This window comes from Magnolia sinica, chromosome 6 (genome assembly GCF_029962835.1).
Source record: "Magnolia sinica isolate HGM2019 chromosome 6, MsV1, whole genome shotgun sequence".
In the NCBI taxonomy this organism is placed as follows: Eukaryota; Viridiplantae; Streptophyta; class Magnoliopsida; order Magnoliales; family Magnoliaceae; genus Magnolia; species Magnolia sinica.
The window spans coordinates 15,655,400-15,799,578 of record NC_080578.1 but is presented as its reverse complement, the minus strand read 5'-3'; the positions used below and the strand labels follow the sequence as shown (position 1 = coordinate 15,799,578).

At 39.6% G+C, this 144,179-nt stretch overlaps 7 protein-coding genes across 9 annotated transcripts; 6 read left to right on the top strand and 1 right to left on the bottom strand.

Moving 5' to 3' along the window:
- Positions 1 to 26,978: 26,978 nt before the first annotated feature.
- Positions 26,979 to 27,721, top strand: LOC131248379 (probable calcium-binding protein CML13). The gene has a single exon (XM_058248648.1). The coding sequence runs from the start codon at positions 27,015 to 27,017 to the stop codon at positions 27,456 to 27,458; it is 444 nt and encodes a 147-aa protein (XP_058104631.1). The 5' UTR covers positions 26,979 to 27,014; the 3' UTR covers positions 27,459 to 27,721.
- Positions 27,722 to 39,101: 11,380 nt separating this feature from the next.
- LOC131248378 (uncharacterized) lies at positions 39,102 to 61,104 on the top strand. 2 transcript variants are annotated; one of them, XM_058248646.1, is made up of 8 exons: positions 39,102 to 39,272; positions 41,044 to 41,169; positions 50,084 to 50,182; positions 54,383 to 54,525; positions 58,568 to 58,676; positions 58,857 to 58,964; positions 59,678 to 59,818; positions 60,543 to 61,104. In XM_058248646.1, the coding sequence occupies exons 1-8, from the start codon at positions 39,201 to 39,203 to the stop codon at positions 60,963 to 60,965; spliced, it is 1,221 nt and encodes a 406-aa protein (XP_058104629.1). In that variant the 5' UTR covers positions 39,102 to 39,200; the 3' UTR covers positions 60,966 to 61,104. The 2 variants fall into 2 exon arrangements, with proteins under 2 accessions (XP_058104629.1, XP_058104630.1); XM_058248647.1 differs by lacking the exon at positions 41,044 to 41,169.
- Positions 61,105 to 63,080: 1,976 nt separating this feature from the next.
- LOC131248377 (small ribosomal subunit protein uS15-like) lies at positions 63,081 to 70,451 on the top strand. Its single transcript, XM_058248645.1, has 5 exons — positions 63,081 to 63,234; positions 63,362 to 63,434; positions 63,553 to 63,691; positions 63,850 to 64,036; positions 70,104 to 70,451. The coding sequence occupies exons 1-5, from the start codon at positions 63,212 to 63,214 to the stop codon at positions 70,135 to 70,137; spliced, it is 456 nt and encodes a 151-aa protein (XP_058104628.1). The 5' UTR covers positions 63,081 to 63,211; the 3' UTR covers positions 70,138 to 70,451.
- Positions 70,452 to 73,723: 3,272 nt separating this feature from the next.
- On the top strand, positions 73,724 to 94,851 carry LOC131248376 (chloride conductance regulatory protein ICln). Its single transcript, XM_058248644.1, has 7 exons — positions 73,724 to 73,936; positions 74,007 to 74,130; positions 82,202 to 82,319; positions 83,462 to 83,521; positions 83,633 to 83,686; positions 83,798 to 83,889; positions 94,562 to 94,851. The coding sequence occupies exons 1-7, from the start codon at positions 73,767 to 73,769 to the stop codon at positions 94,631 to 94,633; spliced, it is 690 nt and encodes a 229-aa protein (XP_058104627.1). The 5' UTR covers positions 73,724 to 73,766; the 3' UTR covers positions 94,634 to 94,851.
- A 6,093-nt stretch (positions 94,852 to 100,944) lies between these two features.
- LOC131248375 (uncharacterized) lies at positions 100,945 to 111,922 on the top strand. The gene is made up of 9 exons (XM_058248642.1): positions 100,945 to 101,215; positions 101,338 to 101,445; positions 101,537 to 101,688; positions 103,722 to 103,807; positions 109,892 to 109,946; positions 110,310 to 110,432; positions 111,327 to 111,383; positions 111,511 to 111,694; positions 111,741 to 111,922. Exons 1-8 carry the CDS (start codon positions 101,052 to 101,054, stop codon positions 111,633 to 111,635), a joined length of 870 nt encoding a protein of 289 aa, XP_058104625.1. The 5' UTR covers positions 100,945 to 101,051; the 3' UTR covers positions 111,636 to 111,694; positions 111,741 to 111,922.
- A 3,698-nt stretch (positions 111,923 to 115,620) lies between these two features.
- Positions 115,621 to 120,747, top strand: LOC131248374 (small ribosomal subunit protein uS10y-like). 2 transcript variants are annotated; one of them, XM_058248640.1, is made up of 4 exons: positions 115,621 to 115,780; positions 115,882 to 116,006; positions 116,108 to 116,221; positions 120,422 to 120,747. In XM_058248640.1, the coding sequence occupies exons 2-4, from the start codon at positions 115,895 to 115,897 to the stop codon at positions 120,562 to 120,564; spliced, it is 369 nt and encodes a 122-aa protein (XP_058104623.1). In that variant the 5' UTR covers positions 115,621 to 115,780; positions 115,882 to 115,894; the 3' UTR covers positions 120,565 to 120,747. The 2 variants fall into 2 exon arrangements, with proteins under 2 accessions (XP_058104623.1, XP_058104624.1); XM_058248641.1 differs by having other exon boundaries at positions 115,710 to 115,731.
- Positions 120,748 to 130,692: 9,945 nt separating this feature from the next.
- On the bottom strand, positions 130,693 to 132,711 carry LOC131248372 (UDP-glucuronate 4-epimerase 3-like). The gene has a single exon (XM_058248639.1). It carries the CDS (start codon positions 132,400 to 132,402, stop codon positions 131,083 to 131,085), a length of 1,320 nt encoding a protein of 439 aa, XP_058104622.1. The 5' UTR covers positions 132,403 to 132,711; the 3' UTR covers positions 130,693 to 131,082.
- Between the last annotated feature and the right edge of the window lie 11,468 nt (positions 132,712 to 144,179).

Below are 144,179 nucleotides of genomic sequence, written 5' to 3'. Positions count from 1 at the left end.
ACCACGTCGCTGGAAACAGTGGGGTTTGATCGCTTACCGTTGAAAACGTTTTGGGGGTCTACTGCAATGTTTATTTGCCATCCAACCTGTTCATAAAGTCACGTAACTTAGGATGAAGGGAAACACACAAATATCAGCTTGATCCAAAACTTCTGTAGTCCCTACTGAGTTTTCAAAGGTATGTATTTAATCCCCACTGTTTCCTGTGGCGTGGTTCACTTGAGTTTTGGTTCTGCCTCATTTTTGGGTTTTTGATATAAAATGAGCTGGAAAAATGGATGGACGGAGTGGATAAAACAGATACATCATGGTAGGGCCCACAGAGCTTTGACACCAGGAGGATGGCTCAGATCATCCGAACATGAAGGCACGTGGGCCCCATCTATCTCCGTTATAGATGTATAGGTTAAACTAGAATTATATATGAAGGTTTTCTTTGTAAAATGTCTTTGGTTGATCACAGATATAAGAGGACACGAAAGTCGTCTTCGATGGGCCCACGTGGCTGCATGGACACCCCAGACTATCATCTGGTGGGTGTTGTTCTAGATGGGCACCTGTACTAATATTCACCTCTTAGATCAGGAAATACAATCTCTCAGGCAAAATATAAACCGTCCAATCGATGAGCGACCTTTGTAATCTCTGGGCTGTTCCAGCCCTGGTCCTACAGTCCGGACCCAACTACGTTCACGACGGTTTGTTTGAAACTCATGGGTCGGCTCACACCCTAGCAATGCCAGATCGAGTGTAGCCATGATTAGTGATTGGGCCATAGGCTCAGATCAAGCTCATTGGTCCGTCTGGTTGGATGGAAGTGGTCCAGGTCCAAGTATACTAGTCTCGAATATGTGGACAACATGTGATTAAAGGTAAGGTCCAGTTCGGTTGGGTCTGTTAACCCAATGCCTCAACCCAAGCCCAACCCAGCTTGGGCTCAGCTTGAGACTTGATCTAAACCCAACCCAAAATTTGGGTTGTGCCAGTCGTGACTGTTCAGGCCCTGGGCAATTAGCTTTTCAGGGCTTGGGTTGGGCATCAGGTTGAATCTTGTTGAGTTGGGGTTGGGTTGACCTGATAACCAACCCAACCCACTCGAGTTATTCCAATCCGACTGACCCAACCCCAATTTGAGTTGGGCTTGAGTTGGGTCAGGTTGTTAGGGTCTTTGGATTGGGTTAGAGCTGGAAATCTCTAACCTGGTTTTAAATCAAGTTGGGTTGGGAATAATCACATGTATTTGGGTCAGGTTGGGACGAGTTGGGTCAGTTTATGACTGTGTATGGAGAAATTTGAGTTGGGTTCAAGCTAGGCATATTAGTTTGGAATTCGGGGTGGAGTGGGTGCACCGGAGGTCAGGTCGGGCTTGAATTGACCTCAACCCAACCCAACCGGGTTGCACCCTTAAACACTAAGGTCCAGATTTTGTAGGGCTCGGGCTCAGGTACTTTATTTTGTCTATCTTGCGTTGATTCTGACCCAGCGCAGGCCCTGTCCATTGACATCCTTGGGGTGAACATCTTTAGCCAATCCCCATTAGCTCCGTACACTATAACTTTTAACGGTGTAGATTTGAAGGCCCCACAAATGTTGGGTGGACCCTGGTCTGAAAGTCACGACTGCCAAATTGCCGTTACTACGAAGATAAATGATGGAGTGTCATCTATTAAGAAAAGGCAGTGGGCAGGATTACCCATCAGGTGCGGGAGGGTCCCACATTGCTGGAAATGATGGGAACCGATGGTCCATTGCACGAGTCCGTCTGAGGATGATGAAGTGTACGCGAGTGACATGGAAGGAAGGGCTTCGTGTCACACGTGCCAGCAAAGCACGTGTGGGAAGATCCAGGCAGCTCATCCATTATGGTGTATTGTGAGTCTATCGTGGCCATAAAATCAGAATGGCCCACTCATCAGGTGGCCATACCTATATACTAAAAGTGCAAGGTGAGAAAAATATGGTCATCGTTCATACTCAATGTACGTATCTGGCCCCACCTGATGAATGCGTCAGCCTCGCTATTCGATTACACGGGAGGCCACACCAGGCTAGGCATGCTGGTGTCATATTCGACACAAGTTAGATTGAACACGGTGACCTCGAATTAGCTGTAGAATTAAGCTTACAAAGGTTAATTTGACTATTCAGCCACCAATGTTATACAATTGGAAAGGAAATGATTAGTCATTTACTGTGATCTTTTTCCTTGAGACTTTTATACCAACAATGATCACGGTTCTTAGGTATTTCAATAATACAATAATGTACGAATAAAATTAAAAAGAAAGACTAGATCATTGATCTTATTAATTTGCAAATAAGATCAACACAATTAACGAGATGAAAGTAAAATAAGCAATGAAAATAAAGAAATTTACTTATGATTGTCTTTGTGGATAGGACAATCATGGTATATAGTTTGTAGGGCGTGACTGATGTGATCTTCCAAGTATGAACTCGGACTCGGTTAATCAAAGATCTAACAATGGAGGTCATGGATATTTAATCCACTCCTAAGGTGTACTAGAGTAATGGCATTGAACAATAGCAAACTGAGTTGTGCTAAACTCTGGACTTCCTATAGCAAGGTTAGACATAAGTGGAGAAACTAAGACTAAAATTAAGATAGATAGTGTTGCACTTTGTAGTGAGATTGTTTGTACACGTAATCTTCTCCTAAGGCATATTACATGCGATGACACTGGATGATAGCAGACTAAGCTATACTAAACTCTGAGCTTACTGCAACAAGGCTGGACAGAAGTGAAGGAACAAAGACTAAAAGTAAGATAGACAACATTGTGCTATGTAGATAAATTATGTTTGTGTTGGTGAAGGCCTAAAACTCTTTGTCAGGTGTCATTTATATAAACTTAGAGAGGCAATTGCTATGTCAAGATTTCATTATTAATCCGTGCTTTTATCTTCAAAAGTTATGAGGTCGTATCCTAACCGAACTCAAATTATTTATCGCATGTTCTGATTTCCTTCTAATTTTGGAAGAACTTGTGTCTTAACCATCCATAGTCTTTATGAAAGCATAAATCGTTTCTATAATAAAAATAAATAAATAAATAAACTTTTTGGTATGATTGTGCGAGACAGCATTGCCATGTGTATCCTGAATTATGAGAAATCTAACATCCGCAAGGCTTTATACAGCTTGATGAGTATGTTGTTTGACTACATTATCACTCATGCAATGACCACGTGTCCTTCTCGCAGTGTCTTGCATTTCTCAACCTCAAACGTATGTATGGCTTTCAGTCATTCTGATTTTGGCAGGTTACGTGTTACCGATGGAAGGGGATCAGGAGATTTTCTTGGGGCACGAGTGAAATTTTGTTTCTTATTCATACATAGTGCCGACATATGGTGGCATTTCATTGGGTCATGTGAATTGTACTAGGACATGTGCAAACACATTAGGTGCTCTAGTGGATAAATGGGCTGAATTTCGCACAAAAGTGAAAAGTTGAGATGTAGTCCATGAAGCCTTTCTTCTGTCTCACATAAGTGAGACGTGGTCTATGAATCTTTTCTTCCATCTCACATAAGTAAATATTATTTCAATTCCTCGTCTCCTCTTATAGTTTTGTTTTCATAGCATGGAGGTCTTTTATACAAAAGGGTGCAATACTAATACTTATAACTCCATCCACTTAAAACATAAATTAATAGTTTCCATGAAGCCAGGTAGTGTTGGGTACTATGGCAGAGCATTTTTCTTCCTCTTATTAATGACGGTGATTTACATAAAGAGCGCAAACTTAAAATTCTTTATTATAGAAAAGAATGAATTAAGAATCATCAAGTATCTGTAAATCTCAATACATTTATCTAATAGGAGGGAGAGAGAGAGAGAGAGAGAGAGAGAGAGAGAGAGAGAGAGAGATTGTGTGCGCGTGTGTATAAGTTGTATATGCATTCCAATGCTTTAGGTCTAATTGATGATTCTGGCATTCAGATTTATACCTCTTATTTATTACATTCATTATGCATGCAAATAAATGAACAACGCAGTTTGGGATTGATGGAATCTTGCAAATTCGGCTAGGGCAACCCGGCATAGCCCAGTTGATTGACTAAAGTAGCTCGTCCTACCACAAAATCATATATGGTACATTGAGTAACTCATTCCGGTTTGCGAGATATGCCTATTTTAAAGTTCTAGTGGTCTTGATGATTTCTGCCTCTGATCGGGCCTTCTCTGATCCATCTTAGACATGAAAGTGTCCATAACCCGCTCTACAACAGTTGCTGGTCATATACAAAGAATGTTTATGGTTTTACTCGAGTTGACAACAACGATACTAGTCATAATAAGTGGTGTCAAAGATTCATGATGGTGTGTATGATCTTAATCTTATTTGTTTCTAATTTGGAAAAGCAACGGTGAAGACGTCAATCATATTTGAGGTGTTAGAAATGTGACAAATTAAAACTTTAAAATATCGAAGATTTATGGAATTATTAGAGCTCTTGATCACTTCCAAATAAAAAATTTATCCCGACTTCTCTTGATCTTTTCTATAGATAAATATTATGTATCATTAGTTATTCGGTGTTCTGCCTATACTGGTATAATTATAAAAATATATAACTCTCTTATGAAAATTTATGAAAGGCTTGAATGATGGGCATCTAGGATCTGACAGTATCTACATGATCTCAAGGACTTTCACACAAAGTCAAATATGGATGACCCACATCTAATAGTTTGCTTAACTATTATGGAAGTGGAAAGAATTTGATCACCCGTCTAGTCTTATGGTTAGAATAATCTTTAAATACAAACAAGGTTTAGGTTGTTTAAATTGTTGTTATTGTCGCAGGCAATAACTACAACAATTGTTGTTACTGCAGCTGGTGGCCACCCGCCTTACATTTTTATTTTTCATTTATATTATATTTATCACCACAAAATTGTCATCCTCTCTCTCTCTCTCTCTCTCTCTCTCTCTCTCTCTCATGGTAGTCATAGTTATTAATTACACTCTCCATAAAAGCAATTGTGGATTGTGGTTATCAGCCTTTAGCTCATTCTCTTATTCTCAATTTTGTTGTATTATGCCTTTTTATGTTAAATTTTCAGCCATCGTGTATTTGCTTCCATCGATGCATAGGCTAAGAAAAAAGTTGGTTGGGTTTTACGCATAAAACAATTAAATAATTATTGATCAATATAAAAAATGAAAATTTAACGTTAATAAAATTTAAGATATTCATTTTTTATCAACACAAATCGAACATCCACCGTAATCACTTTGATATCAACTTAAAAGATATGGATGGATGGGTTCACTAGATCTAGTAATATCTATACATTTTTAGAAACTTCTGCACAAAGTCAAATATGAGGGCCCACATTTAATAGTCTATATAACTACTATGCTAGTAAAAAAGATTTAGTTACATCTTTGATCATATGGTTAGAGCAGCCCTTAGACATGGACAATTGTTTAAATTGTCAAAGGGAAGCCTAATGAATAATAGATTTTTTTATTGGTATTCCTCCCCTGATCATATCTTTAGAAAGTTTCTCGGATGGAATGCGTTTATTGAGGGAATACCTCGAATCAAGAGGATTGATGAGAATTCGAATGTGAAATTACTTATCCCTATAATATTTGATCCCTATTCTTTATTGTAACACCCCGTATACTTTTCAATACTCGGGTGTTACCATTTAAATCAAACCTAACATGAATGCATGATAAAACGCACGTAACTTATAACTTAAACCACGCTTGATTTCTTATGATCCACCCTTGGAAGACCCCTCACGTCTCAATATAGGATTACATCGACACTAACCAGTCAACCCACGATCCAAATCCAGCCATCGAGGCATGTAATATCGCATCTAAACACCTCGATATCAGCTATAAACTCAATTGTGCATTAATCTAACCATCAAGAACAGTTTTTAACCATCGATTAGACCATTCATCCGTTACGTTTTAAGATGAACCATCACATCATCACAAAACTCACATTTCTAAAGTCATGATCACAATGAGACATAGACAATGCTTAACTATGCCAATGAAACCATACATTACCAATTATGAAATCTAACTCATTAGATCTACCGTTCATCATGCCCACCACATCTGATGGAATGATCCACCTTGAATGCACTGAGATAAGTATTAAATTAAGCTCTAAAGTCCACTTAAATGGCTCCTAGGACGATTCAAACTGCCAACAAATGATTAGGAAATAATCTGACCATCAGATTGATGATACTTGACAAAAGAAGTCAAATTTCACTGAACACGGCCTACTTAAGGCTTGGATCGGCGTCATATTTGGTCAGAATCCCTGGAGGGAACATCTAAATCAAATGGAACAAGTAGATTTCACTAAGTACCACAATGGACCCCACTTTTCACCATGAGTGTGCACCAGGGCGCGTGTACCCATGACACACCGAACTGGTCAACAGCGCAGACAGGGCGCTGACCCGATAAAAAGGAAGAATTTCTCTCCTTTTTCCTTCATTTTCTTCTGCCTGCTCGCGTTTTAAACTAAGACCGTCTGTTTGTCTAGATCGTGGCCCACCATCAGAGACCGAAGGAGTAATCCAAGCCGTCCAACTTGTAGGAGGGCCAAAGACAATCAAACCTTGAAAATTGTATGCATATCCATACACGAGTGTGCGCACAAAGACTAGCACAAGTAAACTTACGCGTACAACATTTTGGCAAAAATTGAAAATCTCATTTTTAGATGCCAGCCTGGCAATCCATATATGGAAAATTCTCCCATCCTAACCGCACGTCAGGAGAATCCCAACCCTGTTAAATGTCATCACCACCTCTCTTGAATATTCCGGAGTCTTCGGAAAACTTCCAGACATTTCTGAAAAATTCTAGAATTTTGTAGAATCTTCCAGAAACTTCTAGAGTTTGATAGAGTTTTCTTGACTCTTCCGGAATGTTCCGGACAATGCTAGAACCTTCCGGATTCTCTTAGAATGTTCCGGAATATAATAGAACCTCATAGGATATTTGGAAGCTTCTAGAACTCTTTAGAGTTGTATTGATTCTAGAATCTTCCATAGCCCTTTATAAATATGGGAAGAGTCTCATTATGTAAATACATAAACAAAAAGAGTGAGTTCAAGAGTGAAAGAAAGGTGTCCAAGTATTAAGAGTTCAGAAGAGGTTTTCCTTGTGTGTGAGAGCTGTCATTCAAGAGTGATAGTTTGTGAGTGTTGTAAAGCATACCATTGTTGTTTATAAGTATTTGTAATAAATATAATTACATTTACTTGTCGTGTTCAACTCTTCAATCATTTTAGGGCGTTCATCTCTTTCTTTTTTTGCAAGAGACTTTACCCGCCGCTGCTGTTGGAATCAAACCATTAAGAAATGTTAATAGCCACTCATTTAATGGGTCCCACAATGTTATAAGGTCGCATCCACACCATCCAGGTGCAGTAGATCGTAAGATCAACCATAAACTAATGATCCGTCATTAACGGCGTGATCATCTTCCTCGTTAAACTGGGAATACCCATCACCTTTGAATTGGCCCCATTCGCCGATCCGAGTCGTCTAATAGATGGTCCACCCCATCAAAAATACATCCTAGTGTTTTGATCTTGGTCATACAATTAAGTGTAATTAAGAACAGAAGTTTCTTCTGGATATATTTGAGTTATTATTCACGCCCATAACTAATCCAGCGATTAGTTACGGCTGAACTTTCGAGAATGGGATTAGGGAGACCTGTATAAGGCTGCCGTTTAGGGCAACCCATTCCTAAAAAGGAAACCGAAAAGAGGGGAGTGTAGTTGCCATTCTCTATCTTGTCGCATTGGGCGACTCGGTCTGAATCGGGACTAAGTCCAACCCCTATCTGGTCATAAAATGGAATTCAGAGAATAGAGAGGGAGAAGAAGAAGATGGAGTGAAAGAAGAGAGAATGGAAGAGGAGATCGGAGGGCTGCTACTCGCTACTGCATTTGTGCCCAAGTCTATCCGGGTTTCGGGCCGAGTCAAGCTGGTCTGACGTCCATTGCTCAAACGCTAAAGAAAAGAGAAGAGAGAAAAGGGAGCTGAGAAGAAGAAAGAAGAAAACAAGGAAGAAAAAAAAGGAGAAGCAAAAAGAGAAGATCAGTGAGAGGAGAGAGACGATGTTGTTGCTCTGTCTCGACTCAAACCTAGTTCACAAACTCGCTGTTGAGTCATTGTCCCAACTGGGTCGACTCAATGCGTCTCTGGCACTGCCCAGAGTCGTCGGACTAAGTAGAGAAGAGAGAGAAAAAAAAAAGAGAGAGATGAGAGGCTGAAAGAAGAAGATCAGAGAGAGAGAGGGCACGCTGGTGTCGCACTGAGTCAGGACAACTCAGTCCGAGTCTGGGCCGATTCCAGACTTGTTCAGGTTGAGAAAAGGGAGAGAAGAGAAGTAGAGAGGAAGGGGGAAGAAGAAGAAAGATAAGAAGAAAAGAGGTGGTGGCTATTTCAATTCCACCAAGTCGACTCGGTTGAGTCCGTCAGGTTCAACTTGAATCCGAGTCATTGTGGAACATTAGTTGTTTAATGAGTCGAGTGGTGACTGGGATGGCCGAATTGCTGTTGCTTCTTGATCAACTTGGAAGATGAAGGAAGAAGTGTAGGAAGGAAGAGAAAGGGAAAAGAAAGAAAAGATAGGGAGATCAAGGAGCTAAGTTAGTGACTCTCCTGCAATTCGGCTAAGTCATAGTCTGTGCTAACCTTGCTAATTATGGTTAGAAGAAAGGAAAGAAATGAGGTAGAGGAGATGGAGCATGAGAAGAGGAGTGGCCATGTAGGGCTATTAGAAACAAATCAGGTTTGGAAGCCCAACTCGCTATCGAGTCAACTAATGTGAGTCAACTTGGCTTCTCCAAATTGAATTTTTGATTTACCATTAATTTTCATTGCATGATTACTATGCTTATTAAACAATTAGCCATTAGTAGACTATTTAGGATAACATTAGTTATTATGAATAAAAGTTTAATTACTAAGTACTAGTATTTCATTCATCATTCTAAAACATTACCATTACCATCACAATGATTATTATTACCATGTAATTAATATTAATTGTGTTGTCATGATAATAATTATTTTGTAGTTACCTACATTATTAACATTTTACTTAATTATACATCAATTATAGTGAAAATCCTAAAATCTAGGCCTAGACCAAAACTCTAGAACAAAACCCTAAACTTAGGTTATGATCTTAACCATAGGTAGAGTGTAAACTTAGATCTAACTATACCATCTTACATTTCACGATAGGATCCAATCTTAAACTTGCGCATGAATTCCAACAAGCGTTGAAAAGTGGACCTGACTTAAAAAGTGAGGATTACCTTCAAGCTTCTCTACATCATTATATTTCATCAATTGCTTAATTTAATCTTCAGTCAAAATGATAATGAATGCTAGTTTGTACTTATGTGAATTCTCCATACATGATTGGTCGTTGTATTTATATTCAAGCATCTGAACATGCTATGAATCGCAAATGTCTCTATCCTAGTTTAAATGAAACATCTTATGTGAATAAGTGTCATTGACATTGTACGTGACTTGTTTTACCATTTGCGATTACTTTATGGCATATTTAGAGGTCCTCGATTTAGTGGCCATTTGTGAGATTATGGTGGACTTACTATCTTATGGACCATTTATTATCTAAATGGCTTTTGAGATAATCTTCTTTTATTACATCCCTAAGATGGATTATTTGCCCTTTTGCGGCTTGTATTTGCCCTTTGAGGCTTTGATTGGTTATTTGCCCTTGCAGCTTTGATTAGCTATTTGCTTTTGCGCCTTTAATGAATTATTATTAAATAACCCTTTGATGGTAAGTTCCACTCGTCGAACTATGATTGGCCACTAGTTGAAGAGGTTGCCCTTAAAACATCATAATTGCTAGACTCATGAGCCAGAGATGGTGGAATGAGACACTATACCTGAGTTGTCGCCTTATGCTGGGTGACAAACCCCCCATGGTGACTTTTGAGCTTTCTTAAAATGATTGTTTGAAATTGAAATAATAATGGTTGGGCTAATCATGCATTTTCATGTCATGCGGATTTTACCTGACGGTCGATGTAAGACACAGGGGTTTTCTTAGATTATTATGGGCTGTACCATAGAGTATTTTACCGAGTGATCCTAAATCATTACTTCGTGCATTCGTATCCCTATGGGCCTCCTTGTTACATGGTCTTTTCCGGGTAGCTAATTCTATTGGGTGTACCTTTGAGTACTTTTTGGGGTGGCTAGTTCTCCTTGGGCAATCTCATTGCATGATATTTTTCGAGTGGCTAGTTCTCCTTGGGCGTACCTTTGAGTACTTTTCCAGGTGGTTAGTTCTCCTTGGGTGACCTCATTACATAGTTTTTTCCAGGTGACTAGTTCTCCTTGGGCGACTTTTTACCAGTTGGATGTGCATCCCCAGGTCTGTGAGCATGTGCATACATTCATACATTTAAATAAGATTATCTTTGTGGAATTTATCTGATGAATGCGTATCTGATGAACCTTGTCTGAATTCTATGATAATCATAGTGAAATAATTGTTATACACTGTTCTTGATAACTATGCTTAATTATCTTGATGATACAATAAATCTTGGGGGTTATCCTCACTAGATAGCCATTGACGCTATCAAACCGTATTCGGTATGCAGGATACATGGATGACGTATGAGTTGACTCTGGTGCGTCGCATGGAAAGATCGATGGATATGCGGCTCTAATTTCTGAACTACTTTTACTATTTAGTTGTTAAATCCTTACTTATGAGACATTGGTTTGTATAAGTTTTTGGGTAACCACTTGCAATCTTGGTTATATATATTTGAACTCCCTCTTATACTTGATTTGCTCTTATTCCGCTAAAATTGTTGACTCTAGAAAGACAACTGTACGTGAAATTTAAATATCTTTAAAGGTTAACACTCGGATTTTTGGAAAACGAGTAGTGTACTCGGGTTTTGGGAACCGAGGTGTTACATTTATCCCAATCACCTCCCTCATTTGAATTTAAATTTAAACTCAAGCTTCAAGAGAAAATAAAAAGATGGAAATACACCCGGAGATATTCCAAGGAAAAAACTATGTGAAACCCACCCATTATCAGTTTGTCGAAAAGTGACGCTCATAGGCTCATATTGTGACACCTTGGTTTTTTCAATTTGCTGGTAGCACGTTGGTACACCTGTCTCGGATACCCACTCACAGGCAACCTTAGCGCCCATTGTAGTACCCTGGTACCCTTTCGTACACGAGTGCGCATCATCCGGAGCCCTGGATCAAGACTCAGGCAGTCTATGCGTAGCATACACCTGAGTGACCCGAGACCTCGAAACCTATAACGCTCCGAATTTTATTGGTCAAGTGCACACTCGGTCTCCGATATTACAGGCGCCACTTGTGGAAGTGTGGTCTTATGTTACAATCAAAATGGCATCAAATTAGTTCAATCACACAAATATACATATAGTCAATCCAACAACAGAGTCCATTCAGCTTCGAGCTGAACTGGATATACATCTTTAAAAAGTACAAAAAATCTAATATCCATGTGAAAATCCTCCAATGATAATATTGTAGTAGGAGCATGTCAGCCTACACCTGCCCGTCAGAGATCTAGATATATGGCACATCTTCCACGAGATCCAAATAAGCTAAGGGTGGGCTTCTCTCTTTCAACTCATTTTCTTTGGTATGACCCACCTGAGTCACATGTAAGCCTGCCTTTTTCGTCATGGCCTAACCGAGGATTAGGTATAAAGTGTATCTCACATACACATCATTGTTGGACCGTCAAAAAATAGGATAAGCCTAGCATGAAACTTTTTTGTGTTTTTCAAACAATTGGGATGGGATGTGCTCGTTAACCCACCATGACGTGTGTGAAATCTACTCTGACCATTAGATATGCGATCCCATATTAACTCATAAAAAAATTTCAAATGGGCCATACCAAAAGAAACAGTTGAAAAAGAAACATTCACACTTTATTTTTATAGAGCACACCATGATGATTATAAAGAACTCCAACCATTAAATGACACATCAAAAATTAGGCCCGAAGCACAAAAACAAGGCCCATTCGTGATTCAGGTGGACCACACCAAGAGAAACAATTTGGAGGGTGAGTGGTTCCGTGCACATTGCTTCCAATCACTGATGGAGCTGAGTTTTAAGCCCTAAGCCTAACAAGGGGTGACGCACCTAGTGGTCAAGGTAGATTTCACATAAACATCAAGTTGGGGTCACTCGAGCAACCCACCACTTTCGTCGTATGCAGACCCCAACCTCCTTTAAGAAATCTAACAATAACTCCTACGAAATCTAACAATAATAGAAGGAACTCTAAGCTATTTGAAAAGGTGTTGGAATCAATTTGCTACAGGAATTGCCATGAGTGAAAGAGAGAAGGTGAGTAAAATGGAAAAGAAGAATTTGGTTGTGGATGAATATCAGAATCAAATCACAACAGCCAAGATTCTTGTTGATATGAGTAAAAAATTTTAGAGCCTGAAGAATGTCAAATTTTGAGAGAATGCATGAAAACACTCAAAGTAAGTGCATAGGCCCCTCCAACTACAACAATGCTCCTGGAAGACCAAAGTGTCAACTATCATTGTTAATACTCAAAACATCATTCCAATAATGATTTTTGCAAGAAACCAATCACATTGAAGAATGATGAGAAGAAGAAGAAGATACCATTAATGATTCAGGAGAGTTGAATGAATGGAGGAATTTTGAAGTAAAAAACACACATGATATCAATCAATGCAAGAGATTGAAGTTAAGGGGGCCAAAACATCATGCATTTGGATAATCGAGCAAATAAGTTCTTTCAAAAATAGCTGGTGTCCTTAAAAGGCTTGCTTTCATCAATTTATAAACTATGAACATAAGTAATATGATTCAAAATGTCAACTTCAAAATCCCAAAACTCTACAAAATTCCCTTGCAACAAACACTTGGAAATTTTCAATGAAAGAACTAATGATTATGTATCAAGGAAATAAATCAATGCGATATTTCTGTAATTCTATAAAAATAGAATAATATATATGTATTCAACTCTAAGGTCCAAAACAAAATAAAATTTATCTCTATTAATTCAAATCCCAACTCCAAACCAAAACTCCAAACCAAAATGGAAAAATACCAAACTCCAAACCAAAATAATCTCTTTTAATTAAACTTCAAAATTCAAAACCGCAAAACCCCAAGCTAAAATAATATCTATTGATTCAACTCTAAAATCCAAAATCTCAAATCGGTAAAACTCAAAACCAAAATAATCTCTATTGATTAATTCAACTCGAAAACCCCAAATCCCAAAATGACAAAACTCTAAAGGCAAAACACCAAACCTAGATGATCTCTAATGATTGTTTCAACTTTAAAACTCAAAATTCCAATACGGTAAAACCCCAAAACTAAATTATTTCTAATGATTGATTCAACTTTAAAACTCAAAATTCCAATACGGTAAAACCTCAAAACAAAATCAAAATTCTAAACCAAAATAGAAAATTACAAAGAATGTTAAAGAACTTACCTAAACAATGTCATCTATTGTCCTTTGTAGATTATAATAATAATTTTAAAAAAAAAAAAAATTGGAGAAGAGAAAGCGAGAGCCTGAGAGGGCTAGAAGAGACTTGTAGTTGCAGATTTTCGCCGGTTCGAGAAGATTCATGAATTTGTTTTTTGTTTTGTGGAGAGCCAAAGAGAGAGGGGGAGAAGATTCAGGGAGACTGCGAAGTGAGAACGGGGAAGTATTTGTGTAGGATTTTATGATATAAGCGTTAGGTTTTTTTTTTTTTTTTTCTTTAAAGAGTAATGATTTATAAAAAATAACTTTTTTGAAATATACGAGGCCTTACTCGACTGGAGAGGCCTTTGGCGACCACCTAAGCTGCCTAGCAGATGAGCTGAGGCTGGCACCCCGTTGAAACCTTTTTAGGACCCGCCATGATATTTACTTGACATCTAACCTGTTCATACGGACTCGTAGACTTCCACGAAGGCAAAACACAAACATCATCAACTTGATCAAAACTCTCATTAACTCCGACAATGTTTTAATGATCTGCGTTCAATCCTCGTTTGAGAGATTGCATTTGAGATGCATTGGATCCCAAGCCACAAATCAAGGTGGCTACGGATCTAGTTATTTTTGGCAATTTTAATTTCAATGCATTGGAATTAAAAAATAGCAATGCATTAAAATTTTATTGTATAGTTTTTGGAATTTGATTTCATTACTAAATATCCCTAACTAGGTACATGTGTGATATTAGTAGAATGACTCTATCATTTTGACAAAAAAGAAGAAATTTCGAGCCTCAAGCGAATTCTTAAACAGCAATCTATTAACGTTTTTAACCGACCAATTATATAACCCGTGTTTGGACCGTTTTCATAATTCTATTGGCGTAATTCAGTGATGCAGTCCACATTATGGGTATCATTAGCTGTACCATACAATCAATTAGGGACACGGGTCGTTGTCGGTAGATCCTTTAGTATGGAGCCCACCATGATCTATGTGCCTTACATCCATGCCGTCCATTTATTCTGACAGCTCATTTTAGGGCATGATCTAAAAAATGAAGTAGATCCAAAAATCAGATGGACCTTATCACAAAAAACAATAGTAATTAACCATTAAAATTTTCTTGGGAGCTACATAAGTTTTGGATGAAGCTAATTGTGTGGTCTTTCATTTAAGTGTTTCTTACCTTATCTACGGGTTGGTTGATGTCAAACAAACATTCCCGTGGCCGTTAGAGAAGTTTTTAATGATGGGTATTCAATACTATTGTTTCGTGTGGTGTGGTTTAGCTGAGGTTTGGATATTCTTCGATTTTTGAATCAAGCACTAAAATGGGTTGTCAAAATGGATGAGCGGTGTGGATGTGAGTTACAGACATTACCGTGGGTCCCACATTGCCCTTGCGTTGGGACTCGGATTCGGTTGTGACCCCTGGTCGGTGCTATGGATGCCAAGATACCGTCCATCCATTTTGCCAGCGGTACTGGAGGGAAACGGATTGGCTACTCCCCCTGACACCAGCCAGTGGCCGGTGTTCGGTGCTACGTGGGTGCCACCATGATGTATTTGTTTCATCCATGCTGTCCATCTATTTTTACAGATCATTTTACTTTATAAGACCAAAAATGAGGTATATCCCAATCTCAGGTGGAACACATTACAGGAAACAGTGTTGAATGAGCGTCCACCATTAAAAACATTTTGGGGGCCATAAAAGTTTTGGATCAAGCTAATTTTTGTTTTTTCCCTTCATCTGGGCCTGTATGACCTAATCAACAGATTGGATGTTAAATAAACAGTACATTAGGCCTCAGGAGGATTTTAATGGTGGATATCCAATCACTATTGTTTTCATGTGGTGTGGTCCACTGAGATTTATATCCTTCACATTTTTGGTACTAAGCCCTAAAATGATCTGTAAAAGTGGATGAATGGAATGGATGAAACACGTACATCATGGTGAGCCACGGGGCTGGTGTAGGGGGAGTAGCCAATCGGTTTCCGTACCGGAGGGTCACTGCGGAATTCGAATCCATGGGACGCGGATTTACTGTGAAAGACTTAGCATGAAGTTGCTGGTTGTAACCCACCGAGATGTTTGTGAGAGAAATCCACACCGTCCATCCATTTTTCTAGCTCATTTTAGGAAGTTTGGCAAAAAACCGATTTATATCCAACACTCAAGTAGTCTACACAAGAGGGAAACAGCGCGAATTCAGTTGGCACCGTTGAAGCAGTCTCATGGACATAAAAGTTTTGTATAAGGCTACATTTTCGGTGTTTTCCCTCTTGTGTGACCTGATTGAGTTTCTTATCCACTTCATTTTTCACACGTGCTAAATTGATATATCAAAACAGATAGACGGAATCGATTTCTAACGTACATTTCAGTGGCCCCCACCCAGCATCCTTGAGCAGGAGCTTCCTGCTAAAGGTTTTCTCATGAAATCCGCGTCCCAATCCATGAAACTGGCGTCCGACAAAGAAGATGGGACGTGTCCGCAGTCACTGCTCGTTAGCAGGTTGGCAGCTGTAGACGAGGGCCCACCATGTCTGCATGGTCCGAAATCGGACTGCGTACTGAGTTACTCAGTACGCGTACTGAGTAAATTAAGTCGGGCCCACCTTGAATGTCTGTGGTCTATCCACGCCGTCCATCCGTTTTTTCAAATAATGCAAGGGCGTCTTTGGCCGGTTGCATTTAGGGCGTGTTTGATTTTCCGGTGAAATGGTTAATGCAGTGTAAAAAAGTAATAATTACATCCCCTTGCGTTTACAACTTACTTGATTTTACTACTTACTTTTTGACACGAAAATCAAGAATATTATGAAATATATGTGGGTCCCACTGTGATGCATTTTGCTTATCTATACTGTTCATCCATTATTCCAGTTGAATTCATAGCATGAGTAAAAAATTAAGGCATATCCGATGCCCAATTGGATCACGTCATACAAAAAAGGAAATGGAATACTTACCGTTAAAAACTTTGTAAGGCCACTGTTTCTTTTGGCGTGGACTACTTAAGTGTTTTATCTGCTTCATTTTTTGTCTCATGCTCCGAAATATTGTAATAAAACAGACTGACGGAATGGATATATCATTCACATTACCTTATAGTTCAAAAATTAAAATTACATATTTTGAGCCAATTTCACTGGCACAAATTCGAATGATTTTTCAAACGTGGTGAAACTGTAATAATTATTATTTCCCAGGTATTTCCCAGGTATTCTCTCAAGAAACAAACAGGCTCAGGTGGGATTGGAAGGGATGGAACTAGTTTTAGGATAACGCTGATGTCGTCGGTGGATAGGTTGGTGCTCCCCGGTATCCAGTATCTTGAGACACTTTTGACGGTCTGTCTGGATAAATTGGAATATACCGGATGGCTATCGTGTTGGCTAGCAATGGTGAAAACTGACGAGCTGCGTTGAATGAGATGTAGCGGATGGTAATGAAGACGCACTGTATTTATGTTTACATCATCATATTTTGTGGGGCCCACAGTGATGTATGTACTACATCCACACCGTCTATCCATTTTACGGTATCATTTTAGGGCACGGGCTCAAAAATGAAGCATATTAGAATTTTAAGTAGACCACACTACATAAACTAAGTAAGATTTAACATCTACCATTGAAAACTTCTACCGGGCCACAAAAGTTTAGAATCAGTCTGATATTTGTTTTTTACCTTCGCCCGAGTCTGTGTGACCTTATGAACAACTTAAATGACAAATAAACATCATGATGGGCCTTAGGACGGTTTCAACGATAGGAATCAATATCCTCGCTACTTTATGTAGTGTGGTCCACTTGATCTTTATATCTATCTCATTTTTGGGTTTATGGATTAATATGATCTCTCATAGTGGATGGATGGTATGGATATAATACATATATCATAGCGTACCCCATGAAACTTAGTAGCACCCATACACCACCAGGTAACATACCAATTTTTTCTTCTCCTTGAATCGATCCCGGATTCATTCCGGTAGTTGTAAATCCAGCGGGACTACAAGAAATCAAATTTCTATCCTATTCAATTTCCAAAGCCTTGAGCCTATACCACCAAAGCTAATAGCTAACCATGCATGAAGTTTGAACCATTGATCTTTCTAATTCAATCCCACGTAATCCTTCGCCAAACAGATGCGAATTTGGACGGTGAGATTAGAAGGGATTAGGTAGGATGGGATTCAAAAAATATAATTATTCCCCATGGAAGGGATTGTCCCCTGTTCTCATGGGACAAGATTAATGCCATGCTCTGTTAGTAATACAGTGGTACATTGAATGGATATACCCACCATCATTTGAAATTACTAAGAATAACACACATGTGTTATATCTAAACCGTTCATTTGTTTTGTAACCTTATTTTATGTCATGGGCCTAAAAATGAGGTAGATCCAAAACTTATGTGGCCCCAAAGAAGTTTTCAACAATAAGTATTCAATCCCCGCTACTTTCTATGGTGGGGTCCACTTAAGCTTTAGATTTAACTGATTTTTTGGCCCGTGCTCTAAAATAATCTCGAAAAATGGGTGGATGGTGTGGATATAACCCACACATCATTGTGGGACCTACACAACTTGCTAATATTGAGTGAAATTGGCACGGGACCAAATGCAATTCCGTCTGATCTAATTTCAAGCTTTTCCATTCTTTCCAAACATGAAGTGGAATCGGCACATGGCCAAATGAATCTCATCCCACCTAATCCCTTCTAATCCCACTACCCAGACACACCCTTTGGGGCATGGTATTAGATGGATTTAGGTGGGATGGGATTGCATCTGATCCTGTGTCGATTTCACTCCATGTTTGGGAAGAATCCAAAAGTTTGGAATTAGATCGGATGGAATTGCATTAGGTTCTGTGCTAATTTCACTTAATATTAGCAAGTTGTGTAGGTCCCACCATAATGTGTGGGCTACATCCACACCGTCCACCCATTTTTTGAGATTATTTTAGAGCATGGGCTAAAAAATCAGTTAAATCTAAAGCTCAGGTGGACCCCACCAGATAAAGCAACGGGGATTGAATACTTACAGTTAAAAACTTCTTTGGGGCCACATAGGTTTTGGATCTACCTCATTTTTAAGCCCATGTTATAAAATGAGGTTACAAAACAAATGAACAGTTTAAATTTAACACATGTGTGTTATTCTCAATAGTTTTAAATGATGGTGGGTATATCCATTCAATGTACCACCGTATTACCAACAAAGCATAGAATTAAGCTTATCCCATGGCAAGAGGGGACAATCCCTGCCATGGTTAATAATTATGTTTTTTGAAGCCCATCCCAACTAATCCGATCCTTCCCAATGCCATGCCCCGAACACACGGTAAGGAGTTGAGCCCAAAATTGAAACATATCTAAAGATCAAGTGGATCATTACCACAGGAAACAACAGGAATAATGATTTCCCCCGTTGAAACCATGCTAGGCCCAACGGTGATGTTTATTTGTCATCCAACCTGTTCATAAGATCATACAAATATGGATGAATGGAAAACACAAATATAAGATTGATCCAAAACTTCTGTGGCCCAAAGAAATTTTCAATTATAGAAGTTCAATTCAATTGTTTCCTTTAGTGTGGTCCATTTGAATATTGGATATACTTTATATTTGGGCTCAATATATAAAATTATTTGATAAAATGAATGGACAGAGTAGATAAAATACATAGAACATGGTGGACCACACGGGGTTTACTCAGTACATGAAGGTCCTGTTTGGTTGGGCGGGTTGGAAGGGATTGGATGGTATTGGAAGGGATTGGAAGTTAAATCCTAGGATTGGTCGGGCGTGCCAATCAGACTGGGTGATCTGATTCCGGCATATAGCAATCCCATGGATCTTAGGGCGTGTTTGGGCGGTGGGATTAGGTGGGCATAAGTGGGAGTGGGTTTTGAAATCCAACTCTTCCAGGCACCAACTGTTTGGCGACGAGATCAAGGTGGAATTCATGGGATTTCTTGGATATCTCGCCTTCATTGAAGAGGATCGACTTTAGATGCATGGGACTGCAAAGGATCGGAGGGATGAAAGCAAATCTCACCCAATCCCGCCTCAGAAATCTTGCGCCGAACCTGCCATCTCTGTCTTGGGCTGATGGCCGACGTTATTCTTCCTTGGTAACGCTGGTAGGGGTTAACAACTATAAAAATGGAGGTGAGGAAGAGGGACTTCCAGACCATATCATCTTCTCTGTCAGGCATCTCTTTTCCTTCTTCTCTCTATTTTTATTTTCATTACTCATTTCCATCCGTTGACCCTCTTCTGCAAACTCTTCCTATTAACAGGTGGGAAGTGGACAATCGGTAAGTGGTGTGGCCAACTACCCTAACTCAATCATGGGAATCCGCAAATCTCGGTATGTTGCATGTAGATGATTTTGCATTCTGAAAATGGCTGTGAAAGAGGGGGGATATGCTGATTTGAATGGAATTTTTCATTCTGAAAATGGCTATATTTGAGGTAAATGTTGAATTGATTAAAATTTTTATATTTCTATTTAGGATATACATAAGAGCATATTTGATTAAGTGATTCTCACATCTGTGGATGGTATAAGTTACTCAGCAGGAAAAAGATGCGTGGTCTACACTACGCGATTCAATCGCCCAACGAATGTGGGCAGACTCCCTCAACAATAGTAGGAACTGATATTTTTCATGTATCTTATATGTAAAGACAATGTAATAGAAGTTTTTCAATTGTACTCTATTGAAAATGAAATCTTTAATGTTGGAATGTGAAATCTGTTTTGAGAGTATGAACGAAATGATTAAATTTCACATTTTAAAGTATTTAAGTGAGTCGTATGTCACATGTTCTTATATTTTTGGTATATTACTCATAAGCCAGATGTCCCATCCAAACATCGTATGGGATGGAAGTTAAAACGCAGCCATCTAAACCTTCCATCCAAACATCATGCGAAATAGGAGTTGTAAAAACCTTTCATTCTCATACTATCCAAATACTATGGCACGGGAGCTGATGGAATTGGAAAACCCATGGTATTAAGACAATTCTCTGATAACAACCATTATTACCTTTTTAGAACTCATCCCGCCTAATCCCTTCTAATCCCACCGTCCAAACAGGACCTTAAGACAAATCCATTGACAACACCATAATTACCTTGAAATCCATGCCATCCACCCTAATACCATTCAATCCCTTCGAATCCACCCAGCCAAACATGCTCTAAGGGCTTGTTTAGCCAGTGGTATCAAATGGGATTGCATTGCTAATTCCACTTTGAAATTGGTAATGCCATGTTTGGAAGGAGTGTGAGATGGGATTAAAATTAACTTTATAGGCTTTGGAAAATGAGCCTTGTCTTGGAAAGTGTGAGATGGGATTACAAATCCTATATATAGATAATGAATTTTTGCTTTATCCAAGTTCAATCAAAGACCTGTTTGGCCGGGCGGATTGGAAGGGATTGGATGGTATTGGAAGAGATTGGAAGTTAAATCCCGGGATTGGTTGGGCGTGCCAAACAGACTGGGTGATATGATCCCAGGATATAACAATCCCATGGATCTTAAGACAATCTGTTGACAACTCCATCATTACCTTTTACTCCCATCCAATCCACCCTAGTCCGTTCAAATTCGCCTAGGACGTGTTTGGTTCGAGGGATTGGAAAGGATGGGAAGGTTTAATCCCGGGATTGGCACCGCGTGCCAAATAAACTCTATATAGCAATCCCGGGATATAGCAATCCCATGGATCTTAAGACAATCCATTGACAACACCATCATTACTTTGAAATCCATGCCATCCACCCTAATACCATTCAATCCTTTCCAATCCACCTGGCCAAACAGCCCAAGTGTAATTTAAAAGTAAATCTGAAGATTTATTTTTTAATGCATACATTCCAAACATGGTACTAGAAAACATAGAATACACCCAATTCAGGAGCAATACCTTATGCATGCATTTATTATGACTTTTACAATTCCATCCACCTTAATCCCACCTAATGCAGTTGGTCAAACAGGCCCTAAGCGTATTCCCACCTTAATCCCACCTAATCCCACCTAAGCGTAGTGAGTTACTACACAATCCGCTTCTGCCTGGTCCCATCGTATTCCCACGCCCAGTTGTACAGCACTATTCAAGGCCGCGAGCCGCAAGCCCGAGCTGTGGGTGGATTCAGTCTTGTTGGGTCCTGACCGAGTTCCGTCAACATCGTGGGAAACGGATTGGCTACTCCCCCTTCAGCAAGCCAATTGCTGGTGGTCGGTGTTATATGGATCCCACCATGATGTATGTGTTTCATCTATTTTAATAGATCAATTTATGGTATCAGACCAAATGAGTTACATCCCAATCTCATGTGGACCACATTATAGGAAACTGTGTTGAATGAAAGTCAGACCATTTAAAACATTTTGGGGCTATAAAAGTTTTGGATCAAGCTGATCTTTGTTTTTTCCCTGCATCTTGGTCCGTATCTGTGTGAACTAATCAACAGATTGTATGTCAAACAAACAATACAATGGGCCTTAAGGAGGATTTTAATGATGGATATCCAATGGCTATTTCTTCCTTTGTTGTTCTTTACCTTAGATTTATATACCCCTCGTTTTTTTTTTAAAAAATCAAGCCCTAAAATGATCGGTAAAAATGGATGAAACACAGACATCATGGTGGGCCCACAGAGCACCAACCACCAGCCACCGGGCTGGTCCCGGGGAGTAGCCAATCGTTGTCACACTGCAGGGCCTACCTTGATGTAAGTGTTGCGTATCCACGCTGTACATCCGTTTTGCAATCTCATTTTAAGTACATGGCGTAAAACATTAAGCTGATCCAAATATCAGATGGACCACACCGCAAGAAAAAGTGATGATTGACCATTAAAAGCTTTTTGTGGCCACAAACGTTTTGATCAAGATGATGTTGGTATATTACCTTCATCAAAGTCTGCTCGGCCTTATCAACTGTCTGCTCGACATTACCATGGTTACTAGTAAGTTTTTAATGGTAACCGTTCAATCACTATTGTTTCGTGTGGTGTGGTCCAACTTTGATTTTAATCAGCTTCATTTCTGGATTCATTACTGAAACGATCTATTAGAATGGATGGACGGTGTGGATATAAGATACATATATCAAGGTGAACCCATGGTCAAGACCTGACGGAACTCGGTCAGGTCCCGAGCTGACCGAATCCGCGCCCGCGCTAGCAAGCTTCCATGTTTGCACCATCAAATCACATTACCGAGTTTCAAATTTCAAAAGAGCATTGCTATTTTCCTTAATTCCCGGGTGAGGAAACGAAACGTGCATCTCGGAGCACTTGAAACTATACACCTCGTTATCTTAGAACACAGGAGTGGACGAAATTAAGTTGCGTACTGAGTTACTCATTAGATTTTTATCATAATGTGTAAATTCTATTAAGTGTATGTGGTTTATCCATGCTGTTCATCTGTTTTTTCAGCTCATTTTAAGCATGGAGCCTAAAATCTAAGCGTGTTCAAAGTTCAAGTGAACTGCACCATAGGAAATAATTAGAATAAAGATTCCAACTGCTAAAACTTTCCTAGGGCCCCGGATAATGTTTATTTGTTTTCAAACTTATTCATAAAATCACACAAACATGAACTGAAGGAAAATATAAATAATAGTCTAATCTAAAACTTATGTAGCCCTTACAAAATTTCTTAAGTAGACATTTAATTTACACTATTTCTTATAATCTTTAGATATAATTCATTTGTACGATTTAGCCTTAAAACTATAGGGTAAAATGAATAAACATGATTGATAAAATACATAAATCATGGTGACCTTCCAGAGCAAAACGAGGCTATGAGAAGCCACCCACTGTGATATGATGCATGGGTTTTATTCATACTGTTTATCCATTTTGTTGCATCATTTTAAGGTATAAAATAAAAAACCGAAACATCTGAGAGGGCCATGTAGGCACACAACAAGAAGCAAGTGTGATAATGACACTTTATTTAAATCTTGTTAAAGCCTACTGCGACGGTTAATTTTCATGTAGCCCGTTCGTAAGGCTACATAGACATATATGAAAGGAAAACTTAAATATTCGCTTGGTCCAAAATTTCCGCCGACTCTAAAAGTTTCCAACGGTCCATTTGAGCCTTGGAACTACATATTTGATGTTGTATTTTGAATTGATACGGGAAAATGGACGGACAATGCAGATAATCCACTGTATAGACGGTTGCCCCCACTGTATGGACGCAACGCCTACAACCGCTGATCTTATTTCAAATTGTCCAGTATGGTTTTGTGGAAGTGGATGGGCTGGTGTACCCCACATCAGCTATATAGATGGTGTAGGTACGTGCCGTACGAATACGAGCGCCGACTCTCCTCGAGCTCTGAGATGTAGGAAGGGTTCAAGTTACGTGGGCCCCACAATAATGTATTTATTATATCCACACCGTTCATCCATTTTGTGAGATCATTTTAGATTACTAAACAAAAAATGAATTGTATTGAAAGATCAACTGAACCACACAACAAATAGCAGCCGAGATAATGATTTTCACCATTAAAAGTTTTTTAGGGCCCACCATAATGTTTATTTTCCATCCAATCTGTTTGTAATGTCACGAAGACATGGATGAAGAGTTTCAATGGTAGACGTTCAATCCCCCACTGCTTACTTCAGTGTGGTCCATTTGATCATTAGATCTGTTTTATGTTACGTCTCAAGCCTTCTGACAAGCTCGCAAAATGGATAGACGGTTTGGATATAACACATACATCATGATGGGACCCACAGAACTTGCTGACTTAATATATCAGCTATATGGCTGGTGTGCGGTACACCAGCCAATCCGCTTCCGGTTTTATTGGTCAGTTTCTCACGACCGCTAATTTATTTTATACCTGAGTGGCGTACCTCGTGATTACGTAATGTCAGGTTGTTTTTGAGCTCCATGTATCGGAAACGGATTGGCTACTCTCCCTGCCACCAGCCAATGGCTGGTGGTCGGTGCTCTGTGGGCCCCGCCATGATGTATGTGTTTCATCCATGCCGTCCATCTATTTTTTTAGATCATTTTATGATATGAGACCAAAAATGAGATATATATCAATCTCAAGTGGACCATATTACAGGAAATAGGGTTGAATGAACGGAGACCATTGAAAAATTTTTGTGGGCCATAAAAGTTTTGGATCAAGTTGATATTTGTTCTTTCCCTTCATCTGGGTCTTTATGACCTAATCAACGGATTGGATGTCAAATAAACAGTACAGTGGCCCTTAGAAGGATTTTAATGGTGGATATCAAATCACTATTGTTTTCCTGTGGTGTTGTCCACCTGATATTTATATCCCCCTCGTTTTTGGTATCAAGCCCTTAAAATGATCCGTAAAAATGGACGAACGTAATGGATGAAACACATACATCATGGGGGGCCCAAAGAGCACCGACCACCAGCCGCCGGGATGGTGTCAGGGGGAGTAGCCAATCCGTTTCCCCATGTATCCAGGGGTGATTGCCGGATGATCGGCTCAGATCTCACACACGCTTTCCTCTTCCCCACGTGTGAGAGAGTACATGTTCGAAATTTCTACGTTCCATTGTGGGCCCACCTGATTGATTATTATGGCCTAGCACGCGCCACAATAGGCGCAGGTCTACATTATAGGGTACTCTAGAGGTGTACCCACTTTTTCCCAGCACTTTTATTAGTAACCCTGGAACCCGGAATCCTAAATACTAATCCCCGGCGCGGATTCGGTGGATCCCCGGATCCATCTAGGTGGGTAGAATCCCTGACTGTGGGGCCCACCTTGATGTATTTTTCTTATATCCATGCCGTTAATCAGTTTTGAAAAATCATTTTAGTACACGATATAAAAAACGAAGCAGATCCAAATCTAAGGTGGAACATAATACATGAAAAAGTGGTAATAGACCATTAAAAACTTCTCGTGGGCGAAAATAGTTTTATTTCAAGCTGATTTTTTCATGGTCTCTTCATCCAGCTCATTGTGACCTTATCAACAGGTTGGATGGAAAATAAAAAGTCCACTGGCCCCCCATGGAGCTTTTAATGATGGATATTCAATCACGACTATTTTCTATGGTATGGTCCACCTAATATTTGGATCTCTTTCATTTTTGGGATAATACAATTAAAGGATCTATTAAAATGGATGGACGGTGTGGATGTAAGGAACATACATTACAGTGCGTCCCATAGTTAGCGATCCACCCTTTCCGCGCCTCTATTCCCCTTCACGTTTAATCCGTACGTCGGACGTATAATCCGAGAATATACCCATCAGCCTATTGATTTTATTTTCTAGTGCTATGAAAGCAATCCAGACCATTGAACTGATGGGACCCTCACAGATGGACCCTGTCTCCTGGAATCCTACCGCAGTTGAAAGGTCCCCTCATGCTGCTTTGCCCCTTTTCATTTGAATGCGGAATTTTTCTTTTTTCTTTCTTGGCTGTTAATTTTCAGGCCCTCAATCAATGGGTTAGGATGGCTTTGTCAAGTACTTATCTTTGTTGCGTTCCATCCAATGTGGGGCCCACCATATCAAGGGTCTGACTCACTGAACCATGTGCCTGAACTTGCATCTAAAGAAAACCCAAGGATAATATATACTTTCTAATGAAGGATGGTTTCAGACACCCATCTTCAAGTGTCAAACACAAGAGCATTACACGTGCGATCGGGTCACATGCTCAGTGCGGCTCCTCTGCCCTAGCCCATCCCATCGGGTGAGCAACACATCACGTTGAATGCAGACAACGGCTATCATTTTCCGAACGGTCGATTTCTTCACATGTGTGGTCCGATCATTGACTTCACCCCGTGTCTCGTTTCGATAACTGAATTTATACATGATTCTACCCTATGAACGTCTCAGATCCGACAAACGTGCAATAAATTCTAAGTGTATTGCGTTGACATTTGGCGCGCGTGGAATCAGTATTTCTCTCTGTCGATGCATCTGGAGTTCGTTTTGCCTCTGTCGCGACTAACATCTTACCATGTGTCACCTCCGATTGAGGCCTATATTATTTGCTAATATGATTATCCGAACCGTTAATATTATTTTAGTACCATAAAAGAGTCAATTTTCGATGCTAAGTCTAACGGTTGATTTTTATCACTGAATAAGGTCCATTCAAAATTTTCTTTCTTATTGTTCCGAAAAAAATCTATAAATCAGAGAAAATTTCTATTTTTGGCACTTATAATAAACATTTCCCAAACATGAACAGTTAAGATCATCTAACCACTCATCTTGTAGGCCCCATTGCCAGCGACACACGTGGTAAATGAAACTCGCGACAGATACAAAACGAATTCCGTCCTTACATACATTTCGCCGCAGAATCCCCCAGGCATTTCAGAGAGAGAGAGAGAGAGAGATGGGGAAAGAGCTGAGCGACGATCAGGTGGCATCGATGAAAGAGGCCTTCTCTCTGTTCGACACGGACGGTGATGGGCGCATCGCCCCATCGGAGCTAGGAATCTTGATGCGTTCGTTGGGCGGGAACCCCACCCAGGCCCAGCTGAAGGGAATCGTGGCCCAGGAAAACCTCACATCCCCCTTCGACTTCCCTCGATTCCTTGACCTCATGAAGAAGCATCTCAAACCTGAGCCGTTCGATCGCCAGCTCCGCGACGCTTTTAAGGTCCTCGACAAGGACTCCACCGGCTCCGTCTCCGTCCCCGATCTCCGCCACGTCCTCACCAGCATCGGCGAGAAGCTCGAACCCTCGGAGTTCGACGAGTGGATCCGCGAGGTTGAGGTCGGCCCTGATGGACGGATCAGATACGAGGATTTCATCGCGCGGATGGTCGCCAAGTGAGCTACCCGGTTGGATGCCCTAATCCTCCGTAGATGGTATGCTTTTTGTTGTTCTTCTTTTCTTTATTTCCTTTTTTTTTTTTGGGGTAGGGTTTGATGGATTTTTGGATCCGCTGGTTACTGTTGGATTCAATGGGGAATCGCAGTTTGTTAGGGTTTGTGTTCGTGTTTATATGTGAATGGTATTGTGTTTGGTTTGAATGGTATGCGTCTGATTATTGAGAAATTCGTGGATGCAATGAATCAAATCTTTCGCTTTCTATATGTACTTTGTAATTGTTGGTGAGTGCATCATGGGCAGGTTGTTTGATCTTGGTTGTTGTTAATGAATTCGACAGATCTGGACCTTTGATTGGATTATCGTAAAATGTGATCCCGTTTCTAAATAATTCAATAGCAGGAAATGAAAGAAGGCAAAAATGCAGGATGTTTTCTTATGTTAGGAAAGAAAATCTTGAATGGTGAAATTTGCAAGGAATTACTTTTGGCTTGTTGTAAGAAAAATTTTGGTCACATTTCATCAAACAGGTAATGTGCATGTCATTCCTTATGTGAAACAAGGAAACTGAGCCACTTTCTATGTTCGTGTTTTATCCCCATTGCATCTAAGCATGCATTCAGCTGAATTATATCATGAACTTTAGATCCTCTCATATCCTGCTAATGAATGGTGAGTTTTTGGAGATTCAAATGATGTTCCTTGAGAATGTGTTTCATCTGTTCCCTATATGTCAGATATGGTTAGGGCTGTCAATGGGTACGGGCCCTGTCAAGCACAATCAAAATGCTGAATATGCCTGGCCAGACCGGTTCAAAAACAACCCAGGATCGGTCCATTGACAACTTATCATGATTATCCCTTGAAGGGAGAAGCATGAATTCTGAAAGTGCACAAATGCCTATACACCATTGGAACCTAAGATCGTCCACCTTGTTGAGAGATGTGTCATTCACTTGGATATTTGCCTGGGATGAGATCTTGGTGCTAGATCCTCTTCTTGGCAAACGAATCTGAGGGATTGTGTGTTAATCGAATGGTAGATGAGGATGCACCAGTGCACATTTTGATCCATTGCAAATTATTTTGGTCCCACGTTTTGTATGATTTTGACTCCTCATTGACATTTCTCTAGGATGGTTTTGGAGCTGTTTGATCATCTTGCATGTTGGCTGCGTATGGACTGCGTTTGAAACATTGTTTAAGATTTTACAGTGGCAGAAGTTGTGTTTTAAGAGGGTTAGACTTCAGGTCCATCATCTTTAATTAGCTCCATTCAGATTCAATTCAACGGATTAACCCTTCATATCAAATCTAGGTGTGCTACCTAGTCCACCTTCAACAGGCGGTAATTTGCAGAAATGCTTGGGTTCTCCCAGTCATGGTTGCTGCAAGCTGAACTTTAGTTAAGTAGGAAGTGTAATTTGTAATATGCTAGATTTGTCCATTCTCTCAAATTTAGAGGAACATTATTACTTTATTATTATTTTTTTAATCTTAAAGAACAACATTATTACTTTTTTCCTGCTAGGCTTTATGAGGAATGGGGTAGCGATGTAGGGTGGCTGAGAAAAGAAAAGAATAGGGGAAAAACAGATTTTTGCTCACACCATGCTATTCAAAGGGTTATGGTTTTCCTTCCGCAAGAGAATGCATTCTCCCTAAACTCAATGTTTTTTTTAAATTTTATTTATAATTCAAATCTTATTGCCATATGGCATCTACAACGATGTATGTACAAGTACTCATGTATTCTAAATTTATAAAAGAATCCCAAAATACCACATGTATATTGACCAGAGTTTCTCTCTTATACCTTTCTCCTTTTGTTCTCTCTTATACTTTTTTCTTTTATATCCTAATAAGACCTCCCAAGCTATTAATATATCTTATTAAAGCTCCCCTAACATATTAATATATCCTATTAAAGTTATGAATCTCCCAAATATCAAAGTACTAATGATTTCATGACACCTTTTTTTTTTTTATAAAGGATATGACTTGACACATAAGACTCCTAACTTGAAAAGTATTACCAAAGGCAATAAAGAAGATCTCCTAATTTTGGACTCTTAACAGAATCCCTTTGAATCTTTACTAAATAAATATATCAAAGAATCAAGCTAGAACCACAAAGGATCCCCATCTCTTACCATCCTAAGCACAATGCAACATGTGGTGACCATTGAGCAGGCTGTAGGACCTGCAAATTAGGCTTTTGGGGAACGTCTTCATTGCATGCTTCTTGCAGTTCCTGCTTGCATTAAGTAGTAGGTGCTACTGAACATGAGATGGAGACCGAGGTTCTGAGATATGGCTGATGACTCTCAATTACAGACTTAGGCATTCTTTCTTCTTTTGATAAAGTTATTGGCATCGTTTTTGGTGGAAGGAGATTCCATGTTGTTTGATGGATAAGAATGGGAGTTGATTTTGGAGTTAGTGGCCTTAGGGGCGTGATATTTCAACCAAGATCAGGCAAGTTACTTATGTTAAAAGCATGAAGCAAATAGTCTTGGCCTGTTATTTGCTCAACGGTTTGGTTGGCGACTGCCTCTCCATGACCGACAATGCTTATTCACCCTTTGGGCCATTTATGTAGTTGTTGGGTGGGGATCATTATTGATTGGGCTGTGTTGGCATATGAATGCCATCAATGCGACCCTGTTATGGTTGCAAGGTTGATGTCTATTGGGCAGCTGTTCATTAAGCATTTTCCAATGCTTAAAAAATAAAAATAAACAAATAAAGCATTCGTCAATCTACAATTTAAAAGCAAACCCCAAATGGTCTGGACATGTTCCTGTTAAATTCATATAGTGGGGTATCATTGAATTTTTGTAGGGTTAGGATTCAAATGGTCCATTAAATTGACAACTTTGGGCCATCTGTTTTTTAAACCTGCTCTGCGTTTGGATGCTTCATCCAGCAAAACATTGGCAGCACCTCAGCAGACCATTGAGCTATCTTTTGGTTGGACCCGAAGTTGGTAGGAAATGGGAGGCTTTCCATTTGATGGGAAATCAGCAGTTTGCTCACTCTAAAGAGCATCATCGAAATATTCCACACTACCTACCTCATCTGCTGCTTGGAAGGCTTCTCTGCTTTGAAGAAATTGTCCCAGACTTCCACGAGATCATGGCTGGAATCAGCCTGGAATTGACCACCAGGATCCAAGCTAAGAATTCCACCACCAGACTTGAAGAAAATTTAGCATAGATGTGCAAACCTTCTGTTCACTTGGCAGGCCCAGAAAAGGTCATGTTTTCAAGCTGTTTAGAATCAGATGGGTGTTAGAAAGATCTCTGTGGGAGCTTATTGCAGTCTGGACTTCCAGTCCCTTCTCAGATCATGGAACATGCTCACGGGATCTATCTCTCTACGCTATCATTTGGGGATGGAAGTAAAGGAACACAAGAATTTTTGAAAGCATCCCATTCTTTTGTCTCTTTGGTTCCGGGATGGTAATGCCTCTCAGAATTTTCTTGAATCTCGGCTGATGCCTTGAGAAGTAACTGGGAGTTGATTGATCTCCCCAGTGATGGGGCAGTTTTTTTTTTTTGGGTTTTGTTGATTTCTTGTTCCACTTGTTTCTGCCGTCTGTTCTTTGGTCTGGAGTGATGCCGATATCACCTTTTTCATTTGTAAATGAAATTAAGGCTATGGTTTTGTCTAAAGAGTCTAAAGAGAAGGCTTCATTTAGCCAAGTTCTGAGGGAAGACGGGGAGGGGTTCTCTGGTGCATTCTGTTGTGATCGGTGGTGGGTTTGCATTTCCTTGATGAATTGCATTTCTTTTTTCTTTTTCTTTTTTTTCTTTTCCTTTTTTAAAAAAAAAGTTTCTCAATGAAATTATTCTTTTGCTGATTAAAAGAAAAAGAAGAATAAAAAGGAAGGAAAAACCATCAAAGTTTAATATCCAGGATTTGGGAGGTGGCCTTTCCACTTTCATGCTCTTCTACGATCTTGTTTCCAATTTAATAACCATTTAGAACCCATCACCATCTGCTGCGTTGAAAATCTTTTCTTGGTATCATTGGATGATCTCATGACATGTTTGTTTTACATTAGGTAGGATGTGTCCTAAACTTTTCTGTGTCTTTTTTGTTGTTGTTTTTTTTTTTTTATTTTTTTTATTTTTTTTGCTGTTAAAATCTTGTCTGGATTTGTTCCGTACATTCCACACCGTGCTTACATCCAAGTAGTACAACTGATGTTTTGCAAGCGTCCTGGGAACATTTAGAGGGATTTGGCTTTAATGGCAATAAACCGTTGTATGGTTGCATTCTCCGGTTTCAAACTGTATGGTTTCATCAGACAGGGAAATTACCTTTTTAAAAAATGACACAGGAAAATTAACAAATTCAACTGCCTTTAGCCAAAAATGTTTCTTGTACAGCCAAGGTTTAAAGCATCACTGAAACTTATACATAGTGCTCAATTCAAATGGGCTTTGGCAACAGCTATGTAGGCCCAATACAGTCCGAAACAGGGCTATACAGGGCGACCTGGTTTCCGTGTCGAATCAGACTGTACAACCATAACTTGTTATCAATCCGCATGTCAGCAATGTCAATTTCCATTGCTGAAAATACCAAGTAATGAAGAGAATGCTACATTACAATGACCATCGCCCAGCAAGAAACACCATTGATTACAAATGATCCAAGAGCAACCATGAATGGATAATTACAGCTGTATGATTAATTGCTGGCAAGATAGACTGCAAGAGTCATCAGATGTTCTTACCATCCAATTCTCTTTTCAGGCGCTTGGTTGAATGGGTTTGATCATCATATCAAGGTGAAATTGGTGCTGTTTGCACTCCCTGGTGAACTTCCTATCCATTTTTCCTCAGGCGCCTTTGCTTCAATATGGCAGACCAAAAGAAAGAAAATAAAAGACATAAAAAGAAAGGAGAATAAGAGTTTTTGGTGATTAGTGTCCTCCTTCTGTGTATTTGTAAATAACCTCCTCCCTTTTGCAGTATTTGTAGCAACACCCTTAACTCAGCTTTTCATGGGGAATGGCCTGACGCCGTTCAGTTGCAACCGTTTACATTAGAGGAAAAAAATGGTTTTACCCTTAAATGGTTTCAGGGTGCATTTAACTTACAAAAAGACATTTTTTTGCTTTTTAAGGTTTGATAAAGACATTTTTTTTTTTTTTGCATTTTAAGGTTTGATAGAGACAGTTTTTGCCTCTTTTGAACCAACAAGATTCCAACTGCTCATTAATTAGGACCGTTAAACAATTCCAATAGGGCCATCAGATGATCGAACCGCTCACCCGTTAGGTGCTGGCCACCAATGGATTCAAACTGCTTGTCCAATAGAGGTCACTTGATGAGCTGAATGGCCCATCCAGTTGGAGTCATTGGATGATCTGAACTGCTCATACATTTGGGTCCACCAGATGATCTGAACCATTCATTCATTAAGGTTGGCCAAATGATCCAAACTAATTCATTACGGGCCACCAGATGTACATACATATCATCCATTGGTAGAGCGAACTTTCCTGTATTCTGCCACCCTGAATTTTCATGCTTTATTCAAACCATGCAATGGAATGAATGCCTTAATGCCGTTAAGAGGGCGTTTGTTTTCTTATTTACTATTGGAAATAGAAGTAAATAAATAACTATTAATTTCCGTGTGAAATACATGGCTGCCGAACCATACGAAGTGACCTTTGATTTGACTTGACACTAAATGCCAAGTTCAAAATTTTGTGGTGCACACCATGATATATGTGTATGATCTAAGCCATCCATTCATTTTAACAAGTCATTTTAGGGCATGAGTCCAAAATCGAGGCAAATCCAATGTGCAAGTGGACCACAACACAAGAAACAGGGGATTAAATACCCACCATTAAAAACTTCTTGTGGGCCATAAAAGTTTTGCATCAAGCTAATATTTGTGTTTTCCCTTCATCTGTATCTGTGTAATCATATGGTCAGGTTGGATCATAGATACACATCAGTGTGGGACCCACGAATGGCTTCACATTTCAATGATGGATGTCAATGATATGCAGTGTGGTCCACTTGAGTGTATAACTTGCCTAATTGTTTTGGCACAAACCCTAAAATGATCTGATAAAATACATAGATGGTGTGGATTGATCACATACATCATGGTAAGACCCACAAATTTCACTCCACTTTTTTCAAAAAGTAAATTCCGAAAATCGATATATAATTACCTTTTCTATTTTCCCTCTTCCAAACAAGGGAAATAGGTTATAATAACCTATTTACCACCATCTACTGTGGTGAATAGGAAAACAAATGGGCCCTAATGGAAAATGGATATTTTAGGCTGGGACTATAATGTGGTTTTGCATACTAGGTCATGGCGACTCATCTGCCATACGTGTGGCATGCTTGCAAATGCCAATTTGGATGGTTCTAATTGTAGGCTGCATCGTGGATGGAGGAAAGCGGAAATATCACTCTGCTTAAACGATCAGAACCATCCAATTGGTGGCCATTCAAAATGGGCACGAAATCCAGAGGTAAGCTTTACAAAATAGTTGGTTTTTTTTTTTTTTTTTTCAATGTGATTCGGAATTAGGAGAGATGAAGTGAAGCTTTTGAAATGGCCAATTAAACAATGGTCCAAAAACTAGGCGTGGGCAATGCATTTCTTGTGTACAATCAACTATATAAGTCTCTCTTTAACGTCCCTGAATTTTTTTAGCCTGTAAAACCCTGGATTAATCAGACTAAAAAATTAATTTTTATAATTGATAATCAAACAAATAACTTTTGTTGAATGACAACTGCACAGAAGTGATCGAAGCTGGAAACATAAGTCAGGTACTCGAGGATGATGGTAAGATGGTGGGTGATCCACAGGATGAGTGGCCTTACTTGTATGAAGATGAACTCACTGTGATAAACTGATTTGATGAATCGTTGGTATAACTTTAAGTTTAAGAAATTATTTTTCCTTATTTTAATCATCGATAGTCATGCGTTGTTATGGCTTTGATTTTGCAAAACACTATATGGTGGATGGTATTTGGTACTCATGATTAAACAATGCCTCAATCACACCCAGATCCATAACTCGGCTGGCAGACTGAGTAGTGATGCTTCGTTTCAACACTTGAGGTCTTGGTATCGATCCCTAGTGGGGATGGCCAACATGGAGTGTGTGTACCGACATGGGTGTGTACTAACAAGCTAACCCAAAAAAATAAATAAATAAATAAATAATGCCTCAAACGGGTCAACTTAGTCAAATTTCAGCTAGATGATGTGATTTGAGTATATGATAATTGTGATTAATAGAGTTGGGTGGAATTATGTGACATGTGTGGATGCATGGATGTGAAAATAGAAAGTGAAATTAGAAGACATATAAACTGTCTCCAAGCAAGTGTATCACGGTCAGTTTACATGTACGTGGTATGCGAGTCATGGACTGCAACTCGTGTCCAAGAGTACACACCAATTTTGAGGCGTGGCACTTTCCACCATGGTCCAGGCTGCCATGGACCGCTGTCGAGTTCACCTATGAGGGGCATGTGCATAATCTCACTACATAATCAGGAGAATGCTATACGTTATCCAGCAAAAAAGTGTATAGTGAGATTCATGGGGACAGCACTCATTCACTGAGTAGGCCCACCTCTATTAAGCCACGGTTGAACGTGATCAAGTCATGGTCAGGAAATGGGGGCAGAGAGATTAGATCCAAGCCATCCATGCAGGACCATGAGAAACAAACGAATTTTGACTTTAGTGGAGGTCCACAAAGTCCTATATAGGGCCCACTGCAAAATCTTTCAATCCTCTAATAAATTTCCTCTTTAAACACACTTCAATACGGGCATTGATTTGCCTGCCTGCTCTAATCCGTTCTTTTATAGTTTCTACCGTAGATTATTCTAATACGCCGGCAGGTTATGGCAATCTTACTCGTGCGCTAAGGAATTTTACAAATGGCAAATGTGTCGCTAAAATCTAACCGTCCATGTCGTGGGACCTGCTACAGATATGTTATAACATCCAAATCGGATTGAATTAATTGATAGTAATTACTGATTAGGTATATTCAATCCAATCAGCCAGTTAAAACATCCCATTGTTGTAAATTTTGGTTTTTGAATAATCTAAATTGGGGAGTGATATACTTAGAATTATATGGTGGAATGATCACATGCATTCAAACCGTAAGTTCAAGCTGTGGGGCCAACCCGTGATGTTTATTTGGAATCCAAACCGTCCACGTGGTTTGAACCCTGATAAGCACCATTTGTCTCAAGAATCATCAAGATAAAAAATTCAGGTGGGGCCCACAGTAATTTGACTTTTAGTTTGATCCTTAATCCGGGTGGGCCACACCTAATGAAGCGGTTTCCATGGTGAGCGTCCCCTCCCAAAGTCACCCACTCTTTCATTTGGTGTGGCCGACCTGAGTTATCAATCAGGCTGGATTTTTCCAGCAAGGACTAACATTGACTAATGCATCTAGTGGACGGGTTGGATGGCACTCACACATCACGATGGACCTCAGACAGCTCACATGTACAATTACTTTATTTTATTTTTTGTGCGTGTGTACCAACCGTTACGTTCTGCCCTTTCTCCATTCAATCCGATCGTTACCATTTTTGCTTTTAACCATCCGTCTGAAATCAACTAATAGTAGGGCCCACAAGATGGAAGGTCTAGATCATCTTAGATTCAACACGGTGGGCCCAATCTTGGATGAGCCATGCGATGTACCTCTGGTTGTGTATTTTAATGCAGGACGAAAGCAACATCTTCGGCATCAATGATTAAACCGCCAGCCTAACTCATTGTGCGTTATTGCCATTTCTTAAACGGTGGTAACTAATCTACCGTGCACGTGGCATGCATGTATGTCAGTGCATACCGTCCAAACCGTGGGACCCATCATGGATGAAACATGGATCAAAATCACACTTTCTCTACGAGTTGGGTCACTGGCCATTTTTCTTTTAAATGTCCATTTTATGATCATTGATTGGATGATTAGGAGATCCATCAAGTTCTTTTGTCATATTCTCCATCTACATGGTCCAACCGAGTTGGGATGGATGGTCTGGATTGAGATACATGTATGTACTATTTCACCCAGTCTGTAAATGGTGAAGGAAGCACACAATATATTCTAGCGTAGCTGTAACCACTGAGCATGAGAAAGGTTCCAGTGCTCTCAAAGCACTGTGAGTGGTAGTGCTTCTGGTTGCATCGAGACACTTAGAGGGTTAAACCTATTGATCTAGACCGTTCATTATGTCTAGCGTACATTTTATGGTTGAAGTTAAGAATATCAAACTAATCTAACAAATGTTAACCATTTGATCAATGACCCTAAATATGAACGGTCAAGGTTATTTATATAAATAGGCTGAATTTGATTTTTATATATGTTAGGGACCATTATAGATTGCTGATGGTTATACAGAAACACTTTTGTTAGGCAATAGTAGTAATCCTATCCTTGAATTGGATCATGTGATCAATGTACTTCTGGTATGATAGTTCTTAAAATGATTTTTGATTCATTAAGTGATAATTTAACGTGAGCAGAAAATTATACTATACAATATTTTGTGACGTTTCAAATATAACATCATTGTTCCTATAGAATAGCCTACTTAAATTTGTTAATTTTTAACTAAAGTAATAACATGAATTAGATGATAAGATGGATAGACTAGATGTATCACATCATGGTGGGCCTAAAGATTGAATTCTTGCATGGGCTAAGGAGTGGTACATCCGTGACCATTAATTAAAGTTAAAATGGACTAACCGTATCTAATTAAGACTTCTCATACCAAATTGGTAGAACAATCCTAATCTTTGATTTATTTTTTTATTTTTTTTATACACGCGCGCACACACACCCCCACACACTCACGCCACACGCACACACACCTACACAAGAACGCCGTGGTATTTCACCACCATGGATACTCGAACCCTTGACAAATCCTAATCTTTGATTAGTGATTGGTTGAAGAACTCTAACCTTGGCTTCATAGACACTTGTTTGTGGAAAAAAAACCATTGAGTGGTCAAAGAAATGAATTGTTTGACACCATGGATGTGGGGGGATTTTAGAAGATTTTAAATATCATGATTATTTTGTGGCATAAAGAAATGGCGGATTTCAAATCCACTCAAAGAGCTTGAATTACAACTAAAATCCTTTTAATAGTTGTATGTGTAACACATGCCATTGGACTATTATTTTATTGAGCACATTACCCACTAATGATATCCAAAAATAATTAGATTATCAATTGCATCACTCTAATTACTTTAATATGCTGATTTACACCAATCTATGTAAATCAACTGTTAAAAACCGTTGGTTAATCACTCCAACATGATCTTGTGCTTGTGGGCCATCAAAGACTTAGAATTTCATTATTTTCAGACAAAGCATATATTTCAATGGACTTATTATAATCATTAGGTCAAACATTACATACATCACTAATTAGATATATTAAAATTATTTTAGTAATTAAATTCAAACCCCTTTAAATAAACCATGCATACCTAATTTTGGATTAAAGTTTATTCCAATGAAGGGTGCAAAGCACAATAATGATTTAACCGTTCAATTACTGTCCACCGAACTCGGAATATATTTTGGACAGTTTAATTTAACCTGCATGCCTAGTATCCAAGTGCCTGTGTATCATCCATCACACTTTATCCGGGTAACAAATATATTTTTTTTGCTCTAGAAAGAAAGGTCAGGGGGTGTTAACACTCCACCAGAAAAGAAAATAAAATCAAACGGTTGGATGGCTGTGATCATCCAGTGGAGGCCCATCCACGAGAGATTCTGTCTACGGCTAGTAACATCAGATCCTCCACCCGAACGTACGGCAGGAACAGGCTCTCGAGTCGAGTTACGAGCATCGAGTGGGAGCGATATAACTGGTGTGGGCACGTGCCATGGGAGGAGTGGCTTCGAGTGGTACGAACGGTGCAAAAGAGATCATAGTTACACGGCCTCAAAATTATGCATTTATTATATCCACATCGTTCATACATTTTTCGAGATCATTTTAGATCACGAGACAAAAAATTGATCATATACCAATATCAAATGTACCACAAATAGCAGCTGGGAGAATTATTTTCACAGTTAAAACTTTTGCCAGGGCCCACCCTAACTCTTACTTCCCATCCAATCGGTTCGTAAAGTACCGGGGAAGAGGAAAAATTAATATCATATTGATCTAAAACTTTTGTGACACTCAAAAGAGTTTCCAGGGTATACATCCAATTCCCTACTTTTCAGTGGGGTCTACTTGATCTTTATGTCTGTCTTATTTTCCATCTCCATGCTCACGACGAGCTCGAAAGATGGATGGACGGTTTGGATATAACACATACCTCATGTTGGGACCACAGAACTTGTTGAAGTCAATACACTAGCCAATCCGCTTCCGTGTCGAGTCTTGGCGCATATGGTTCCGATTCATCCGAGAATAAAGAAATAAAAGCAAGACATGCGCTTCCCATCAGACGTTTGCCAAGGTGGGCCACACACCACGTGTTCCGTTCCTCCCATCTGGACCAATCTCGTGCACCCCTCTCTCACTCTCTACATCCGCCAGTGTTAAAAAAAAAAAGAGAAATCAGATAGAGAGAGAGAGAGAGAGAGAGAGAGCTAGAGATGAACGGAGAATTGCAGGAGCAGCGATGAGGAGATGATCGGAGAATTGCAGGAGCAGCGATGAAAGGCGTCTCTTCGGCGCCTGGCGATTACATCCACTTCAAGTCCCAGGTTCCCCTCCACAAGATCTCCGTACGCTCTCTCTCTCTCTCTCTCTCTCTCCGTTGATTTTCCTGTAGTTTTGGATTGTCGGTTTCTATCCTTAGCATATTCGGTCCGTTATTCAATTGCTATCGATTATATATTAGAATTGGATGCTACTCGTTCTTTGTAAATTTGTTGAATTTAATATGGTTGTGTTTGGATTGTAGATCGTATTTCGTATCGGATTGGATTTAATTGTTAAAAAGATCCGGTTTCAGAACTAGATTTTTGGAATACGGACTAGTTCGCTGTGTGTATGAATGTCCGAGCCTTGTTTCCTTTCTGCCTATTTGGCGTCATCCAAGTTTTTCTAGATGAAAATTACGGGCTGTCAATCTCGTGGTTCTGTCGTGATTTGGTTTTTCTTAGTTATTTATTTATTTATGTTGCTGATTTTGAAATCAGTAAAGCATTTTTGTAAGACTTCTGAATTAGATTGAACTAATGCTAGTAGAAGATTTCGAATCTTGTATACGTTGCTATTTCCGCTTGATTCAGTGCATCAGCATAATACTGGGATGGGAGTAGAATGGTATGGGCTGGGAGAAATTACCTAAAAAAAAAAAATTCAAATAAATTGAGGTTGCCTCTTAGATTAGTGCATAAAGCAAATTTTAGGGCATGTTTGGTTTTCCAATTTCCTATGAAATGCAAAGTAAATGAGTCATCATTATCATTTCTAGGCATTTATTTAAACAAGAATTATGGCTTGTAAATCAAGAGTCAAATACACTTATAAAGAAAGTAGGTAAAGTAAATTGTAATCATTAGTGGGTGAAACAAACAATGTAGCAAAATAATCATTGCAGTAAAATGTAAGTAATGCCACCGGACAATTACAAAAGTAAATAATCATTACCCATTTATAGCCATATACCATTGTAATTGGAAAACCAAATAGGCCCTTAGTTCCCAAAGGAACTGGATAAGCCTTAGATGATGATGAAGAAATTAATTTTCGCGTCTTTTGTATAGGTTGATTTTGATGTGATTGCTTGAAGGTTTGTAGAATTGTCTTTTCGAATTTGGACTAATTTGTAAAAGTTGAGGGCCCTGCTAATCTTACTCACATTTGTAAAAAAAAAAGGGCCGTGGCACACTCTTTGATTGGTTAAATAGACTGTTGATCCAAGTAGCAAAAGGGTGTCTATATAAAATGTGGTGGGTCCTGTCTATAAGGCTACCTGAACCAATCATATGTACGGACCCATCCCTTTATCTTATGTGCATGTAAGACTGGCCACACACACACACACACACACACACACATATATATCAATTCCAGTTTCCACATATTGAATATCAACGGCGTTGAGAATGGCTTGCAGTTCATTTGTTCCTTTAAAAAAAAAAAAAAAAAAAAAACACTGAGAAATTTGATCAGCTACGTGAGCCTGCCATGACTTTTTCCAACTGCTCAAGTAAAAGAGTAAGGTTGGTGTCTTGTAGGCAGCCAATCATATAACTTTTGTGATTCTGTTGTTTAAAAGCCAACCCAAATTGCTTAGAGAAAGGCAATGATGATGATGAAAAAATTGGTAGGCGGTAGCCCTTAATACTTTTTTTTTTTTGTGGAGAATTGGTGTAAGCATGAGAACTTAGGCAATTTCAAAAATCTCAAGAATTATCCGAAGGCACCACTCTTCTTCTGCGCTTTCTTTTCTGAGTTATCTTTGGTGGTGAACAAGATTGGCACTTCTTATTACTATGTAATGCTTGTTGGTGAACCCATGTATGTTTGACCCCTCATTTCTTGCAGATTGGATCAAAACAATGGAGATATTATGATTTTGGTCCTAAGGCAGTACCTCCTCTTATCTGCCTCCCAGGGATAGCTGGGACGGCTGATGTATACTACAAACAAATCATGTCCTTGTCCATGAAGGTAATACCTGCACCATTTTACTATGATAGAGTTTCACCTCTATTAGCTTATAATTATAGTTTTAGTATTGTAAATTGGGAGGGGCATACAATGAAATGCCAATGGGGCTTTTTATATAAAAGGAAACATATTTTTTGGACATTAATGAAAGTGCTGCTGTCCCATTTTTTACTTGAAATGCTGTCTTAGAACGTCTTCCAAGGCATCATTATTTTTTGGTAGTGTTTATGTATCTTAGAGTGCATAAAACTTGGCTTGTGAGTGTTATTTTACTTGCAAAATTGAACATGATTATGGTAATCATATGTGTATGAGGGTGTATCTGTACCTACCTAACTCAACTTTCCACCGCCATAGGTACTTACCACCTTTCTGGAAGTCATGACCAAATCCTCACATTTGCATCAATGCATTTTCAAGCACGTCTAGGGTCCAAGAGTACATGACGCATGCAAGGTGCAAGATTACATGCATGCAAGGTGCAAGAGTACTTGAGGCATCCAGGACGACTGCCTTTGATGGTGCCCACCTCCATCAAGGTGTTCCAAAATAGTAACGGTGGCCGTAACGGCCACTACCATTACCGTTATGATACGGGCTGTAACGGCCATTACAACCCTTTTTAATTTTTTGAAAAAACTGTTGCAAGACTGTTACGGCCAGTTTTTTTTTTTTTTTTTTTCTGTGACGGCCATTATGGCTATTTCGACCCCGTAACGCGTAACAGTTATGACCGTTACCGTTATGTAACCGATTTTGAATACCTTGATCTCCATGCTTGTCTTGCCCTTAGCTTGTTCTGTTCCAAGGCTTCCTAACATTCTAAGTGCCTATCCTCATAGTGTATGACATTCAGGGTTCTTGATTCCAAGAGTACGATCTCCCAGTCCCACAGTGCTCACCTCCTAGGGTGACCATAATTACCTCAGCCTCAGGGACCTTTGTTGGATGCATTCACTATCTTATTGGCTTTGGCTCCTGTGAAGTCCTATTGAGCCATTGTTACCTTCTCCAAGTGTCAGAGCTCTTTTGGCAAATAAGGTCACGACCCTCTTGGCTTAGTAACCCTCTCTCAAGATATCCTATATAGCACATTTGTTGTTTTCCTTTTCAGCAACCGAAGATAGGGTTCATGACCCTTGGGCCTTGGCATGGCAACCCTTTTGAAGCATTGAGCCTCACCAAGTACTACCCTCTAGGTCCCAGATTTTGTAGTTGCATTTACTGTTCCAATAGGTTCAAGATTGTCACTTTTGGACATCTTGAGCAAGGTATTTAATAACAGTAATGGTGGCCGTAACGGTCACCACATTTTTAGTGTTATGGCCTTTTTTTTTTTGGAAAAAAAACCTATGTTGGCCTCATAATGACTGTTCTGGGCCATTTTTTTCCTTAATGGCTGTTATGGCCATGTAACGCTTAATGGTTGCCACTGTTACCGTTATGTTGTAGCTGTTACATAACTATTTTTGAATACCTTGGTCTTGAGTGTTGGATGCTATGCTTTTTGTTCTATAGCCCACTGCACCTCTACTGTTTCAATGTGGACTCTTGTGCCCACATATGTGCACTTGCATCACTCTTGGAAATTTAGATGAATCCATAGCCTACATATCACTTTGAGACCCTCATCAGCATGGAGCCTATGAGATTAGGTTTGGAGACCCTCATCGGTGTGGAGCAAGCAAGTCATCTCTGTTAGTTCCCTGAGATGACCCATCAGCTTCGAGGAAGCTTTGTCACTCATGCAATCTCCTATTAGCCTAGCATGACCCTAGGAGAACCTTGCATCTCTTGGGCCACCTCACGTCCTCAACCCAAGTTGTTGTGGACACAACCTCATCATGCATAGCCATTCTCCACTCTCTCATTCACTAGCACGAAAATGTCTATGTACTAAATTTCAGGTAGAGATTGCTTGTTGTGTAATTGCCTTCGCATTCTCTCATAAAAGAGCGTTGCTGTCTTTTTTTACGAGAGAGAATGAATGAAAAGAGATGAGGACTGGATTGTGGCGCGTTCTTCTTACCACTCTGGATAGCTCGGCATGCACCCACTTTCATATGCTTTCTTGTCCTCTTCTCTTTTTGTTCTTCAGAGGTCTTGTGGTTGAGTTTGTGTGCTCCAATATCCTCCTTAGTTGCTTCATGTATATTTCCATATGTTAAACAAGCCATGTAATGTATGGCCCTCGCGGTCACGGGTTTACGCACAAACTTAGAAACAACTCAGCCCCACCATAAATGATAAGACATGAGTGTAAGCTTACACACACACACAACACACACGCATGTTCAACTCTAGGCACAAGATTGCCCCAAACATATGGCATCTTTGATGGGACAATTGAATATCTCATGAGTCTTAGCTTGGTCTTTACCAAGGATTGTTGGCTGTCCCTTCACCTTGGGTTCTTGCTCTTTTGTGCAATGCGACCCGATGAGGTGGAAGCCACTCAACCCAAATAGGCTTCATTCTCACAAATCGCTCATGCAACTCATCCTCTATTCTCTGCATTAGAGAGGAGGTTAGAGAGCTCCATGTGGGGTTGTGGAGATCTTGGACCAAAATAGGCGCCTTAGGGAAGAGAATGCCAACATTTGGGCACATATATCTGCGCTAATTGGGATGTACCCACATGTGGAAAGAAGCATGGATGCTCTAATATGGTCATCCCCTTGTCAGTCGCAATGGCATCATAGGTGCTCATCTTCGTATAGTAGTTCTTGACAACAGTCTTCGTGGGACTTTTGAATCTGTCAACACATTGTTCTACCAAGGTCGTGTGGTGCATGGACTCCATCCTAGAGCTGAGCCTTAGCATCACAAATATTGCTGAGGAGAATCTAAGGCCATCTCGACCATCATCAGTGGAATCTCTTCTGGTTCGAACTTATTCTGTTGAAGATTAGCTATTCATGTCAGCACTTGCTCAAGCGGCACCGCTATTAGTTTAAGCCATATCCTCGTCATTTCATTGTGACCCACACTTAGTGTTTCCCCTAGTACTCGCACCTGCTCTAAATCTAGCATATCCTTCTGCCATGCTTTCCATTAACCCACCTCTTATTCGGTTAATGGAACTGATGACTGTCAGCCAAAGAAGGATTACAACTTCAACTTGGATGACATTGAGAATTGGTTCGAGATAATGTTGGTTTTTAGGGGTCCTCCACCTAACTCCTATGGAATTGAGGTATCCCAAAACGGTTACATATTGGGTGTTACATAATGATGGTGGTGGTAATTGTTATGTGTTACGAGTCGTAATGGTCGCTATAGAAAAATTGATGCACTATTACCGGGCCGAAATAGATTTTTACGGAAAAGAAGAAGAAGCCGTAATGGCCGTGGCCATTATGGCCACCGTTACCGTTATGGAATACCTTGTATGGAATATGAAGTCAGAGAAGGGCATGGTGTTAGTTCCAGATTTTATCGGTATAACAGGAAGCTAAGTCATGGTAATGGGTTTTGTGATGCATTGCCTGATATTGTTCTTGAGAGGATAGCAATTGGAGAGTTAGGCTATGAGGCTAATGTGACCATGCCGATTTAGACAAACCCCTTTTGGATCATGAGGCAACATAGTCTAGATGGCTGAATTTAGTATGTCATGAATAGCTCGGTGCTCGGCTTATGTAGCAGAAGGGGTGCCATACAATGCGATGGAGGAAAAGGGAGCTAAAAATAACAATAACAATGATGGTGAAGAGTTATTGCATTAGGAAAGTGTCAACAGATGTTCTAGGGGTATCAAAAGGGAAAAACCAATCATATGAGGAAATTTGGTGGGGAAATGACAATGTAAAAAAGTTACTAACGAGAAGCATTCATGTTTCAAAGCTTGGTAAGGGACTAGAAACAATGAAAATCTTGACCAATATAGAAATGCACAAAAAGATTGCTAAGAAAGTAGTAAGTGAGGTTAAACTAAAGGCTTATGTTCATCTTTGCGATAGATGGGGGACACAAATGTAATTAAGATGTCTTCAAACTTGCAAAATTAAGAGGAAGGGTGGGACCTAGATCATGTTAGATGCATTAAGAGTGACAACCGGAGGGTATTAATCAAGGACAATGAGATCAATGAAAGGTGGACAACTATTTTTAGAACTTATTAAATGACTCACTCTTAGAGCATAGGGATAGAAGGAACCATAAACTCAAATAACATTGGTGTCTATAGTCATTGATACTTTTGCAGGATTAGAATATCTGAAATGAAAGATGGTTTGAGAAAGATGAAAATGGGAAAGGCCCTTGGACCAGATGGTATATTAATAGAGGTTTGGAAGTAAATGGGAGCTATTGGGCTATTTTGGTTGACAAAGTTATTCAATAAGATTGTAAGACTTAAGAAAATGCTAGATGAATGGAGGAACAATACCAAAGTATCTATTTATAAGAATAAGGGAGATATGCAAAGCTATACTAACTATTGTGGGATTAAACATATGAGCCATACTATGGAATCTTGGGAAAGAGTGATTGAGCAAAGACTAAGGCATGAGACAAGTGTATTAGAAAATCAGTTTGGTTTGATGCTTTGGTGAAGCAATTTTCCTTCTTAGACAATTGGTGGAGAAATATAGGGAGAGGAAGGATCTCCACACGGTCTTTATTGACTTAGAGAGCTTCAATAGGATCCCTAAGAGTTAATTTGATGGGTGTTGGGAAGAAATGAGTTTCAAGAGGATAATTGGATATGTTGATCTAATTAAGGATATATACGAGAGAGTAGTGACAAATGTGAGAAGCATTAGTGGAGAGAAGAGAGTTCCCAATTACTTTAGGCTTGCACCAATGGTCGACGTTGAGCCTGTACCTTTTCAAATTGGTTATGTGCGAGTTAAGAGGCATTGTAGGAAGAGATAGATCCCATGGTGTATGTTGTTTGCTGATGACATAGTTTTGATTGATAAGACGAGGGAAACACAAAGCTAGATTTATAGAGGATTGCATTAGAATTAAAGGATTTAAAATTAGTCAGATTAAAATAGATTATATGGAGTGCAATTTTAGTAACAATTGGAGTGGGAACTATCTATTAGTTAAGATCGTTGACCCAAAAGTTCCCTAAATGACCACTTTCAATAACAGGGGTCAATAACTAATGAGAGTGGAGAGATAAGAAGGATGTCGCCCATAAAATTCTAGTGGGGTGGAAGAAACGGAGATGTGCCTCTAGAGTTTTAAGTGATCATTGTGTACCACTTGAATTGAAAGGGAAATTTTATAGGATGGCTATAAGACCAGCCATGCTTTATGGGACAAGATGTTGGGCAGTTAAGCAATGATATATTCATAGGATGAGTGTAATTGAAATGTTAATGTTGAGATTGATGAGTGACAAGACAAGGATAAAAATAGAAATGAATGCGTTTGAGGGAACTTAGGAGTACCGACAATAGGTAATAAGATGAGGGAAAGTAGACTTAGATGGTTTGGTCATGTGCAATGGAGACCAAGAACTGTGTTGTTAGGAGTGAGTTGGTACAAGTTGAAGGCTCTAAAAAGGTAAGGGGAAGGTCCAAAAGGGTTGTGGGTGGAAGTAGTAAGAAAAGACTTGATGACCTATGGGCTAATTGAAGTTATTGCCCTTGATAAAGTAGAATGGTAGAAAAGGATTCATATTCCCACCCCCAATTAATTGAGATAAGGCTGAGATGATGGTGATGATGAAGAGTATGGTTTTCAACTCATTAAGGAAATCGTTTGCCTAAAAGCTGTAGTTGTGCAAACTTGTCACCAAGCTAGTCTAGACTGATCCTTTAGAGGAATGGATCCATACCTCCTTGAGGGAAAGAATGCCAAAGTGGATCTTCTCTTGATCCCCCACTTGTCCATAAGGTTATCTATGACATTGTGACACGTGTAAGATAGGTGTATACTTTGTGTGTATGTTCAACACTCATGGGATCACTTTGGGGTCTCAATAATATTTGGAGAAGTCATTGCAGTATCGACATGCTTGTAATGTGGCTCATGTGTGAAAATACCCCACTAAGTAGTTGAGTACCTTGTTGAAGTTTCTCATGAAGATGATTGGTTCAAAGCGTGTTGCTTGACTACATGCCTGTTAAACCAGTGGAGAAAGAAGCTGCCAAAGGCTAGGAGAAGTATGAACAACATGGAGTGATCACATTCTACTATAAGAATCTACTTCACAATCAACCTTCGTATACAATATATCTGAACTATATCTTCAAGCACCGTTGTGTGTCATTATTTGGTGGATGGGGATTAAATCTTATCTCTTCGTGCTTGATGCTTTCGAGATTCCACAAAGCATTCATGCCAAAATTTTGATCATTCATGGGGTTGGGAGCTGGAAATGTCTCAACCAGTGTAAACCTTCATATCGTATTTGTATGCAGGGCATTCAAATGGCACCATTCAAGATGAACCCAGATTAATCATCATGAAATAGTGCCCATTTCAAAGTTGATCAATCGTCTTTTCAACATCACACTCTTTAATGCTTGGTAGTTTTGGTTTGCCCTTATTTGCTATTCAATTGGCCTTATGAGATCGAGCTCTGTGGGCCCCACTGTGATATGTCAGACATCCACATTGTGCATTTGGTGGGTCCCCTTTAGGTTATATTATCCAAAACTTAGGTGGGCCACACCATTTGAAACCAAGTGGAATCATGCCTAAAACATCTAAAAGCACTTGGTGGGGCCCACATGAGTTTTAGAATGGCCTTAAATTTGGTGTGACCCCTCATACAAGTGGGACACACACAATGGATTGGATGGATGTTTGAACCTCATATTAGTGGGCTCTATAAACAATCGGGAAGGTTTTAATGGGTGGGCATCCATTCTCAAGTCTGTAATGTGGCCCACATAAGTTATGGATTGGTCTAATTTTTAGGCCCATGGCCCACCATGGGAGGGTGCATCTGATTGATGGAGTGGATGTCCAACGCATCATGATGGGGCCCACAGCTCGACCTCATAGCGTGTGTGTGTGTTATGGGTTTTGATAACATCCCCAATTTCATGAGGGTGTTAGCGACGTCCCTGAAGCTTTAAATGTCACATGGGGTAACCTATCATCGATCTGAACCGTTCATTCATTCATACAACTAGGAGCAAGCCATGGTTTAACATTCACGCCAATCCAATGATCCTAAGCGTTTAATCAATGTCATTGAAAATGGACAACCAAGACTGGGCAAAGAAACAAAATAGCTCCAATCATCATCTTGAAACTCTAGGACATAGATGCCACTTTGTACCACTTATGATTGCAAAGTAGCACTTCCGTTTGATAATTCTAATCATTTGATTTATGTCTTGTAAACAATGGATAGTTGTAACAAATTGGCCCCATTCAAAGAGTTCGGATCATCCGACCTGCATGATTTTTGCACCATGGCTTGCTCCCATTGGTACTATTGAATGAACCATTCCAATCGATGATTGGACATCCCACGTGCCATAAAAAGGTTTGGGCACGTTGCTAATGTCCCCATGAAGGTGGGGACAGTGGCAAAACGTCCCCAATGCTTTTTAGTGACACATGGTGTGTCCAATCATTGATATGGGCTGTTCATTTATCCATACAATTGGGGGAAAGCCATGGTGAAAAAACCAAGCTGATTGGATGATCATAACCTTTGAATGGGGTTAATTGGTTACCGCTGTCCATTTTTTTACAAGACGGAGATCACACGGTTAGAATCGTCAAACCAAAGTGCTACTTTGGAGTCATAAGCAATACAAAGTTGGATCTATTAAGTGAATGTCTCATGAAAATTTCAGACCCATTTTGTTTATCCACTCAATCATGATTGTCCATTTTCCATGCTATTGATTGTATGTTTGTGATCATCTGATCGGCATGATTTTTTCAGCATGGCTTGCCCCTAATTGTATGAATGAATGAATGGCCTAGACCAATAATTGGACATGCCACATGTCACTTAAAATCATAGGGACATTACTAACATCCCTACCTTCGCTTACGTCCCCAGACCTTTTAAATGGCACTAGGGGTGACCTATTATTGTGAGCAAACCATGGTGCAAAAATCATGCCAATCAGGTGATACTAAGCTTACAATAAATAGCATGAAAATGAATCAGTCAAGATTAATTGGAGATGCAAAATAGGTCCAATCATCATCTTGAAACATCTACTATGTAGATCCCACTTTTCTTAAATAAGTAACACTTTGATTTGATGATTCTATCTATGATTTATGGCTCATAAACAACTGAGTTGTAACAAATTGGCCCCATTCAAAGGGTTAGGATCATCCAATCGGCATGATTCTTGCACCATGGCTTGCTCCTAGTTGTAGAATGAATGAATGGTTCAGATTGACGATAGGTCAACCCACGTGCCATTTAAATGGTTTGTGTCTGCCTGCATGAAGGATTGAAATTTGTTATCTCTTTGCTTTTATTTTCCAACTTTCATCTTTATCAAGGGATCTGATGTAGAATTCAACTTGTGAGTTCAACTTTTGCGTGCATGTCTAAAGGATTTAAATTTGTTGTCTCTTTGCTTTTATCTTCCCACCTACATCTATAGCAAGGGATCTGATGTAGAATACAACTTGTGATTGGAAAGATTCACTGGAAGAGGATGAAGATTTCCAATCAAAGAGTACAGAAAAGGAGAAGGACAGAATCAACTCAGAATACCCATATCTAGCTTTTTCTCTACAGAGGAACAATCAACTTGTTCAATCTATTGAATTATTAAAAAAAGAAGTTTCAATCACAATATATGCTCATTAGGTTGCATGTTCTTGATGCTCACATGCTTCACATAATGTTGGCTTATAATGGTGTGAGGAATTAGCACTGTTTGTAGATTTTCATGCGTGGTCGCTTTTGTAGCTTATAGCAATTCAGAAACAAGGTAACAAAAATAACTTGTGGAACGGTTTTCAGGGTTATCGGGTGATTTCTGTTGATATACCACGTGTTTGGAATCATGTAGACTGGATTCAAGCATTTGAAAAGTTTTTGGACGCAATCGATGTTCATCATGTAAGGAAATGAATTTCCTTCTTCTTCTTCTTCTCTCTCTCTCTCTCTCTCTCTCTCTCTCTATATATATATATATATATATATATATATATATATTCTTATTGCATCTTCCTTATTTCTTTATGAACTTCAGTTATTTTTCTTATGTTTTTTTTTTTTTTTTGAAGATTAATTATTATGCGCATGTTTGACTTTTTGTAATGTTGCACAGAGATCCTTTTCATTGAAATCATGATAACTTAGGCATGATGGTTAATCTGCTACTTTTTTTAATGTATTAATGTCCAAGTTTTGGGAGTAGCACATCTGCGTGCCTCACTCATAGTTTAATCTTTTCTTACTGCTCTTTATGGTCCAAGTATTTTTCACAAATTTTAAATTCTCAAAGATCTCTTTATGATTGTGGAGATTGCACTGCCAAATTGCAGTGCCCAAAATGGGAATTTCTAAGGAATTGGAGTTGCCAATAGCTCGATTTAAGTGCAGTTGGTGTGGGGAGCTAGAAACCACATGTTTTTAGCGAAATTGACTCTTGGAAGTCGGAAGTGTTCTCAAACAAAATTCTGGACACGGAACCATGGTGACGAAGAAAGGAAGGTGTTAGGCACCTTTCTTCGCTTGCTATCACGGTCTCTGCTCAATGGCACAATGAATTTGGTTCAAAATGGCAAAATCCTTTGCGTTCAACTAAAATCAATACATACACCTGTATCCTAAAAATTATAAAAAGAGAGTAGAAATACAAAGAAAAAAGGATCTCAATGATATGAATCCAACGGAGAGAAAATATGTAAATGCCATGAAATTAACAAAACTAGTACTAAAAATAGGGACATCGTAGAAATACAAAGGAATTTCCCAATTTTATTCCATGGAAGGAAGAGTTCACTCTTTTCTCTCTATTTTAGAGAGGGTTCCTGATTGCTAACCATCAATAGTGGTAGGATAAAAAATCTAAAGAAAGACATTGCATCAAATTGAAAATGTAAAGCACTTCCTCATTTCAATTTTTAAAGCTCCCTCACGAGCAGGTGTGGATGAAGCGTGATGTAACCCCTATACCACATGATGTAGACCTCCTAAAAAATGATGAGTGTTGGAATTATACAATTCATCATTCTTCTTGGTTGTACTTCGGTAGATTTATCTTTGTTTATTGTATAGTTCAGTTTGAAGGTAAGTTTATTCTGTAAAATGAAATTTCAATAAATTAAAAAAGGAATCTTTATGTCTTGTTCCCGAGGGCCTCATTTCAAAATATGTTGTCTGGGTGCTTTTATTGGAAAAAGCAACCACAAAGATTTGGGACCAAAAGGTAGCACCGTAGCAGTGACCATCAAATTAAGTCTCTTCAGCTTGAGTTGGTTAACATAAGTTATGTCCTCCATCACGACATTGAATGAAACTATCCATGAAACCGTGCGTTGTTTCAGCCTTTGAGAATTTCAAATATAACCCCAACGGTCTAACCCCCAGGGCTGACCCCAACTGAAAGGCGCCAGATGGACCAACGACAAGTGAGATAAAGTAGCTGGACTGCCTTTCCCTCAGTCCAGAGGGACAAAATATATGACTAGTGCCAACAGTTCATCATGGAAGAAAGTTGGAGAATCTCGTGTTAACTGGCGGATATACAGGAGGTAGGGGAAGCCTATGTGAAACTCTCCAAGTTCAACTTATGGGAAATGTGTAGCAGGGACATTGATTGAAGGCTTAGTCATCTACCCTTTTACTCCTCGAGCTGAGCATTCGATGAGAGGAGCTGAACTCGTGCTATGGATTGAACTGGCCTTTCTTCCGGTCCCCTCCCGATGTCTGTCCAGCAGGTCCCTCGCTAACCCATGTGAGCATTCAAATATCTGCCCGCATTCATTCATGAAGGCACTCCTAATTGGTCGAAGACCATATCAACTGGTGTTTAAAAAATTTGCTGTAAACTGGGCTTCTATTACCACTATTGATGCGATCTAGATAGCCGGAATCAACTCCCTTCAAATGTCTTGCTAAATGGGTAACTCAGAGCTGTTTCTCAGGCTATGGTAACTGAGTTGTACTCCTTTCCTCCCAATCTTGAGCTTCTTGCACCGTGGTTCCATGTCTTCTCCTTGATCTCTTCTCCTTCTTTTGCTGAGGTCTTCTATAGTTATTGGGAGAGGAATCAGAGAACCAGGACTTGGAGAGATTTTGAAAGATCAAAGATTCCCCTCTCAAGAGTTATAGATGAAATTGATGGCATTCCTTCAATTCCAATGAATTTCATGAGTTATTTGAAGGATAATGCAAAAAACAGGTTTAAGTAAGAGATTCATTGATTAAAGGGCATGATTATAGTTGCACAAGAAGCAGAGAGCTTGTTAACACACACACACACACAAAGGAAAAAGAAAAAAAGAAAAAGAAAGCATGGGATATGGTTACAGCAAGATTAGAGCTCAATTAACAGGAATTGTTGCTTTAAATCTGATAGGAAATTACCTAAGGGTGCATTTGTAGCTGGAGGGGCATTTTGGGAATTTTCTGCAAAAAAAGTTCTAGGAAATAGCATTAAAAAATGATGGGCTTAAATCTCAAAAAATAACCGTCGGATCAATTGATTTTGCTTCCTCAGTAAAGTTCAATCAAAATGCTATATAACCAATGGAAAAATCATTGGGATCGAATATAACACGATTTTACAAAATCTGTCAAAACGGGCAAAAGGCAGTTAAACTTTAACTGGTTTTGGGCAAAGGTGGTTAAACAAGCTATCTTAACCAAGTGAATCAAATTACTTTGTACTTCGTAGTGGGTGGTTAAACTTTAATCACTTTTGCTAAAAGGCTGGTAAACTTTAACCGCTTTTTACCCAATCTCACAAAAAAATCTGTGGGCGCTTACAATCTCTTGTGAGGCCTACACCCCATAATCATCTTTCATCACAACTGTTAAGGATTCAATCATGTCTCGTGATCCTATCATTTCAAAGCCATCTAACTGCACATTTTGATCAAATCTACACCATTTATTATAATCAAGGTCTCTGATCTGGGCTCACTTGATAGTGGGGCGTCTACAATGATCCATCGCAAATTCTAGAATAAGATCTTAATTGCAGTTCTTGAAATGTTTCAGGAACAATGAATGATGGGATCATGAATTTTTGATGGAGGAGAAAAGAAAGGGATGCCTTTGGAAGTATATCCAAGTAACTGAAGTAAAGCATCAGGACATGAGTTCTATCATCCTGCATCTTTAGGTTTTAGGAAAAATATCATGGACTTAGCAATTCAAGGAAGTATTTGTGTTTGCTTTGACCGAAATTAATGCCACCATCATTTCAGTAAATTTTTGTTTCTACTAGTGCTCTTAAAAGTTCTTCTTGTTATCCGTGCTAAAGATATTTTTGTAAAAGCTGTTGTCCAATTGTCCATCTTCGCTTATTTTAAGAAGAAGAAAAAAGTACCATCTTGGCTTTGATAGTCAGCCAAATGTAAAACTTTTGCTACTCTACCTTTTAAAACCAACCCCAAATTGCTGAAAGAAAGGCCAAGGGGTAGTTTGAATGCAAGCAAAGTTTTGTTCTGCACAAGCTGTTCTCAGTAGACAACTCGTAGATTGTTTGTCAGGCTCATTTATTCGCACAAACCGAGGAAGACAAGGACAACATGTGCTTAAAATTTGACCGTTACCAAGTTATAGTATATACTTGCTAAAAAGGTTGTATATGGGTGAGTAAAGCTTACCCCTCATTCAATGCATGCAGGAACATAATGTTCTATGTACACGCATCACATGTGCCACCATCAATTTTCTAGTGCTTTACATGTGCGATGTGTCAATGTACACATGCCATAAATGCTACATGTGCCGCTGACCATCTTAACCTTCCCACATGCTTCACATTCCATCTTTACTCCATGTTTCATGTGCTTGACAAACAGCGAACAATACAACTAGTCCAACATGGCATGACTTGGATATTATTCAGGATACATGACCTAGAGCTTGTGCAGAAAACAACTTTTCTTGCATCCAAATGGCCCTAAGATGATGATGATCTACTTGTGGTATTGTTGAGATATGGAATCTACATGGTTGATCTTTATGGTTTGTTATTGCATATTTTTGTAAACCAAACCGAATTATTGTTATGATTATCGCTTTACTCTCTGTCTTGAGTTCCAGTACTCATTATGTAGGTTAACCAATATTTTCTGGCAGGTACATCTTTATGGCACATCCCTAGGAGGCTTCCTAGCACAACTTTTTGCTCAACACCGTCCAAGGCGCGTGAAATCATTGGTACTCTCAAATTCATTCTTGGAGACACGCAATTTTAAAGCTGCGATGCCATGGTCCCCCATGTATGATTTCTCCATTTTTCATACAAAGAACTCTCATAATTCCAGAGTGCTTATCGTGAGAATGCTTTTGATGCTTTTGTTACTTTTCCACCTGTTAGCTTTTATATATAAATATATATATTATTGTTATAAACATGCTAGGTTCCACCAATCTCTCTCTCTCAATGATCGTTACAAAATAGGGTCTTAAAAAAGCGCCAGATCCGGCTAGAAGATCTGCTCAATTGGCCATCGTGATCTGCCACTGTTTGCAAATCTATGAAATCTGGCCATCGAAGTAGTTGACCTTTACATCACACAAGCTTGATGGAATGTGGGTGTTGATTTCCAGTCTCGTTGATGGCATCAAACACTGCTTCCACACCTAAGTAATGTTTTACTTGATTAGAAATGTGCAGAACTTGTTGATGTTCCCGACTTTTAGGTGGGGCTAGATCACATTGACTGTAGCCTACTTGTTAACTGCTTTCACTTCAGTGTCCCCTTGCCCGGTCTTTCCAGATGCTACTTGATGCAGGACCATCCAATCATCAAGGGTTTAGGTTGGATTGATTAAAGATCTGGACTACCACAAAAAGAAAACGGAAAAAAAAGAAGGCAAAAGAAAATGACCCGGAACCCTAAACTCAGATTCAAATTCACCCCACTCACTGCAGCTGACTTTAAAACCTGTCTTTTTTCATCCTAATTTTACACCTTAATACCAGTGAAATTTTAAGTCAGGTCCATACCCAATCTAGCCCCCACGAAACTGCCACATATCTGTCTAAAACTAATCCGATGACAGCACATTCATTTCCAATTTACTGCGTGAAAGCAACCCTAAACAGCAAGTAAAACTTCCCAGAACTGTCCCTAAATCCCCACTATGAATTGTCCCAAAAATACACCTACAAATGGCCCCAAGCTATACCAGAACCAGTCCCCTGATCCAGCTCATATCCATTCCTCACCAACAGCAGCTCATACCCAGTCCCAACCAACAGCAACCAGTCCATAAGCTATCCCATATTTCAGCTGCCAGTTCATCCCAATACTATTCGATAACCTTCATTGAAGTAGCCCACAAACTTCACCAAACACCATATACTGAGTCATAAACTCACCCCTTTTGAGCTCACTTTCCATCCCAATTTGGTACCAAAAATTGGATGCCCACTCATAGTGGGATTTCTTTTAGTCCTAAGATGATGGGAGAAGAACCATATATGAACCCAAGTTACACTAGAACCTGTTCCCAAATCCAACTTATGCCCAGATTCTAACCAGCTGCAACCAGTCCATAAAACAATCCCATATTCAAGCCAACAGTTAAGCCCAATACCACTCCATAACCTATATCCGGAGTAAACCCCAAATTTCACCAAAAAATACCAGGCCATAAAATTTACCCATTCTTGGCCCCCTTCGGGTCCCAATTTGGTACTATAAATTGTATTCCCACACATAGCAGGGCTTCTTTAGTCCTAAGATAGCAGGAGAAGGTGAAAGGGAGATGATGAGGATGATGCAGTGGCTATGGAACAGATGGATGCTTGACAGATCAGGTAAATACTTGTGAGGTCACGAGGAGACAATTTAGAACATGTACAGTACATGGAAAGAATGTTGACTGCTAATCAATGGGAATAATTGTGAAAATTTCATCTTTGAGGAGGCGATAATATATATATATATATATATATATAGTTGGGCAATTTGCCTAAGTGTGAAGAATGTCCAACTCGATGACCTTTTGATGTAATTCTTTTGGAGAAGAGTACTTCGAAGATGTGTGGTTGCAATCTCATTCCCTTGTACCAATGCCATCTTCTTCCTGAAAGACTGGATATCATCCTTGAAGCAGTGAAGAATGCTTACTGATTTTCAAAGGAAAAGAATCTGGGTTGATGGCTTGATCAAATGCAGAATCAGTGAATTGATCTTGAGAAGCATCAAACAATGAATATGCAAACGGGTTGAACACTATAATCACACTGCAATGATCCACTGGAGTTGGCAGTTAGAAGATCAATGGTAAGGTTGAATACAGAGCATAGATCTCAGATCTTGAGAAATCAGAAAGACGCAACAATGGTCTTAGATCCAGTGATGATCGAGCCTAACTGACAATTAGGCCTTCATCACCTATTACCCCTGAGACAAGTGAAAACTAGGGCTGTCAAAGCCTCGGGTCCAGATACGAGTATGCTAGCATCTGAACCCAACCGATGCAAGACAATTAACCACTTGCTCTAAAAGCTCGAACTGTTAGACTATGGCGAATTAATCCCTTTATCTCATAGCCCAGACCCCACATCTCATGGGTTAGGACCTCGGCCGAACCCCCTTTGTGGGCCCCAAATCACATGGGCCACCCACCCCGAGTGTGTCCCTGCATCCCACGGGCTACCCCACTCGAGCCCGGTGTGAAATGCGCATTAATCACCCCTGGTAAGGAGTCTCGAACACGAGACCTTCCCCGTGGGCCCCAAATCGCATGGGTCACCCACCCCGAGTGTGCCCCTACATCCAACAGGCGACCCCACTTGAGCCTAGTGTGAAAATGTTCCTGCATTACCACCCCAACTATGGGGGTTGGGTTCGGTTCTGACTTCTGAGCACCATATTTGAGGTACTGCACTCGAGTTTGATCTAGTACAGGTACCCATTGATTATGTAATGAGGCCTTTTTATTCATGGACTGTGTCCTAATTATCTACTCAATAGGACAATTCAAACCTTTCAATTTGTGGCCTGCAAAAGTGCAAATAGACGCTTAAGAAGTGAAATACAACAATGGTCCACATTCAACTGAAAAGAGCCTAAGACTGGTGGCTACTGGTGAGGATCTTCCAATCTGAGATATTTTTAGGTTTTCAGTTGGTGTACATAGGGTACATGGTTCAGTCAGTGATCTAGACCATTTATCTGTTGGGCTCCGCCGTGAATGGACTGCATCCAAGGCTTTGCAAATTGTGGGGTGTTCTCAATGGTTCGGCAGTGAGACCATTGGTATGTTGCGTCCGGCCATGAATGGAGATTGGGTGATCCTAGCCACCAATCTTGGAACCTGTTTTAGTTGAATTTGGACCATTTCTGCATTGCTCATCCTAACCTTCTATTTGTAGTCTGCTAGTCAAGAAGAGAAGAAAAAGAAGATGAAGAACAAGAAGAAGAGAAGGAGAAATTGCCTTCTGCTAGGTAGAATCAAACCTAAGTAATTCGAATGCAACTTTATTACAAGTGGCTGGTAAAGAGATTCCTTAAAGCAATGTGTTTTGTTACCTAGGCTCTATGATTCGAAAGGCTACAGAGATTTTTGAGGATGTTTCTCATAGAATTAGAGCAGGGTGGATGAAGTGGAGATGTCTCTTCAGTGTTGCCTGATCGCCGCACGTCTATGAAGCTCAAGTAAAGTTTTTATAAGACAACTAATTGACCAGTTATGATATATGGGGGAAAGGGTTTGGCAGTTAGAATGCAGCTTGAGCAAAGATTGATTGTTGCAGAGATGAGGATGTTGAGATGAATGTCTGCGAAGAGGCTAAGATTCAGCTTGAGCAAAGACTGAGTGTTGCAGAGATGAGGAATGTTGAGATGAATGTCTGGGAAGAGGATAAGATTTGGAATGGGCTCAAAGAAACTTAGAGCAATGTTAGTCACTCAAGTAATACAGAGCATATTGAGACGTGTTGACTGGAGATGGCTCTGCTGAGGGGAACATTGATTATGTGGAAGGGCCCAAAAGGAGGATGAGAAGATATAGATGGTCAGAAGGGATGTGAAGGCTTGTAGACTTACTGAAAATATAGCCTTAGATTAGATTAGTGTGTGAAACAAGATTTCTAGAGACAACCCTAAATACCTATGGTGGTGGTGATGATGATGATGATGATTACAACAATTAGTTATTATTTATTTGAACATTAATACCCCTCACTCTCTAGCACACCACATTCTCATCTTTGCTCCTTGCTCTTTAAAAAAATGATAATAATAATATTAATAATAATCTTGATTCACTTCTTTGTCCAATTGGGTCTGTTGTCTTGTGTTGCAGTGTTAGTTGGACCCCTTCCTTTCTGTTGAAACGATACATCTTAACAGGGATTCGCGATGGTCCACATGAGCCATTCATTGCAGATTCTGTAGACTTTGTTGTTTGCCAGGTAAATTCGATAAACATAATTTCCCAATTGGAGACTTCCTTAGTATCCCTTCTTTGTCAAGAAAATCAAGTTCTGGTCCTTTCTCTTAGACATTATTTTGATGCAGTATTCATTTACGCCTAAAACTGGCATGATCAATCTTTTCCATCATAACATCATTGATCTTCTTAAACTATACAGGTGGAGACGCTATCAAGAGATGACCTAGCTTCAAGGTTATCTTTAAATGTGGATGCCGCTTCAGTTGGATCTATCTTGCTATCAGATTCATTTATCACTATAATGGATGTACGTAACAGAGAGTTGGCATCATACATGTCCAATCAGCAATTACCACATCATGGCTCTGCACTGGATGGATTCCATGATTTTTTCTGTTTGATACCAAATTCAAGCACATATTAGCAGTTAGAAATCTTCGTTTGCAGCTTCCTTCCAAGTTCTTGTTATTTGAAATGTTGAGCTTTGCTGAGCCCACACATGGGTACAGGTCAGCTAACGCACACTTCACCACATATGCCAGCGTAGCACACAAGGCAAAATATCCAAGCATCCACCATGTGGACCTCACTGTGTAGATGCTACTGCCGAAAGATAAAGGGGGTCCACTCGGTGTGCCATGATATTAGAAATAAATGGATGGATTAGAAAACTTTGGCCATTAGTTCCGTCACTTGACACAGTTGAGTTCTTTCATGAGATAATGAAGTCAGGTTAGGAAAGTGGGTGAGCATGACTGTACTCTGTTCTGATAATTGTGCCCTACGGACTAGTGCACCAAGCTGATTCTTGGTATAGAGAATCTACGTAGTGGTAACCTTCCGATGGATGGCTTGGATATTGCACCTGTCTGCCACACTGACATTTACGTGGTGTGCATTAGCTGACTTGTAAACACATGTTGGCTTAGCGAAGCTCTGTAATTTACTACTAAAATGAAGGGATTGTAATCATATTTGCATTTGTTGCTTGTATTAAAGATACATTTCTCTGTATTGCAGACAAATGATTACTGTGCTATCCCACAGCAACTAAAAGATCAGCTAAGTGAAAGATATCCTGGTGCAAGGAGAGCCTACCTGAAGACTGGTGGGGATTTTCCATTTCTTTCGCGGCCGGATGAGGTCAATTTGCACCTTCAGGTACTGTGATCACTGTGATAAATGTTCATCCTGATATACTATGGTCATTATTCAAATTCCCAATTGTAATTTGGAGTCCTGTCAAGTGGACTTGCTGGAGTCCACCTTCATGGTACCCGTCTCCAATGTGCAAGCATGTGGCACGCATGTGTGAGATCTGAACTGCACTGCAGGCAGCCCACCTCTCCATGCCCAACTGAAAAAATCAGGCTGGCCACTCGTCAGTGGTCAGAGAAAAATGAACAATCAGAAGAAGCATAACCAACAGTCCATTTTTAGCGCAGACACGTAGCCATCCTAATGACTGGACTGCCTGATTTTCGGGCCAGGACATCGACATGGCCCCTCCTGATGGGCAGCTTGATCCCATATGCGTGAGCCTTGAGGGCCCTTGGAAAGAGTATTGAAGGGAGTTCACTAGGCATTCCTCAATTTATTTTGAGAGAGAAAAATTTACAAACAATATTGCAGATTATTTCCATAAGAAATTGAGATTGTACTCCTGTCCATCCCAATGCCTGGGCCGGACCCAACCCATTGTTGTGCACGGTTGTCACACTTGTCCAAGCCAGAGACATCTGCTTGAAGTAAAATGGACAAACAAGCAAGTTGCCGATTCAAGTTTCACTAGCAATCAATTTCATGGCATGCTTGGTTGATCACATAGATTTATTTATTTATTTAAGTGCTCTTGTGTGGACACCTAACACCCATGATGGACCAGCTGCATTTGAGACGGGTAGGAGTCGAAGCTCGACCGGACCTAGTTCCAGGCCCTCCAAGGGATGGTAGCGCTGGGAGTCCTAGCAATGACAAAGATGGAGGAGAAGACATTGATGGCCCTCCAAAGGATGGCAGTGGCCCTTCCACCAACTCTGAAGAAGATCATTCAACCCCAGCTCCTGACCCAGCTCCAGACACTGAGTCTCATAATTTGGATGAGCTAGTCTTGAAGAGTGTGAAAACATGCTCTGTAGATTGTGGGTCCTTGACATTTCCACTTCTATTGGGCCACACGGTCTTGGAGAATAAACATATCTTTGTAGCAATTGAATCCATCGTCCTCCATGCCTGGGCATTATCTATCCTCTCACTGCTGCCCTTCAATGTGGATCGGTGTTGTACACTACTTGGAAGCCCTTGTTAATAGCTTAAGACTATTTCTGTGATATGGAATTTCATGTGTTCGTTAGAAACATTTGAAATGTGTTATTTCCAGCTGGTAGAAGTGTCGTTGAACAATGATTTTCTTTCTTACAAAGCAATTGCTGTTTATTGATTTTTAATCTGTTTGGTTGTGTTGAGCTATTGATTTCATTTCTATGCATTCATGGAATGGTCAGGAATGGTACTGGTAGAGGTTGGTTCCTCCACAGGTCCTTGTAGATAACCCTTTTCTACAAAGGTTGCATGTGGGGCCCACCATGGTGTGTATGGAATCCAACCTGTCCAGCTTGATCGTCCCAAAAATCAGGCTGATCTAACTATCATGTGGGCCAGCATGTTGCCCATTGTATTTTCTATGGTGTCGCCCACCAAATGATTGAATAAGCCTGATTTGTAAGGCATCCGATCATCATGGTGGGGTTTACTTAATGCATGGGTTGGATGGCATACGCACAATAAAGTGGGCCCACACAAGCAATGGTGGATCGTCAGGTGTATTAACCAGTGAATAGACAGGTGGATAAGCAGGTTAATAGCTATGAATAGGTTTTTACAAACAGGCTAATCACTTGGAGAATAAGCTTATTTTACGAGGACATGTAGAGGAACCGGTATCACAGAATGTAGGAATTATCAATAGATGACTGTTTTTATAGGTTGTGATCCCATACCCAAATACCCAATCACCTTGCAGGAGCATCCAATCGAGACCTTGTTATAGCTATACAACATGTGGCTTACATGATGGTGCTATCAAGGCCGTCCAATCAAATCTTACCATTCTATGATATGTACCCACATGATGGCCCCTCAAGATAACATGAGCTGATGGGCTGACCGGGTTTCAGGTTGATTGGATGGTTTAAAGTGGTGAGCACCAATTGCTAGTACACGGCCTTTAAACAGAAATCCCAATTGGCAGATGGCCTGAAAAATAGACATGCCACGAGTGGAAAATTCTGTTTTCCTGCATGGTGATTGGTCCACATCACTACTGTTATTGTCAGCACTGCTGCGTTAAATGCAATGTGTGATGTGCTCAACTTGAAAATGAACGGTCAAAAGGAAGGCAATACTCTGCGTCTAACAAGTACAAGTTCTCGCATTGGTTTCTTAGGTCCGTCCAAAATTTCTCTGATGAATCTAAACCGTTCCTATGGCTGGGTGGGGGCATTAATCTAAAATCCCCATGATATTTGGGATTCGACCCACTTTAGATGGTGTGCCACAAAATCAATGAGACATCCCTCGTGGCCAAAATGAACAATAGCATGTTTTAAATCAGAGAGTTTGGATTGCAGCATGACCGCATCCATGATGTGGGCCATTAGAGGAACGGTCTTGATCACTTGTAAAAAGGTCCGTACAGCTACAGGGCTTAATAATAAAAATGCTACTTGTTCAGGTGGATCATCACCATAGAACAATGACAAACTTCCAAGGGATGACACGTGCCAATGGGTCCCACGTGTGCAAAGTCCGGCTAGTGGCCATCATCTATATGCCTCCACAATCAGGTGGGCCCTTCAATAGTGGTGATTGATGGGCCACACAAATCCCCGACCTCGGCACTGTGCTCACGAGGGTAAAATGGTAAAAACAAAGCCCGAACCAGGATTTCATTGGAATTTCACGACTATACGGACGCGGATTGCGTGCAGCGCCTGCCGGCCGTAAGCTGTGGGGCCTACCGTGATGCATGTGTTGTATCTACGCCGTTCATATGTTTCGCCAGCTGATTTAAGGCATGAGCCGAGGTAGATCCAAATCTCAAGTGGACCACACCACAGGAATCGGTGGGTATAAAGACGTCAACCGTTGAAAACTTTCTGCGGCCCACCTGTGCTGCAGGTGACTTCGACCTGAATGATGGGAAAACACGGATATGCGTTGGATGCAAAACCTCTGTGGCCACAAGAAGTTTTTAACGGTGGGCGTTCAATCCCCGCTCTTTGGATGGTTCACGTGACCTTTGGATTCGCCCCATGTCTCGAATCATGCGCTGAAATGAGCTGGGGAAACGGATGAACGGTGTGGATATACATAATGGTGGGCCCCGCATCCTACGGGCGGGGCTGTATCTAATCTGTGTCCGGAATATACAAGCAATAGGGAGAATATATAAAAACGCAAGCCTCGCTTTACAGAAAACCCTACATCGTTCGCGGCTGAGAAGAAGGTAAGCGACAGAGAGCGAGAGCCGCACTCCATCCAAACGCAGCAGCCATGGGTCGTATGCACAGTCGCGGGTATTCTTCTCTTCTCTCCCCAAACCCTAACTTTTCTATCCTCTTCATTCTCTTCCAAAACCCTAATTTCTTTTTCTTCTTCTTCTTCTCTCTCTCTCTCTAATCTCCTGCATTTCATTCTCTTCAGAAAAGGTATTTCTTCTTCGGCTCTTCCGTACAAGCGGACTCCGCCGAGCTGGCTGAAGATCTCCATTCCAGACGTCAGATCTCTCTCTCTCTCTCTCTCTCTCTCTCTCTCTCACATTCTAATCGCTTTCATTTGGCACTTTTCGATTTTTTCATACCGGTTATGATTTTGCTTGATCTTTTCACATGCAGGTTGAGGAGAATATCTGCAAGTTTGCGAAGAAGGGTTTGACGCCATCTCAGATCGGCGTCATCCTCCGAGACTCCCATGGTATCGCTCAGGTCAAGAGCGTCACCGGAAACAAGATCTTACGTGTATTGAAGGGTCACGGTACGCGCCACTCGGCCGTCTTCTCTCTGTTCTCATGCTCCTATTTTTTTATTTTTTATTTATTTTTTTTTTTTTTTTTGAATATTGCCGAATTTGGATTTGTTTCTTGAAATGGTTGCAATCATTTTTTTTTTTTTTTCCTTTGTTTTCTTTTAAAGGGCTTGCTCCTGAGATTCCGGAGGATTTGTATCATCTCATAAAGAAGGCGGTTGCGATCCGGAAGCACCTGGACAGGAACCGCAAGGATAAGGACTCCAAGTTCCGGTTGATTCTTGTCGAGAGCAGGATCCACCGTTTGGCTCGATACTACAAGAGGATGAAGAAGCTCCCGCCCGTTTGGAAATAGTGAGTTCTCTACATTCGTTCGTTTAGGGCCTGTTTGGATGCCTGTAACTTTTTTAAGTTGCAAGAAGGTTACATGTAACTTACTTACAGGTGAAAGAAAGTTACAAGTAATCCTGTTTGGATGTAGGTTGTAACTTACTTACAGGTAACTTACTTTTTGTGTTTGGATAACTTGTAACTTTATTACAGGTAATAAGTTGTATATGATCTTGAAATAGGGAATCGTTGAAAAATCAGATTAACATGTAAAAAAGATTGGATAAAATTATTCCATTTTATTAAGCCCATGTAAACGAATAGTTTGGTTGATTCTTAGGCTAAACAAATCAACAGGTGGGCCATAAAAGTGGGCTCACGTTTTCGAAATGCTTGTAATGTAGGAAAAAAAAAACTTGAAGTAAGATATCCAGGCAAAGTTTTCCCACAGGAGTGACTCTTGTTGGCAAGGATAGGTTAAAGAGAAATCACAAGCATAGGAAGCTGCTTCTACCAAATTCTGCATTAGCAGTTAAAATCTCAAAGTGGGACATTATTAAAATGGTCCAATATCAAGGGACTGTTTAAAACCAGATATCTTAACACTTCGATGTACCCTCAATTTCTCACCATTTGACAACAGGCAAGAATCCAGATGCAAATGGAACTTGGGACTGTTTGAAACTGGATATGTTAACAATGCAGTGGGCACTCAATTTCAAAACACCCGAGGACGCGCAGGAATCTCAATGCAAATAGAAATTGGGAGTGTTTAAAAAACCATATGTTAAAACAGATTTGGGACCTACTTGGGGACAAGTTGCACTGACCAACAAGTCCCACTTGTACAAAATGAACAATGGAATGGCATTGATATAAATTCTATGCATTATGTCACCACTTTTTTCATGTGGTGTGGTCCCACTATGATGTAAAACAGATTTGGGCCCCACCATGATGTATTTGTTTTATCTACACCATTTATCCATTATTCTAAATCATTTTAAGTCATCAACCCAACGAGTGAAACAAACATTACAGTGGCCCAAGGAGTTTTTTAATGGTGGACTTTCAATCATTACTATTTTGTGTGGTGTGGTCCACCTGAGATTTAGATATGCCTCATTATTGGAATCAAGCCCTAAAACAATCCAAAATAATGAATGGACGGCATGGATAAAAAAAATACAAAATGGTGGTCCCCATAGACCATTGGACATTACCCGCGCCTCTAGCCAAACTGCCTACGTCAACCCTGATGGAAAAAATAAAAGAAAGAAAGAAAGGAAAGGAAAGGAAGACCAAAAAAAAAAAGGAAAGAAAGAAAGGGGTTTTCTAACCCTGTTGAAGCTAGATCGGAGAGGGAGAAGGAGACTGAGAGAGGGAAACGGAGGCTGAGAGAGGGAGATGAAGACATTGGAGAGGGAAGCTGCGATTCTTTCCAAAAATTTTCATTTCAAAATTTCCAACCGTTGCCTGTATCAAAGATACAGGTAACTTGAAAATCGACTCAAGTGCCTGTATCATTTTTGCCTCTTTCTCCTGTAAGAAAGTCATAGGTTGAGAGAAAGTTACCTATGAGTCTGTGACTTTCCTCCCCCAAACACCAACTGTAACAAAGTCACCTGTAACTTTGTTACATTTTAGAAAAGTTACAGGCATCCAAACAGGCCCTTAAATTCATGTGGCAGAAAGAGTTCTATGATGGTTCTTCTTGTTATTCGCTTCTGATATATTTCTTCCACTCTTGAGATATAGTTATTACTTGTGGAACTTGATCCACTTCTTTGAGTTTAACGGTTTTGGATATGTAAGAGTTGGGGGCTTGTGTTGCTTCTACATTGCCAAACCCGGCTGTGTTTGGATGCTCAATGATTCAAATTGTAATATGTCAATTCTGTAAAGCAGAAAGTGTGGCTAGCCCCACTCTATTCATAGTGAGGAACTGGCCTCCAAGTAGCAAATCAGGTAGTTATGAGTTCACCTTGAAATCCATGAGATTGCGATTAGTGATCAAGTGTCATTATGAATTAAATAGCCCACCTCCAGTTTCATGATTCCTTCTATAGTTAATTGAATTCATTCAACTCAGTCCAAGTAAGCATATCACACCCTTAAGGACATTTATGTGCGGTCCTTACTGATTGGACTGAATAGGATCACCCCTATCCATTTTGTTTTCAGTGGGAAACAAAAGAAAACTGATTGGTGAGTTGATTGGGACTAAGGAGACTTTAACCTTTTGGATTCAGATCCTTTGGGGGGAAACACTTGAAAAGGTTGGGGTTCCTCATCCCAAAAAGGTTGGATAGGATCACCCCTATCCATTTTGTTTTCAGTGGGAAACAAAAGAAAGCTGATTGGTGAGTTGATTGAGACTTAGGAGACTCAAATGTTAACTTTTTGGATTCAGATCCTTTGGGGGGAAACACTTGAAAAGGTTGGGGTTCCTCATCCCAAAAATGTTGTAAAGAATGATTTTCTTGAGCATACAAACAATCTTAGAAATAGGAGCCAGAAGCACCTAAGATAGACAAGAATAAGGTCAGTCAGACCGGCAAAATGTCATCTTTGATTTATCATCAAGTATGGCAGTGCATGTGGATACCTAAGGGGCCCTTTTTTTTTTTCTCTCTTTTCTTGAAGAGTAACGAAATTGTGTCAGAAAACCTGCCGAAGCACAAGCTAAGTAGGTCAAGATTACAGCCCAAGTGAATTACATCCCAAGAATAGATACAAGGATACAAATATCCACTGCTTCCACTTGAGATGCCCATCTCACCACCTCCACCTTAATCTTTGTCACCACTCCCTCCAAGGATTAACTCCTATTCCTAAAACACTGACTATTCCTTTCGCACTAGATGACTCAGTAGGCAGCCATGAGGATAAGATGCCATACTGCCTTGCCCTCCTTCCCAAATACGCCACCATGCCAGGTCCACAGATGGTCCTTAACAGAGCGGTATTAATTCATCGCCCACTGAATGAATGTTGGATATGGCAAGAAAGAACTCCCATACCTTGCAAGTAAAGGAACAATGGATGAACAGTGGTTGATCGTCTTGGCCTCATTTATGCACAACACAGATGTTGGAGAGAACTGAAGTTCTCTTCTAAAGATTATCTATGGTCAATGCTCTTTTTCTTCCCACCAACGAGATAAAGGCCCACATAATAAAGCTTTTGTTGACTACTTCTTGAGTTACTCAAATCATCCAAGGTTTATGCTAAGCTAACCTCTCAGCACCAGGGATTAGCTTAATGGATTCTATGTTGTTAGCCAGTTACCATTTTGCCTCACACAATTCAACGTTACCATTGATTTGATTGATCAGAGAGATTCTTCAGAAAGTGTGTTCTGGTCAGTTCAACGTTTAAAGTATCATCCGGAACTGGAACCGGTTTATATTACCCTACGTGCCGGTGTCACCCATGAACAGTACAGGTGTATCAACCCTGTATCTGTCTGTTTACATAACAGTTATCAGTGTTGAACACTATGTTACATAACACACCCATTTCAAATCTTGGGTCAGATACTATTGCAGATATTGCTAGAAGTTAGGTTATGGAATGAAATGCATCATTTTCTTTAGCAAATTGATACATCATGCCACCATGTGCTCCACTTATATGAAAACCATAGTTGCTTGGACTCCAAATACCCAATAAAGCCTAGTTGAATTGATGAAGGATAAGCTGCTTCTTAAGAACTCATAACTATATGATTTTCTGATGAATTAAAGTCTTGAAGATTTCTTTATCAATCACTTGAGGGTTCTGGGCCTTTTATGTTGTTTGGGGATTAAACTCTCTTTGTAAGTCCATTTTATTTATTGTTTTAACTTCTCCTTAATAAAAAATATTGTGCTAATTCATCATAATCATCATAGCCTTTTCCCAGCTATTTGGAGTCATCTTTATGAGTTCCTTTTAAATAGGAATTCTCAATTGTTTGAAGTGTATCGGTCTGTGATAATCATCATAGCCTTGTCCCCAATATTGCCCAAAATTGTTTTGGTTGTGAGTGAGGCATCAAGTTCGAAGTTTTTTTTTAATGATTTCTGTTTAAGCAGGAATTCTCAATTATTTGAGGTGTATTGGTTTGTCATCATCATCACTGTTGTGACCAGTGTTTTAAATATCGACGATATTGGCCGATATATCCCACGCTATATCTTGTATCCCACTTGTGCAATACAAAACGCACAGGTAGTGCCGATATATTCCATGTGTTCGATCTAGTGAGCATTTTCAATTTTCAATCCCTTTTTTTTTTTTTTTCGTTGAAATTATGTTAAATCAGTGTGAAATGCTTATAAATCCATTGGTTCTTCATTTTTTCATGAAAAATCATGGAGTTGCAGCCTTGATTTCGATATCCATTGGTTTTTCATGTTCCCCATGTTTTTTTCAAAATCTTCCTTCAATCAACTATCAATTGAGACTAATTTTGAGGTATTTAGGAGTATTTGATGAAATGATCATCACATACTCTCTAATTGTGTAGGTGATCCGATTTGGAGAAAATTGGGGGAAATTTGAGATTTCTCCAATTTCTCCTAAATTGCTTCCAATATTGCACTCCAAACATTCCAAAAATTAAATCAAGCATGTATGAGGGCTGATCTACTGATTTGTGAAGTCCTTATCAATTTTCACAAAATAAAAACAATTTTTTAACCAAAAAGCTAACCTAAAAAAGTAAAATAATATATATATATATATATATATATATATATATATATATATATTTTTTTTCTAAATTTCCCTTCAACTAGCTGTCAAATGAGACTAATTTCAAAGTTTTTAGGAGTGTTTTATGAAATGATCATCACATACATTCTAAATGTTATGCATTCAATTTGAATATAGTTGCATTAGTTCAGTCAAACAGTTGAAATGTGACATCTTTTTTGAGATGTTATGATTTAAAAGTGTGTATTAAGTTCTTTTTTAACAATCCCTGAAGTTTCATTGAAAAAATCAACTATTTTCCCAATGTTTCGCATGTTTTCCAAAAAGTGCAATAAATTACCCGATACAAACGATATATCCCATGCGATAACCGATACATATCTGTATCCCAAGGATGCGATACTTAACGTGATACCAATATTTTGAACGCTGGCTGCGACCCACTATTGTTTCACTTGCGAGGGAGGCATCAAGTTGGAAGTTTCTCAGTGTTCAGTCCTTGTTTTTGCTTACCCTCTTACGCAAATAGATGCATATCCCCCATGCGTAGGGCCCACATAAGCACATGACACGCATGTAGATCACATTTGATTGCATGTGCAAGTGAACCTTATCTTCATATGTTTGTATTGTTTACTTCCAAGTATTTTTACAAGTTGAAATTGACTTAGGTGCCCTATGTATAATTTATTGTGGGATAACCAAGGATAGGGATTTTATGTTAAGTATCATTTACTTGAAAGTATTTTTACAAGTTGAAATTGACCTACCCCCTATGTATAATTTATTGTGGGATAAGTGAAGGATAGCTTGATATTTTATGTATCACTAGTGATTTTCTTTTATTAAAAACCTAAACCAGGCCTGCTTTTGGACTCGTAGGATTTTCTTTTATTAGGCACCTATACCAGGCCCACTTTTGGACTCATAACTCATGATGGGATTTGATGGATTGAGTCAAAACCATGAGATGCTTCTCTTTCAATGCACATGTTTCTTGTAATTTAGCATGTAATTGTTTGGTCTCTTCTTCTTCTAGTGGTGGGCCATTAAAGGCAGCCGACAAATGTTGATTTTCTCCTCTTTAATTCAATTATATTTGCGCACCAATTGAAAAGAAAATTTTGAGTCTCAGGGTTCAAAGATTGAATAATTGAATTTAGGATTCTAGTTTTGAATCTGATCCTGCAACATAGAGTAACCATTTCTAAACCATCTTCATAGAGTAACCTTTACCTTGCAGATATCTTTTTACACAAATTCTAAGCTCACTGCACGCATGATGCTGTTTTAAATATATTGTCATGGTATATTTAGCTTGTTGACCTTATGTCAGTGACTCGGTAAATTTATAGTGTGAGGCTGACGTGCGTTTTTCTCTACTGTGCAGCGAGTCTACCACTGCCAGCACGCTTGTTGCTTAGGCTAAAGTTGGTTTTCTTCACATAATTTTGGGATTGTGTTGGAAGTTATGGGCGCCGCTGTAATCCTGGACGAGTGACACCGCTATCATTTCTTTTGAACTTGACTTTTTGGGGTTGGAGAACCATGGTAGAAAGTTTTTAAGTTTTTTTGTTTTATTTAGTGAAAGAAAGTAATTTTTAAATTTGTGATCTTCGATTGAAATCGGCCATTGCTGTAATGGTGTTTCCATAGCTACATGTTCTTCATAGCTGATCAGGTTCGTTTTCCCACTTCGTTGTGGTGGGAGACTGCCTATATTGGTTTATTTCCTAGATGTGAAATTGTCCAAAAAATTATCTGGATATCTGGACCTTGTGATCACTTTCGAGTTGATGTGTTCAGATGGCCATTACTCGCTCACTTCCTTTGAAACTCAAAGCCCAATGGCAGAGTTGCCCATACAGCCAAGGGAAAACCTAAAAACCTATGTTGGAAATAGGAATGAAGCTCTGCTGTAAGCTTAGACTGGACTTGCATGAAATGTTGCCTGTAAGTGATGTAGGCCAATGTGTTTGGCCTTTGGGACTGTTGATCGTCTGATCTGATCGGTGTTCATGGCCTTGTTAGTGAAATAGGCTGTCCCAAAAAATTTCATCCATCTGATTGTGACTTGGGCTTCAGAGTCTTTGGCTAGATCCTCTCATGTTATCCGTTTGATGGATGGTTGCTAGTGTTTGATAGGTCCTTTATATTTTTTGCGACTATGGCCCATTCCTCATGGTGGCCTATGAATTAGTCTTTGATTGCAGTACACCATGTGCATGTTGGAGATCTTTTGGACTGCATGAAGTGTGTGGCACCTCATATTAGCATTGCTCCATTTTTATCGTGTGCTGGTGCTGTGTGGTGTCTAGTCCATCTGAAAGAGACTTGAGACCATCATGTATTTTGCATTGGGTTATCTGTTTAAAGACTTCCGTTTGGATGGCTGGCGGGGGTTATCAGATTGATCTTTTGATCCACCAGGTAACCAGTCCTCTTCAGGAAAAAAGGAATGTGCTGATCGTTCAACCATCTCGTGCTTTAAAGAATGTGCTGAAGGACTCGATACATCCAGGTGTGGGCCCTTGTTTTTGGGTTCCTCAAAATTGCTGCAAGTTGTTCGTCTTCTCTTTTCTTACCCCCCCTTATTTATAATGGTTAATCTGCTTTTTTACATTAGTGCCTGCTTGGATCTAATAGAGCTGTCAATGGGCCGTGCTTGGGCCTCCCAAAATTAGAATTTTGAATGTGCCCGCCCTGAAAGAGTTCAAAATCCGTGCTGAGACGAACCCCAGGCCCGGCCTGTTGACAGCCCTAATTTGTGATAGCGCTGGCATGTGTGCATTGACACGTGTTGCACCTGAAGATGAAAATTTGCAAGTGGGGCACTTACAACAAGGGTGGTGGCATTTGTGAATATCATGTGGGGGCACTTTCTAAGGAGAGTGATATCCACTCATTCATTTATAAATTGACTTTTGTGAGTATGGGCAATAAAAGAGGGCAATTTTTTTTTTTTTTTAATCTCAGAAAATGAGAAATTGGAAACAATGATTCCTCAGTGGTCCGGGATACCCATGCAGGCAATTCACGGTGCCAGTGTGATCTACTAAAATGAAGGGCGTGGATTACCTTAGTAATGGGTCGAAAGTTTGACAGCCGTGGTAGATTTTGAAGACGTGGATTGCCTGCAATTGGATTGGATCAAAGCATCTGTATCCTTTGTGAATCTCACTCTAAAGATTTGGAAGAGAACTTTGTGATTCTCACTGTATCCCACAAATGCACTCTAAAGCCATACGGTTTTCTGGTATCTTCTGCAACAGTCTCTGAAAGGAGAGATATCTTCAGTTGTGGCCGAATACGGTTAATAACTGTATTAACCGCATAATAGGGCCCACCATAATGTTTGTGTTATATCATCCTATCCATCCATTTTGCTAGCTCATTTTAGGACATGGACAACACGAAGAAGATCCAAGATCCAAAAATCAAGTTGGTCACACCAAAAGAAACAACCGGAATGGAAACGAAACGCCTCCATTCGACGCCAGCCCATGGAGTTGATGGATCAGGCTCATCCATGTGGGAATCACCTAATAAACGGTTTTAGCTCCCTTCGACAGCTTTCGCATCCTCGAAGACGGAATTTCAAACAACCGTCTTCCAAACGTGAAACCCCAACCTTGGCTGGACCTACCGCGATATACTCACAAAACACTCTGTCCATCAGTTTCACCGACTCATGATAAGGACGTGCGACTAAAACGATACCATCCACAACGTAAGCGGGCCACACAAAGAAAGAGATGGTACTGAATACCCACCGTTAAAACCTTCCTGGGGCCACTGTGGTGTTTTTATGCCATCCAACCGTTCATCGCGTCCCTCCAGGATGAATGGAAAGGAAATATATGTCTGACCCCGAGCATCTGTGGGCCCCAAAAACGTTTCAACAGTGGGAGTTCACTCCCTTGTGGTGTGGCCCACCTGCCTTCTAGCTCATCTTCTTTTTGGTCCCACGTATTGGATTTCACGCCGGCATCGCCATAGGCTCCGTAACTTTTGGTTAGGCTTGGCTGGAATAAAAACCAATGAACGGAGTGGATTTCTATTTGGTATGACCCATCTATGGCATGGATTAAGTTGAATTTCTGGATATAGGGAATATTAGAATTATAATACAATGGGCTGTTACTTTTAAAACCAGTGATGCGGGTGCGACCCTGATTGTAGGGCCCACTTTGATTTATGCATTTTATATCCACGGCGTTTTTACAGCTTATTTTAGGTCATTTCCTTAAAAATTTAAGCGGATGCAAATTTCTTGTGAAACACACCACAGGAAACAACGATCATTGAGCACCCACCATTCAAAACTTCCTGTGGTGCACTGTAATGTTTATAAACCATCTGAGTTACATAGACTTGAGTGAAATGAAAAAACAAATGTCATCTTGGCCCAAAACTTTTGTGGCTCATAAAAGGTTTTTAGTGATCAATAATTACTGTTTCTTGTCATGTGGATCACCTGAAATGTATATCCTATTTCTTTTTAGGATCATGCCCTAAAATAATATGGAAAAAATAGAAGAAGACGGACGGTGTGGATATAGAATACATACGTCGAGGTGGGCCCTACTATTATAATCACGAGCTAAGTCGCTGTGGGGCCCACCGTGATTTATGTATTTTATTCACCCCGTCCATCCATTTTATCAGATAATATTAGGGCTTTAACCTAAAACTGAAGGATATCCAAAAAGAAGTGGACCAGACCACTGGAAACAGAAATTTTAGATCAAGCTTATATACGTGCTTTCCCTTCATCCATGTATGTTTGATCTTTGAAAGAATATATTAGAAGATACTTCGGCCATGAAAATCATTATTCTCACTTTTCCTATAGTGTGGTCGACTTGAGCTTTGAATATACTTCAATTTTAGGTTCAACCACTAAAATGAGCTTAAAAATTGGATGGACGGCATGGATAAACCATGGGCCAAACAGAGTTTACTCAGTACGCAAACCGATATATTTCTAAAGATCCAAAATCTAATTAATTTCTGAACTGTTGTAGAACGCACACAGAACTGAAACCAAAAAATGGGTGTAGTAGGGTTACAACACTTCACAGAGCGAGTCGGAGATGGTAGCGGCCAACCCCTTCTCGATGCCGACGACGGAGAGGAACTCATGCACGTTCAGCCATCCGTCGCCATTGTTCTCGACAACCACCCTCCAGAGTCTCCAGGCACCCTTTACATCTCTACCAAGTACGTAACACATCATCCACCTCTCTCCCTCTTTTCATTTGCTTCTCACTCTTTCCTTTTTCTTCTTCAGGCGGGTGGTGTGGTTGAACGATTTGGATCGGGAGAAAGGCTATGCTGTTGATTTCTTGTCCATTTCTCTCCACGCCGTTTCCAGAGATCCAGAGGCCTACTCGTCTCCTTGTATTTATACGCAGGTATACTCCTCCCTCTCTCCCTGTTTTTCTTTTTGGTATATAGGGTTTTGTTGGGTTGCTGTTTGAGCTTACTGTAATCTGAAGAAATTAGGGTTATGGTTTATCAATTCGGCATGGGGTTTATGTTTGTAGAGAAGTGATGTTTTGCAGCTCACGTCATTGAAGTTCAATTTAGCTGCCTTTTCGTGGTAACGTGGTGAACTTTTATGGGGATTGGGACTGTGATGTAGGACGTGCGTGCCATAGATGCATTCTTAGCACGGCTGGACCAAAAGACGCCTAAACGAAAGTGGAAGTAATCCGTTAGAACTAGACCCAGTCCTATGTAGGCCATGTCATAACTGGGTCCCAGGCATGTTGAGTTTGAAGAAATTCATTTTGGGTATGGAAAATTTGCCATTTGAAGTTTCGACCGTAAAAAAGCCGTGACTTTTGATCCGGGCATTGTTACGAAACGCATAACCTATCGATCTTTATGTAACGACCCTTACAGGGTCAATTGGCTGCTATGAGTTTTGCTATTTTGGGTAATTTTGAATTAGGGTTTGTGTTTTCTTTATTAGTGGCGTAATCGAGAAATCATATACACATTGTTCAATAAAATTTCCAAATTTTCTCTCTTTTTTTCTTGTGGACTCAAGAACTCTCTTTGTGGATTCAAGGTTTTAGTCACTTGAGGAAAATGGTGATCTCTCTTATTATTTCATGCTCTTCCCTACGTCAGACTATTGATTTGGTGGGATACCACGTGCATGGGGTAAAAATTGGAGTTATTGGACAACTCTAACCACCCAGTTGTTAGTTCCCTTTTCATGGATAACTTTTGATCATGTTTGAGATAATGTTCCCTATAATGTAACTTGATCGGATGGGTACCATAGTTCTATCCCTTGCATTTGGAGGCATAACTTATTCACGAGGTTGCCCACCAGGTCAGAAGTACTGATCATTTACACATTTGCCACGTGTACTGTTCACAACCCCGAGTGTAGGGTCGCGATGTAGTAATAACTCGGTGAGAACGAGGTCGAATCCATAGGGAATGGAGTACACGACCTAGAACTAATCTAAATCTAACGGTTTGTCTGGGTTTTTAATCTAGAGATGAATAAAAATGTTTTGAAATAAATAAAGATAAAAAGACTAAGAATCCATGAATCCACCTATAGCAATCTCAATATTCAATCTACTTGATTCAGCGATAACTCGATTGTAATCGAAGTCCTATCCTATCCAATTGGATGATGGAGCAGTTAAAATATAATCTTAACTTCTCATTAGTTTAGTTCCTAAATATCCGTCTAATAATAATTGCAATGATCGTGGGGACTTCAATCATCCACCATGCCCATAGACAATGGTGAACAACGACTTGTATAGATCACACAATTCCAAAGCCAATAAGATCATATCAAAAGCTTTCATAGAATCTACTGTAATTTCAGTCACAATAAATCATAAAAAACTGAAAATATATCCTTATTTAAACTAAAACTTAATGGAAGTTCAACATATACTTGAATCAAAGCAAACTAAACATAAAAATAAACTATAGGTTTCATCCCTTAGCCTTAGCTAAAAGATTAGCTTGAGAAGACTAACATCCTATAAGAAAAACAAAAAGATCTACTAGAACCCGTGAAGAAATCGAGGTAGAAGAACGTTATCGACGCTCCACCTAGGCCTTCTCTCCCTTTCCAAACCCTAGGGGACTTCTTTAAATAGCATTGCAACTCAAACTTTTGCATCGCCTCAGAAAAGTTTGTAAACCGCCTCAAATTTATGCAGTCATCACGGCTTCGATAGTAAACTTCGATGTCATCGAAGGTTTTCGATGATAAACTTCGATGTCATCGAACGTCTTCAATGCCATCAAAAAATCATCCAGAACTGTCAAGCAAGTTTAGCTCGAAATTCCTAAAATTATCGATGTCATCGAAGACCTTCGATGTCATGGAAGTATATTTTTGGAATTTTTTTCGGACTTTCTCTTTTTACACCCAGAGTTTTAGAATATCATTTTTCTAGTCAATTTTCAGGATTCATTTTCTTCACTTCAACTCTTCGATTATCTTCATACCTCACGTGGTTTCCTTGGATCTTTGGCGTGTGAATTCTTCATTAATGACTTGCAAATCTCCAATTCTTCATTATCTTCTTTTGAGCTTTAAATCCATCATTTTTAAGCGTATATTTATCATAGGCTTCCGAATCACCTTGCATGACTAAAACTTATATAATTAAATTGAATTAACACTTAAATGTCAAGATAAAAAAAATATAATTGAAGGGTTAAATATGCAATATTTGAGTCTCAACATGTACCATGAGGTGGAAGCTGCATAATGGCATTTCTTTATGTTTGTATCATAGATTAAAATCTAAATGTGTGTTTATATGTATGTGTTTCTATTTGTGTGTGTGTGTGTGTGTGTGTGTGTGTGTGTGTGTGTGTTTATACGTGGAATTATTTGTATTCCGAATCACTATTGGTTGGTGTTTTGAGAAGGAAACTAGAAGAAATTTTGCTGCTTTTCTCATTTTGTTGAGGGATGTGGTGGCGCTTGGACTCCAATCAATCGAATTTGGATTGTTTTGCTTATTCTTTGAAACTATTGTGAGTGATTATGTTTAGGGTTGAAAGTCGGGCAGGTTGAGTCGGGTTGGTGCTCAACCCTAACCCAAACCAAGGTTCCTATACCTCAACCCTAACCCAACCCAACCCAACCCAATCTCGGGTTGGGAATTCTCAACCCAAGCCCAACCCAAGTGGGTTCGGTCGGGTTGATCAGGTTGGTCGGGTATATACATGCTAACATTTTCGTTATTACATTAGTTTATTATATTTCAATATAGGACTTATTTTTTGTATCTATAATTTTATTAATTATATATGTGATTATTCATTATAAAGAACTTCATTTTTTCTTTTAAAAAACAAGCTAAAATATAAGACAACTACTCCTTTAAAAGTCATGTAGCATAGCATGAAGTCTATTTGGGAGAGAGAAATCTGGCATATCTTGTTAGCTTGAGTCCTTGGAAATGGAAATGAAGTGGACAAATGAGACTCGACATCACTAGTGTGCCTTCAACACAAACGATCCACACTCAATTATAATTTATAAGTAACTTATATATTGATCGGGTTCGGGTTGGGTCGGGCAACCCGAGACCTCAACCCGAGCCCAACCCAAGTTTTATCGGGTTGGTGTTTGTATAGCCCAAGCTTAAGATCGGACCCGAAATATCCTGCCCGAGCCCAACCCAATGTCGGGTCGGTCACAGGTCAGTCGGGTTGAACCCGACCAACTTTCAGCCCTAATTATGTTCAAGACAATTGCTCTTCTCAATAGTTGATTCTATCACTTTGCAACGAAACCTATTGATGGAGTAGGTATGAGACTTTCTAATTTTAAATTTCTTTTATCATCGTCGTTGTCGTCGTCATCATCATCATCGAAGCCTTATCCCAATTAATTGAGGTTGGCAACATGAATCATGTTCCACCATTCTCTATCAAGGCTAGACCTTCAGACCATATGTCATCAAGTCTTTTCTTACTACCTCCATCAGCATCCTTTTGGGCCTTCGCCATGCCCTTTTAGAGCGTTTGACTTGTACCAACTCAATCATAGCCGGCGCGGCTCTTGGTCTCCGTTGCACATGACCAAACAATCTAAGTTTACTTTCCCTCATCTTATTACCTATTAGTACTACTAAGTTCCCTCCACTCTAATATATTCATTTCCACAGTATCCCAAATTGGTTACATAATGACCGTTATGTAACGGTAACGGTTTACACTTGGTTTCAGCTACTCATCGATCTTGCCACTCATGTAGATGGGCCCCACCATGATCTATTTGGAATTGGATTGTTCACCAAGTGGGGATAACCTTGGATGGCTCAAAATTGCACCAATCGGACCATCATGGCTGTCTCGACAACAGCCTATAGATGAAAGGTCAAAGGAATATATAGGAAGTGGTGCACATTCAATGATGAAAAATCCATATCAGGTGGGGCCTTCATGCTCATATTGGCAATTAGACAAACAGATAAGAATTGTATTGGATCATTCCTCATACATGAATGTACTGTTCTAAATATATCAAAGCATAAAAGATGACCAGCCACACTTTACGGGACAAAATGTTGGGCAGTTAAAGAACAATATTTTTGTGGATTACTCGATGCACGTGGGTGGTGGGTGATTGCGTGCATCCGTAGGGAATAGTTTCGCCTCAAAGGGACAGGGACACCTTGTCGTTAGTAAAAAAAAAAAGAACAACATTTTCATAGGATGAGTTTAGCTGAAATGAGGATGTTGAGATGGATGAGTGGCAAGATGAGAAAGGACAAAATTATTCATTGTAATGGTAACGGTAACAGTAATGGTAACGGTGAATTTACCCTATCAAGGACCATATATTTACTACAGTGTTTTGAATAGCTTACGTTATGTAGCCTGTGGCTCATGGTTCGTGGCGTAGCTTAGCCGTAATGCTATTTAATTCATGAAAATAGCTTACACGCTACATAGCTTACATTAAAAGTTAACTTTCAATAAAATATTAAAATCAATTAATCTTCTCAATAATTTTTTACATTTTCCATTGTCAATAAAAATTAGTTAATCTTTTCAATGATTTAGTAAAAATAATACAAGTAAGAGTGGTAAATCAGTTCCTTTGCCCTTTCTTTATCTTTCTATTTAATCTTTGCTAAAAATTTTCCTATTAGTTCAGGTTATGTTTGGTTGTACCAAATATCATGAAATTCCATTACTAATCAGTAATTTGGTGCAAAATATCAGGAAGTTTCATGATATTTAGTGCAACAAAGTGCAACCCTAATTAAAGATATGCTATGCCACTTATTCCTTATGCTTTAGAGAGGTGAATGCTACGCTACATGCTATTTGCTATTTAAAACGTTGATCCTTAGTTAAACAATTGGTCATCAAATCTGTTCTTACTCCCTCCATCTACGTTCTTTTGGATCATTCCCTTGCCCTCTAAGAGCTTTCAACTTGAATGGTCTCACTCCTTATAACTGGTGTAGTCCATTGCACACGATCAAACTCTTTAAGTCTACTTCTCCTCATCTTATTACTTATTGGTGCTACCCCTAAGTTCCCTCGATGGCATTCGTTTTTGATTCTAACCTTCCTCTTCTTCTTCTTTTTTTTTCCCCCTAAAGGTTACTAAGATTTTAGTGAAAAGAAGGCATCGAGATGGTGCACCAACTACAACCCAAGAAAAGAGAAGCTAAAATGCTTCAAAACATCTATACATGAAGCCCACTTTATGACATATAATTTCACCTTCCTAGAAACTGTCTCCAACATGTTGCTCTCATTTCAAAAGCATCTCCCATTCCTCTCTCCCCACAATGCCCAAAGAACAGCCAACGGACAACCTCCACGCTACCATTGACTACTTCCCTAAGCCCACATTGTGTCGGGCCATAAAGAGGTCCCCAATTGAAGCCAACATAGACCAGCACAAAGGGGCCGTTTGGATGGGAGTAAATGGAGGGAATTGGCATTTGAGTGTGTTTGGATGGCAGTAAACGCATGGAAATGAAATGGGAGTAAGTGGGCCCATAAATGAAATCCTCTCTTTGAGAAAGGATTTGAAAGTAAATGGGGTGAAATGCCTTTTGAGCTCCCTCGGAGAGTCGCATGAGTAAACAAAGGTGCCGCTACGCACATGTCCACCATACACATGGCATGTTGATGATACTTCAAAACAATCCAATTATTGGCTACATCACTAAAATCACACCAATAAAATGATCCAAACCGTCCAAAGGTTGGCCATCTAAATTGAAAATGTTGACAATTTGCTTGTTTGTCATCCTTACATTTGTGGACCACCGGAGGCTCGAAATTTTCTCATTTTTGGCCAAATCATATATTTCAATGGGCTTATTACAATCATTCTGTTAAATATCACAGATGTATACTAATTTGGGATTTTAAAGCTGATTTGGGATATCACATATGTTCTTATGAATTTATTGAAAAATTCCAATGCATTCCAATTCTTCCCATTTACTCCCATCCAAACAAAATATTTGGATTTCAAATGCATTTCATTTAATCCCATCTAAACACAACTGAGTAAGCCATTTACTCCAAATTCATTTACCTCCAATTCCATTTCCCATTTACCTGGATTTACACGAGCCCAAATTGAACCACCTTAGGATGTCCTCCTACACCTGTTACATGAACAAACATTGAACAAAGAGGTGATTGGCCGACTTCGCGCTCTTTATACACAATAGGAAAATATTAGGAATAATCATCGCCTTCTTTTGGAGGTTGTCAGCTGTCACAACCCTCTTCCGACTTGCCATCCACCCGAATGTTAGAACCTTCGGGGGAACACCATAATGCCACACATATCTTGTACGAACCTCCTCACCATCCCTTCGCACATCACGAATCAAATAATAGGATCTGAACTAGAATCTCCTCGACTTATACATCCATCATGCTGTCTTATCCAGATCCTCTGCCACCGGACAATATAGTTGGAGCCACTCTAGAAGGGATACGTACTTCTCCACCTCATCATTGAGAAGGGCCCTACGGTAGAGGGGTGACCACCTTACAACACCGTTGTAAAAGTAGAAACAATTAGCGATGAGAATAACATGATTCAGTTATAGACGACATATTCTCGGAAATACAAACTTCAAGGAGCCCTCTCCAAGCCACACGTCCTCTCAGAATTCGATATTCTTCTTGTTACCTAAGGAGAACCCGACATCCTTTGCAAACTTCTGCTTCATAAAAATGACCCTATAGTGTCGATGCCCTGTAAGCATATTTGTCCTTGGTCCACCACGTTGTCAACCATACTTGTTGGCTATAACTTCTCTCCACAAGGCCCCATCCTTTGACCAAACCTCTAAAGCCACTTCCCCAAACATATCATGGTTCATTGCCTCCAAGTCTCAATACCTGCTCCTCCCTCCTCATAAGACTTGCAAACCTCACATCTTCCAACCCTTGCCAGAAGAAGTCGCGCCTTAGTTTCTCCAACCTGGCTTGCACTGACTTTGGGCACCTAAATAAAGACATGAAGTATAAGGGTAAATTTGACACTCGTTCATCTCAGAATTCTCATTTTAGCTACGCTTATCCTATGAACACGTTGTTCCTTGATGACCAAACATTTTTGTCCCATAAAGCATGGATGGTCTTATAGCTATCCTACAAAATTTCTCCTTCAATCGATTGCATAAATCTCTAAAGGCACATCTCCATTTCATCTACTTTGCTCTAATTTTGTGAGCAACATCCTTGTCAATCTCTCCACTTTCATGGATTATCAACCCAAGATATTGAAAAATGGTCATTTTGGGGTACTTCTTGTCAACAATCTTCACTAATCCTTGTTTTTGCTCCTATTGTTTTTAAAATTGCATTCTAGATACCCTGTTCTAGTCATTCGATTTTAAAACCTTTAGATTCTAAGCATTCCTCCATAGTCTAGCTTTGCGTTTATCCCCTTTCTCATCTGATTAATCAAACTTATGTCATCTCCAAGCAACATGCACCATGGGACACTTTCTGTAAATGCCTCATTAGTTGTCTACAACCAATACAAAAATATATGGGCTCAATGCCGACCCCTAGTATAAGCCTACAGCAACTGGATACTCACTCATCTCTCCACTAGTCATCTTCACATTTGTTACTGCCCCTCATACATATCCTTAATCATGTCAATATATCCTTTTAAGATTCCTTTCTTTCCCAACACTCACCAGATTAGCTCTCTAGGCACCATATCGTATTCTTTCTCTAAGTCAATAAAGACCATGAGGAGATCCCCCTCTCCTAACTTCAGTTTTTTCCCTTGTGGCCTGAAATTCAATTCACTCTTTCCGACTACAAGACATTTTGAAAATATTGATGCAAAGAAGTTATGAAAGATCTCATGTAAAGCTTGCCTTGGTAAACATTTGCTATATCTAATAGTGGTCTTTATTATTTTATTCTGCATTGTTTTTTTTGTCTGAAGTATGTTCTCCATGTTTCTCTTCCAAGATCGAGACAGAAGCTAGTGAAGATGAGGAATCAGAGGGCTCAGATTCAGAATGTAATGAGAATATACAACTCTCAAAGATCACTGAGATGAGGCTTGTCCCATCAGATCCCAACCAATGTATCCTTCAATGCTATACTTGTAATTTGCATTAACAGTTTTTGAAACATGAAGGCTTAATTTTATATTATGTTGTTTGTCATCATTTCCATGCCTTTACCAACTGCTAATGCAAGATTTAAACTCTTGGTTGGGTCTGGTGTCTGATTCCTTTACGTATGAATTTACATTTGTGACTTGTTGTATCCTGGCCTGCATCCATGTCTGTCGGCATGTCTTTGCATGAGTGTAAGTGGGACATCTTTGCATGCACGTGCGTCATGCATGAGGACTCTTTCTTTGTAGCATTTGGTTGGTATTTGCGTAATGCTGTAGGGTTCTAGGTCCATTTACATGCGTATATGGATGGGAAGTGGATTGGGTAGTGAAACCCACACCACCTCCAGTGGTGGTGAAATGATGTGGTGAGATTTGATTGGCCTGCTTTGATGTGGCCGTACGCAGTGTCAGACAGCCAAGTATGTACTCAGCCAAAAAGCTTTGAAAAAGGCAGCGGGCCTATGTACAGCAGGCCAATCAAATCTCGCCAAGGCATTTCTACATGGCCAATTTGCGGTTACTGCTTATTCCTTGTGTCTCATCAAAATATTATAACGATGTTATATGGCATCCTAGCTATCTCTTTTTTTTTTTTTTTTTTGTGAGTTGCTTGATACTCCAAGTGCATAAGATGCTTGATACGGACACTTTGAAATGGTACACAAAACCCAAATTAAACTATATATATTGTGAAACCCATTGTTGCCAAGTTACAGTCCAAAAATCAAATTGGTTGCACAATCTTAACCCTTGATTCTTTGAAACTTCTTGGTGGAGCTAAGACCATTGCATTTTTTTCTTAATTTTTCACTAATCTTATAGTTAGATAATGAAATAACCATAGTTTGTTGGTTCATTATATATCTAAACTGGTAGACATAATTTGGACAGTTTAATTTGTATTCTTATATGTCATGCATAAATTTGTAAGTAATATCTAAGTGACTGTGTATCATCCATCACACTCTGCCCGAGTATCAAAGTTCTCTATTTTTATCTGATTTACTTGTGTTAGAGCATGTTTCCATTAGAGGTACCTTCTTTTATGACTGCTATGCTTGCATCAATCTGCACTGGTTTCCTTGACATCTTTTTTCTTGTAGTGGATACTCTCTTTACCATCTTCTGTGAATGTGCCGAGCTAAATCCCGAACCTGTTGAAGGTGAGCAGTACTGCTGGTATTTGTATTGTTTTCCCATCTGACTTGAACTATATTTTTATCTATAGAGAAAAAGCTTAAACTGTAGTTTGTACCCATCTGTGATGTCTCCAGGGCAAGAGGAAGAAAACGAATGGATTTTCAGTGCTGAACAGATGGTAGATGATGGTAAGAGCATGGAGCATTCCTCTTTTATGATATACTGATTTCTTGTGAACTGTCTTCATTTAGTTTTGAGATTATTTTGCTCTTCTTATAAAGTATGTTTGCTCCGCCCAGGGGAAGAATCTGAATGGAACTTATCTGAGAATCCTGCCAATCCCATTGGCTATGCAAATGGGGATCATGACCTAGCTCGTACGGTGCTTGAGGTATGTTATGGCTCTCAAAATATTTGTAGGGACTTACTTTCGTTTAGTATGTCTGGAATTACCATATTTGCTTTGAGCAGAACAGCCATTGTGCTTGTTTCTTCCATTTGCAAAAACAAGCTCGCTTCCCGTGAGGAGCTGCTTTAACAGATCTTCTCCTTTCTAACCTGTGGAATGGGCTTTCCAGACTTCCAAAGAAACTTCTGCTTTCAGTTTACAATGGGGTTGTTTGCATAGGCACAATTGCTGTTTGCACCATTTTCCCACTGGTGCCTTGTATATTTCGGGTTCTTTGGTTACTTATGAAGTGTGATGCATCTACCCAACGAGGTTTGGGCGAATGGTCTTCACCGTAGGTTTGCTCCCTACAGGTGAGGGTTCGATTCCCCTCCTTGGCTTTACCCGATACACGTGGTTATGGGTGATTGCGTGTATCTGCAGGGATTAGTCTCACTTCAAAAAGAGGTGGGGATACCCTGTGTCTTCAAAAAAATAAAAAATAAAAAAATGAAGTGTGATGCATCTGCTGTGGAAGCTAATCCAGTGTGCCTCTGATGGGCCGTGTGAAGTACCATGCCTCCATGTCATTGCCGCATGTGGCATAGAAGGACGGGATTAGAACCAGTTGTTAGGGCCGATAGTGAATGGGCCAGACCTAAAATGCCACTGTTTGAACAATCCTAACCCTTCAATCAGCGGCATGTGATTGGATATTGAAAAACAATTTATTAGATGGTTAGATTTTCAGTTGATGGCAATCGGTGGAGTACCTTTTTTTTTTTTGGGTTAGCTTGTTAGTACAGCCCACTGTCAGTTCACAGTTAGCCACCCCCACTAGGGAATCGATACCAAGACCTCAGTGTTGAAATGAGGTATCTTTCACTCAGTCTACCACTTGAGCTATGGATCAGGGTGTATCAGTGGAGCACCTACAAACCTGTGCGATGCATGCTTTGGATCATCATATACATGTTTCACATGTACAAACACAATAAGGAAGCCTGAGAATTTGGTGCCTCCTAAGCCATTGGGTCTCTTCCCTCCCCTGTGATGCAGTTTTTATTTTATTTTTTATGTTTTTACACAGAGCCTCCCCTGTGATGCAGTTTTATATTTATCTATGTGGTTTTTTAAAACTATTCACTTCTATGTATCTTCCTTTTTTATTTCTTGAAAGTTGTGACGATATCATCATCATATCCTTGTTCCACTGTTATCTTTTGTGGCTATCACGGTCGCCGTCGTCATCATCATCATGTATCCTTGAAGTTTTAAAAATATATGAGCAATAAAACTATAATGGTAATTACCCGCCAAGGTTTGGGCGAATGGCTTGGGTTGTGGGTTTGCTCCCCACAGACACAAGTTTGATTCCCCTCCATGTGGATTACCTGATGCACATGGTTGGCGGGTGATTGCGTGCATCCACAGGTAATAGTTTTGCCTCGAAAGGGGGTGGGGACACCCTGTTGTCATTTAAAAAAAAACACTATAGTGGTAATTTGTTTAGTTTTTAGGTTTAGTGGCTAGAGCTAGATAAGAGTTGAACCGAGTCAAGCTTGGCACGGCTTGACTTGGTTCGGCTAGCAACAAACCCCAGCTCGAACTTGGCTCGGTCCTCGAGCCTGACTGGCCAGCTCGGCTCGGTTCGGTTAGTAGCTCGGACTAGCTCGAGCTTTCTAGTGGAGTGTGTTACTGGTGCGGACAAAGATGCAGACAATCTAGATGGACGAGCACGCTGTGACAAGCTTGGACAGAGGCAGAAAAGGCCGGAGGAGGCAGGGTCGGGGCTTGGACAGAGAGAAGAGAAAGAGGAAGGGGAAAGGGGGCTAGGGCTCGAGGCGGTGGCGCTCGGGCATAGAGAGAGAGAGGGGAAAAGGGTTAGGGTTTTGGGCGAGGGCGCCCGGGCTTTCGAATAGTAAAGGGGGGTTAGGGTTTGAAATTTCAATTCATATTAAGTGACCGAGATTGAGCTGATTCGATTCGAGACATGGTTAGGCCAGCTTGGACTTGGCTCGAAGTTTTTTTGAGTTCCAAAAAACAGCCGACTTGGGCTGAACCCAATTTCTAGCCGAGTAAAGTTGAGTCGAGCTTTACCGAGTCAAGTCGAGTGAGTTAACCGAGCTAACTTGGTTCGTGTCCAGCTCTAGTAGTGGCGATTGATTCGTCTGAACAATTTTGTATAATGTAATGGCCACTGGGTGAAAGAGTGTGGCTATATATTGGGATATTGCTTATTCATTATTCCTCATGAATGTGGGAAGTCTACGGAATATCTGGATTGTAATACAACGAATGCTAATATTCAGCTCTCATCTCAGAAAAGATTGCGAACCTTGTGAATTGTGACACATTGTCCTTTCGTGACCCATTCTCACAATATAATATGGACAAGAACTAATAGGTGATGATGTCAAGATTTAATAACCTTTGGTATTTATTTCATGGGGCAAACTGATGACCATAACCTGGATCAAAGAATTATATGGTCCTTGAGACTAGGATATGCATAAGTTTTCTGTTTGTATAAGTGGGACCTATGTTTCAGTGATCCAGACCATGGGCCTATTGTAGCCCACCATGGAAGCGCCATATCCCAAGAATCTTCTCATGAAGACAGCCCAAAACCTACTATATACGTGGCCTCCATGCAGATGGCCTAGAAAATAAAGCAAAGGTTGAGATTCAACTGCAAAAGGCCCAAGATGGTAGTGGATCTTCCAATCCTGCAGATTGTTGGAGTATGGTTCATCCATAGTGATACCCAATGGCCAATGGTCTGGCTCCCTGGATCATGGACCCCACTTCTACAAACTGAAAACATTGGTATCCTTGCATATTCTGGGATCAAGGATCATATAATTCCTCAGATTTTTAAGCCGCAAAATCCTTTTCCACTGTGTCACATTCTTGTTGTAGAAAGTTCTTCCTGTAAAGTTGTCCTTGAGTGAGAATTCTACAGCAAAGTGGCTGGGAGAAGTAAAATGAAAGGCAACACCCCCAATTTGTTTCAAGCAAAAACTGTTTGTGATGAATTGCAACCAAAAATTCAGAAAATGCACCTCAAAATGATCTTAATTTCAGAGTTTCTAGTCAAAGAGCCTTAGTTACAAAAAGGTGAAGGTGTTAGACACCCCTCTTTGCCCACAAATGAGGGGTCTCTGTTGTATGACCTTGTCCCTATTGTTCATATCCATAGGCATACTCGTACCTATATCCGTTGTTGGATGACTGCAATTATGTTGTAACTACTGAAGTCGGTCCTCTTATATCCAAGAGGCATACTGTATCCATATGATCCATCATCCATGTCCATATCTATATTGCGACACAGAACTGGAGTTGTCCTGTCCACTATTGATGTCCATGGATCGCACACTACATGCTAATGATTCCTCAGGGCGACTCAGTCACTACTTGCTGTAATGATCATACAACTTCAGCTGAGAAGCCTTATTGGGACTGGATAAGAACCATGTTCTTCATCCTGCTGTCATGATTAAACTCTCTCAAGTATCAGTTGTAGTGGTACACAATGTACTTCATCAACGAATGGGCATGATCAAACTCTCTCCTTGTTAATGGGTAACACAGTCCAACACACATTGTACTTCTTCATCAAGTTATTTCTTGCCTTCATAAATGCGCTGCACCATTGTCTGTGACAACTAGACAACAGTCTTCGTCTCCACTGCCCTTATTACGTCTTTAATCAACCCATATATATAATTTACATTCTTAATCTCATTTGATGCATCAACAGACTTAAGGAATGTGGTTGTCCCTCTATAGTAGACCATACAATTTATAAGGGACAATTGAGTCGGTCATTTATGTTCATCACACGTTAGTGTTTGTCATGAAGCGAGTTCTAACCCATCACTCAGTGGCAGACAGCGCGTTACAACACTGAGGTCATGGGCTCGAGTGCTCATGTGGTGTGTTGGAAAAATCTACCTCATCTCCACCACTCATCATCCAAGTATGTGCCCGGAATCTTATGTGAGGAGGGAGGGTTCACACTTGACCCCACACCTCAGTAATCATGTTCTTAAACTATGAGATAGCACTATCAGGAGGCACCTAGTCATAAATAAACCACATGGCAATGTACATTCTTATCCTCTTCCTTAAATCCCCTCTTGAGAACATGTCACTCAACTGCTTTTATGTCCCCCCTGCTTTGTCGTAAACTGCCGAATCCAATGATGGATCCGGCATGTTTAGTGTATACGTCGTAAATTGCCCACTACTCTTGCCAATCTCTCACACAGACTCTTGGAAAGTAGGCCTACTCGACTGCCATCGCCTCCTTTGGTCCAACTCCGATGCTCAGCCAAGGACTCCTAAACTGCCCATCTATACACATAATTATCATACCACTCCACTCTCCTTAAACCTCATACAAGATGCGCTAACTCCTCTCTATATACTCCATTTCATGCTCAACCCCCTCTTGCCTCATCATATTCACCCCTTTCTTTAGTACTTCCTCCATCAATACCCCCACCTCCTTCAGAATACTAGGGCAATCAACAACATTCCTACGCCTGCTTGCCAGGTGTTTCTTCAAAGGGGACACCCCACCACACCCCGACACATGGCCGCACTATTTGCATTTTGACGCGAATCAATTATTAGGAAGTGCCCCATGCTGCCGACCAATGTCTAGCTGCCTTTCTTTCCCACTCATTTTTTACTTGCACAACTGCAATAGAGAAATTAAGTACCTGGGCTTGTTTGGTTTTCCAATTAAAACGGTAAATGGTTGTAAACGGGTGATGATTACTTACTCTTGCAATTGTGTCGTAGCATCACTTACATTCCACTGTAATGATGATTTTGCTACATTGTTTTACCTATAAATCAATGTAAATGACATGCCTCAGAATCCAGGTACCCGAGTAGGGCTAATCAATACCTAAATTCCAAGCACGTGAGCTAAAATTAATACATTATCATTAATGCACGAGCAAATATTCAATTTCACAAAGCTATGTACATTCAAATTAGAAGATAACTACTAATTCCAAAGTTAGTTAAAAAAAGATTGTACCATACCATCTACAACTTAAACGACTACTTAAACTAAATCACGTAACTTATTACATTAACATTTAAATTCCAAATTAAACCTAATAACAATGCAAACTAATAATAAAGGCTCGCCTACTCGAAATAATCCAACTCGGCACCTGTATGGTTTAAATTAACGTGAATATAACAACTCAGTAGGATTGTTTCATACACAAATATAATGTTTCTAAATTTGTATATATTTCATTAAGCAAAAAGATAAATTTGAAACAAAAGTAAACAACATAGTTTATGATAAAATCGAGTACAGAGAATACAAATATGATATGCATACGATACTATCCATGAATCCACATAAATAACCAAATAAACATCAATTATTAATTATAACACCGTACTTAATGTACGACCACGTTGCATTAACACTCACGCACCAATACCTTGTGGTGATGAACCCCTTGATACGTTAGCTGGTTTGACTACTGCTCTAGTTGTACTTCTGACATATATCCACGCATACAATTGTACTCGTATGCCGTACACAGGAAATTCCGAAGGATCCAACGGGTTGTAAGGTCTTTCACCCAAGGGATACGATTGCCCTACTTGTTGGATTTAGGTGCCTTACCTGCTCATAACATTTTTTTTTCCTCTCTTTCTTTTTCATAAATCAAATGATAATGATGGATGATATGAACGTAATAAAATTTGTACAATGGATACATTTACAATAAGTAGCCTCATTTAAACAAAATACAATGAATTCATGATTTTAAAATAATATTGTAGAATTTTAGTGTTGTTAGAAATTAACCCCTGGAATTGTCTGGAAATCAGGCCGTTAACCGTAACAGACTGAGATTTGCATTTACAGGAAGGTCCAGGCTGCATTTTGTAAAAGTCTGGGAATTTATGCCTGAAACCCTTGACTTTGCTGGAATTCCTATTTTAGCCTTGAAATTTTGATTTTACTCAATTTGGTAATTAACTTGTTAATTTAATTCTAATAATTTTAGAATTAGATCAAATCTAACAATTATATTACTTAAAATTTAAAACAGACTTAATAGTCATCAATAATTTAAAATAATTTAATATATTATCAAGTAATTCAATAAAAAAAGGTTAAAATAGTTTAAATGATTTAATTACCAACTAAGTTTGATGATTTATATAAAAAAAAACCAATTCTAAATTATCCAATTTATTATAAAACTAATAATTCACGTATTAGGATTAACTAATTTTTTTGTAATTAATTAAATATATAATTCAATTAATTAAATCAGTAAATATAAATTTAAATCAATCTCTTAGAGTTTACTCAACTTAAGTTTAGATTTAATTTATCAATATGAATCAATTATCTTAAAATCTTAGAATCTAAGCTGAAAGAGTTGATTTATTTATTTAATATAAGAATAACCCCCCCTTAACCATTTTTTTTTTGTAATTAATTAAATATATAATTCAATTAATTAAATCAATAGATATAAATTTAAATCAGTCTCTTAGAGTTTACTCAACTTAAGTTTAGATTTAATTTATCAATATGAATCAATTATCTTAAAATCTTAGAATCTAAGCTGAAGAGTTGATTTATTTATTTAATATAAGAATACCCCCCCACACACACACACAATTATTATATATATATATATATATGTACACAAATTACAATGCATAAATAATTAGATTCTAATTACCAAGCTTTGATAAGGAATAATCCGAAGTCATCTTAACTATTAATATTTGAAATTTTAGTTCTAAATCATATTAAATAAATAAATTAAATCTTTCAGCTTATGTTTTAATATTCTAAGATAATTGTTTCATATTGATAAATTAAATCTAAATTTAAATTGAGTAAACTCTAAGATGTTGAATTAAATTTATATTTACTGTTTTAATTAATTAAATTATATAGTTAATTAATTACAAAAATGGTTAATCCTAATATAAAGATTATTAGTTTTATAATAATTGGATAATTTAGAATTGATTTTTTTTTTTTATAAAGCATTAAACTTAGTTGGTAATTAAATTACTTAAACTGTTTTAACCTTAAATTATTGAATTACTTGATAATATATTAAATTATTTAAAAATATTGATGACTATTATGTCTGTTTTAAATTTTAAGTAATATAATTGTTAGAATAATTAGAATTAAATTAACAAGTTAATTACCAAATTGAGTAAAATCGGAATTTCAAGGCTAAAATAGGAATTCTAGCAAAGTCAGGGGTTTTTGATATAAATTCGCAGACTTTTATAGAATGCTGCCTGAATCTTCCGGTAAATGCAGATCTAAATCTGTTAACAGCTTGATTTCTAGACAATTTTAGGGGTTAATTTCTAATAGTACTAAAATTCTGTGATATTGTTTTAAAATCGTGAATTCATTGTATTTTGTTTAAATGAGGTTGCTTGTCGTAAATGTATTCATTGCGCAAATTTTATTGTGTTCATATCATGCATCATTATCATTTGATTTATAAAAGAGAGAGAAATGGTGTGAGCAAGTAGGGCGATTGTGTCCCTTAGGTGAAAGACCCTAAATCTAGCAAGCAGGGCAATTGTGTCCCTTAGGTGAAAGGCTATACAACCGGTTGGATTCTTCAGAGTTTCATTTGTGTATGGCGTATGAGTACAATCATGTACGTGGACAAATAGAGCAGTAGTTTAACCAGCTAACGTATAAGTGGGTCCCTCACCACGAAGTATAGGTGCTTGGGCGCTAATGCAACCTTCCGGTAAATGCAGATCTAAATCTGTTACAGTTAACAGCTTGATTTCTAAACAATTCTAGGGGTTAATTTCTAATAGTACTAAAATTTTGTGATATTGTTTTAAAATCGTGAATTCATTGTATTTTGTTTAAATGAGGTTGCTTGTCGTAAATGTATTCATTGCGCAAATTTTATTGTGTTCATATCATGCATCATTATCATTTGATTTATAAAAGAGAGAGAAATGGTATGAGCAAGTAGGGCGATTGTGTCCCTTAGGTGAAAGACCCTAAATCTAGCAAGCAGGGCAATTGTGTCCCTTAGGTGAAAGGCTATACAACCGGTTGGTTTCTTTAAAGTTTCATTTGTGTATGGCATATGAGTACAATCATGTACGCGGACAACTAGAGTAGTAGTTTAACCAGCTAATGTATAAGTGGGTCCCTCACCACGAGGTATAGGTGCTTGGGCGCTAATGCAACGTGGTCATACATTGAGTACGGTGTTGTAATTAATGGTGAATGTTTATTTGGTTATTTATGTGGATTCATGGATAATATCATATGCATACCATCTTTGCATTCCTTGTACTCAATTTTATCATAAAATATATTATTTACTTTTGTTTCAAAGTTATCTCTTTGCTTAATAAAATATGTACAAATGTAGAAACTTTAGAATTGTAAATTAAACAATTCTACTGAGTTGTTATACTCGCGTTAATTTAAATTATACAAGTGACGAGTTGAATTATTTCGAGCAGATGAACTTTTAGTATTAGTTTGCATTGTTATTAGGTTTAGTTTGAAATTTTAAATGTTAATTTAATAAGTTAAATGATTTAGTTTTGAGTAGTTGTTTAAGTTGTAGATAGTATGGTACAATGTTCTTTAATTAACTTTGGAATTACTAGTTATCCTCCTTTAATTTGAATGTACATAGCTTTGTGAAATTAAATATCTACTCGTGCATTAATGAAAATGTATTAATTTTAGCACATGTACTTGGAATTTGGGTATTGAGTAGCCCTATTCGGGTACCCGGATTCCGGGACGTGACAGTAAAAATGGTAGGAAAGTGTAATGATCACAATTTACTTTACCTACTTTACAAGTGTATTTAACTCTCGATTTACGAGCCATTATTCCTATTTAAACAAACACTTGGATATGATAACGATGGCTTATTTACTTTGCAATTCGTAGGAAATTGGAAAACGAGGCATGCCCTCAGAAACAATAAGTAACGTCATCTGATTAATTTTTAAGATATTTTTACTTTTTTTGTATTTTTCTTTCGGTTTTTAGTAATAAATATTCCATTACCATTTATTTAATGCACTAATATTTGTTACACACACTCACTAATAAATCAATTGCACTTAATCTATGTTAAATATACTTTTAAAAAATTAAAACTTTAAATGTTTTTTTATTAAATATTTTTTATTGTCATAAATAACCACAAAATTGTGGCTAAAAACTTTCGTCAGCCTACAGTTGTTGCTTATAATGATAAATCAGTATATTGTAAAAAAATTGATTTTTAAATTATTTTTTGCTATGTTTAATGATACACACACACACACACAACTAGGATGTTGTGTTTTTTTTCCCAATCTGTAAATCGGCTTACAACTAGAGTGTTCTGAATTTTTTGGCACTGTAGTTTCAATTTAAATGGGTGAAAATGGAAAATTTTGGGGGATTTTCCCCAAATTCAAAGTACGGAGATTAAAATCTGTGATTTTGCATCCAAAAATCATGCATAATCATGGATTACAAACATGTTTCAACAAGTTTGAGCAAGAAATTTAGCAAAAAACGAATAAAAACACAATTTCTTACTGAATAGCTTTCCGACCTTTCCAGCCTTTGATTTTGATTTCTCACCCAAATACATGTTTTATTCCGCAATGATTTGAAATGAGTTGCCTAAATTGACTAAAAACAGATCTCAGCAAAGAAATTGGAGAAAGTTGGTAATTTTTTTAAATTTATTTATTTTTTCCTTCAGTTTGAAGTGGAAGGGGAGCGTTGTCCACGTATCATCGATTATTTATCACATGGATCAACAATACATGGAATATATATACTGGGGAGGACTAATATCGTGTGATATATCGTCGATACCAAGGTGTTTGTATATTGTATTGGTCACTGACAATACTGATAATATCAGCTGATATTATTGATACTGCAAACACTAGTCTCTACTTTGATGAGGTAAAAAAATCAGATTTGAAAATGAATTTTTTGTATGACAAAGTAAAAGGAATGAGAACTGAAAATGTTGTGCTGATTTTGTTAGAGCCTCAGCCTTAATCATTTTAGCTTTGGCCTTGATCGGCTTCAAGATTCGAAGGAAATTTTGGTAAATTAGAGTTTCTGCTAATGGAGGATATGTAAGCCGTGTGTTGAAGCCATAGGGCTTAGGCATATTCTTCTCCCACTATAGCTGGAGAGATCCTCAAAACTTCCATGTTTCAACCTTCAAAACCCTTGAGCTTTTTATATTGCTTGCTGAGCTTTGTACATGTTGAAGAATTTGGCTAAATGGATCAAGACCCTGCACAAAGTGGGGCGTCTATACTTCCGTCTTTTGTCCAACCAACATTATCATTGGCTGTCTGGGTTGGGTTTGTTACCTACTGTAGGGGTGTAGATTTCCCATTCTGGGTCTGTTTTGAGGTTTGCAGTATTGCTAAGGATCAGAGGTCATGTGAACTTATTTTAATCTAACACCATCTACTGATACAAAGCTTTAGCTCTTTATAAATGCAGACTTCGTAGATTGTACCATTTAGAAGCTGAAAATGAAAGATGATTTCCTCTCAAAGCTATGTGATATTACAGGCTTTTATTTATTTATTTTTCCTTGAACTCTTTTCCTACATATTGCAGCTTCACATCGATGATCAACGGTTTGAGGATGCAGAGGAAATCGAACGTGAGGCCCGCAGTGGCCATCAGTGAGCTCTATTGTATTGCCTCATCACAACCAAATTTCTTTTTTGTTCACTCCCAAAGAGTTTGATGTAGTGGTAAATCTTTTTTCTCTCCCTCTCTCTCTCTTTTTCTTTTTTTTTTTTGAATAGTGATCTATCCATGATAGGCCATGCTAGACTGATGTTGTAAACAGAATTTTTCTGCAAAATAGGGTGGAATGTAGCATTAACTGTATTGGAGGAGTCCGTCAGATTTTAACCAATGTGTAGTTACTGTGGCCCAGGCGCAAATGTACATTTCAACGCCGACCCGTGGCTAATGCTTCTTAACCATCTGTTTGTAGGGAAATGACATGGTAGAGCCGGTGGAATGATGCCTTTCTAGTGAATGTGGCAGAGGAACTCATCAAATGGAACCATCCATGTAAGTGTGGATCCCCATATGTTCAAAACTGCAAATCAGTAGATCCTAGCCTTCCAATTTGTGTCCATCAAGCTGGTGGAAAAAGCAGAATCTGCTAACCATCAACCATCAACAGGGAGGAGTACATAAAAAGTTATGGCTATGATGTTTGATAGGTGCAGTTTTTGAATAGGGACCCATATCCATGATTGGCTGCTGTACATGGATGAGGCTAATTGAGAAGTTCCACTGGCATGGTTTGATGGGGGCGCTACCTTGTTCTGCTGGTTTTACCAGTTCCATCCTCACCGTATGTTGTATATTAGGGCCGCAGTAGTTGTGCCAAACCCTTTTTAGGGTGCAGGGCTACTACTCAAGACGGGGTGAGCTCTTCCGTCCCAAAAGATATTAGATCGGTTTGAACCCTTCTTTCAAGGTTTCCAACATTCATACAAGGTGCTTGAAAAGAGGTTTGCTAGGATACATTCTGATGTATTCCATAGGATATTGACTGTATTGAATATGTGGGGACTTCAGCTGGTGGATCATGGTCATTTTCAATGACACCAACTGTTTATACGATGGGCGGATAGGAGATAACCAGAAAAACTCTCAAATTGAAATATTTCAGCGGTTTGATAATTCAAATGTTAAAGAGATTGCTGCTATTCAAATCAGATGTGAGGATTGGCCGGCCAGGATGTAAACTATAAAATAATGAGTAGTATTTCACAAAAATAACATATTTTTAATGTGTTAATTTAAACATTGAGTGGATGGTGCCTTGGAATGTTTTGGTAAAAATGATGGATGGTGCATATATGTCATATATATACATCACGGTGGGGCCCACAAATTTAAACGAGTTCTTTTGAACTGGTTTTTGAAGCAGATATACAAGAACGAATGTGAAAATTGTAATACTTATTTACTAGGTACTTGCTAAAGATTTAGAAAATCAAATAAGTCCCATTCTAGAATTTTAATCACTTACGAAAATCATTTGAAAGAATGTGGATTCAATGAGTTTTTTTATCGTGTTGGCTTCTGGACAGGAGATGGTCAAGTGAGGAGTAGTTGATTTTTTTGGTAACTTCTTCGGTCGTCTCTCTTCTTAGTCACAGGTTTCTCCACTTTAGATTAAAGAGAAAGCTAGCTGATGATCAATTCATGTGGTAAAGGGGGGAAGAATGAAAGAAGAGCTTACAAAATTAAACCCTCTTTGGAGAGTTTGAAATGTACTAACTAAATCCGTAACTGGTCGATGAATTGGAGGTTGATTGCAAGTTTAGTGAATTAATGAAAAATGGATGTCTTAGGCCAGACCAAATTGACGGGCAAGAAGATTAAGATAATAGTATTCAATTTCAATATTGGCATTAACACCTGTGTCTACTACGCCCTCATACGAAAGGTCTTTGTAAATCAAATGACTTTTTCAAGCCACGTCTTTGAGGCTTGCTATCTCGATATCGGTCGGCCTGTAGTCTTTTGTGAATCAGGTTTGACCGAATTCTTTATCTTTAAATAGACAAAATGAATGGTTGAACTTGTCAAGAGCAAATTAAAGAAGAAACTCATACACTCGATGAAGGAATGATTAACTTTAGGGCATGATATTACGGAGGTCGAAATAAGTAAATTCCACATTAGTTGAAACATATTTGACGACTTTTGTTCCAAAATATTCATAGAATCAGATATGGACAAGCCATATAGGTCCGCTAGAGTGGTAAAAATCCTTCTTGGTTGCTTCAAACATACTGTGATATAGGTGGCCGAGCACAAAGGGAGCAAGAGCAAGCTTGCCTCTTTCAGCTAATGGATCGGCCATATGAATATATTCTTTGGTAATTTGAAGAGCACTTGCGGAGAATAGAAATTGGCAAATCCACGTGAGAAGAAAAGCCATGTGTTTTTATTCATGAACTTCATCCTGAGATTGGTATTGCAGAGCCATAAAAATGGAATACGTCTTGTTGGTTTTGTCTGGAAGGGTAAAGGGGTGTTGATTCTTTAGAGCAAAGCATGAATAAACAAGCTCACTAAATGGTAAAAAATGGGTGAAGGCACATACATCCATGATTGTTGGGGCCGCATCTAAAATAAAATGTATTGGTTGGCCGACTCCTAAAAGTCGAAACAACGACATGGAAGAAAGTACTGACGAGGTATTCGTGTAAGAAAAGTTTGATATATTCATATATTTTAGTCTGCTTTCATATGTTGCCATGTTGTGCTTTAATACGAGTATACTATTCCGCCCAACCATTCATCAAGTTCGGGCATGATCTCAGATATTTAAATGCATTGGAAGGGTCTGGGGAAATGATCAGATTGAATAAGCAGAACTTCATAAGGGCACCATGGAAAAATATGATTCAATTTCACGAAGTTGTTCACGAGTAAAACTAAAGATGAAAGGCTAGACTGAGTGTCAACAATGCCTTATTCGGTTGGATGAGATTATTGAATAGAAGGTCATTGATCACTCCTGAAGAAAGGATATCCTTATCTTTGATGAATGATTCCAAGTGGAAGATTGGAATGGAAGAGGAGGAAGATGCATCCATGATAATCGAGAGAAAGGTGGACTAGAAATGGAGTTTAGACATGAGAGAACAAGCAAATGGTGAAGGTAAGCACCGACTTAGAGTTAGGTTTATATATTACCTGTAATACGTGTGCATTAATGAAATGACAATTATGACTCCTTGTATGATACGATTCTATGCAACGTGTTACATGGATAACCTAGATGAAAGAGAAAAAATATCTTTCGATTTAGCCTCAACTAGGTAGAGTCAATGGAAAACAACACGTGGACCAGTAATTGATTGCATTAATTGTGTTGAGTAACGAAACAAAGTCGCCTTCGCTTTTTGCTTAAAGGCAAAGTGATGTGGGGAGTAATGTTGTACCTTATTTTTTGAAATGCCAATAGGAGGGTGACATGTAGCATTGCATGGAAAATTGGATATGGATGAAAACATCTTAAGATACTTGGAGCGTTTTTTACGGAATCGTAACTGACATGAATCTAATGCTACACGTCATTGGATGGTCGAGGAGGTAACACAACCAAGTTATCCAAAAGTTTAACGAGCGAAGAGAAAAACACGGTCAATGAGTCCAAAATGCAGAAGGCGATTGAAAAATCCAAAACATATCCGACAAAAGAAGAACAATCACAAAAGTAAAACGTAACAAGAGAATGATTTAGAGAGAGGCTCTTCAACTATTGTAACAGTTGTAGTAATGAAAAGATGCATCTAGAAAAATAAGGTATAGGACAAAAATCTATAAATAGTAGATACAATCTATAAAGAAAATATACTACAACAAACAAATTGAATATATCAATTTATTTTTTATCTCAGGCACCTTAGGAATAGTGATAATCCAGTTGTGGTAATTCTTAACTATAGTTTTTAATCATAATCAAAATCTACATTCAAATGCTGGATTTGTCTTCTATCTAACTTCAAGCAGTTCTTTCAAGAGAGACATTCTCGCAGTTGCTTCTAGTATCCAATTATGAGTTTTTCCTTTTGTCTATTTACACTAATATACTAAAAAGTTATTTCTTATGAAAGGCAGAACACAACTCATCTTTGGAAGAAGAACCCCACTATTCAATTAATTACTAATCATTACAAAATTTTGCAAGTGGCTGAATGAGTCTCTAATTTTGGCCATATATATTTATATTGGATGTATTTGCTTATTTCGGCCCCTTGGGTTAAAGTTAATTAGTTTGGATCGAGCCGCTATATCGATTCTGGCACGCCACAGAAAATAAACCGAACTTCCAACACTTGTGACAAACCTTCGAATTTTTATAGTTAAATCATAGCCACCTTAGGTATCTTAAGATGGCCAGGGTAGTATAGTGCACACAACAACATGGACAGTTCAAATCGTCGAACCACTCAGCAAGTCTGGCCCCAGTTTGGGGGGAGAGATCTAGGCCGATAATAAAGTGGGGTCCACAGTACGGGCTCAAAAATCAATCCACTTCTCCTGCCTATCCAGGGAGGCGGATTGCCTAGTCATTAGCGAGGTGGCTAAAGACAGTGCTCTGTAGGCCCTAACATAATGTGTGTCCTATCCATGCCATTCATCTAATCTTTCAGACTATTTTATGTTATGATCTAAAAAATGAGGCAGATCCAAATCTCATATGGACCACACCATAGGAACGAGTGGTGATTGAACGCTCACCGTTAAAAACTTTTCATGGCCACAAAAGTTTTGGATTAAGCTGATATTTGTATTTTCTCTTCGTCCAGTTATGCAATATGTAATCAACAAGTTGCATGACAAATAACCATTACAGTGGAGTCCTACGAAGTTTTTAACGGTGGGCATTCAATCTCCACTGTTTTCTTGTGGTTTGGTACACTTGATATTTCTATCTACTTGATTTTTGGGCTCATGCCCTATGGTAATCTTTAAAAAGTAGATAGACTATCCGCATCCCTGATCCGGCCAGCGCGACTTCCGCAGATTGGTTGGTGTTATGTGGGCTCGGCTATGAAGTATGTGTTTCATCCACGCCGGCTATACATTTTCCAGATAATTTGATGCAAAAAGGCAAAAATAGAGCATATCCAATTATCAGGTGGACCACATCAAAGGAAACAGTGTTGATTGAACGCCACCATTAAAAACTTTGTAAGGACACAAAACTTTTGGATGAAGTTGATATTTGACTTTACCCTTCTTCTACGTATGCATGATCTAATCAACAAGTTGGATGTCAAATAAATATTAAAGTGGACCTAAGATGTTTTTAATGGTGGACATCTAATCATTATTGTTTTCCTATGGTGTGATTCACCTGATATCAAGCATTGCTACATTTTTTTCATCAATCCTTAAAATGATCTGAAAAAAATGAACGGACGGTGTGGATAAAAACACATACATCAGGCCCACAGAACACCCATGGGTGGGGAGAGGATTAGGTCTGACTGTGGGTCTCACAGTGATGTATGTGTCTTAAATCCACACCGTCCAACTATTTTGAAAGATCATTTAAGGTTATGATTAAAAAAATTAAGCTGAGTCAAATCTTAGGTGGACCACACCATAGGAAACAATCTTGATTGAATCCTCACCATTAAAATCTACATGGATTCCACCTGAATGTTTATTTGCCATCCAACCTGCTGATAACGTAAAAAACAACTTAGATGAAGAGACTACACAAATATCATTTTGATCCAAAGCTTTTGTGGCCCACGAGAAGTTTTTAATGGTCCATCACCACTGTCTGCTATACAGTGGTCCATTTGGGATTTGGAACTTCTTCTTTTTTGAATCATTCCCTAAAATGAGCTTTCAATACGGATGGACGGCGTGGATGTAGTCACACAAATCAAAGTGGCCTCACACTCAGGGGTCCCACCCACCTCGGTGGATCCGGGGATCCAAGCGGACGCCGATTGCGTACTGACGCTGCCAGTAGCAATGTGGCTACTGGACGGTGCTCAATGGACCCTACCCTGATGTATGTGTTATATCCATTCCGTCCATCAATTTTGGATAATTATTTTAGATAGTGAGTAAAAAACAATTCAGACATATAAAATCTAAGGTGAACCACATCACAGGAAAACAGTCGCGATTGAACGTCCACCATTAAAAACTTCCTGGGGGCCATTATAATGTTTATTTTCCATCCAAACTTTTAATTAGGTCACACAGACCTGGATGAAGGGCAAAAAATAAATATCAGCCTCATCCAAAACTTTTGTCGTCCCCAAAAAGTTTTTAATGGTGAGCGTTTAACCACTATTTCCTTTGGTGTGGTACACATGAGATTTGGATCTGTCTCATTTCTGGGATCGTTACCTAAAATGAAAAAGTAGATGGACGGTGTGGATAAAACTCATACATCATGTTGTGGCCCACATAGCACCGTTCAGGAGCTACTGGCTACTGACAGCGTCAGTCGGCAATCGACTTCCGATCCAAGCACGCACACACGCAAACTCTCATACTCGTGCGAATAGAAGAAGGGGTCTGTCTGGTGTCGATGTGGGCGACGGCGAGCAATGGCCTTCGTTTCTATCGCTACTCAGCTTTCTTCTCCCCAACTCCATCTCTGCTAGCAGCAGCAATAGCTCCAGCCCTAAATCATCATAAGATGGAGAATAACCCTTCTATATCTGCCCCCTCTTCTTCTCTCTCCAGAAGAAGGCATGCTTCCCACCCTTTCTTCTCTCCCAAATCCTACTCTCTCTCTCTCTCTCTCTCTCTCAATGCCTGTGAGAAGACATCTTGATTGTTCCTTTTTTCTTTTCTTCTCTTTTTCAATGCAGCGGGAGAGGGAGGGGTTCGAACTCTGGCAGTACTCGGACGAGAGAAGACGAGCCTCGAGGGAGAAAAGACAGCAAAATGGACAAAATAGACGCTCTTGGGAGACTCCTGTAATCGTTTCTCTCCCTTTTCTCTTCCTTTGTTTTTTCGCTCCTTTTTTTTTTTTTCGTATTATTGAATTTCCCACTGCTCGGGTTTCAGAACACGGATTCTACGCCACATGGCTTCCCAACTGAACTTGGAAATGCGGAGTGACGGGTACGTTAGTGTGCGTGATCTGCTGCAGTTGAATATGACCACCTTCGCCAACGTGCGATTGAAATCGCACATCCTTGATGATATTAAAGAGGCTAGTTCGTTCATCATCTCTTTTCTTTTTTCTTTTTTAAAGTAAATTTTTTTTTTTTTAAAGCTTGAAGTATGATAATTTCCAGACTGTAGAATTTCATCTTTGAAGTTGTTTATGTGTGGAACATGGTTAGATTTCAAATCATGTTTTAAATTCGAAGAGTATTTAGAGCCCTTATCTCAAATGGTAGACAGAGTGCATTGCTTGAGGGCTTGGGTTCGAGCCCACTTACCTACCAAAAGTTTTCGCTCTATTGTATGTCTTAGGTTCAAATGAATTCAAATGAATGTTTGCTGATGTAATGCATTTATGTGTGTCCACATGAGTATGAAAATCCTCTCATATTCTTTGTGTGAAGTACTCGTAGAGGTGCATATCCACTCATTGTGAGAGTAACTCAAGACCTTTATATATGAGGTATCAATGGTTCAAGCTTAGTAATCAGACCAGGCTCAGGTCAAGGTCATTGGTTTGTCAGTTCAGGTTGGGATCACTCACACACACACACTAGACTGTCTCTACCAGCTTCTTTGGTAATATTTCCATGCAAAATACCCATTCATAGGATTTTTGAGAAAAGAAAACCCCAATCACCAGATGGATAAAAATGGAATGGATCTTTTTTCCCCCCTACTATGTGATATTTCAGCCAAGTCTGCCACCATAACTAGAGTTTCAGAAGATTACCACTGAGCAGTTTGATGGTGGGGTTTCTTTCAGATGCTAGAGTGGGGGTCTAAGATTTAGTTGCATAAAGCGGTATTGATTGTGTTAGTTTGGTTGTAGAGCTTTGGAAGCAGTGGTGCTGAATAATTCGAGTGGGAAGACCCAAGAAGTTCCTATCTAGATTCTAGGATAATATTTAGCAATTTAAAAATTGGGTTTTGCTAACATCCCCACTTTTATGGGAACGTTAGTAGTGGCCCGAAACCTTTTGAATGGCATGTGGGACACCTGATCATCAATCAAGACATAGCATTCAATAATACCATTGGGCGCAAGCCATGGTGCAAGAATCACCCCGGCCAGATGATCCTAACCCTTTGAATGCAACCATCTGTTATTTACGAGCCATGGATCACATGGTTAGAATAATCAAACCAAAGTGCTATTGTGGAATCATAAACAATACAAAATGGTATCTATCGAAGATATGTTTCAAGATGATGATTGGCCCTATTTGTTTCTCCTCTGAATCTTGATTTTCCGTTTTTCATTCTATTGTTCAGATGTTTAGGACCATCCAATTGATATGTTTTTTGCTCCATGGCTTTCTCCCAGATGTATAATGAATGAATAGTTCAAATTAACGATAGGTCATCCCATGTGTCATTTAAAAACTCTTCATGGGGACATTAGCAAAACCCTTCGAAAATATGTTTAGTAAAGAACTAACTTAGTGAAGTGATTGGTTGACCTTTTTCTCTTTGGAATGTGCCAAGTGATTGATTTACCAATTCAAAAATGATAAAAATAGTTGACATTGGGCAATTACCTGTAACACTTCCTTCTATGCCTTCACATTAGTTGTGTTGTGCATTTTTGGTTCCATTTTTTAACATCATTTACTTTAGTTGCCTCCAACAGTCAGAGGTGCGAGTATGAGTTGCATCATATAACCACTAATGACTGTTAGTGATAAAAGTTCTCCCCATTGATAGAAAAGAACTAAATGATGTTCACAATGTGTAAAGAATCGATTGAATATCTTGCAACTTCGTTGTTGTGTCAGGTTGTTTTCTCCTACTGTTTGATAGGTTTTCATGCTTTGCGGATAGTTAATTTCCTATGTTTTTACTCTCACCTTACCCATGCTCAATGTTTTTTAAAAGATACAGCCATTCACAGCAATGTAAAGTGGTGGGATCTCAATACTGGTGATCATGATGTATTTGTTTATGCATTACAGCCCAATTTTTTTAGCTTGTTCTTCCTTGCTGTCCTATGAAGTAGACAGTTCTATCACACTATAGTTATCCTGCAATGTGATGTAGATCTTTATAAAGCCACCTTGTTTTAATGCAATATATCAGGCAGTCAGGAGGGACAATAAGCAACGATTCAGTCTCTTGGAAGAAAATGGAGAGCTCTTGATACGTGCAAACCAGGGGCATACGATAGAGGTAATAATTTTAACATGTCCTTTTTGCTACTTGCAAGTGAAATAAAATGTTTGGAAGCTAGCACTTGAACTTGTTTTTTCCTTCTTCGTATGCCCTTATATCCAACCTCTGTTTGCTGAACAACATTTCATCAAGGTTGCTCAGATGAAATAAAATGTATTGATCTGAGTCTATGTCTAAGCCAAATGCAGAAGATATGTTCCTTATTATTATTATTATTATTTTTTCTCTTCAAGCATTGAAGCTATATATCCCATTGTCTGGGTTTCTCATACAAGTTGCCAAGTAGATTAGATCGGTAGTTCAGTTGGAAATATACTGCCTAAGACCACTTCAATTATTAACACTTCTAGTAAACCCACCGGCTCTTCAATTATGTCAATTGAATATTTTTAACTTTGTTATGATTAAGATAAATATTTTTATTGGCAACAACAAAAATCTCATTAAATCTTCATAAAGGTAAAAAAAAAACTTACTAAGACGAGAGCATCCAAGGATCCATCAAGACAGTGCACAGGAATGAATCAAAGATTACAAAGTGAGGATCTAGACCATTAGCTCATTAGAAATGGAAATGGCTTCCCTAGAGATTGGTTGAACATCATCTCCAAGGAAGAGGCATTCAACATTAACTTTGTGATGCATCCGAGCCACACAAGCTAGTTGATTAACTTGGGTTCGGGTTAACCTGGACCCAATTGAGCCAACTTGAATTTGGGTTGGGTTGGATTGGGTTGTCAAGGTCCTCAGGTTTGGTTAGGGTTGGAAAACACCAACCAGATTTGAATTCGGGTTGGGTTTGGGTCAAGCAAATTCAGGTCGCGTTAGGATGGGTTGGGAATAATCACATCTATTTTAGTTGGGTTGGTTTGGGATGGATTGGGTTGGTTAGGTTCAAGTATAGAGGAGTTCATGTTGGGTCCAGGTTGGGCACCTAGGGTTGGAATTCAAGTGGGGTTAGGTTGTGGGTTGGGTCATCTCAAGGCTGGGTGGGGCTTGGGTTACCCTTGATTTGAGCTGACCTACCTGAGTTGCACCCCTAGACTCACCCAAGGGTCGTGATCAAGAGGATCTAGATTTTGAGGGTCTTATTAATCTGATGAAAGATCAACGGTTTCGATGTGCATTCTGGATCATATCAGGAGTTATGTAATTAGATTAAAGTTAGAATTATTCTATGGATTGTTCATAAGTTTCCTTTAGCATTTCAATTATTTTGTGGGCCATTTATCATTTATCAAACAATATCTGATTGAAACAAAATTGGTCATGTTTGAAAGCCTATTGAGCTAGCTTGCAGACAAGCCCAAGATCTTGCAATTTTGACACTGTTTGATTAAGTTAGGCCAAATTACACAGTCTGTAGGGATGATGAAGGAATTCAAGGTTATGTTAGTCATTTTAATATTTATTGAAATAGATGATATGTAAGTTGTTAGATAACATGTGTTACTTCCCTTCTACCATGTGTTTGCCAGTGGTGGGGGGAATTGCAGTTACTACCAGTAGTTAGTAGGTTGTTAGATATTGATCTACAACCCTTATTTTTATCTATTCGTTGCGTCCTTAGAGAAATTTAATGGTTTGACCGTCAAGAAAAAGGTACGTATCCAAATTGTTATTCTCTTAATTTTATTTGGTTAGCATCAACTTGTTAGTATGCCCTGACAAATTCCATGAGGCCAAACAAGACCCGGAGCCCTTGCAATCACATTCTCAAAGTCTCCTTCAACCAATATAGGTCCAGCAAAGCAGTCCGAGAAAATTCCACAACCGACCTCGATTGCAAGTATCTCTAAGGAGATACTACAAACATTATGTGTACGTGCTAGTGTTCATACATGCTTTGTGCTTGTGTGCATACATGCTGCGTGCATGCATACATGTCTATAAATTTGGTATTCTGTTGCTTGCTTTATGTTCATGACATTGCAAAATGGGAGGCAAGAGGCATCGGCTCTACAATGTTCTGTTTTATGAAGTCTTTTAGATGGCTAGTTCCTTTTTAAGAACAACATTGTTGTTTAAATGGTATAATGGTTTGTATTTGAGTGGCAAAGGGACGATCATGAATTGTGGAGTAAATGAAATGGAATTTTGTTCTTTCATTCACCTTATGTCTTTAGAAGGCTTTAGTTTTCTGGACTGATATTTGCACTCATCACTTCCGATTCCATTGGAAGTACCACCATGTCTTCTTCAACTCAAGTTTTTTGGAGGTCATCATAATATATATATATATATATATATATATATATATATATATATAAAAACTTGTACAGGAAGATAGTTTCTAGATTTGATTTGTACCAATAGCTGTCATCATCATCATCTACGCCTTATCCCAACTAATTAAGGTTAGCTACATGAATCCTTTTCCACCATTCCACTCTATCAAGGGCCATAACTTCAGTTAGACCATAGGTAATCAAGTCTTTTATTACTACCTCCATCCACATCCTTTTGGGCCCCTTTTAGAGCCTTCAACTTGTACAAACTCACTGCTAACCACACAGTTCTTAGTCTTTGTTGCATATGACCAAACCATCCAAGTTTACTTTCCCTCATATTGTTACCATTTGGTGTTACTCCTATATACCCATGAATGCATTCGTTTCCAATTCTATCCTTGTCTTGCCACTAATCTATTTCAACACCCTTGTTTCAGCTACACCTTGTCCTATGAACATGTTGTTCCTAGCTCTAAATTGTCCTATAACGAGTGACTGGTCTTATAGCTATTCTATAAAATTTCCCTTGCAGTTTGAGTGGTACACAACGGTCGCATAAAACCCAAGAAGCACATCTCCATTTCTTTCACCCTGCCTGAATTCTATGGCCAACATCCTTGTCAATCTCTCCACTCTCATGAATTATTGACCCAAGGGATCAAAAGTGGTCATTTTGGGAAACTTCTTGATCAATTATCTTTACTAATTCCTCATTCCAACTATTGTTACTAAAATTGCACTTTGTTTTAGTCCGACTAGTTTTAAATCTTTTAGATTCTAAAGCATCTCTCCATTAATAAAGCTATGTGTTTACTCCCTCCCCATATTATTAATCAAAACTATGCCATTTTCAAACAACATACACCATGGGAGGTCTTCCTGCAAATGCCTCATTAACTCATCCATAACCAATGCGAAAAGGTGCGGGCTCAATGCCGACCCATGGTGCAAACCTTCGGTAATTGGGAACTCACTTGTCTCTCCACCAGTGGTATTCACATTTGTTACCGCTCCCTCATACATATCTTTAATCATGTCAATATATCATCTTGAAACTCCTCTCCAATGCCCTTTAGATTAACTCTCTAGGGACCCTATCATAAGCTTTTTGTAAGTCTGAAGACCATGTGGAAATCCTTCCTCCCCTCCCTATATTTCTCCATCAATTGTATAAGACTCTAAGTAGGAGCATAGCTTCAACATTAGACCTCCCTAACATGAAACCAAACTGATTTTCTGATACATTCTTCTCATACCTTAGTCTTTGTTCAACCACTCTTTCCTAAAGTTTCATATTATGGCTCATAACTTTGATCTCATGATAGTTAGTGTAACTCTGTATGTCTTCTTTATTCTTATAAATAGGTACGATGGTACTTTTCCACCATTCAGGTGGCATTTTCTTTGATCTTACAATCTTGTTGAACAACTTTGTCAACCAAAATAACCCAATATCTCTGGTACACTTCCAAACCTCTAGTGGTATATCATCTAGTCCAAGGGCCTTTTCAGTTTTCATCTTCCTCAAAGCTTCATTCACTTCAGATAACCTAATCCTACGAAAATATCTATTTACTGCAACGTTATTCGAGTTTATAGTTCCTTCTATCTCTATGTTCGCAGAGTGATTGTCATTTAACAAGTTCCGAAAATAACTCTTCCACTTTCATTGATCTCATTGTCCTTGATTAGTACCATCTGTTCATCGCTCTTAATGTATCTAACATGATCTAGTTCCTTACTCTTCATTTCTCTCATTTTTTCAAGTTTGAAGGCATCTTTCTCACCTTCTCGTCTCCAATATATTATAAAGATCATCACAAGTCTATAAGTTTTAGCCTCACTACTTTCTTAGCAATCTTTTTTGCATTTTTTATGTTGTTCAAGATTTTCATTGTTTCTAGTCCCTTGTCAGGCTTTGAAACATGCACTTTTTTGGTTAATAGCTTTTTGTATATCGTCATTCCACCACCGAGTTTCCTTATATGATTGGCTTTTCCCTCTAGATTCTCATAAAACATCTTTTGCCACTTTCCCAATGTACTCAACTATCTCCTTCTGCATGACATTTACTTCTCTCACATTCCACTTTCCTTCTTCCATCAATTTATTTTTGAATAATATTTATTTCTCTCCTTTTTAATTCCACCACTTAGTTTTTGGGCACCTATTAATTCCATTCCCATTCTTCCATCTCTCCAATGCAGCATGTTGCTTACAGGGAACGCCCCAACATGAGTTTGGAACGTCATACTGTTCGGATTCATGGTGGAAGTTTTGGCATAAGTTTGACGCCGGTTGCCAACCTAATGCAACCCTCCTTTTTCCAAGCTGGGGACTGGCAATGAGAGCATACAACTCCTACACGTGCAATGTAATAGACTAGTACATAGGTTGATTACAATCAAGAACTATCTAGTAGTCTATTACATAGGTTGATTACAATCAACAAGTTGATCTGCACCACTAGTCTTATGATAAAAGAGTCGCAGCCAATTCATATGGTGAAAGTTTAGAAAAACTGTAACTGACATTTAATAACTATGCCACATCTGAATGACTTGTAGAACTGTAGTGGCCTTGTAAGACAACAAATATGGTGAATATTGATCCTTCCTGTGAATACAGAAAGTTGTGCAGGAAAGGTCCTCAGAGAAGATATGAGATTCAAAGTGAGAAAAGATTAAAAAAAAAAAAAAAGGCCTCTGGGACGATGTGTGAGTATTTGTTACATTATGTATCAGAAATCTGTGTGCCTCCCTCCCTCCCTCCCTTCCTCCCTTCCCCCAGTATTTGTTACATTATGCATTAGAAATCTGTGTGCCTATGTATTTTGGATACGGACAGCCTTGGGGTCAAACATTGTGATGAAAGGTGAGACTGCAGTCCCAGAAAACTTGACCCACCAACACATGCGGTTGTTATCATGTCATGGTAGTTTATACATGTATAAATATGAAAACGTGTCGGGATAAATAGAAATAAGGCCAAAAAGAGAAATGATAAATTAAAATTGTCATAATAGCCGTTTCCACATACATTTAACGTGCATTTTCCTCCAATATCAGAATTTGGAGTATCCTTGTTAGATGAGGCCATGTTTGCACGTAGTATTTTCTAAAATTGTATTTTCATGAAATCAAGATTTTGGTGCCTTTGCCTATTGTTGCATCGGCTTTTGTTTGTCGTTTGTGTAGAAAACCCCATAAAATCAAGAAGAGGAAACGTTCCTATATTTTAGGAAAATTCCTTGTGGGCTCTCTCAACAAACTGTCAAGAGAAAAAGCTTATGCAGTATGGCCCACTGTCTTGAATAGTTATGTCGAAACATGGCCTAAGTTTCTGTAAGTTATCTGGTAGCCAATTCCAATACTTGTTCTTATGAAAACATCAGCAAGCAAATGATAGCCTGCATTCAACCATTAGTTTTATAAGGTACAGTTTTTTTTTTTTTCTCGAGGATGAATAATTTGATACGGTTAGGCCCTGTTTGGTAGACATCTAAAAATGGGTTGATCTCATTTTAGTTAACAGTAATGAGGTATTAGAGATCTTGATCTCTAATACATAATCAGTTCATAACTACATATTAACAGTGATTATGTATTAGAGATCAAGATCTCTGATACATAACTACTGTTATTAAAATGAGATGAACTTATTTTCAGGTGTCTACCAAAGAGGGCCCTGGTTTTAACTTGATTTTTTTTTTTAATTATAATTATATTAGAAGCTGACTGCCCAATTGATGTATTCTGCTACTCAGTAGGTTCAGTCTTCAATTGATGCCTGTGAGTCACTAAACTGTTTGATATTGATCCATTTTATGTTTTGCATTTCTGCCGTGCAGCTTATTGAATCTGAAAGGTTATTAAAGCCCATCTTATCTGCAGATGAAGTTACAGGTAGAGATTATATATATAATTTTGGGTGTCCATTTTCCACGCCGTTTGATCGGATGTTTAGGATCATCCGATTAGTAGGGTGTTTTTTTTTAAAACCATGGCTTGCCCCCAGTTGTATGAATGAATCGACAGTTCAAATTGACATTTGGTTATTTCATGTGTCATTTAAGAGATTTTTTGGGTCATTGTTAACATCCCATGAAGGTGGGGATGTTAGCATTTCCCATGTGCGTGTGCGCATGCCTAGGTGCGTATGTGCCTGTGGGGGACATGTATGTATGCGTGTGCACACTCAAATTTGGCTCTTTTCAGAATCAATGCATATTTATTTATTGACACTCATAGTTCCTCTCAAATATACAGTATGTGTGCATGGAACCTATAAGAAGAATCTGGAATCAATCTTGCAATCCGGTCTCAAACGTATGAAAAGGTTACACGTTCACTTCTCGAGTGGGTTGCCATCAGATGGAGAAGTAATTAGCGGTATGTACTTCTGAAATCTCTTTTCTTGTATTGACTAGTGAGGAATCATCAGCTAATGATGCATTAAGACTAACAACGTCCTCATAGGCTCATTCCATGGTGTGCCGTAAAGGCCATTACGTAAAGGTAACAGTGGCAACCGTTACACGTTACAGGGTCATAAAGGCCGTAACAGAAAAAATGGCCCATAAATGCTGTTATAGCCCCCCATAACAGCCTGTTACGCCTCCCGTAAAAGTTGTAATGGTCCATTACGGGGCCAATACAAGTTTTTTGGATTTTTTTTTTTTCAATTAAAAAAAAGAAAAGAAAAAAGAATAGAGACTGTAATGGCCGTTACACCCCGTATCATAAAGGTCACGGTGGTGGCCGTTATGGCCACCGTTACCGTTATAGAATACCTTTCATTCTGTACAAGTGTGGCCCTTGGTTTAATGATCTAGAATATTGATCTGTTCAAATGAGGTGAATGCTCTGAGAATCCTAAATGAGACATCCTAGTCATCCAATGTCTGGCTCTAAGATTGTGCTGTATTTATTTTCGTAGCTTTCCATTTGTAGGCCATTTGTTGCCAGGTCAGGAAGATCTTCCATGCTGGGGGATTTTTGGGGCATGCCCCATCCATGGATGGATTCTGCTCTGGATAGTGAATCTTATCATTGGTCTAGATTCACCTCTGCAGACTTGTTGCACAAGGATGTTGTTTAGATTCTCAGCACCCTGATGCTGATAATTCATCCTTGTCTTAGTGGTTATGTTTTTTGAGATGCGAAATTTCTATAGAAAACGGCTGACCCAGCATTGTAAGTTGGTCAGCATCTGGATGTTGCTTTAGAAAAATGTTTCGCATGATTCCTATCAAACCGAGCTTAAAGCATACTTTTGCTTCCCAGGCATGCGGCGGGATGTTAATGTATTGATCTTCTTAGATGTCAGAAAGGCATTAGAAGGTAACTTTTCTGTACTTTATGGACTGTTTCAAGTAGAAGAAAATTCTCTTATTCTGGATTGTTTTTCCTGATTTTATATGACACATCTGATAATGTTGTTGTTGGTTTTTTTTTTTTTTTTTAAAAGAGGGAATGAAGCTTTACATTTCGGACAACAAAGTGATCTTGACGGAAGGTTTCGATGGCATCGTTCCCATCAAATACTTTGAAAAGATAGAAACATGGCCCGGCAGGCAACCCATTCCCTATTAAATAGCTGTGGTCGACAGGGATGAGGATGATTTTAGAGCACTCATTGGAATTCTCTCTCTACAGGGATGAGGATGATTTTAGAGCACTCATTGGAATTCTCTCTCTCTCTCTCTCTCTCTTCTGTTTTTTTTTTTTTTTGGCAAAAATGTATGTATAAGCACAGCGAGTATAATAATTTCAGCTAATGTTATCCAGTATTGAAGAAATCAATCTAAAGACCGAAAGGCTGGAGAGAAGGTTCTGTAATTTTTCACTTTTAAGTGATGCATGCCTCAGACTCATTTTTTTGAAGGCATTTGGTGAATGGGTATATCCTTGATGGGACAATCTTAACCTCACATCTTGTTTTGTGGCCTGGAAGTCAACATTGAAGAGAAAGAAGGTCCAAGGTGGCTAAGATCTTCTAGTCTGGGAGATTTGTAAGACATGGTCCATCATGGTGGCTCTTTTTAAAGGGTTGGAATTGCTAAACAATGGTTAAATCCTCTTTTTCAATTTTCTTTTAATAGCAGGAAGTCGGGGTTCACAGAGCTCGGCTTTGGACCATAAAAGGTAAGGAGGGGGTGAATTGCGAGGAATTCTGCTTGGGACTCATCCCAGCAAAAGGTGGAAGAGGTAATTTGTGGTGCCTGCCAATGTGCCACGTGTGTTAGATCCAAGCCAATCATTAGGTGGGGCCAACCATGAGCATCCTCTGTCCCGTAAATCATGGCTCTGCTCATCACTCGGGCTATGAGATGATAACCAAGACCCTGGACTAGCATATACTTGTTTGGCTTATCTTGTGACTGTATCAGCCTCACTCTCACATGTTAATGTTCAAGCCCATAGGCATACACGGCCTGGTTGTCTGCCAATTTGGCAGGTGTGGCTACTCTTGTGAATCCCACAGCTCTAATGAGTAGTGGACTCATCTTAAGGGAGTGTTTGGATAGTTAGTTACTTAATATAAGCTACTTATGCCTCAAGTAACTTATCTTAGTTTCTACTTGTTAATCAAACAAGTATGTCTGATATACAACATACTCATCAGCTTTCTCCTTTTCTTTTGTCGCTAATGACGCCTCTCTTCAGCAACTCATGATAAGTAGAAAAGCTTTTATTATTATTATTAATTTTTTTACTGAAGTGATTAAGTAATTTTAAGTCAAAAAGTTACTTGTAATTGATCAAAAACCAAATTTATATGAAATAAGTTACTTATCTACTGCTGTAAGTAGAAAAAGTAACTGATTTGTTGGTATCCAAATGGGCCCTAAATGTTCTGTTTATTGGGGCATTAATTCAGTGGGCCCATCCTTGCATATCAAAGAAATCACGGTGGCTCATTCTCCGGGTGGGTTGCATCCATACATGGCGAACGCAGATCATAGGATGATGAATTTTACAATTTATTTCCACAAACACGTGGTCTGACTGATTCCGGAATGGCATGTACTTTCGATCAAGGAACATGTGAGGCTGTTTGGAGGTTGTTTGATTCCCTGTAAAAACATAAATGGCACTCAAGGGGGATGGCTTAAGGTGAAAAACAAGGGATGGTTTTCTGAGAGGGATGGGCAATCGAAGGCGCAGCTCATGTAATGGTTGCACCATTTTTAGTGTGGTCAGTATAAATCATCCATTTCCCGTGCCATTGATGGTTGGCTAGGATCGCCTGAGAAAGTGATCTTTTGAAAAGGGTGGGCAATGAAAGACGAGACCCAAGACCCACATGATGGATGGTTTAGAGCAATTGAACTGTCAGCATGGGTTATGCATTTTCCTCGGTATTGATTGGACAGTATAGAAAAAACCCAACCAAAGTGATTTTTTAAAGAGAGGAGACATCAAGAGTGGACCCACATGATGAGTGGTCTAGATAAATGACTGGACCATCCATCTCCCTATGCGTTGATTGGAAGATTATGATCATCCCAATATAGTGATTTTTTAAGAGGGATGGGGCGATTAGGCTAGGACCCATGTGATATATGGTCTAGATCAATGATCAGTCCTTTTGTAGTATGATCAATATGGTCCATCATGCATTTCCCTAGACATCGAATGGATGGTTAGGATCATCTGATGGAAAGTATTTTTTACAAGGATGGGTAATCAAGGGTGGGATACACATGATGGATGGTCTATATCAATGATGAGACCATCATTTGCAGTATGATCAATATATACTATCCATCTCCCTAACCATTCAATGGACAGTGGACATAATCTGACAAAAGTTTTTTCATGTAATGATAGGCAAAATGGGTGGAGCCCAAATGATGGATGGTCCAAATTAGTTATTAATTATTGGACTGTTTGTAGGATGATCAAAATGGACCGTCTATGCCCCCAACGATTGAATGGACGGTTAGGATCATCCATCATGTGCTCTAGATCAGTAATCCAATAACTTACAATATGATTTATATAAGTCATCTATTTCAGTAGCTATTGAATGGACTGTTGGAATCCGACACAGTAATGGGTGATTGAGTTTAGGACCCGTATGGTGGACGGTGTGGATAAGTGATCAGACTGTTTATAATATGATCAATATGGACCGTCCATTTCCCTAACCAGTAATGATCATTCAGAAATAGTGATATTTTAAGAAGGATGGGTAGTCAAAGGTGGAACCCACATGCTGGATGGTCTTGATCAATGATCTGGCCGTTTTGTAGTCTAATCAAACCTCACATGCGATATCCAAATTCCAAGTTATACTTGAATAAAAAAGATGAATTGGTACACACGATTATTGAAATATTTGGTAATCCACGTCCCCCCTAATCTAGATGGTCCAATACGGTTCTACCATCTGATGAACGGTCCGGATAGGATGTCCCATCCCGATCCGTCATCCAGTGCACCTCTAAAATGAGCAAGGTGCAGCGGCGTGCGCTTTACCGGGACCCCGTTGCCGGACGCGGAGCGATGGGATGCTAAGTGGGGCCCACCGTGATGTTTGTAAGAAATCCATACCGCCCATCCCCTTTTTCAGATCATTTTTGGACAAGATATCAAAAATCACATGGATCCAAAACTCAAAGGCCGTCATGCGAGAGGGAAAACCGGGGAAAGAGTTTCCTACCGTTGAAACTTTCCTGAGATCTACCTTGATGTTTATATGCCATCCAAACCCTTTAAAAGGTCATTCCGACTGGGATGAACTGAAAAGACCACAAACTTATCATATCATGAAGTTTTGTGACCATACGAATGTTTCAAACAGTGGACACTGAATCGCCACTTTTCACTCTCGTGTGGCTCACTTGAGTTTAGTTTTATATCCACCTCATTTTTTGTCGAATATTCTAAAATGGGAAGCGGATTGGCTGGTATACCACACACCAGCTATAGGTACGGAAATTAGAATGGGTACTAAGTAACTCAGTACAGTATGTGAAGGGGTACTGTGTTGACGTGGCATGAGCCAATTGGCTCTAAGATGGGGCTGCTTCCCTCCTTCAGACGATAAAACAATCGCCGTTAGCTTCTACGTTTCCTCCTCCCACGGTTGAGATCATTTTAGAGCATTATTTTAAAAAAAATCATATCTAAAAGATCATCTGTACCACGCTAAAAATAGCCGCAAGGATAATGATTTTCACCCTTAAACAATTCTAAGGCCCGCTGTAATATTTATTTTCCATCCACTCTGTCCGGTCATAAAGACATGAATGAAGAGGAAAATAAATTTTATATTGGTCGAAAACTTCTGTGCCCCTGAAAAGGGTTTCAGTGGTAGACGTCCAATCCCCCACTGATTTTTGCAGTCCACTTGATAGTTAGATCTTCATATTTTTCATCTCAAGACTTAAGACGAGCTCGTCAAATGGATGGATGGTTATATAACAGATACCTCGTTATACGACCTACAAAACTTGCTGACGTGAATACAGCAGCTACACCAGCCAATCCGCTTCCCCTAAAATGAGCTGTCAAAACGGATGAACGGTGTGGATTTCTCACCAACATCTGCATAGACCCCGCCCAGCAGCCCAGCGCAGGAAGGAAATCCGCGTCCACCGTTGCCTCGCCTCTATAACAGCTACAAAACCCTAAAACGCTCTCCCTCCCGTCTATTTTCTCAAGGAGCAGAGGAACTGAGGTAAACGCGCCGTTCCTACTCTCCTTCTCTCCTTCTCTCCCTTCATCGGGTAATCCAAATCCCACCGTTCTTCATCTTCCTCATCCCCATTTCAAAATCTCTCCTCCTTCCATCAAACCCTAGTGTTTTTGTGTTTGTGTATGTGTGCAGTGAGGAGAAAATCATGGCGTACGCAGCAATGAAACCTACGAAACCAGGGCTGGAAGAACCACAGGAGCAAGTTCACCGCATCCGTATTACTCTCTCCTCCAAGAATGTTAAAAATCTCGAGAAAGGTCTCTGCTTCTTCTTCTTTCTTTTCCCGATCTCTTCCTCTCTCATTCTTAAAATTTCCGTTTTTAATCTTGTTAGTTGCTGTTTCAAATATCAACTACAGTGTGTGCTGATCTGGTTCGTGGGGCCAAAGACAAGAGGCTGACCGTCAAGGGACCAGTGCGGATGCCGACCAAGGTCCTCCACATCACCACCCGGAAGTCCCCTTGCGGAGAAGGTGAATCGCAGTTCCTTTTGTTTTTTGTTTTTTTGTTTTTTTTTTTTCATTTTTCATTTTGGGTGTGCGTTTGGATGTTTTCAGTCCCGTTTAAATGAGTCACGATAACTCAAATCTACTATACAAAGGAAATTACTGAAATGGGGGTGGGATGGTTTTAATCTGAGGTCGTCACCACTCTCCTTCATTGCCGTTAATGGAATTGGGCTAGGGCCACTTTAGTCAATTCCTCTTTCCTTGATTTGGATACATTGCAATTTATTCAATTGGGCATCTGATGCTGTAGTTATCAACCCCTTAGTTCTGCATTTTTTGAGAGTTGTGATCACTGTGGAATGGGTTGAGTGAGATTCTTGCTCTTCCATGTTTGCATCTGGTATCTGATTTTCAGTCAAGTGTCAAGGTTGGCTTCAGTCCTCATGTATTTCGAATTTTTGGTACTATAAACTCTTGAAATCGAGTTCATATTGCTTACATTGTGTTTTGAATAACTGGCATGGGGCAAGGTTTGCGATCAATGTGTTATATCATATAATTCACCATTGATATCCTTATGCATCACCTTGTGTCGGGATGTTTTGGGCCTCTACGTGGCCGGTATGCTTGTATTGTTCATGGCCAATACTGGTACATATAGGGTGATACAAACCAGCTTCAGACAATACTTTAACCTTGCATGTGGTGCCCCATAGGGGCTCATTTGCAGATGTGATTGGATCATAGTTACATAAATTGATGCATGCTTGAACTGCAATTCAGATCAATGACTTAGATTGCAATTCGAGCTATATTGCACCAGTTTGTTTGATCCTATGTCGGAGCAAATGGCAGCACTCAAAAATTTTCATGTGGCATCAAACTTGCATGAGGTGTCTGATCGTTCGACACATCAGAAACACGTCTGCTAAAATTTGTTCCAATCCAGCTACTGCAACACATAGGCTAAGCAATTTTATACTCGTTGGACTATTTGATCCTGTGGCATTGCACGTGGGTTCAAAAAATGATTTTCCAGAGGGTGATGGAAAAAGGGCGTACATAACTGTTCAGCTAGAAGAAGCTGTGTGCTCACTTAGCATGATATTCTGCGCCGCTTTGCGCTTGCATGGGACATGCAATTCATGTAAACAGGGGTCCACCATTAAGGTCACTTGGTGCAAAAATCAGGTTGATCCACTCATAAGGTAGGCTGAATCTTCAAAATTAAAGGGTGTCATAGTCTAACTCAGAAAATAGGTAGGTGCACCTAATGAATGGAAAGATGGCATCACATGCATCTGTTGTGAATTTGTGATTGATTTTCAATAATAGTGAATGCTTTGGCCAACAATGATGGAATGCATGGCATACAATAACTCAATTTAAAGCATCCAAATCGGGGGACCTGCTGTAAATACATCATCCAGAAATTAGATCGATTGAATGATGTTAACCATTCTTGTCGAATAACATAAGCGATTATATGCAACCCAAGGGGCCCGTGTGCATATGCAATCGCATAATCGCATATGCCATTGCTCAGTCCTTCAAAAAAATTATATTTTTTTCATCGCATAGGTGATATCATAATCGCATATGCCATGGCATAGTGCCTAATGGTCATAAAACCACATACGCCATGATGGCATATGCGATCTATGCTCCCGAAATGGCATATGCGATTGCATATGACAACACTAATCTTAACCTCTGATTAATGAGCATTTGTTTATTGAATTTGGATTGTTGACCGTCATATTACCTTCTTGAACTGGACAAATCTGAACTGCGAATTAGGCAAATTAGAAAATGAACTAAATGAGCTACCCATCAAGAACTGGGAAATTTTTTGGAAGTATCAAACTATGAACTATGAATTGGAGTATGAATTGGTTGAACAGTGATCATGTGACTATGGATCAGATGATCCGAGCCATCCATCCTCTAGACACCCTATACAAGCCACAATGAGAAGCTAATACTAAATGAGCAACTCACACCATTGTCCGTATTACTGAATGTGTACCTCAAGGTGTTCCGTATCCATAATGATACAACCTTAAAGGCTGATACGTATGAGTAATAGCCGTGACCGTCACGCAATATGGGGGTGAAACGGGGCAATTGGTTTTTTGAGACCGTATCGGCTGTTATGGGGACCGTAACGGCTAAAAAATGATCATTTTTTTAAAAATATTTAAATCCATTCTCCCCATTTGTTTTTTCACTTTTTTCATTTCAAAAACTCTTCTAGATCGTTCTACAACAGATTTTGACCATTCTTACTATAGTTTTTTAAGATTAAAACCATAGTTTGAAGCGATTTGGGTGAATAAAAGCTTCGAGGGCCTTTAAAAAAGTGGTATTTATGTTTTTTTCGTATTTCTAATTCTACTGTTTAATTGTGATGTGTAAGCCTTAGAGACATATAACCAAGTTCATAAATTCTCCAGACAACCTAATACAACACTTACCAAAAAGTGGACCGTTATGCTACCATAAACACGTTCAAAATAAAAAAAAATGAATACATATTTAGAATATTTACATTATTCTGGATTTTCTAGAGTTTTTTCTCCAGAATTTTTTGGGGTATTTTTTTTCCAACCATTACGGGAGCAGTAATGGGCGGTAGTTACGGCTGATACGTGCATCGTTAATGGTGGTGACTGTTATGGTCGCCATTACCGATATGGAATACCTTGTTGTAGCTCTAACCATCATTGTCATAATAGATTTTACAGTTGAGCATTTGTACCATTGAGGATTAAATGTCAATGGCTTAAACTCCGCAAATCACAGGAGTTGTTGGGTTATATAAATAAAGCTGGAGTTGTGATCCTCTTGTCCAGTGAAAACGTGTTATTCTTCACGCTTTTGTTAGTTCAAAGCCTAACCCTAATTGAATCTTTGTTCATGAAGAACAGCGAGTATTGTTATTATCTATCGTCATTATTATTTGTGTTTTCAATCTACTTGTGATTGTGATGGTCTGTTTATTTAGTCTTTTTTGTTTTTCATCATATTTTATCCATCACAAATCGGTTCATTTATAAATTTTGGTTTTTATATATTTCTTGTAGTTGCTAGATTTCTTCACTGAAGCTTGTCTTTTTCCTTGTAGAGGCTATAATATTTGTTATTTCCTGATCAGGTCGTATTAATAATTTTTTGTTGCTTCATGTTTCCCTGTTCATTGATCTTTTTCATGCTCTTGTCGCTTAAAAACTATCTGGGTTTTGTGTGTACATCAATCTAGACTGTACATACTGGCGAGTCATGTAACCCTCGAGTGGGAGCGAGTCATCCAATGAATGTGTGACTTGCCTCTGCATCATTTTGGATATCTAAATCATGTACCCTATGGTTGGAGTATAACTTATAAATTACACTGCGCGGACAATTCAATCATCTGACATTCGATGGCTGACCGTTTTCTATCAAATTTGAGGGCAGACAAGCGTATGGTTATGATTTTCATGGCATGATTCATGCAAAATGTGGTTCATGATTTGCACAGTTTGGGTTGATGTATGTTTATGCCATGTGCGTGGAAGAAAGGTCACAGCCATTTAGCAAAGGTCGAGCCGACCACAATTAGTTGGGGTAGGGCTTAGATGGTGTGGATTCAACAAGGGTTGGCAAATGCACACCAAGTTGGCAAACCTTGGGGATAATCTGATCAGCACTGTTTTGGTGGGACACCATGTGGATGACCATATCCCAAGAAACAATTTGATTGAAGCTTTTACTGTGACCATCCAAAAGTGGCCTGCAGAAGGAAGCACAGCCCAAATTCCAACCAGAACACTATGAGATGTTTGTTGCGTGGAGTTTCATGGAACTTTCATGCTGAGTCCTAACTGCATTTATGCAATAAATTTGTCATTTTTAGCATATAATTTCAATAGCTGATCTATTATTAATAAATCATTTACCCTTCAAAATAAAATTTTCAATAGCTTTCCACACAAGATGTGCCCCTCCTTCCCAAGTTTGCTTATCTATTATTAAAATATTATATAATAGACACTTTGTGACGTACGTCATTAAAATGTTTGGCAGTGATCTTTCAAAAAAAAAAAAGAAAAAGGTTTGGTAGTGCATTCATAATTTAATGTGCTTCAATATAATGTGATATTCTATAATTGCAGCATTGAATATCTTGGAAGAACATGAAAGCCATTGTATTGATGAATGGAAAAATGCATCTTGTTGCAGGAACCAACACATGGGATAGGTTCGAGCTTCGTGTGCACAAGCGAGTGATTGACCTTGTCAGCTCTTCTGAAGTGGTGAAGCAGATCACCTCTATCACCATTGAACCGGGTGTGGAGGTTGAGGTTACCATTGCTGATCCATGAATTTGGATTTTTTTGTTTTCTTCTTTCGTGAGTAGTTAGTGCCGTGCTTTATCTGTTTGAATGAAGAGCTCAAAATCATAGCTGTTTGTTTTGTTTTGGAGTGTACAACTGATTGACCTCTGATTGCTTCCAGAGATCTGGCACCGGCTGTTGCTGATATGATACATTGAATTATTATTTTCATCGTCGTATATTTCATTGCTGTATTGCGACTATGTGGATGGAATGATCATGTACAACCATAGCATGGTAAGCCTATCATCCTACACAGTTTTCCCGTGAGTGGTTTGTTTGCCAGGTGGATCACACCTGTATGTTGGGTCATATGTTGTTAGCCCATTGATTTCGATTGTGTGACGAACTGATGAGTGGATCGGCGTGATTTCAGCTGTGGCTTGGATCTTTTGCACGGGTTCAGATGTACTATGCATAAGATGTTGGCAGGAGAAAACTGGGTAGCATGGTTAGCCTACCGCGCTATGGTTGCATGTGATTGATCGTATTCGCTTACAATTTATTATGATATTCTGCTCACGAATTTCTGCAGGGAGGATTATAACCTCACATCTTTACCTTGTGGTCCACCATTAATGGCCGAACTTTGATGCTTCTGCTCAGCAATTTCTGCAGGCCTGGTTCTGTTATGAGGGAGTGGATTAGGTGACTGTGGGGCTGACCTTGATGAATGTATTTTATATTCACACCGTCCATACATTTTTTCAGATCATTTTATGGCATGAGCCCAAAAATGAAGCAGATCCAATTCTTAGGTGGACCATACCATAGTAAACAGTGGTGATTAACCATTAATGGGGCCACAAGTTAAGGATCAAACCGATGTTTTTTAAAACCCTTCATCCAGGTCTATTGACCTTATGAACAACTTGGATGTTGAATAAAACATTACGGTGGCCCTAAGAAGTTTTTAATGGTAGGTTTTCAATCACCACTGTCCCTATAGTATGGTCCACCTGAGATTTGGATCTTCATTTATGGGCTCATGCCCTCAAATGATTCGGTAAAACGGATGACTGAGTGGATATAGAATGCATACATAAGGTGAGCCCTACAGTAATGAGCCCTACAGTAAGGGCTGCACAATCTTGGGAGAGGCTGGGGCCGCACCTAATCAGCTCCCCTGTTATGAAGCAGTCTTAGAGGCTGTTTGATTTTATTTTTTTTACTTGTTAGGGATGTAATTTGTGTTAAATGAGCCATGATTATTTACGCATGTAATTATGGCATCCTTCCCAATGTAGGTTGTTGACAGGTAGCTTGTTTGCAAAGCTTCTTAGTCTTTGGTTTACATTCCTGGGATTTGGACATGTAAAAAACTGAGGGGCTTACTGTATTGCATTCTGCCAGCTTATTTTAGGGCATCAGCTCAAAAATGAGGATGAGCCAATGCTAAGCGGACCACACCACAGGAAACAGTGGGATTTGAACACCTACCTATGAAAACTTGGGGCCGCAATTAATCATGTCTGTATGACCTTATGAAACAGGCTGGGAGACAAATAAAAATCTTGTCTTTCAGCTTTCAGCCTTGGACGTCATTAGATCTAATTTTTCCTGTGTTGTGGTCCATTTTAGCTTTGGATCTTTAGCTCATTTTTGGGCGGAGACTGTGGATAAGACACATCATTCTGGGACCCACAGATTTTCCTCCGTATGTTTCACTGCATTTACTACATCATATTGGGACCCCACAGAAATACACATCATTTACTACTGATACACCATTATTTACCCGTATTTGCTTTTAGTAGCGTGTAAACAAATGTTGGATCCTACTCTTTGGTGAATTCAAATTGGTAAAATTCATCTGCACCTATCTATCTAACTTGGTTCCTCCTTTAGTGAAGGATTAATGGATAAATACATGGGCTGCCAGTGTCTATTTGGAATTAACTACTTTCGGAGTCTTAACACCACCGACTGGTGTTACTGCTAATCTAGTCTTTATTTTTCAAGGGAGCTCTTTGCTACTCTGGCAGTGTGATGGTCTAAGTCATGGTCCCCCTTGTGTGGATTTTAAATAGGGACTGCTCTTCATTTTAACCATCCATCCATCAGAATGTCCAATGATCTGTTGTTTTGGTAGTGTTATTGTTGGTTTTATGATCACTAATTCACCAGTTTGAAGATGAGTTTTGCGTACTTGTTTTCTACCATTGATCTGAAGTGGTCCAACTATTTGGACGGCTTATTGAGTTACATTATGCCCCGTCCATGATTTATTTCGGTGTGCATGCGTATGAACAATCGCATCCCTCACCTTATTTGATCTCCAAAACCATTACTTGGAAATCATGAATGAAGAGTCTGTTACCCTTCATGAAAGGGAAAACGCTTTCATACCTTACTTAGGTACACCTAACCAGGTTACATTCCCCACCGTTTAGGAGTACAACACTCTATTTCCTTGTTTGGCCCACCTGACTTTTGGAATGCTTCAACTTTTGGGCAATTCCTTCATCATGGTGAGGAACATCAGATGAATGGCTCTGATAGCATATAAACACTAGTGGGCCGTACACAAATACTAAGGCTGGGCGTCCCATCCCAACAGTGGTCCATCTGAGTGTTGAATCACGATTTTTTTGGGGTTCGAAGCATACCTTACGTACAGGGTGGATCTTATGAAAGTTCCACTGGATCTCAGTTAGCAAAAGTAACATAGCACTTGGGCAAAAGACAAACTAGACCATCCAATTAATCAGCCTGCTCTGATTGAGCAGAGTCAAAAGATCACACGGAGATTTATGTCATGACCAAACTGGCGCTCTTATCAAATAGGCAGCTACAGTCCAAATACAACAGTGGCATGAAATCCCATATACTGGGGTCCATGATCAGCGCAACTTTCGGGCCAAAAAGGATTTGGACAGCCTGATTGCACATGGTTTGGAATCATTCATTTTACAAATGATAGCTAACACATGCCACTGCGAGCCCATTTTAAAATTAAATGGTTTTTATCATAAACGTGACCAATCTTCTATGTTACCTCTCAAAAAAAAAAGGAAAAAAAAAAGAAATCAATCTTCATCATGTTCACAGACCTAACTTGCTTGGGAGGGGAGCCATCTCGTATGGTGGAGCCGTGAAAAAGCACACTTGCTTTTTGAATGATAAGCGTCTGCCCCATCCCCCCTTGTCTCAGCCCGGATCCAACAGCCTGGTAAGTGGTAAGCATGCAATCCAAGCAAAGCATACGCAATAAAGAAATAAGAAAAACAGAAGTAAAAAACACATCTTTCTATTATTCCAAACAGAACTTTACGCCTTCTTAATATATTCCCAAGTCCTGCTTGACTACCACTAATCACAATCCTATCCTCTCCCAGGAGAAAACACTACACTATCACTTCAAACAAATATTTTTCATTTCACCATTTACAGCCACTAACTGATACATTGCTGAAACCTCAATCAACAACAGCCACAGATCCACATCTTCTTAAAAATTCATTGCCTACTCAAATGTCACTATATCATCTCTCCCTTTTTCTTTTTGGTTTGGAAATACTTCATCAGATAGGTGACAGAAAGAAAACCCATCAGTGGGCACTGCCCGCCTTGTGATGCAAATAATGAAAACCCAGCTACTGGTATACAAGATGACCTCTACTCAATAAAGAGTACCATGCTGGTATTAAAGTGATGGGTGTTGTCTTAAACCTCTGTTTCTTTGTGGCTGATGTGAGACTCCACCATAGCCATTCTAGTACTAACAGTTCTAAGTGAGCCTTTATGGGTACTCCAATTATCAGAAGAAACAATTTACCCTGACCAGTCATCAATGAAGTGACACAAAATTCAAGCATGTAAGAACACACTTACCAGAATTCAATCCTTCCTTCACTTAACGTCAACTAATTAAAAAAAGAGGTTATTCCTTCCTTCCCAAAATCCCTAGCACAATGCGCATGGAAGAAGACACCAAAACATCTTTAGTCTTTTTTGAAAAAAGGTCTCTTCCCCAAGCTAGTAAAAGACACCAGCATCTGAAAGTACACCCGTGAAGGTCTACGGATTGCTATCTTGGTCTTGCCACTGGACAGTGAAGGAAAAGATGATGAACAGTTTGCTCTTCTTTCTACAAAATTTTTGCCAACCACCCCAGACAACATGAACACAATTCTGGAAGGGACAATTGGGTCACACAAACACTAGCCTGGGGCAAAGAGGAACCTTCACAAGGGCATTGAAATAAGTCATTGTAGAGAATATTCCCAAGGCATTCCACTTCTAGATTTTATAATTTTCCCAGAAGAATGGGAAAAATACTACTTGAAGGTTTATCCATTAAAAGGCTCTTGAAACGCTTCCTATTTGTCATCCAATAGATTCCTCCTTAAACTAGCCTGGGGCAAAGAGGAACCTTCACAAGGGCATTGAATTAAGTCATTGTAGAGAATATTCCCAAGGCATTCCACTTCTAGATTTTAGAATTTTCCCAGAAGAATGGGAAAAATACTGCTTGAAGGCTTATCCATTAAAAGGCTCTTGAAACGCTTCCTATTTGTCACCCACAATAGATTCCTCACCCATTCAAGCTAAACATCCAACTAGAACTCATGGCAATACTTCACGTGAATTTTTGTTCGAAGCCACTTTATAAAGGTTTGTGAATGATGCAGACAATGGATATTGAACCACCTACCCATCCTCCCAGAAGAAAACTGTCCCCAAAACCCATGGTGGACCCCAGTCATCCTGTCACCCTCAGATTGTTCCCCATGTTTTACTCCACCCAGGGTCCCACCCGTGTCCCATCTCCACAAAATTTGCAAGCATGTGCCTGTTAGACATTATCCTTGCTCCTTCCAGCTTCTCATGAGCAATCCCAAAAACATGCCAAGTGACATTCCTTGTCCACTGCATTCCCAACCATTGTAATTCATCTTAGATGGACCCTTAGGCCAGATACCACTTTGAAATGTCAAATATCACAATTGAGATTAGAAATTTGCTCCCACAAGGCCTCCCAAGAATCCTCTCAAAAGCCTCTGCCTTTTCCGCGATGATTTTGTACAAGTTCCTGACTTGGCTTATCAGCAAGAAATCTTTCAACTTTGTCATGTCAACCTTCTTTTGGACAAGGCAAATGTTTCACATTTATGCCCATATTAAGTTCCTTGCTTTTAACTCGTTGACTATAATCAACATATTTAATAGTCTATTACACTGCACCTGTGGGAGTTTTGTGTTCTCATTGCCAGTCCGGAGCCCAAATAAAGCAGGATGGATGTGTCAAGTTTGTGGCTGGTGTCAAATTCATGCTTGGGTGTTGTTATGGCACTTGACAGAGTTGAGTGGCGGAACAGGATTCATGTAGCTGATCCCAATTGGTTGGGATAAGGCTTAGATGATGATGATGATTATGATTAAGTTTCTCCCTTTTAATTAAATTCATTTAAGACATGCATCAAGTTCTTGATCATGCCAAAAGATTCCTATATCAAAACCATCTGGGCCTTGTCCTTTTGTAGCTACCAAATGACACCTTCAATTTTCTGATCTTTGAAAGCCCTCTCAAAAGATTCAGCTTCTTCCTCTGCAATAGAGTTGAATTTCAAACTAGCTAACAGGGGGTGAGGTCCCTCCATCCTGCATTAGGAATACAATGGAAGAAGAAAAAAGTCAGTATTATGGTCCTCTTTGAGCCAAAGGTTTCTAGATGTCTCCAAGCAATCTCCACAAGTCTGATGATCTCACGGCATTCTGTGAGTATCATTAATCTTTTTCTCCTTCCTTCACTCCACAAACCAACCTCATCTTACTAGTTATCAGACTGTCAAGAATCTTGCCAGTTTCTTCAAAACAACTTTTGTTCATATTGCCATGCTCTACACTCCATAGTCCATACCTTCAGCTAGTTTTTATGATCTGCACTTCCTTTCAGACATGCGCTACCAATCCCGCTTCTTAATTATTTATGCTTGCTAACATTTTGAAGCACATGCTTCACATGCTTCCCGACTCTCACACCTGAATTTGTTGCTGCTCTGCTTCATGCTACATGCAACTTATAGTTTCTCCACCATTCCCCCTCCATTTTAACAAAATCAGGGCTTTTCAGCCATTTGTTTTCAAACTTGAAGAGCCTAAGACCCCAACAGAAGTCACCCACTTCAAACAGGAGATGAGTGAATAGTCAGGTGCCGGTTTTGGAAGAAGAATGTGTTGCCTGATGTTTTGGAATTTTCTCTCCCACTCTTTATCAACAAAGAATCTATTGAGTCTCCACACATATCATTTTATTAGACCAGGTGAAAATTGTATCCTCCGGAGGTGAGATCAATCAGCTAATCCATCTCGACAAAATCTGCAAGCATGTGCATGTTAGAGATTATCTCCCAACTTCTCATGAGCAAAACAAATCACACTAAAGTCATCTCCCAAGCATAGTTGCAGGAAGCATGATGCGAAGCAGAAACAAATTCGGGTGCGGGAGTGAAAATGAGATTCCAAAGTGGGGATTTGAAGTGGGAGTGACACCTACTTGGAAGGATCCTGCAACTAAGCTCCCAAGCAACAAGGAAAATGAAAAAAAAGAAGAAGAAGGAAAATGACAAATAATCAATGAATAAAGAATCCCAAAATATTGGATTAACAGATGACCATTCCTGAGAAGATGCCAAATAACTTCTGAGAATCTCCTCAGGCCATGTTGTTCGTTTTTTGAATCTCCCTCCCCTAGATGAGGCCCTTGAAAAAAACAAGAGTTGCAACTATGATGACACAAGCAATTCGATGGAGAAAATTAGTGAGCAGGTTAAAAGGAGTCTAATCAAATGGATGTTGATATGGGGAAGAATTTCGTGGGATTTCTATAGCAGGAAAGCTTACTAATTGGGCTGCTGTGGTCGATAGTGCCCCACGGCAAGAATCTGTCACCACTTGTTGGAAAGAGCTGCTGTATAAAGCATGGAAGCTCAATGTTGGTGGCTCTTCTTATGGAAACCAGGAAGATGTTTCGTGGAGACGCTGATGGGTCTGTCCACGTGTCTTTATCTAGGCCTCCTAGTGGGTCAATGTTATTGATGCCCGATGTCGAATTTTGTGCCTTGAGAGAAGCCTTGAGGAATTTTCCCTCCTAGTCCAAGTTTTGCAGCACTGGTATTGTTGAAAGTGATTCCCTATATGTTAAAGATAGAATAGAAGTCTTGGAGTGGATAAGCTGTGCCCGTTTCCTAGAACCTTGTAATTGAGAGATCTGGCAGCTATCAAAAGTATGCTTTCTTAAATGGCCTCCAGTGTATGTTTTCTAAATGGCCTCTAGTGTCCCACCTAGTCTGAAAAATGCAGAAGGGAGTGGTAGATGCCGACAGAAGGTCTTCATAAAAGAAGGGGTGTTTGACATTTCACTGAATTCAAGAAATATACTGAGAAATATTCATGAAGGTTCCTTCTCAATGACCCTATGCAACCTAATTTCAGCACGGGCAAAGTGACTTGAGCTTCCCACCGACAGAATCTTAAGTCAGGGGAGCTTGTCACTGTGTCATCTTTACATGAAAAACTAACTTTGAATATCATGAGGAGACCCAGTTACCTCAAAAGGTAAAATATGGGAGATGTGCATCTCTCCCATGACCTAGGCACCAAGAAAGTAGTTTAGCTCTTTTATTAATTGTAAGTCGGTGTTTGTGTTCCCACCTTTTAGCATTTTTCTAATAAAATTTTATTACCTTCCCAAAAAAACATTAGTGTTTCTTTTTCCACCTCCTAGCATTTTTTTTTCTAATAAAATTTTGTTGCCTTTTAAAAAAACAAAGAAAAAAAAAAAACAAAAAAGTTCAGAGTGTGTGTTACTTTTTTCTAACATCTGAAGGTTTGAAATGACAAAATCTCTTTCCACTCATAGTTGTGTCTAGTCATCCTAAGATCATCATCAAACTCTTGATTTTGGCTCTCTTTTTTTTTTTTGGTTATATATGTAATAGAAAATCTATTCGAATAAAAAATCAAAAGAAACATTCATTAAGGCAGTGGATAGGTGCTCCCAACAGAAAGCCACCATCTACAGACATCTTCCTTAAGTAGGACATCTGCTGAGGAATTCACATCTCTAGATAAATGGATAAAAGAAACCTCAACGGACAAAAGCATTGACTTAAAAATCTCATTTAAGTTGGAACAATGTTTCCAAGGGTTAAAACGAGCTGCAGACCCAAGTGATAGCATTTGAGCATTCTCCTTCTAGATCAAGAAGGCGGGAAACGAGCTGCAGAAAAGGTTGATGGAAATAACCTTTCCTCTATAGAGAAAAGGGCATCATGTTGCTTACCCTTTCAAGATATACTAGACTTAATTATGAAGAACTCACAATACATCTAAGAGATTGAAGCAGGACCATGGCTACCACACCACTTTGCAATTAAGGAACCCATGATTTGTCGACTCTGCATCCTTCCGCCCTTGCAAGCATGGTGTGCCGTAAAGGCCGTTACGTAAAGGTAACGGTGGCAACCATTACACGTTACGGGGTTGTAACAGCCGTAACAACCATTGTGGAAAAAAATAACCTGTAATTGCCGTTAACAACACGTTACATCCCCTATAAAGATCATAATAGCCTCGTAATGGTCTATTACGGGACATATACAAGTTTTTCATACTTTTTAATCAACATTACGGGGCAGATATAGGTTTTTCAGGGGTTTTTTCAATAAATTAAAAAAAGAAAAAGAAAAAAGAGAGAAACCGTAACAGCCGTTACGGCGCTGTAACAACCGTTATGCCCCATATCGTAAAGGTAACAGTGGCGGCTGTTACGGTCACCATTACTGTTATGGAACACCTTGCTTGCAAGAGATCCTCTAATGCTTTTGAAGCAGGACCATGGCTCCCACGCCACTTTGCAATTAATGAACCCATGGGTCCATTGACTCTGCATCCTTCCACCCTTTCAAGAGATCCTCCACTGCTTTATGAAGACACTACATCAAAACGATTGCGCTACACCAAAAGATCAAAGTAGGTCCATGGCTCCAAGCTTCAAAATGAAGGAAAATATGAATCATCGACTTCGCCTCCATCCAACACATAAAGCAGGTGCTCAAAAGGGCCATACTCATTTCCTAAAGATTGATCAGGAACACCAGCCAACATGAAACCCACGCCCTGGGAGGAGCAACAGAACCCTGCATTTAGATAGGAGGGGTTAAGGGAGCCAGCGGGATAGAGCCTTGATGAATTCTTTCGCAAACTTTCAAGTCTCATATCTATGTCAAGCATTTTGCCAAGTGACATTGAAATCCATGCTACGACTTCACATCCCAAACCTGTAATTGGTCACCAGAGAACATCTCTACCCCCAAGTACTTAACATCACTAGTTTGCAACTTAGATAACCTTATGACCCACAACCATCCAAGCATGCATCATTTTTCTAATTTACCAAACAGAGGATTTTGTTGAAGTGTGCGGTTGGGGACCACCTCTTCCTCGGTGAGAGCAACTGTTCGTTGAGTAGGTTGACATGACATTAAGAATGAAACACATGTCATGTGAAGGCAACGAACAACATTGACAACTAGATTATGTAAACATTTCAGTGAATGCATATACATGCATCATCCAACCTAGAAAATTTGATGTGGAGCAATATGATAACAAATTTGGACTCTTTCTATTAAAGGTGATATCCAACCACTGAATTATTACAGTCTTCAACTTCTCCATAAACTACAGCGGTGCTGAATTGACCACTTTCCAGCAAACTTCCAATTGAGATTCAACAGAACCTATGAAACCTTGTTAAACATAATAGAGGTTATTGCTTTCTCAGCTGTTGGAATGGCATAATATTTACAATTGATAACTAAAAGCAGCATTGGGAATGCACAATATCTACAAGTAATGAGTAAAAGCAGCATGGATAAATTGAAAATTTAAGCTAAGCATTAAAAAAAGCAAAACTTCAGCTTTGCTGAGCTTGGAACCACATAGAAAGAGCCATTAATCTCTGAGGTTAGACACAAAACCCACCAAGTAACCTCCTGGTGTTGTTTGTTTCTCCCCAAAAATCAATAGAACCATAGAAATCGAAAGGAAAGAAAAACTTAGTGGGGTTGACATTCAGAATCCAGTAGAATTTATTTCACCTAGAGAAAGTTAAGAACCCGAAGTAGCAAGCACTGTTTTATTGGAATCTTATCACAATCATAGTCTTCATCAATCAGCACATGCTCATAACTGTCGTCCACAGATTTTACAATGCTACAAATAACACTGCTACAAACAAAGTGAAAGAAACAGTAGATGGGAAAAAAAAAACAGAGAGATGCTTCCAGCTTTTTTCCAATACAGATCAAGGTATGTCCCTCAAACAAAGCCATTGATGAAAAAACATGATTCTTGTAGGATGCGAAATTCCTCCTTATATGTCAATATAGAAATATAAAAGAAAAGAAAACACAAAGAGAAACAAGAAAAAAATGTAAGAATTAAAATGAAAGAAGAATTCGAACAATTCTACCAACTATGCAAGATGGTGACGACAATTCACCCTGTGCTCCTCTTCCCCGATTTTGAGTAGTATCCAAGATACCACTTGACAAATTTCTTCAGCCCCGTCTGCAGATCCGTTGTAGGCTTGTACCCGAGCTCCCTCTGTGCCAGGCTTATGTTAGCATGTGTGAACTGCACATCCCCATTCCTCGGCATCTTCAGCATCACCTTATTCGCCTTCACCTTCAACAGCCTCTCCAATATACTGACAAGCTCCGTGACGGGCACCGGCGATGTGTTCCCCAAATTGAACACCCGCAGCTGCGCAGGACCCTTCTTCTTCCCACCATTCCCTGTGCTCTTCTTTGCTGTATCCAACGACGCCAAACACCCTTTCACAATATCATCAATGTAGGTGAAATCCCTTGCGACTGTCCCATGATTGGGCCCTTCAAAGATCTGAATGCGCTTCCCTTTCAATATATCTTTGGTGAAGAAGAAATATGCCATATCAGGGCGGCCCCACGGGCCGTACACAGTAAAGAACCGCAACCCAGTAATCGACAGGCCATAGATGTGATTGTACGTGTGAACAATCTCTTCACCAGCCTTCTTTGTAGCAGCATAGAGACTCGCGGGCTGATCAGTGCGGTCGCGCTCTGAGAAGGGCACTTTCGAATTCAATCCATAGACAGAACTGGACGACGCCCAGACGATAGCGGGCTGTGGGTTGGCAGACTTGCAGACTTCGAGGATGCTAACAAGGCCAGCGATGTTGCTGTGGACATAGGAACTGGGGTTCTGCATGGCGTAGCGGACGCCGGCCTGGGCAGCGAGGTGCATGACGTGGGTGAAGGCAACCACATCGAAGAGCTTGCGAAGGAGGGCGGCGTCGTTGATGTCGCCCTCGACGACAAAGACACCAGAGCGCTCGAGGAGGGCCTGGCGGGCCCGCTTGAGGGCCGGGTCGTAGTAGTCGTTGAAATTGTCTAGGCCGAGGACGCCGTCGCCACGTTGCTTGAGGGCGACAGAAACGTGGGTGCCGACGAAGCCAGCAGCGCCGGTGACGAGGACAGAGACGCCATTTCGGTTGCGGACACGGGCCGAGGAACGGACGCGCTTCTCCCAGGCGGGGCCACCCCATACGGAGGTGCGGAGGGAGCGGCGGGAGGGGTCCGCGGAGGGAGGGGACGAAGAGGGCGATCCGACAAAGAAGAAGAGGAGGATGGCGAGGAAGGTGAAGGACCAGAATGCGAGCTTCGTGAGGGATGAATGGAAGCGTAGGCGGTGAATGTAGGGCGATTTCTCCATCTTGAATTTTCCGGGAGTCGATGGGATGTTGTCGAGATGGGAGATTGATTTTAGCTGTGACATTGGGTTGAGGGTTTTGATTCTAGGAATTCAGGGTTAGGGTTTGGGATTTTGAGAGAGAGAGAGAGAGAGAGAGATGGATTTCTAGGGTTTTGTCATTCTTCTTTTGAGAATCTTCTCTGGCTTTTTCTTGGAATGGATTGTTGCCTGTTAAGGAGTGCTTGCCTTTTGAGGGGAAACGAGAAGGGATTGCAGAGACAGAGAGAGAGAGATTGGGGAAGAAGAAAAGAAGAGAAAGTGCGCGTTGAAGATGAGTCAAAAGGCCGGTAATAAAGGAGAGCGGATTGCCGGTGCCTCCGGGCAAAGAAATATGTCTGTGAGCGGCGCTTTATGGACATCCCTGACAAATCCACTCCATCCATCCGTTTTTAAATACCAGTATTGGATTCTACTAAAAATCAGGCAAATCCAAAACTCAGGTGGGCCATACCAATAAAACAGTAGGAACAGCAACTTCCACCGTTGAAACTTCCCTGTGGCTGACCATGATATTTATATGCCATCTAAACCGTTCATAGAATTATCACCACTCAGATAAACTGTACAAACAAATTTCATTCTGATACAATACTTCTGTCACCGCCGGGTGTTCAATCCCTGCTATTTCGTGCATTATAGCCAATATAAGTTTTTTTATATGCTTTATATTTAGAATCCATTTTCAAAACAGATGGACGGAGTGGATTTGTTAAAGACATTTCTATGGCCCCCACACAGCCCCGGGCACATGCAATCCGCGCCGCTGATAACAAGGAGAAAGGCTAAAAGACAGATGGGTTTTGGGGACCGTCAGTCTCCTCGGGCACTCCATCAAAAGTAGGGTGTACGGTCCACCATCCGAGCCGTTCATCCTGTAGACCCACCAAAAGGCTAACCGTGGTTGCAAGCCGCGGCGATTGGAATTGCCATGGTGGGTCTGATTGTTGCCTGCAAATGGATGGTTGGAACTAAAAAGGCTGATTGTTCACATTCTTAAATCTATGGGATCATTTAACCGGTTGAGGCATCTGCTAGTGGGCCGGAAGGATGGTCAGTCCGACTATTAAATAAGTTACAGTGAATTGATATTCCACCTCATGAGTGTTATAAAGACCAACGTAACCTTTAAGAGGTGGAAACATCAACCACCGTTCCTGTCTTAATATATAATCATGGACTGGGAGACTTTTAAAGTGTGGGACTGTTTTAGACCCCACAATGATTTATGTTTTAGATCTGCACCGTCCATCAATTTTTACATACCATTCTCGAGCATGAGCCCAAAAGTGAGGCACGCCCAAAGTTCAAGACCACATCATAGAAAGAGTTGAAGATTGAACGACTATCATTAAAACCTTTCTAAAGTTCACTGTGAAGTTTATTTGCCATCCAACTACTTCTTAAGGTTACACAAACCTACATGAAGGGGAAAAAAAACTAATATCAATATTTTTATTTTTTGTCCGTGTCTCTCTCCCTCTCTGTTTCATTCCACTGGATGGTTTGAAAAATCATTCCACGAGATGGTTTGGAAAAATGGATGGATGGTGTGGATCTGATACATACATCACAGTGGGCCTACAGAAGTTCCACATATCAATACTTTTGGTTTTTTCTCTGGACTTGGAATGTGCTGCAACACAGCAGCGGATTAGGTGCGGCCCTTACCGGCATTGGATAGAAGTAAAGATTTCTTACGAGAAATGATAATTTTATCCTCTTATAATACAACATGCGCTTTTTTTAAATTGAAGCAGGCCCCAAGCTGGATGGAATCCCCACCCCAATTGGAGCATATAGGGAAGAAAGCGGGCCGTTTGGACTGGGTCGATGGGTGGAAGGATGCAGATTGGGTGCTACCTCTGCCACAACACGGTGGGATTTGGGTGATGGCTTGACCAAAACACTTCCAAACATCTTTTCCTTTGATTGCAATCTATCGTCCAATCAAAATTTATCATGCCGTACAACGGGCTGATTCTTCAACATCCGTTGGTGCAGACGCTTCATCATGATCATTGGATTTTTCTTCTAAGTTCAGGACCGTAAGCAATGATAACTGCCCTACTAAGGCTAGCTTTCGCTACCGATCTAATGGATTCCCTTACCAAGTTGGTTTATGAATTGCTGACTCATTCAGAGATTCGTCATCTTGTTGCTTGGAAGCTCACGGTTTCGTATTCTATTTCACTCACCAATGGAAGTTCTTTTCACCTTTCTTTTACAATGCTAATGCTACTTCGTTATTGGTCACTCAAGAATATTTAACCTCATAAGGCATTCTTTGATAATTCACATGTAATTTCACATGCCCCATTCTATACGGGTTAGAGGGTAAGCTAGTGATGCTTTGGCCACTAGACTCTAGCCATCTAGAGTTCATCTCTTTATTAATTCACCTATATCTAAGAGTAGTCTTTCGTGTAATCAAATCTGTCATAGCATGACTATGATATAGGTAGGATAGTACCCAATCTACATCGTGGGTGGAAGGCCTTGAATTTCTGGCTTGGATTCATCTCCTATGGTTGGTTATTTATTTATTTATATATTTTCATTGTTTTTGAAATTTTCGTTTTGAAGTGGCCCACTTCTGAAGATTATATGGCTATTATCATAACAAGAAACTCTAGCCAATTACAGCCCAATTTTTGAATAATAGGGGTAGGGCATCCGACTGGTGCAAATTAATGTGAGCCCCATGGTGAAGATCATTTGTCTAAAGAGCCGAGCTTATCCACTCACTAAATGGGCCACACATGTACAATTAGTCATTCATTGATTTTATGAACTCTTTACATTGCATGATTGGCAAGTCTCCAAGGTGGGGACCATCATTTACGTGGCCCTTGATAGGTTGGCAAAAAGCAGGTGTATGCTAAGGTTATCATGCAGTTGGCCATGAATAAGAAGGTAAATAAAGCACAAAAAGGAAAATGAAGGTTTTTTGTTTTATTATTATTATTATTTTTTTTAACAATGTGACATTTCAATATGTTTAGTTTGAAAAGAAAATAGAGAATTCTACTATCATTGGGGCTCATTTGACAGCTTTGAATTTAGAATGCATTGGAATCTAAATTACAGCTATGTTGGACTTGGAAGTGATTTGGAACCTTCAGTTGTGTTTGATAAACTGTAAATAGAATTTTGTGGAATCTAAATATTATGTTAGCACTTGATTTTTGAGTAAAAAGAATTATGTAATATATACATGCAAACTTGAATTTAATAATGTAAATCATTTTAATATTCTAAAATGACAGATATATGTGACATGTCAAATAATTATTATGATAAGCCCATTACAAAATATACTTTTATTAAAAATGAGACAACTTTGAGTTTCTGGTTGGCCATAAAAGTGGGCCCACTCTGTAGGTTAAGCTTAAGCTAATCAATGTGTGGGCCCATTGTAATGTATTAAACAAATGCAATCCATCCATCATGTGAGAATCCACTCTTCTTGGAGCCCAAAAACTATGAGATAATAACATAGAAATTGTAGATTACAATAACACAAAGACCATTAATTGCTTTGGTGTCAGTAAATGGACTGAAACCCAAAAAAAAAATGCCGACTTTGCTAAAAAGATCAGCCATTTTTTGTTGTCCAAAAGGTTCTTAAATTGGACCACACGTACTATACCAATTGTAAATAGTTTAGGGAGCCTGACATTTCCCAATAAACTCAAAACACAATTAGGGCCATCTCATCTATCTAGGTCCACAACCAAGGCCAAATTTACTTTTTCTTCTTCTCTTCTCCCAATGGGTTTCCATAAAACCCTACCCATCCCTTTCCTTTTTTTTAATCAAGGGACCATGGCAGTTGGTTTTACATCTAAAAGAAGGCTTGTGAAAGCTTGTACATGGCATGACTATTGAAGGCAGCAAGAGTGGCAATGGTTGTTGTTGCCGATGGCTATTGGTGGGTAGTGATGGTCATTGCTAATTGTTGTGGCTACTGGTAGTAGGGACTATGAATGTCTGTGCTCTCGGACTATTACAATAGAGAGAGAGAGAGAGAGAGGTAAATTCAATGCCTAAATTTGGAAAAGATCCTTCTGGGGCACACATACAGTAATATTAGAATTAAAACAAGCAGAGAGACGACAAACCATAACATAAAAATTCACATGATTCTCTTTCAGTACTATCGTGAATTCACACCAATCCACTATGCTCGAAGGTAAAAAATAAAGAAGCAACACTCTCTCTTATAATAGAATATATATTACTTTAAATGAACTAGGGTTTGTATAAAATTTTATGAGAAATTATAAAATTACCCTTGGACTCAAAGCAAAGGAGTGTTGTCATCCTGCAACCCCTAGCGAGCACAATGCGAAGCTTAACCTGCAAATGTGATGGCCGGATGAGTAGTACACATTTGACAATCAGGCTCCACAGATCCTAACACAGGTATAGTTGTAAGATAGAAAGAGGGGGAGGTGTGGCTGTTGGTTGAGAGAGAGAGATGTTGTCTAGAGAGAAGTAGCTGCTTTTTGTTACAAAAAGAGGGATCCAAATCCCTCCCACTTCAGGCTGCCAAACACACAAAACTCTCATATACTTTTACTACCGTATGAAAACTAGGGGTGTACATTTAACCGGTAGAACCGTGGAACCGGACCGGAACCGACCAAACGGTCCGGTTTGGTCCGGTTCTAGAGTGCACCGGTTCCAATTCTAGTTCCAAAAATCAAAGAACCGGTGACATCGGGTCGGTTCTCGGTTTGGGGGTATGTAGAACCAAATCGAACCGTGAACCAATCTGTAGAACCAAACCGTGGATCCGATCCGTAAAACCGAACCGTGGAACCGAACCTATGTATTTTTGCACACCTTATAATTATTTTCTCTAGAACAATAATTTTCGTAAATGTATTTTTGCACACCTTATACAATATATAAACCATTCATCAAATGGACCACAACATGGATGGACATGGGCTTGCAATTGGGCTGGATTATAAAAAGCCGAGAACCGTGGAACTGATGCAGAACCGAACCGGTTTTAACGGTTCGTGTAAGCCCCGTATCCTAGACCGTACTATTCCGTAGACTTCCACGATTTTTCCGGTCGAATTTCGGCAACCTTCGATCCTTAATCGGTATTTGCGCGCAACCATGCGTCACACGCCATCAACATGAATCGCCACATCTCGCTCGCCTATCCGATACTCTGGCCAGGAGATGCGGGTCAGCGCTCGGTGCGAGGAAAACGCCGCGCATGCGAATTCGCAGAGAATCTCTACGACTTGTCACATCAATCAATCAATCAATCAATCAATCCCATCATGTCAAGTACATGTCAAGTACACATCACCTTTCACCCATTCCCAAGCAACCCCAAAGTCAAAAGTTTCTTACACAAGCCCATACTTTCCTTACACTAAAAACCACAAAAGTCAAAGAGTTCTTACACCCATCACTCACCACATCCATCACTCCATCACTCCATCACCTATCTCTCTTTACAACCCTCTCTCTCCTTCATTTTTCAAATCACAATCCAAGCAACCCAAAAACCTCCATACATCCAAGCTCTTCCACTCCAAGAGAGCCACGAGTGTAGCCCACCTTTCCTACCCTTTCATCTCTCATCTCAATCATCCAAACCTCATGTCCTCCGTTGGAATCAAAGCTAAGGAGCTAAGGAAGCCTAGGGTGCAAGAAGAAGCTGATGGGTGATCTTGGACCTCCATTTCTTTGTATTTTTGTGATGTAAGGGCCCACTTATGATGGGACCCACCTTGATGTAGGCTTTGTATCAAAGAGGGGCCCATAGTGGCGGGGCCCCTCCATCCTCACCGATGTCTCTCTCTCTCTCTCTTGTGTATGATGGCTTGTGGCCCACCTTGATGTATGATATCATCCACCCGGTGCACCCATCCAAAACGGTGTGGCCCGCCTTGATCTTACCCTTTTAGCCCACACCGTCCATCTGTTTTATCCAGGCCATCCAGTGTGCCTGGATGATGAGCAAACACAAATATCAGGCTGATTCAAAGCATGTGGGCCATGTGGGACCCACCTTGATGAGGTGTACATCCACACAGTTCGTCCAGAGACGCTGGACGTATCTGACAGTGGGGTGGCTAACGGTGAAATGTAAACTGACAATGAGGTGTGTACTGGCAGTAGGTGTGGCCAGCAGTGAAGTGTGGGCTGACGTGGGGTGGTGGCAACAGTGAAACTGATGTAGGGTCCATGGGACCCACTCACCTCGTCCATCCCTTTTGAGGGGGGGCCACACCATGGTATATTTGTTGTATCCAAACCAGGGATGGTGGGACCCACGTCCGTGTGGGGCCCTCCCTGACACACCCAGACCCACAGCTCAACTGACAGACTAAGTGAAGGATACCTCGTTGCAACGCTGAGGTCTTGTTTTCCCTACTGGGGGTGGCTAACTGTGAAGTGTGAACACGGTGGGGGTCAATGGGACCCGCCCACACTGTCCATCCATTTGGTGGGCCATACCGTGGTGCGTGTGTGGTGTCCACGTCCTTGGACGGTGGGACCCACCCCACGTGTGGGACCCTCCTTGTGTGTGTGACTGTCCAGGCTGTCCAAGGGCATAGACGTCAGCACCATATGTGATATAGTATATATTTTATATATTATATTATATATATATATATATATGAGGGTGGGCCCTACGTGGGACCCACCTCTCCCTTTAATGCCTAAAGGCTGCACCACAATAGCTACCTCATAAACATCTATATATATATATATATATATATATATATATATATATATATATATATATATATATATATATATATATATATATATATATATATATATATTTCTTTTATATATATATGAAAATACATAAAGCTGCATGGCAGCAGCTATATAAATGATATATATGTTATATATTATATACTTTACATAATATATGAGGGTGGGCCCTACGTGGGACCCACCTCTGCTCTTAAAAAGGGAGGCAGCCACGCTGCATGTGCTGCAAGTTCCACCATGATAAATGTGTTCCACACGAGCCATCCATCTGTTTTTATGGTGGGACCCATTGCCATCTGACGACAGCAAGCTCTGTGGGTCCCACTACCAAGACAACAAGCCCGTAGACCCCACTTTGATGTATATCGACACCGTCCACTATTTGAATGGCAAGGCCCACCATGATGCATGTGTTGTATCCATGCCATCCAATCATTTGTAAGATCATTTTACAGCATGGAAGATAGTGGTGAGCCAGATCTAAAGTTCAAGTGGACCCCACCATTTAAGTAGTGTACCATGACATCCACCGTTCAAACTTCTAAGGGCCATAGTAGTTTCCAATTCAACTAATAATTGTTTTCATTTCATCTATCTCTATGATAACTTATGGGTAGGTTGGATCTCATATACATAAGGGTGGGCCCAATTTGATATACAATCGGCCCATTTGAATCAGCCTATATGATTAGACCCATCTTGATGTAGTTAGGGCCCATCCATTGAGGCCCACCTGATATACATAAGGCTCATGATTATATGGTCCATTTGTTGTATCTAAGGCCCATGAGTTGAGGCCCAATTGGATGTACACAAGTCCATTACAATGTATGACTCTACCATGGTTTGTGTAATGATGTTTATAACAGCCGTGCCTTGGGATCAATGTTGGTTTAACGTCCACATTATAAGAAAAATGTTGGTTAAATGTCCGCATTATGATTCTCCCTAGGGCCCATTGTTAGGCCCATACTTGTAGGTCGTCTAGGCCCATCTTTGCTATGAACAACATCCATCACCGTATAACATGTTTAGTATAGTTACATGATTCATGATCATACGCATCATATGTATGCTTGATATGAGAAGTAACTGATCATAGCATATGCCTTCGGACAGATTGTTTAGGAGCTCCCTGTTAGGTGGTGTTACCCCACATGAGCGCACGATAGGCGCATGATTGCCGCATGACTGGATAGTGTGATTCATGCATTTCGCATTGTGTTACATGGTTACTGTACGCCCTAGTGACATCAGGGCTGTAGCCTCCACAGGCGTATCGTGGTTGGTAGGATTGGATACCAAAAATTTTATTTTACATGGGGTGCAATAAATATCCCAGGGTGAAAATCCTTAAACCTTTATGGTACCAAGAGGTTGCTCCAACGTGTAAACCGAGTGGGTGCATGAGCGCCGAGTGCCGATTACTAGAAGGTCGCGCTTTTCACTGTGTCATGGTTGGTTGGAAGAGGGTGCGGCCTTACCCGCCCGAGAGGAGGGGGCGAAGCTAGGCTGAGTTTGACCAGCTCAAGGAATGGGTCCGCTATCGACGAGCCGAGCCGGATATTGGTAGGCGGGTAGTGAGGTCTCTTCCACTTACCTTATTGAGCGCGATGGGGCGGCAATTTGGTTTAGAATGTATTAGACTCCGGTGATATTTCAGATTTGAGCTGTATTGATAAGTGGACTTAGATGAGGATTTGTATGCTTGAGCTTGCATTTCGCATCGCATGGCCTTAGTATGGTCGACATCATTCATACCTTGCATCGCATAGCCTTGGTACGGCTAACGGTATTCATGGATTCACCAGCATGTTCCGCATTACTCTGATATTGCATACTACTACCTTGCGCACACACTTTCACCACTCTCTAAGCTTTCTATAAGCTTATGCATGACCGTTGCGTGCAGGTGACGTTGGATCGCAGCAGCGCTGAGGCAGGAGCGCGTCGCTGATCATCTTGGAGCTTTTTATCCATTATCATTGTATTTCCCTTTATGCTCATTGTACTTGTAAAGTTTTTAATCATAGTGGAAATGTGATGGAGTTTTTGGTTGTTGTTTGTGGATTATGCCTTTGGTTATACTTATTACAAATCAAATTGATATTGGAAATCCTCCTCGTAGCATCCCAGGATCGGAACCTGGCGAATGGGCACTGGGAGTCGAGAATGGAGTAGTACGGAGGCTGTCGGCGCCGGATTCGGCAATCAGAAATTTTGTGAGCCCGATTCCCGAGTTTGGAGCATGACAGTTTGGTTCCGGTTCGGTTCTAGGGTGCCAACGGTCCGGTTCCAGTTCCAAATTTCCTAAAACCGTTAGGAACGGTTTGGTTCCGGTTCCACCCCAGAATTGGACCAAACCGAACTGTGTGCACCCCTAATGAAAACAATCTGTCCACCCAATCTCATTTTACATTTTTTATATAGTCAAATTATCATGCACAAGAGATAAGGCAAAATGTAAAAGTATAACATGAAACTTATTCTTACTAGTCAAGCAACTTAGAAAAAAATAAATAAAAATGAAATCAAATCTGAATATTAGTAAATGGTAATTGCTATATTCTTTTCTTTTCTTTCTTTTGCCTCTTATTGGTTTTTATTTTGTACTACGTACGGCTGAGGATATTGATCAATATGCAATTTTAACAGAAAATTGTAGACGTGACAAAAATATACCTTTATTAAATCATCAAAATAATAGGACTCGGTGTAGATGGAGCCCAGGCCTAGTATAAGATCAATTGATTGGATTAGCTGACTTTTGATTAATGAACATTTGATTATTAATTATGGACCGTCACTAATTTCTATCCCAACCATCCTGTTAAATGTACATCAATCTTACATACGAGTTTTGTATTATATGGTTGGAAGCGGATGGGCTGGTGAACCACACACCAGCTATTTGGGTTCATGTCGCGTCGAAGACGAGCGCTGACGCTCTTCAAGTTCCAACTTGTACGAAACAATTTAAAGGAGATCAAAGCTACGTCGCCCCAAAATGCTGTATTTATTTTATCCCACACCGTTCTTCCATTTTCGAGATCATTTTAGAGCATGAACCAAAAATTGAATTATATCAATGGTAGACGTTCAATGCAGTGGGGAATTGATTTTCACTGCTAAAACATTCGTAGACACACCATCAAGTTTATTTTCCATTCAATCTGTTGATAAGTTAACAAAGACCAGGATAAAGAGTAAAAACAGATATTATATTGATCTAAAACTTCTGCAACCCTCAAAATGGTTTCAATGGTAGACGTTCAATCTCCCACTACTTTTTTCAGCGTGGTCCACTTGATCTTTATATGTCCTTTTTTTTTTTTTTGGGCTCAAGCCTCATGAATAGCCCTTGAAGTGGATGGACAGTTTAGATATAACGTATATCTCGTTATGGACCCACAGAACTTGCCCATGTCAGCACAGCAGGTAGATCGCTGTGCGTGGTACACCAGCCAATCCGGCCGCTTCCGATTTGCGCATTTTACGATGGGATATGTGTACGCACAAAATCTGCATGCACGTGTACGAGACACTATATTCTGCCGGTGTGGAGGTCTGTGCGTTATATATATATATCCCATCCGTGCAAAATGTTGGCCATTTCATGATTATTATTGCTTGGCATGAAAATCAGGCCGATCCACTCATTTATATATCCCATCCGTGCAAAATGTTGGCCATTTCATGATTATTGCTTGGCATGAAAATCAGGCCGATCCACTCATTGAATGGGCCACGGGAGCACACCGAGTTATGTTAACGGCTGTCCATATTTTTGACATTGTAGCCCACTTCATGATAACATTTATGAACTATCTATTTTAAGGGTATTGGTATAGGTATCTTCTGCTACAACGGACGGGTGATAGTTACGGAAGCTGTTGTTTGTATTTCATTTTAAGGGTATTGGTATAGGTATCTTCTGCTACAACGGACGGGTGATAGTTACGGAAGCTGTTGTTTGTATTTTTGTAGTTGGTTACTGAAATTTACAGAAAGAAGGCAGAGCGCGTGAGAGTGATAGAGACGTGTTTACTGTTTCGCTTGGATCCATCTAACGGTCATAAGGGGACTGATATTTCCACCCCTATGTTGCTGGCATTGCCCCATTTTTCCAAGGTCATCTTTTCAAATAACGTTTACCCAGCTGTGATCTCAAATTTCAATAACGTCTTTATGACCTTTTTTTTTTGTTGAAACTAACAAAATTAAGGGTGGAACCGTATTTAATAGCTATTATTGGGAGTTGTTTGATACTTTTGGCTGCATAGGAAGCTTGACACGCATGTACTTAGAAATGGTGCACGTGGCATGTATTAACACAAATGTGGAATTCACTATGGGTGCACAACCAGTAGAACCGGTAAACGGGACAAAAACTGACCAGACTGCACTGTTTGGTGTGGTTTTAAAGTGCACTGGTTTTGAAAATCAAAGAACCAGTTAGTTCAGTTTGATTCTCAGTTTGAAGTTTTGTAGAACTGAACCGGACCGTAAAACTGAACCTAAAACCTAACCCCTTGGTTAATGAATATTAAAACAAATTAAACATAAAAAACTTGATCATTCATCAAATGGATCACAACACGATTAGTCATTAATGGCAAAATCATTTTGGAAACACGAAAGGGTCATAAAAATAAACCATGACAAGATTACTATGTGAAAATTTCCAATAGAGGAGCTTGGACAGGATTATAAAAAAAATTAATGTAATTGTGCTGGATTATAAAAAGCCCAGAGCCATAAAACTGAACCTGAATCAAATCGGTTTTTGACGGCCTGGTTCCAATTCGGTTCTATGGTGCAAACGATCCGCTTTTAGCTCTAGTTTTCTTGGAACTGCTGGGAACGTTCCGATTCCGTTTTCACCCCAGAATTGAATTGAACTGAATCGTTTGCACCCCTATAATTCACTATCGCCAAGGCCTTGTTTGGACGCAGTTTGGTTAGTCACCCAAATGCTTGCCAGCTAGCTGGTGTCAAAGCCATGGGCCCACCATGATGTATGTGTTTTATCCCTGGGTCCATCT

Excerpts from the sequence above, each read along its gene's own strand:
- LOC131248372 (XM_058248639.1), bottom strand. The coding sequence starts at position 132,402 with ATGTCACAGCTAAAATCAATCTCCCATCTCGACAACATCCCATCGACT.
- LOC131248379 (XM_058248648.1), top strand. The coding sequence starts at position 27,015 with ATGGGGAAAGAGCTGAGCGACGATCAGGTGGCATCGATGAAAGAGGCC.
- LOC131248378 (XM_058248646.1), top strand. The coding sequence starts at position 39,201 with ATGAAAGGCGTCTCTTCGGCGCCTGGCGATTACATCCACTTCAAGTCC. Across the intron at positions 39,273-41,043 it reads TTCCCCTCCACAAGATCTCC|ATTGGATCAAAACAATGGAG; the intron begins GTACGCTCTCTC and ends CATTTCTTGCAG. Across the intron at positions 58,965-59,677 it reads CATTTATCACTATAATGGAT|ACAAATGATTACTGTGCTAT; the intron begins GTACGTAACAGA and ends TCTGTATTGCAG.
- LOC131248376 (XM_058248644.1), top strand. The coding sequence starts at position 73,767 with ATGGGTGTAGTAGGGTTACAACACTTCACAGAGCGAGTCGGAGATGGT. Across the intron at positions 73,937-74,006 it reads ACCCTTTACATCTCTACCAA|GCGGGTGGTGTGGTTGAACG; the intron begins GTACGTAACACA and ends TTTCTTCTTCAG. Across the intron at positions 82,320-83,461 it reads CCCATCAGATCCCAACCAAT|TGGATACTCTCTTTACCATC; the intron begins GTATCCTTCAAT and ends TTTTTCTTGTAG.
- LOC131248374 (XM_058248640.1), top strand. The coding sequence starts at position 115,895 with ATGGCGTACGCAGCAATGAAACCTACGAAACCAGGGCTGGAAGAACCA. Across the intron at positions 116,007-116,107 it reads TGTTAAAAATCTCGAGAAAG|TGTGTGCTGATCTGGTTCGT; the intron begins GTCTCTGCTTCT and ends TATCAACTACAG. Across the intron at positions 116,222-120,421 it reads GAAGTCCCCTTGCGGAGAAG|GAACCAACACATGGGATAGG; the intron begins GTGAATCGCAGT and ends ATCTTGTTGCAG.
- LOC131248377 (XM_058248645.1), top strand. The coding sequence starts at position 63,212 with ATGGGTCGTATGCACAGTCGCGG. Across the intron at positions 63,235-63,361 it reads GGTCGTATGCACAGTCGCGG|AAAAGGTATTTCTTCTTCGG; the intron begins GTATTCTTCTCT and ends CATTCTCTTCAG. Across the intron at positions 63,435-63,552 it reads TGAAGATCTCCATTCCAGAC|GTTGAGGAGAATATCTGCAA; the intron begins GTCAGATCTCTC and ends TTTCACATGCAG.
- LOC131248375 (XM_058248642.1), top strand. The coding sequence starts at position 101,052 with ATGTGGGCGACGGCGAGCAATGGCCTTCGTTTCTATCGCTACTCAGCT. Across the intron at positions 101,446-101,536 it reads GACGCTCTTGGGAGACTCCT|AACACGGATTCTACGCCACA; the intron begins GTAATCGTTTCT and ends CTCGGGTTTCAG. Across the intron at positions 101,689-103,721 it reads TGATGATATTAAAGAGGCTA|TCAGGAGGGACAATAAGCAA; the intron begins GTTCGTTCATCA and ends TATATCAGGCAG.